At 36.8% G+C, this 144,179-nt stretch overlaps 2 protein-coding genes, 1 long non-coding RNA gene and 2 pseudogenes across 5 annotated transcripts in view; 4 read left to right on the top strand and 1 right to left on the bottom strand.

Annotated features, from left to right (window-relative positions):
- Positions 1-337: 337 nt before the first annotated feature.
- Positions 338-7,931, bottom strand: LOC148999972 (pleiotropic drug resistance protein 1-like; annotated as a pseudogene). The gene is made up of 25 exons (XR_016170679.1): positions 7,293-7,931; positions 7,041-7,161; positions 6,810-6,898; positions 6,597-6,681; positions 6,353-6,512; positions 6,176-6,252; positions 5,986-6,039; positions 5,791-5,881; positions 5,400-5,701; positions 5,021-5,302; positions 4,618-4,934; positions 4,355-4,515; positions 4,155-4,258; positions 3,868-4,021; positions 3,654-3,761; positions 3,451-3,569; positions 3,012-3,344; positions 2,638-2,928; positions 2,463-2,546; positions 2,146-2,279; positions 1,820-2,047; positions 1,567-1,738; positions 1,210-1,465; positions 825-1,117; positions 338-423 (listed from the first exon to the last, which is right to left on the bottom strand). The product of XR_016170679.1 is annotated as a pleiotropic drug resistance protein 1-like (transcript).
- Positions 7,932-21,431: 13,500 nt separating this feature from the next.
- LOC148999973 (diacylglycerol kinase 4-like) lies at positions 21,432-80,258 on the top strand. The gene is made up of 12 exons (XM_089140582.1): positions 21,432-21,956; positions 30,170-30,292; positions 32,205-32,342; positions 32,428-32,513; positions 34,676-34,763; positions 35,957-36,032; positions 39,282-39,364; positions 52,401-52,471; positions 72,909-72,986; positions 74,143-74,230; positions 74,702-74,818; positions 79,724-80,258. The coding sequence occupies exons 1-12, from the start codon at positions 21,612-21,614 to the stop codon at positions 79,880-79,882; spliced, it is 1,452 nt and encodes a 483-aa protein (XP_088996708.1). The 5' UTR covers positions 21,432-21,611; the 3' UTR covers positions 79,883-80,258.
- An 8,291-nt stretch (positions 80,259-88,549) lies between these two features.
- On the top strand, positions 88,550-89,208 carry LOC148999974 (uncharacterized; annotated as a pseudogene).
- An 18,942-nt stretch (positions 89,209-108,150) lies between these two features.
- HK5 (histidine kinase 5) lies at positions 108,151-135,112 on the top strand. Of its 2 annotated transcripts, XM_089139306.1 has the most exons (14): positions 108,151-108,387; positions 108,512-108,691; positions 110,148-111,104; positions 112,622-112,678; positions 113,276-113,503; positions 116,877-116,970; positions 117,077-117,283; positions 118,156-118,286; positions 120,272-120,321; positions 125,777-126,132; positions 126,295-126,398; positions 127,745-128,572; positions 128,731-128,910; positions 134,435-135,112. In XM_089139306.1, exons 3-14 carry the CDS (start codon positions 110,373-110,375, stop codon positions 134,558-134,560), a joined length of 3,093 nt encoding a protein of 1,030 aa, XP_088995432.1. In that variant the 5' UTR covers positions 108,151-108,387; positions 108,512-108,691; positions 110,148-110,372; the 3' UTR covers positions 134,561-135,112. The 2 variants fall into 2 exon arrangements, with proteins under 2 accessions (XP_088995432.1, XP_088995433.1); XM_089139307.1 differs by lacking the exon at positions 108,151-108,387 and having other exon boundaries at positions 108,405-108,813.
- A 7,501-nt stretch (positions 135,113-142,613) lies between these two features.
- The window catches only part of LOC148999976 (uncharacterized), a 3,249-nt gene continuing 1,683 nt past the window's right edge, over positions 142,614-144,179 (top strand). The window contains exons 1-4 of the long non-coding RNA XR_016170812.1: positions 142,614-142,875; positions 143,426-143,467; positions 143,590-143,704; positions 144,177-144,179. The exon at positions 144,177-144,179 is cut by the window's right edge and continues 84 nt beyond it. This is a non-coding gene — a long non-coding RNA (uncharacterized LOC148999976). The remainder of the gene's footprint in view (positions 142,876-143,425; positions 143,468-143,589; positions 143,705-144,176) is intronic.

Consider the following 144,179-nt stretch of genomic DNA (forward strand, 5'->3'; position numbering starts at 1 on the left):
GAATGAGCTTGAGATCACTAGACCACTACCTCAGCTTGTTTGTGGGGACTTAAATAATATAAAAAAATGTTAAACAAAATAATAATAATAATATTGTTATTTAAGTCCCTACAAACATGCCGAGGAAAACTAACAAATTTAATCCCAGACATATTCCTACCAATAAACAACAAACTTGGGACAAGTTGGATAGTCCAGACTTATCTCCTAGGCTTAGGAACGAAATTAAGAAATTCCAAACAGTTTGTCCAGATTTCAATAATCATAACACACTGACTAATACAAAAATTGATCTACTAGGCGATCAACTGGTTCAATATTAAATTCAAAACTCCTATTTCCCACTGCTCAAGAAATGCATTGTTCCATCTCTAGCAAGAGCGCTCATCAACTTCCATCTTCCTTCCTTCCCATCTCTATTCCCTGCAATAATCAAAGTATTATGTTGAATTAGTTTCCAATTGAATCGATTCAGGAGGTCAGCATTTGATTAATGAACATTGCTGAATCACATCAAAGGAGACATACATTTGTGTCCCATGGCTTGAAAGATTTTGTGGAGACATTTAAAACATCAGTCATTTTGTAAAAGGAGCCCTAAAGCAACAACTGCTAAGAAGATTAACAGTAGTGGACTCCCTGAGATTTTATTGCAAAGATAAAACAAATGAAAACATCAATTATTAGTTGTTCAACACAATATAATGTCAATGAGTTACTTTTTTCCCTTTACAATCAATGGGATACAATGAAATAGCTATCAAACACTGAACCCATGAATCTTGAGAGAAAATGCTCTATATGTTACTCCAAAGGCTGCCTACCAGTTGGTTGAGTGTCTCCTAGTTGCAGAATCTTCCTATCTTTTCTGAAAGTTAAATGCCTTAATTGCAAAACCAAAGACAAATGCGAAAAGCACACCGAACCCAACAACTACAATTGCGACCACTCCTAAAAAATCATGTCGGAATCCGAAATAACCGTTCAGAAATTCTTTAACAGTCTCTCCTGTTTCAAGACGGCTTTCTATATCTCCATATTGTGATACCACCAATCCATACAATGTCCAAGCAATAGGGGAAGCCCAGTAGTACCACCTCCACCATATAGGAATCCTCTGCAATGTACAAAATCACTAAATAAATATCTGCAAGTTCATCATCAAGTACTTCCTACACTCTAAAATGGAAAGAAATCTTCAGAACTTACCGTTCTTGGAATTATAAATCCCGAAAAAAGGTTCCATATTTGATAGAATGCCGAAGAAACTATAGCAGCAACGTGTGGGTTGGGTGTAAGACCCACTGACATCATTCCAAAGAAGGTGAAGTATAACAATGTGAAATACATGAAGAATATATACCACATAAATTTCACAGCTGTCCATTGGAATCCAATCATTGCATACACTATAACTCCATATATTAAGGGTCTGGACAAAAACATGTGGAATCTCAATGATGACCTACATCAAGAACATGAGTATTTGGTGAGAAACAGGAAGACAACTAGAACTTATGATAAAAAGAATTATGATCATGAGAGTATTCAGAGAAAAATGATTACTTGTGCAAAGGCATATGCCATAGCTGAATACATTCCAGCAGCCCTCTCTCTATAAAATACAGTACGTTCAACATCTACTACTGGTTGCACTGATCCTGCATTTTGTATTCCAAGAAATGTAACAGCAGTAAACATAGAACCCATTGCATTAAAGAAGTCCTGTTCCCTCTGCCTGCAATTCAAAATCGACAATTAAATGCAAACATAAACAGAGGGGAGCAAGAGTTTGAACTGCACTATAAGACTGACTTACGTTCTAGATCCAAGATCCCAGAACATTGACCCGAGTACAAAAGCTATGGTAGTTGTCATAAACACCCTCATGAAAGTGTAATGTGGGAACCTCCAGTATGACCAATGTTGTTTCCATAGACAAGCTACACATTGGGTAAAGAAAGACTGAGAGTATTGAGTAGGGAAAAAGAGATCTTTTGAACCACTAGCCGGTTTACTCAATTCAGCAATCATTTCTTTGTTTCTCCTGAATAACCAATTCAAAGAATATTAATAGCTACACCCACAAACCAACTGTTAAAACTGCTGTGGCACATCAAAGAGGGAATTCTCTATTGAACCTACTTGTATAATTCTGAGTTCTTATATATTTCTGCAAAATTGACCCCCAAAGCTCTTTCTTGGGCTGGTGTTGTCTCCTCTAGCATCCATGTTGCTGGATTATAACCATCTGGTATCTTACTAACCCCTGTGATTCCCTAGATGAAACAAAATCAACACTTAACAACTGCAAGGAATATAGCTGATAGCAAGGCAAAGATACATGTAGCTGAAACCATTTAGTTGGGATATTGCTGAGTTGTTATCACTGCAGCCTTGCAGAGGTTGAAAAGTCTGAAATGCCTTAGTTACTCTACGGTAATTTCCGTAGTTTGCCTCACCTCAAAGTAATTGATCAAATGACAAGCGTGCTTCCCTGTTGAGCCCACATATATTTCTTCTCCACCTTCTTTCAGTAAGAGTAGCTGTTACACCACACTAAAGGCTTAAGAATTTGGTAAGAAGTAATACAAAATTCATTCAGAATACTGGTTTATAATCTCAATATTTTCTAACCTCATCAAAAGCATCGAATATGTCAATGCTTGGTTGGTGGATGGTGCACACAACAGTGCGTCCAGTGTCCACTATGTTTCTCACTGTTCTCATCACTATTGCTGCAGCCCTTGCATCAAGCCCAGAGGTTGGCTCATCCATGAATATTATTGAAGGGTTGGAAACAAGTTCAACAGTGATTGTTAGCCTCTTGCGCTGCTCTGTTGAGAGACCATTCACACCAGGAAGCCCAACTAGCGCGTTCCTTAATGAATCCAGCTCTACAAGGTTCATGACCTCTTCAATGAACATCTGCCATCATTGATTGGTTTATCAATTAGCGCCAAATAGATCAAAAGAAGCAACAGAAGGCTTATTACATCTATTCCATATACCATTCTAGTGGAAGAATTGATTTCAGGAGTTAACCGAAGCCAAGCAGAATAGACCAACGATTCATAGACTGTAACATTGGGAGAGTGAATGTCTGTTTGCTCACAGTAGCCTGATACACGAGCAAAAGTTTCCTGTTTCTTTGGGTAGCCAGATATTTTGAGAGTTCCCTCAATGTATCCCCCAGTTTTCCTTCCAGCCAATACATCCATCAAAGTGGTCTTACCAGCTCCACTAACACCCATTAGACATGTAAGGACTCCTGGCCTAAAAGCTCCACTCACTCCTCTAAGAAGTTCCAGCCTGTCTTCTGTAGCGCCCCGTGCTTTCATTTCCTATGTAATAGTTTAAGCACTTTAAATAATTAATGCATTAATAGGATTCTGAAGAAATGACTCACACTTTGGTATTCATAATCGCCAACTGGAAATGTAAAGCTACCTGTGGCATATCTACAGAGTATCTCACATCATCAAATGTGTAGGAAAGAGGCTCAAATGGAAGAACCATTCCCCGCTTCTGGTTCTGATTTGAAGATGAAGCCTCAAAGGATCTAGCTCCTGTTTGTCATTTTGGTTAAATTAATGTGGAGTTGGTAAAAGGAGAAATTCTTTTAGCTTGAATACATCTAGACGAATCCCTACCCTTGAAGCCCTTTCCTCTGGATGACAGCTCAATCATTTCTCCATTTCTGCTGGCACTTTTATGATCCAAGCTCTCTTCAGTTATAATTGCCTGAGGTTTCTCAGGTGCTACAATAATAAAGTTATTTACTTACCACAATAAGACAGGATAACAAGATTAAAAGATTTACTGAATCACTACTCAAACAAAAAATAAGTAAATAGTTTTACTCACGATTTAGATAAGTGAGAGCCACTGTGAATAAACCATTGAACAGGAAAACATAAGCAATCAATGCCCCTACTGCAATCCAGCACCAGTATGCTTCAGTGAAAAAGCCACGGGATTTCAAGACTGCCACTCCTAGAGTCTCTCCATTAGGGAGAATCTGTAACATTGGAAAAAAGAACAAAAAAGATTTAAAGCTCATTTGACCTTAACAAGGACCACTCTTCCCATTGTTAATTTTCATTCAGGCTTTGTTTCAAGCCTTCAAGGAGGAGGTGGAGAAGGATTTTTACCTCTGCCCAGCTTTTCCCAAGGAGCTCATTGACCGCTAATGCAGTTTGCCCATACGTCAAGGGAGAGATCCAATAGCCCCATATCCACCACTTTTTTATATTGTCTGTGACAAAGAGAGGTGGTCATATGATAATGAATCTAAGATGTGGAGGTCAGGAGAAAGCAACTAAAACCACTGTGTTTTACTGCATAAGCAGACCTCGAGACAAGATAAATCCACTCAGAACCATAACCACAAGTAACGAAAATGACCCGAATGCCATTGAAATAACCATGTTCCTCCCTATTGAAGCAATTAATCGGAAAAATCCAGATGCCATTTGGTTAACACATACGAGTAGAAGGTACTGTTTGAAAAGCCTGCAGTAAGAAAGATATTCTATTAACAAAAATTATAAATTCCAACAAAAAAGAACAATTAGACTTTCAGTAGAAAAAATAAACACCTTCCCTTTAATTTACCTTCCAACATTTGGGTCAAAGCCTACGACATAGTATGTTGTGAAAACCCAAATAGCAGTTTCAACCAGTGTAATGGGAATCTTCAGGATCCATGTGGGGATTGAATATGCCCATGGAGGATAGAAAAGAAGGTCTCTTTGCTTGTAAAATACAGGAAGCTTCATGACAGTCATGGCAGTCTCTGAGAATGCATTGAGCATGCTACTGGTGAGAGAATAGAACAAATAACCAATATAAACCCCACCATCATTTACTGAATTTTTGTGCATCTCAGTACGCAGAAAGACCGTCATTGATATGAATGCCACAAGAGTAAGCTGGAAGAGAATAGAACAGATTGATTGAATCGTTAAAATGATTAGAAATTTTCATAAATAAATCTTTAATGAAGCCCATTACCAACCTGTGCCAGCTTGAAAATGTAAACAAAAGAGTTTCTTTTCATCAGCAGGAATTCCCTTGATATGCAGGCTTTCAATAGTTCCTTATTGCTAACACCATATTTGTCAGTACTCAAAGCAGCAGGGTGACTCATGCATTTATTAAATGGGATGGCAAGTTCATCTCCAAGCTTCTGACCAACATGAAATGAGCGGAATGCCTCAACAAATTCATCCACAGTGATAAATCTGTAAGGTTCATCTTTGCATGTCCAGTATTGCTGTTGATCTTTCCGTGATGTCACCTGTCAAATTCAGTCAAATATACTTGATGCTTTGTCCAAAACTAAAGAGAGAAGAAACAAAAGGAAGAAGTGGGAAATGTTTTGAATCCAAACTGACCTCTTGCAAGAAGTCAGCCACTCCCTTCCTTTCAGGACATTTGAAACCAACAGACTCAAAAAACTCAAGTACATATTCACGGGGGCCCTGGTAGACAATCTGCCCATCCGATAGGAGAACAATATCATCAAAGAGCTCATAAGTTTCTGGTGCCGGCTGGAGGAGAGACACGAAAGCAGTCCCATTTAGAATTTGGATGTATTGCTTTAGTGAATTCACAATTTGGAAGGTTGTCGAACTGTCCAAACCAGTTGATATCTCATCCATGAAAAGTGCCCTTGCTGGTCCAACTAACATCTCCCCTGCATCAACCAAAAGTTTGAAAAAACAATCATACTGCACAATAAGCAAAGGACATCAAATCATATGTTAGAAATAAAAGTTATGCTACCTGTTGTGACACGCTTTCTTTGTCCTCCAGATATACCTCTCAGCATTTGATCTCCAACCAAGGTATCGGCACAAATCTCAAGTCCCAAAGTCTACAGAATGATATAGAGAAACAAAAGAATTATCAGTCCTAACTAGATATATATATTTTTTAAAATTTACTCCTTATCAACATATGTGATTCTAGTGGTGATACCTTTAGAATATAATCAGTCACTACATTGATCTCCTGTCCTTTTATTGATGCTGCCTGAGATGTGGAATCAAAAAATTATCATCTCTTAATACTTCATCATAAGATAAAACTAAATAACGATTCCATATCAATAATTCATTTAAATCACAAGATGGCCACTGTATCCTACTAATAAAAGAATCACTGTTACCTTCACAAAAAGATCGACGTTTGGGTCTGGCTTAATTTTTGCATCCTTTTCTCTTCTTGACAGCTCTGCCAACATATCTGCATATTTTGCATATTTGGGACATGATTCAAACTCAATATCGCTCAAAAGGCCTTGCCAACCAAAACCAACCATCTTATCTTATCATGTTCAACTTACCATAGCGAGCTCCCACTCCTTGACATCTAGCAGAAAAAGCAAAGGTTTCTCTTACTGTCATCTCCCCAATGTGGAGATCTCGTTGACTGATATAAGCTGATGTCCTTTGTGGAACAAACTCATGCATTTCATGGCCATTGTAAGTTATTTTCCCGGAGAACTGAAGAAGATTCAGGAAAAGAGGTTTAGTTATCTAATCAAGAAAAACAGTCTTCAGTTTGTATAGAATAGTGACAATTCATACTTTCAGATCTTTATCAAGCTTTCCTGCCAAAGCCAAAAGTAATGTGGTCTTTCCGGAGCTTGGAGGGCCTAAAAGCAACGTCATTCTGCATAGCTCACATCAATCACTGATTTAGAATTTCTGTATATTCTATATAGGTAAATCTATCCAAGATGAAAACCAGACATTATAGCTAATTGCTCAAGTTATAAAGAAATTCTATGGAGTTCTCACCTGCCAGGCTTAACTACTCCACTGACATCATGAAGTATTTTTAGAGGTCTCTTGTTACTTCGAAGAATTCCAAGATTACTTAAGAGCTCCTTTAAACCAGAGGACAAGCAATTCGTAAGCAACATACCACATAACAAGCAATTCGTAAGCTATTGTTGCATGAGACTAGAGGGAAAGAAAAATCATATGCAAATGAATCTCTGCACAAAATATGACTAAAAGGCTTACTACCTCTATTATGTTAACTGCAAAGTTAAACACAGTAGGTAAGGCTCTACTTCCCACATAAGCTTCAGCATCTACATTCAGCTGCTCAAAGCGGACTTCGATCATGGGAATTTGGATCCCAACTCTAAGCATACAGGAAAGGAAAGAGGAGAAACAAAGCTACATAAGGAGACATATCTAGATTGCACCTTCAGAAAAAAAGAAAAAAAAGCAATATCAAGAATCTTGCTTTATTTTAAGAAGAGAGTCTCTTACGCAGAAAGGCGGTCCTTCAGCTTCAGCAAGAACTTCTCATGGTCCTCCTCTGCAACTTTGAATAGTCTGTCTAATAACATCTTTCTCTCTGTAAACTCAAGACTATCAATGTCAATTTCCCTTGTCTCACCCTCTGCCATAGCCAATATACCTTTCCTTATACGGTTGTAAGTGGGAAGTCTCTCAATAGCAGCCCATTTCAGAGCTTCTTCATCATCAAGATCTTCATCTCGAAGAGATGAAGATCTTGGGAAAATATCTACCCCAGTGTTCCTCCATAGTGAAGAACTATCAACACGGAAACTAGAACCACGAGAACTTCCACTAAGACGGCGACTATTACGTAAGCTACTGATTCTATAAACATCAGAAGTCTCCATACTTCCTGAGCCACTCATGCCCACCAGAGACAGAGCAAGGTTGTAATACCACTGCTAGAGAAGGAGTAACTCAAAACATGAAGTGGCTCTTGGTCTGCTTCTTGTTCTGCTTTGTGTTACTCACTAAACCCACCAGAAACCATAAGATGGTTGTTGGAGCTAGAAAACTCAGAAGCAGAAACAGATTAAAATTTTCATTTGACTTTGGAATGGCGGATCCTATCATCTATATAAACTACACTAAGTGAACACCTAAAAATATATGTTATCATGAATGCGTCAAAAATTCAATTAGAATTTGTCATCTTCTTGAATCAATTCTGGGCCAAAAAATTTGAAATAATGCAACTTCTTTGTTTGTTTGTGTGAGAAGCTACAGATTCAATTGATTATAGTAGTGTGAGAAGCTACAGATTCAATTGGTTATATAATTACAAAATTTTACTTAATCAGTTAATTGTGTTGTAAGTTACAGACGACGTGCTTACCTTCGTTTACTGCTTTGAAGTTTGAACTGGTCTTCCAGGAATAAAAATCCCAATTCTACAAACTCAGGAAAACATAAACGAAGAAAGCAACAATCCATTTTCCGGATTTTTAAAAATGGGTAGGCGAACAGCCACTCTCAAATTACGATGATTTTCTCCTGGTTCCTTGTTATGGCGCGCAAGGATTCCAAAGCACTCTTGGAGAAATTACTTCTTGTTGAATCGACCAGTGGTTCAACCAGAAATGATATAAATCAGAAATCAATATACCATACAACCACAGAATGGAACTCCTTTTTTGTTTGGTAAACCACGATTTATTCACTAGGAGCAAGGTTTAAAGTATTGGTATCGAGTATCGTATCGGTAAAGTGATTTTAAGAGACGTATCATTCTATATCGTGTATTGTATCGCTTTAACTTATGCATTTTAGTGTAATTCAACGGAGAGACATATCGAGATATATCGCATCGGTTGGGTCAAATATGGATATGTATCGGCTAGTATCGTATGGTATCGTATGATACTTTAAACTTTGACTAGGAGAGTGGTTACAAAAGCCCAGCTCTTCAGACAAGAAGTTTGCATGGTGCAAGAAGTTTGCAAGAAGTTTGCCTAGATCCATGGTGCAGTTGTTTAAGTACTAATTTGGACAAGATTTCTACTTTCCTATATAGACAATAGACAATGTGATACTTTCAACAAATACAGAGCTTCCCATAACTATGTTTAGATATGGAAACCACACATGACTTGACCCAAAAAATGTCACTAGTTTTAATTTGATACATACAATGTTAGTATTGAATCCTAGGAACAATCACACAATGAAAGAAAAATATAAACACAGAGAAACACAAGATTTTTATGTGAGAAATCCTCAAGGGAAGAAAACACATGACTGCCAACAAGCCACTAATTTCAACTATCTCCAAATCAATTATAGAGAGTGGAGTGTCACATATTTATATCAAAACCCAACTCTGCAATAATCAACACCATACATCTCTTATGGTAATCTAGGCCGTCTAATAAAGAATCCGATTGCAATTTGAGCTTTACCAAATAATTTTCAACGCAAAGCTCACGCCGCCCTAGTAAACTCAACATTCACTGGCTTTGCAGGGGGACTTTGTGAGCTTCGTTTCCCTCAGGGGGCTGCCACCCTACATTCACGCAGAATGAGGCCCCCCCCCCATATAACATATAAAACATCCAATACCATCTTGGTTTAGACCCTCTCATTAAGAAGTTCTCTCAATGAGTGTTCACTAAGTTATATGATTCAACCACGTTTAGTATTTTAATCCAAAGATTAAGTGCTTTTGAATTCAAATATTACATGTGAGAAAATCTTATAATACAGCAACTGCCAAATACCTTTCTATCCTTTTCTATGAGAGACTAAATATGAATTTTTTTTTGGGAGGGGGGCAGTCATTGGGGTGTTAAAATTGGTAAGACAAGGAATATAGCTTGTAGTACCAGACTACCAATAACCATGCATTTTAATATTAGTAAGACAAGGATAGCTTCTAGAATTTTACCCAAAATGAAAAAAAAAAAAAAAAAAGAAGAAGAAGAAGAAAAGAAGAAGAAAAGAAAAGAAAAGAAAAGAGAGAAAGAAAGAAAGAAGGAAGAAGAAGAAAGGGATAAGTTTTAGAACCAGTGGCCATGCGTTCGACACGACCTCTCTTGTCTAATGTTGGTCGGCGGCTTCATGAGTTCTGATCCTCTCCATCTAGGCAGGTTTACCTATCTTCCCACCTTACAATATATCGACACAAGAGGGGATGAGAGGATGGACAGTTGGGTGGAGAGGATTTACTCTACGGCTTCATAAGTAGAGGAACAAAGAAATGATAAAATTGATTTGTATGAGTCTTCCTAGTTTAGATTGTGATCGTTTATAGACCAACTCGATTAGTCATCAGATGAGACAATCAAAAGGCTAACAACAGATTAGATCTTACCCCAACTAAACATAATTAAACCTAGCATTTTTTTTGGTGGTGGGGGGGGGGGGGGGAATTGGTAGCTTATTATTAGGGATGCAAACGAACCATTACATATATTAGAGCCTTAGAGGGATCATCAAACCTGCGACCTCTTAATTAAGAAGTGACGTTCATTATTGACTGTGCAACCCTTTGATGGTTATAAACCTAAGAATTTTGTTGGTCATCATGCAAAATAAATTTTGAGGGCTCTTAGATAAGGACATGTAGTATTCTTGAGATCTAACGGCTGTGATATCATCTGTCTTTGTAATAATAATCGATGAATCTCAAAAATCCTAGGTATATCAATATGAGAACCACATGGGAAGTATAAGACTCCAAATCTAACATAATTATAATAATTTATCGTCAAGTAAGGATACCAAACGGTACAGTTTTGATAATATGACAGGGTACAAGAAATCATTACTCAAAACCAAAACCATACTATATAAATTTTGTATCTACATTTAAAAAACCATTATTGTACGATATAGTTTTGGTACAAGACAATATATATACGGTATTAAACAGTACTTTATAGTATCAACATATGCACGACACAAAAACAATATACGGTAAAAACTGTCAATATAACACCCCAAAATGTTATTATACTGTAGACCATAGTGCAATGGAAACCATTTTGAAAAACCAGAATTACCTTTGATTTGAACCATCAACTAATCCATAGTAGAGCTTCCACATCATGTACATCACTGAAAAAATACAGAAAAATAGAAAAGAAATTAATGCATTTATTCATTTGTGTAGATTTTTATCATATGATAATGTAATTTAATTTGCAAGCAGATTAAGAAGACTGGCACTTACTTAAATAAGGATAGCAGATAATGACTTCACGTTGCATTGAAAGGAATTTGAAGTGACAAGATGGAACTTTCCAACTAACTATTAGAGCATCACTACTAATTTTTTTTCTTCTCATAATGTAAGAGACCAACATGAAATAATGAGAAAAGACCACGTCAATGTAAACGAGGTTGTCCAAAGGAAAAAAACACAAACAAAGTAAACGAGGTAGGCCAACCCCAAAAATAAAAAATAAAAGAAAAAACCCAGGAGAAAGCCCAGAGTGAATTTCAGGGTCATGCAAATGAATTTATTATGAAGGAAAAACCACAGAGTACAACCGAGGGGGACGCGCGAAGGGGTGGCACGGCGGGTTTGGTTGTGCTTTTAAGGCCGGACAACGTTCCATTGCATCAAATAACAAAAGCCAACTTAAATGAAGATGAGGAATTCAGGTGTATGGAAAGGCGTCTTGAGTTGAAGCACTCTCCTTAGTCAGAGCATCAGCCATCATATTAGCCTCCCTGTGTACATGTGAGAATGATACAAACTGGAAAGCTTGTGACATACCATGGATATCAGAGATGATGGGGAAGATCTTCCAGGCACCTCCATGACCTACTTCTTAAGGATGGCAATTAGGTAAGATCATCACTTTCCATAGCAATATGGGTTAAGGAGAAGCCTTGTGCTCATACCATTGCTTGTCTCATGGCCATGGCCTCGATAGTGATAACGTCCTGGCATAGCGTTCCGTGACCAAACCAAACAACATCTTACCCTCATGGTCCCGAGCTATACCTCCATAGCTAGCAAGGTGTTTCTTTTTCTCAGATGTCCTATCATGTGGTGTATATCGATTATCCAACTGAGTCCAGATTTTCTAGTTGTGTTTTTAAAATTTTTTCTCATAATTCACTTGACATAGGGAGGCCAGGTGATCTATATCTAGGTTACCAAAAAATATTTTAAGAGTACGAGAGTACTGGGAGTAGAGGATGTGAATTAATGTCCAACCTAATTCTCCCCTCAGAGATTCTTCCAAAACGAATTTAAATCTTCTTTTATATAGAGTTCTCTGGAGTATAAAATAGTACAGTACCATATGATGATAAGTGAAAAATGCCCTAAAATCTCGATTGGTAATTTTAAGCTTGTAGACCCTAAAACTACACCCATTTTACAAAGTTGCTAAAATTTGAAAAACTGATTGATCTAAGAGTCTTTTTATTTATTTATTTATTATTTTTATTTTGTATCAATTCTTGTTGTCTATATTGCCTATTTAAAGAAATGAATACAAGAATCTCTTTTTTGTCAAAAATGAAAAATAATTTGGTAATTTTTGTGCACAATAAATTATGTAATGAAAAATATTTTTGGCATGAGTATATGACAAAATGAAAAATAGATTATGATAACTGAGAAGACATCATGAGGGTTTGGAGTGAAAAAAAGGAGAAACAATAGAATTCTTATGAAAAGAGTGTATATTTACTATTACACCTTTAATTTGCATCCGGATTTAAGTGGCTTGCATAAAAATGAATGGAATGAACCTTTGACTCATGTCTATAAAAATTTGCGAGGCATAATCAAGTAACTTCAGTGTCACATACAGTTGACTCTGTGAGGTCGGTTCCTACTGCACTAGGCTGCTTTTTAATTCAATGCGATGCCTCTTTGCAAAAGGCCCAGAAGCTGATGGGCTTGGGCTTTGTTATTTACGATATTGATGGGATCCTGATCAAAGCTGTATCCAAGAATGAAAACTATCACACCATTTTAGTGGGAGAAGCACTGGCTCTGCGATCAGCCATGCTGGAAGCTCTTGGAGAAGGCATTGACCGAGCCCTGTTCCAAACTGATATGTACACAGCTAATCAGCTTACTAGTTAATCCCATGAAAGTCTGCCCACAAATCCTTGACCCTATCATTGTGGATATAAGAAAATTGCAATCTTATTTCTTAGAATGTAGGTTCGTTTTTATCTCTAGGTCTTGCAATGTAATTGCTCATGTCCTAGCTGGGAAGGCGCTGTCGATTAGGGGCTCGACAGTTTGGCCGTTATCCACTCCTTGGCTGTATTCCTCAACCTCGGCTTTTGCCTCCTCTTAATGAAATGTGGTTACCAAAAAAAAACCTTTGACTCATAGTCCATAATAGACAAATAATTTTGGGGATTTTTTCTATTCTTTTAAATAAAAGTGAGACTTAAAAATGAATACCAAACACATTAAAAAAAATGTTAAAATCATAATTGCTCCATAAAAGGCCCTAAAACACTCTTTCCTTAGCCTTCTCCCTCTCTGGCTCTTGGAAACACCAACTTCACCACCACCACCACCACCACCAGCTATCTTATCTCGCCTTCTTGGTCTTCGGCTCCGACTGCACCAGATTCACCACCCCCACCTATTTATCTACATTAATCGATGGAGGATATATATTGGATTCCTGCTTTAAAGTGAATTCCTATTGTCCCACCTTATCGCTACCTTATCGCCCCATGAAGTTGGAAGCAAAGATTGTTCATTTACTTGCTCTACCACTCTCTTTAGCAATGTAGATGAAGGAAGTATCTTTTTCTGTGGCAATTGTACAAATTTTCACTCGGGTTCTAAATCAAGGAAGATTAGTGTTTAGCAACCCAAAGATGTAGATGGAAAGGACTAAGATTTTAGAGTCGTTTCTTATAATAAATCCACTTGAAAAATGAAATATACATAACTGTTATAAAATAAATAGAAAATATATTAGATACAAAGAAGAAAGACAAGATGAGTTCAATCAGAACTCATTCATTCAGTTGAGTGCATTACATATTTATAGTAGAAGGAGCATTTACTCTGATATGGAAATACAATATATGATTCTTGCACACAATAAGATATTCTTGATATGGAAAGATAGATTGCCGCCCAAGATAGAAGGTGCATAGAATGGAAATATTGACTGCCAATATTGTATAATGAGATGGTTGTGATCTTCACCAATATTGTATCTTGAGGTAATTGAGATCTTCAATTGGAAGTACAATCTCTTTGGGGTAATGGACATCCATAATAAAAATTATTTATAACACTCCCCCTTGGATGTCCATCAATAGATAATGTACCTTGTTAAAACCTTACTAAGAAAAACCCTGTGGGAAAAAAAACTTAGTGAAGGAAAAGAGTATACATATCTAAATAATATGTATTGGTAGCTGCCTCATTAAAAACCTTACCGGGAAAACCCGTGGGACAAAACCTTGGTTAAGGGAAAAGAGTGCAGACGTATTTTACTCCCCGATGATAACATCATTGAGTATCTTTGAATACGTACATTCCATTATCATATACCAACTTCTCAACATTTGAAGTAGGCAACGCCTCAATAAATAAACCTGTCAAGTTATCACTTGAACGAATTCAATAAACATATATTTCATCATTTCATTGAAAATCAAGAGTGAAGAAGAATTTCGGTGAAATATGTTTCGTTCTATCTTCTTTGATGTATCATCCCTTCAATTGAGCTTTGCATGCAGCATAATCTTCATATAATATTGTTGAAATTCCCTTCTTCTAGTAGAAGATTGCATGCTTCATGAATGTGTTGTATCATTGATCTTAACCAAATATAAAATAGCTAACATTCACTTGAAAATAAATAGCATGTTTGAGATCTAGTTTTATGTAGATCAGATAAATATCCTGCATTTGCAAAACTAGTAAGTTGATATCCACATTCATAAAATAATATCATGTCAATAATTTCTCAAATATACTGAAATATATGTTTTATAACATTTCAGTGTCTTCGTATTAGAGAATAAATAAATCTTGTTAATACACTTATAGAAAATGCTACATCCGATTGTGTATTATCAGCAAGATACATTAATGCCCCAATTGCACTAAGATATGGTACTTCAGGACCAAGAAATTCTCCACTGTTTTCTTGGGGTCGAAATGAATCTTTCTTTATATTGAACAATCTCACAACCATTGGGGTACTCAATGGATGTATTTTATCTAGATAAAATCTCTTCAAAATATTCTCTATATAAGTTGATTGATGAACAAATATTTTATTCGTCAAATGCTCAATTTACAAATCAAGACAAAACATTGTCTTTTCAAGATTTTCATTTCAGCTTTCTTAAAATAATCTACTGCTTTTGGAAACTCTTCAGGAGTTTCGATGATATTTAAATCATCATCATATATACTTACTAAAATTAGATCCATATCCTTTAATAAAGGCACAATAATAAATTGGATCATTTTTATGCTTTTCATTTAGTAAATATCCACTAAGGAGATTACCATATATGCCTTGATAATCTTTGAAGACTTATTGAACAAACTTCCTAGGAATTTTTATATGCTTAGGTCATTTGAATCCTTGAGGATTTTCATATATATTTCACACTCGAGTGAGCCATATAAATAGGCTGTAATAATATCCATTAGACACATGTCAAAATTTTCATATACTGCTAGATTAATAAGATATCTGAAGGTGATTGCATCCACCACAAGAGAACATGTTTCCATGTAATCAATGCCAGCATCCGCAAAAATTCTTGTGCCATAATTCATGCTTTATATATCACGATTTCATTATTTTTCTCATTTCATTTTCACGAAAACTCAATTGTACCCCAACGGCTTTATACCTTGAGATGTTGGACTACATGTCCAAAAACTTTATTTGCAAGCAAATTCAATCAGCGAATTGCGTCTTTACATTTTGGCCAATCATTTCTTGATTTATATTTATCAACAAATTTATTTTCAAGATCCTCGTCTTGATGTATTATTTCAACAATAACATAATATACAAAAATGTTGTCGACAACTTTATCTTTTCGGTTCCATCTTTTCCCGCAATGACATAACTAATCGAGATCTCTTCATTACAGGAACCTGAACCTCTTCCGGGGTTTTTATAGAAAGTTATGTCTTCGGGATCTTCATAATCAATTGTCTCCATATTATGACCATCTTGATCATTTGCTCCTTTTCTTTTCTAGGATTTTATCCTTGGAACCGATTAATCTTCCACGTTTTAAATGTGGTTTAATTTCATTCTACCGATAGATTGTCCCTGGGACATCAATTCTAATTGGAGCATTTACATGGAATATGAGATTTAGTAACTCTTAGCAAGTCGACAAATCTAGCAGTTGATTTATAATATTTATTGCATTATCCTTTGAACTTCAAGTTCACGGTCTCGCGAGGATCTAATGAGATAATGATAATGCATACAATCAATCTCTTTCCAACTGCTTATTCTCTCCCCCTCATGTTGAAAAACTAATTCATCAAAATAATACTCAAGCAAGTATTGTATTAAATAAATCTCCTATCCTTAGCAATATATTGAATTATATAAGGAGATTTATATCCAACATATATTCCCAACTTTATTTTGGGACTCATCTGTACGTGGTGGAGCAATTGGAACGTAAGCCATACATCCAAAAATTTTAAGATGAGAAATATTTGGCTCCGACCATAAGCCAATTGTAATAGGGAGAATTTATGACAACATTTTGGCCTCGATGCGTACAAATGATGCTTTGTTTTCATAAACAATGGTTTAGCAATTAATTGGAGACAATTAATAAATAATTTTACCAAACCATTTTGGATATAAACATGAGTAACGGGCTATTCAACCGTGATCTCGGTTGTTATATAATAATCATAAAGCCCGAGATGTAAATTCACCACATTATCAAGATAAACTGTCTTTATCTTATAATTCATAAATTATGCTCTTAATCTCATTATTTGAGCAAACAATCTCGCAAACATCAAATTGCGAGTTCATAATGAACATACATGTGACCACTTTATAGATGCATCTATTAAAATCATATATTATTTGAATGATCCACATGATGGGTGAATGGGCCCATACATTTCACCCTCTATACGTTTAAAAACGTAGAATGTTCAATCTCAACTTTAGCTGGTGAATATTTAATAATAAATATTTCTTGAGAACAAACAATATAAGAAAATTCACTTAATTGAAGAATCTTACGGTTCTTCAATGGATGACAATTGAATTTTCAAGAATTTTCGCATCATACTGATCCGGTATGGTCCGACCGGTCATACCAAATAATAAAATTATTGGAATCAATGTTCATTTGATTTACCCAAGCATGTGTTTCAACCATCGATATTCGCGTAGTACAAATTGGGAGAAATATCTAATAACTTTGTATAGATATTTACTTATACCATTATTTGTAGTCTCAATCGATAATAATTTTGGCAAATAGCTTTGAAACTTAATAAGTTTCTTTGAGACTTACTACAAAATAATGAATTATTTATAATCAATTTATCTCCCAGATAATAATAGATTAGCTCTTAGGAGCTTCAATCAATGTTGTACTACCGATTTTATATGAACATTGGCTTCCGTATCATCAAATAAGAGAAATATGTATATTTTTCTCTCAGTATAATATGCGTCACAGCATATAAGAGAATATTCACATTCTTCATCAAAATGAAACAAAATATATTAAAAGATATATAGAAAGTCAATAAAAAAAATTTATAGAAGAAAAAGATTAAATTTAAGATAAACTAACATATGAGATGAGATTTGAAGAGAAAAGAATTACATAATCAAATCTTCAACTATTATCTTCAAAGAAGTTTGCAGCATCTAGATATGTAGTATCACGTGAGGCCATTAAAATCATTCCTTTTATAGGCAAAAATTGCTCAAATATCATGATTATGGAAAATCTAATTTATCTCCACATTATTTTTATTTCTTTAATTAATGCTTGACAAAGCTTAATTAAATATTGTGGAGTATGACAAATATATGTCTAATAGCTTCATACCATATCGGTAAAAAATATTATCTTCACTCTTGAATTGTTATATTGAGAATCCTTATTATTCTCTATTACTTCCATAATAATGACGGTAATACCGTCTTCCTCATCCCCTTCTACAGTCATGATCATAATTAATTTTGCCTTCTTGCAAATGAAGCCGCACACGAGGAATGGAGTAAAACTAATAAGATGACTCATGACTTTCATTAATAGTCCATATACTCACTACAAATAGGCATGATATCATTGAGTATCTAAAACTCCTTTACAATATTACTATTGTAACAACAAATCAAACGAAAATGCGGATATTCATGAATAATATTTCTCCTTATAATTCAAAAGAAATTAATTCAAAAACACGAACTATATTTATTTACGATTCAAATCTTGCAACTCATGTGCATCCGAGAACCGTAATACGCTTAAATCTCAACTTCATGTGCATCGAATCGTATCATTTACCTCAAATCTCAACATTCATCTATAGAACGTATTCATTTACCAAATCTTCAACCAGTCACCAAACCGATTCATACACTCAAATCTCAACTCATGTGCATCTAAAACCGTATCATTTACAATCAAATCTTGCAACCAGTGCATTTAACAATATTTGTGGTCAAAGCTAGCACCCACTATACACAATAAATAAAACCACAATCGTTAAAGCAACATAATATCTTATATTTGATTATTCTTAGATTCAATAAAACACATACCTTATCATGATGTACACATCAAGATGGACAAGGTAAACTCCATTGTTACAAAACGTCAGAGGTTGATCATCTTTCACTTTGAATAGAAAACATAATGATACATAGTCCGCCTCTCTCAAAACGCAATACTTACGATTCGTCTGACGAATCGTCGATAACGTATAAAATAAATAGAAAATAATAGATACAAAGAAGAAAGACAAGATGAGTTCAATCAACTCATTCATGAGAGCATACATATTTATAGTAGAAGGAGCATTACTCGAAGGAAAACAATATATGATCCACACAATAAGATATTCTATATGAAAGATAGATCCGCCCAAGATAAAGGCAAGAATGGAAATATTACTGCCAATATTTGTAATGAGATGGTTGTGATCTTCACCAATATTGCATCTTGAGGTAATTGAGATCTTCAATTGGAAGTACAATCTCTTTGGGGTAATGGACATCCATAATAAATATTATTTATAACAATAACAACCAAATAGTTATTTATAGTGATTCAGTTTTCACGTATAATCTATTAATTGCATCAGAGTCATTAAATAGCCTTTTTTTAATTTTTTTTAAATTTTAAATCAAATAGTTTTCAAGATAAAATCCATTGACCAATCAGGATAGATAAAACAAGTCGTTTGATATGGTCCTATGGATGTAATTGTGACTTGTGAGATGTATTTTTGTCTTAAGAGTTTGAACTTCCTTCTTTCTACACCTCATTTTTTTTATCTTGCTAGGGTGGTTCTTTTGATTTAGTTGTGCTTTTGGTGCCTCCAATGGATGGTGGGTATGTCTATTTCCTTAAATCTTAGTCGCTCAAAATATGGTTCGATTCGTGTAAGAGAAAAACTGGTATTTTCCACTTAACTTTGTTTGAAGTACGGATAGTTGTTTGACTACTGATATTTATTGAAATTCACACATCCCAACAGTGGGCACCACATGCACCACCACATCATTGGCATTACTCTAACAAGATCCTTTTTCCCATCCCCTAGACTCGTAGGACCCTAGTTGTTCTAATTGGTTAGAACTTAGGCCCAATAAATAATTAGTGAGATTCTCTTGGCAGTCAATGTGTATATGTACCACCTACATGGTTGCATTTGAGAAAGGATATATTTGTTTTTTTTTTTGGTAACCAATTTTCATTAAGGCTGAGCAGAAACCAATGTTGATGAATACAGCCAAGGAGTGGAAAGAGACCAAACTGTCGAGCCCGCAATCAACAGGGCCATCCTTGCTAGGTCATGAGCAATTAAATTGTTAGACCTAGGGATCAAAACAAACCTACATTCCTGAAAATCCAATTGAATTTTCCTGATATCCCTAACAATTGGGTCTATGTTAACAGGAATTCCAATTGAGGGATCATTAGGAAGGATATATTTGTAGGATCATGCTTGAGTGGTGCGTCTGACTTGGTGGTACCTGAGGTGCCCACATTTGCATGTACGCTATGTGGATTTTATTAATTTTCGGCCATTCAAAACATCATGTACACTAACATAACCAACTTCTTTTTTTTGGTGGAACACAACCAATTTAAGTGAAACGAAATCGGTTGCATTTGAGAGATGATATATTTGTAGATCATGCTTGACGGATATGCGGGCGCCCCGACGGGAGAAACGCCACGCGCGAATTGGATCGGACGGTTAAGAATAAAGTAATGAAGGTTTACTGTAAAAATTAATTTTTAATTCCAATTGAAGACAAATTTATAATTCACAAACGAAGTCCTTCATCGTGAGGAAACGCCAGCATCGGCGTCGACGGGGTCGACTCTATCCTCACCAACTCGACCTCACTCGTGAGGATACTCCGCACTCCGGACACGACAAAGAGATTGGTCAAAAATCATCAAACCACCTCCAGGCGGCGATGAGTACTCAGTGTTGTCACGCTCCAACCAAACCGATCGCCGCTCAACCGCTGCTCAAGCCACGCACGGAGAAGACGGAAAACAACAACGGACGGAAGCGGCCAAGGAAAGAGATGATAAGCCCGAACCAACGGACTAACAACCCAACGAGCGAAAGGCCCGGATAACCCCGATTCCCCAACAGCTCCCGAAACCTAGGGTTCGCCGAAGGCCTCGCGAAATCATGCGAATGAGACATCGGCGATCGACGGAAACCGATTAAGAACAAGATCGAACACCGCCTCCACGAAGATTTCGAGAGTTTACATCATGGCACCGATGCCGAGGTTTGGGCGGCTAAGAACTAGAAAAAGGGAATTCTCGTGGGAACAGATAACTCTTTCTTTGAGATTGAATCCTAATGGGTCATCGGGTTCACGGGAACGAACAGGTAGACCCGAGAAAGGGAGTCTGTCATCAGCCGGAACATACACAACACACACATACGACAAGAGGAGCAATCCACGTCCAAAAGAACCCGCAGAATCAAAATGGAGGGGAACACGAAAATGAGGATGAAAGTAACCCACGACACGGAAATGAGGGACTTCTTTGTAATTAATAAAATTTAAGTCTTTAAATGAAAAACAAAATAATTTTACTATAAACTCCTGGCCTTAATCTCAACCGTTCGATCCGATATCGACGACGTGGCGTTATCATGACCGTCGGCTGCTGCCGCAAATAAAAATCCATGCTTGACTGGTGCATTTGATGTTATGGTGCCTATGGTGCCACCATTGCATGCACGCTATGTGAATTTTTTCGAGATGTAACCAACTTAACTGAAACAAAATCAATTTTTTTTATGAGATGAACCGGAACATATTTTGAACCGATGAAATTAAATAAAATTCAGTGGGCACCACACGCACCACATTTTGTAAAACGGTATAGGAAGAAACGACATTAAAACGTGTGAAACCCGCGGGAAGCTATTCTTGCCTGAGAAAATCCAGGCCAAATCTCTGTCTGCCTACCCTCCTGTGATTTTGAACTTTGTTTTTTTTCTGAAAACAATTGTTCTTGAAAAATAATCTATCAGTTTTGATTTTTGATTTAAGTACAGCATCATCAACGAGAGAAGGATTGGATTTTAAGATTATTGTCTTGCCAAAAATGACAGATTCTGAGGTTGGGCAGAATACCAGAACCACGGATTCGCCATCAACACCTCGGGTTGCACCTCGACCATCGTTCGTCGATTCGTTAAAAGCTCTTTCAGGTGTTCGCGTTTCGAAGGAGGATCTTAAGAGGAAGATTCTGATCCCACAGTATCTTTGTCTTGCAATGCTCGACGCTATTCATTACAAGAACCCAAATGCAGGTAAACATCATGCGGAGGATGCCAAAGGGGAGGCAGCGCCTGAAGCACCGATTGTTGTGTTTGTGAATGCGAAGAGCGGTGGGAAGTATGGTCCGGTTCTTCAAGGGAGGCTTCGGGAATTAATGTGCGAACAACAGGTCAAGACCTTTATTGCATTTGAATTCCAGTTTTTTTTATAAAAGAAAACACGATTCTGAATTCAGAAACTTATACATCATTGCATTTTAGAACTTTGATTAGTGGAGAAGGAAGTTCAATCATTCACGCATGCAGACATGAAAAGAAAGAGATCACAAGTATAAACGTGATAAGTACGTATTAAACATGTATCATGGGTATTAAGGAAATGCTAACGTCAGTTAAGAAATTGAAAGAAAAGAAAAGGAGAAGACTTGGACATATCCTTCGCTAGGGTCTCAAGGCTGTAGGCATTGTGTAGTTTCAGATATTTGTTGCTGTCATGAATTTAAATAAATGGCAGAGGCGGTGCTTAACGTGGTGAGGCTTCTTTGAGGTTAATGTTATTCTCGGCGTATGGGAATCAATTGAATGTACCAAAAAAATAACAAGTGTCACCTTTTCACCACACATTAGGAGGGGACCCACAAGGGCTCTCACCTCTGATTCATCTTTTCGTAATTCAGAGATGGCCTCCTTCCTAATATGTGGTGGAGAGGTGTGAGAGGAGCACAAACCTCTACTCTAATGGGTAGAAAAACCCTACTCTTGGAATACAGGTCCACACACTGGGTGATTTCGAGTGCACACGCAGATATGGAGAAAAGAGTTAGACTTAACTGATGGTAGGCGATCCAGAAGAATATGCACTTGGTAATTGATGTTCACCTTCAATGATTCCGACTAAAAAACTATTTTCTCCATGCTGGTGGTCATCAAATTAGTTTCATAAATACTATGTGTGTCTTTTTTATATTTAAGCTTCATCTTCTTGCAGCTAGATGGGAAGCGGTATTTATGTATGCGTGATGTAAAAAATTGTTCCTTTTTATAACTTAACTGGTTTATCCTCTTGTTTCCATTCTTCCTTATCTACAATTGAGAATCATCCTATTCCTAGTTGTGTTTCAAAGGCTTTGTCTATTCTTGGGTGGACCAATGCTATGACGGAGGAGCTGTTGGCATTGAAGAAATTCTGACTTAGGATCTTGTTCCCTTACCTGTATGGAAGTCTTCTATTGGCTGTAGTGGGGGTTTTTTGTTCCCAGGGTGAACACTGATGGTTCACTTGCCAGCTAGAAGGCCCATCTTCTGGCAAAGTTGTATGCTTAAGTGTATTGTCAGGGGAAGAATACTATTGTGTATTGAATCGAGAAACTTCATATCGGTTGAGACAATCGCCGTGGGCATTGTTTCGCCGGTGATAGATTGCATAGAGTTGTATCAGAGGTCATTGGGTCTAGACCCACATTGCTTCTATGATGGCTAGGATTTGATCCATGCGTCCTCAAGTGTGTAGAGTACCAAGCTCACCCTTATCTGCTGCAAGTATTATTTACCAATTGAGACTTAGTTTTTCGGATTTATTTTCTACTAATTGGGACTTGGGAGTATTTATTATCATAGACTACATGTGTTTTGATTTAACTGCTCTCTTGCATTTTTATATTCTATATCAGTCATATTGTTGCAGTACATTGTGTGTCTCTATTCACTAAGCTTGTGGATAAAAGCTTACCCCTAATGGATACTCCTTTTAGGTAACAATGCAGGTGATATCCCAGCCTTGGTGGAGGCTGTATAGTTGCTCAGGATGTAGTTCTGTGGATCCAGACCATAATTCTGTGGATTAAAGAGTTTTTACTAGGTGGATTCTTGATGGGCTTGGGTGGGATTTGTAGCCTGTTATCCATCTTCCCTTTCTATCAAGTCTCTATCTTCTCACCAAGTTTAGATCATAATATATCTAATGCATACAGTTTTAAGTGTTTTTCTGTTCTTGATGATTACATTCTGCTATACTTCACTTCAATTTGTCTCATTCTTCTTAGGTTTGATACTCTACTCTATTAGACCCTATTTGTAATTGATCCACTGTTATCCTTGTGGTCAAATTTGTTTAAATTTTCAGATCTGACTTTAAGCTTTAATTCTGATATCAGTTTAACACTATATTCTGAGTTTTATCTCTAAGTTCTGCTTCAAATCGTTGATAAATCTAATCAGAATTTCAACTGACTTAAATTTCTGATTCTGATTTTAGGTTAATGCTATATTCTGGGTTTTGTCTCTTAACTTATGCCTCAAAATCGTTGATTACCTAATTGGTTCTGCCATACTGCTTTTGTTTTCAAGTTTCCTACTTGCAGTAGGATTACTCTGTGAACACAAAATCCAGGTGTCAGGTTTAAAAAGATACTCTAGAGGCCGTCTCTTTTCTTTTGGGACCAACTCTTTGTGTCATACGACTCACACCCCACCTAGCGTTATCAGGCCAACCTGACAACCCACGGTGTGATCCACAAAACGTAGGATTGTGCATCACAGTAACATAACCAAAACATTAAATACAATACATAATCAAGAGCAAGAAAACAAATGCATCAATTAATAACTGAATATCCATAGAAAGAAATAGCAGAAGTGAATTAGATCATTTATTACAAGCTTTTTTAAAATTCCAAAATTCTACCACTTAGTACCCAAAGTAATTATCTTGTCCCAAAATCTACTAACAACTTACAGACTATGTCTTAGCTCTATAAGCAAAGGCGTAACATCCATAAGAACTGTCGTGAGGTGGCTTGTAGGGCTCTGAGGTCCCCACATCATACGCCTTTGCCTGAGAATGTACCTCCAGCTCAACAAATCCATTATAACCTGCAACCTCATCTGAAGAGAGGTCCCCAAAAATGGGTAAGTTCCAATCCACTGAACTTATAAGGGGAAACAAGCAATATATAAGCAGAGTGATATGATGTCCTAATATGTAGACTAGTATGCTAACCATGCTGATCTCTATCTAGGTAAACATGCTTTAAAAGTACACCAGCCTCCTTTGGGTAGGTCCACTCTCTCATATCATTATCATCATTGTCACCATGATCAAGGGTAGGTCACCACTCTCTCACCACAACCAGGGTTTTAAGGGATTATTGGTCCATCTCATAGAAACAAAAGTGCATGACCATTGGCTTGAGACTGATGCGTCTTAAGGAACTATCCAGCCATGGAGGGGTCTTCTACTTATCATGTCACTCATGGAAACAATACCATTCCTCAAGTAGGCCATTCTGTTGTCCTGTATCCTCTCTATTCTAGGAATGTTGTTCCTCATGGCTCCTAATCGTCTGTGGATGCACATCCCGTAACCCTATGGTCCATCTACGCATGATGTACCGATGACAATCCCCTCACAACTCTCAACCATCTATTATGCACCCACGAGCCCAATCCTATATGATATTCAATCTAAACCATGAATGGCATGGCGATAGTACTCTGTCTCCCTCAAGACTCTCAATTGTCTATTGGATGGCGACAAGTCACCTACTGCTGCCGCGGGTCTTTCGACTTCAATACCCCTGTCGAAAGGGTGGTAACATGTGGGAATATCCTAACCATGCATCTTAGTGATGTACATATATATGCATAAACATGAACATATGAAGTGCGTGAAGAGTCAGAAGCAATGGTTGAAGCCACCACCCCTGGTACAAGATGGTATGGATGCAAGGCAAGGTAACTCATTCCTGAATATCATTATACAAGTATAAAGGAAGAAATAAAATAATCATCCACCCATCAATGCCTATATGCATACATGTCCTAAATAACATTTCGGAACCATTCAACATATCACAATCATGATGTTAGAAGTGAATGAATTAACAGAATAGTAAACCTGAAGTCTAGCATCCAGTCCCCTCACCCTGACAGTGTTCTAAAAGCTTGCATTGAATTTCCAACTTCAAGAAAAAGACACCAAAAGCCTTGCACAAACCCCTAGAATATGTTGGTAAAGTTAGATTTCGAGTTGTAATCAAATCTGGCCTGAAAAAGAGCTTGACCAGTGGCAGCAACCTTGGTGGTCAGTTGGCGATCGACTGCCCATGTTTCTGGATAGAACCCAGTCCAAAATTCAGACCTTTCTTCCCCAAACCCCAAGGTATTTTGGGCTGGTCTCATGCATGATTTCCAGCACTAAAGCCGAACACCCACAAATCAAGTGCACAAACAAATCTAACCTAGATTTTCAAATCCAATAAAAACTTGAAGGAATTTGGATTGATATTGGAATCACAGCAATTGGGAGATCTATCTCTTTTCCTTCTTGCTGAATTTGATCAGAGATGATTAGAATACCAAGATTCTCTGATTAGATCTCAATTCCAACATGAAAACCTTATTCATCAACTTCTATTCCCTATTAGAATTAAGATTAAACTGAATAGAACTGAAGATGAGGAAGAGGCTTACCTTTAAGATCGGTTCATGACTGAGATCTAGTAGATCGAAGGTTTTAACTGCAGCAAGGATGATCTCTTCTCCCAAAACTCTTCTCTTCCGCTCTCTGAAGTTGTTAGTCACCTAATGAGTGAATAAGCTCGGAAATTAGGTTTAAGTAACCAATTAGGGGCTTAAGGTTCAACTCTATTTTTCCTGAATTTGCCCAACCAACAGGGTCACCTAGGCGATTGGTTGCCAATCAACCGCCTGGTACCAACCGCCTCCCTTTTGTCAGTTAACTGAAGGCCTGAATGGTCCAGGGTGGTTTCAAACATGAGAGAAAACCCTGGGAGACTCCAAAACTCTTACTTGCACTTGGTTGTCATCCATCCTCAACTCCAGAAGCTTGCAATCCATCTTCCCATTCTGTCTGGGTGTGAGTTTTTCCTTCTATCTTTCTCCAATATGGCTAAAGAATGTAGATCTCCACCATCCAAATCCATGGGTTTGGACTCTAATCCCACGATCTCTAACTGAATGGACCATGACTTCCTAGGTTGGATCTACGGGTTTTCGGGCCTGCAATTAGAGTTTTGGGCTAGGATCCTAGGGGATATCATACTTTGACTACAATGTGAGAATTGTATTGTTGAAATCAGTAACTAATCTCAGTTTCTCATTCTCGTTCCTAGACTCACAGTCATTTTTTCTGGTCTTATCCAAATTAATTCTCTTAGGACATTAAAAACCCCACTAAGGTGCATGTTCAATCTGATGGTAGCCCCCTTGTACAAAAAATAGTGAAGGTTTGAACTTGCTGTATTCCAACCTGCCAGGACCAAGGAGGAATTCATACTTAATCAAAGCCCTCCACTAATCTGTCACATGTAACAGACTTCTGATCCAGCTAGAGAAGTTTATCTTAGTAACCTGCTTGAAAAAGCTGTTCTGGGTGACAGTATTAAGGTTTTGAATTGAACAATGATACACACGTTTTCTAGAAGTAAGATATGTTGTCTTTACCTTTTTATGAAGAGGAGAAGATGGAGCTCTGCTTTTTCGTATTTTACATTTGGGTTCTTTTCCAGACTTGTATTTCACCTTGTAGAATTCCAGCTGTCTCAACTTAGTAATAAGGAATTTATTTTTAAATTATTGAATACAGTGAATTTATCAATAAACAAATTTTTTTTTATAATATTATCATTAAATTGAACATATCTTATTGCATTTTTGTCTTTTCTAATGCATCTAGTTATGAAGCAAGGTTTCCTTTCATGTATTGGGCCAATTAGCAGAGACCTATTGTCACCTGTACAATATTGTGACAAAATAAACTAGATATAACAGGGAGAAGAAGGGAAAAAGAGGAAGAAGTAGGAGGAGAATTAGAGGCTGGGAGCACAGCTACTTAGCAGCTCTTCCTTGCACAATTTATATTTATACAAATTGTGGCCCAAAGGGCAGCTAGAAAGCAGCGGTAGAAACCTTTTACAAACCTTGAAACATAAAATTGGAAAATACTAAGAATAGGAAAAGGAAATAGAACATAACAAACAAAAGCTGTTCCCCATACTCTTCATGTGTATAGTGAACCACTTAATTATTACTTCTAAGTTCTAACACTCAAGCTGTAATATACATATCAAAGGACTCTAACTTGGAATGGCAAGAACAAACATTAAAAGCTTCATCAATCTTGAGGGCAGATTGCAATAGTAGAATGCGGTAAACATCATAGAACTCTACCCAGGAGATAATAAATAGCAACATCGGTAAATAATTTTTATGTCGATGAGCCATCCAACAGTAAGAAAATTAGGCTGTAGTAAGCATGAACTGCATTAACTAGCATAGCAGGGAAAACAATATCAAAGGCACTACCCTAATAATTCCTGCAGTAATATTTAGTCATTGTCTCAAAAGTGCATCTCTACATACATCATGAGAGATAGGTAGTAGGTAGGAGTATCCAGAAGAGAAGACAAAAAAGTGCAGCTTTGATGCCCACACATAAGCTCTTTGCAAGGAATGCAAATAGTAGGTAGTAATTCTGCTCAACCAAAGACAGAGACAGAGCTTCCAATTGAGGTATTGAAAGTAGTATAGATTACTTTGAATAAGATAGCTAATATGGGTTACTGTGGACCAAATAGGTAGTTACTACTGCAGAATACTATCTTAAAATAAAAGTCTCCACAGGTAATAATCTTCCATAGTTTTTGAGTAGAGAAATAATGAGTCTTCAATTTCCCATCAATTCTAGCATTACACGTGGGCAAATAATGACAACCACTGATCGGCATCTTAAAGGATGAGCATCTCCAGAAAAAGGGGAAAAAATAATAATTCAATTCTAACCAAATAATAAGATCTCAAGTGATAATTTCAATGCACCTTTCATGGTATATGTAATCTCTAAGTAAGTATGATCCCAAGAAATATTTTCCAAGCTCCCCTCATAGTAGTTAATTATGTAATATGGCAAATATATGCTGTCGATTTATGATAAAAATCTAATGTCAAGGATTGATTGTGTAGGCAGAATTTAATGGGAATGAATGCAAAATATTTAGAAGGAGGGAGAGGCGTAGGGTAGATAATCAAAAGCAATGAGGAAGCATCAGATATATTAAACTTGTAGCAGTAACGGAGGTGGGTGGAAAAATATGTTAAAACATCAGTAGGCAGTTGATGGCATAACTGATGTTAAATTCACAGTTGTGAGTTTTCTAAAAGAAACTTAGAAGAAATAGAGCAGCAACAAATTCTCATGGAAAAAAATGAACTTGCAGAAACTAGTTCCTGCTGCCAAACATGGAAAGAAGATCTGAAATGCAATATATCTTTGATGGGTTTTGATTTAGTTGTACTAAACAAATCACGGAGGATGAATATAGATAAATAGAAAGGGAAAACAAGAGAGCAGTAAAACTTAGGTTCATGGTAGTAGAATGACCATAAACAAAGATTTCAGTCAGACAGTAGCAGGTTTAATAGGACTCATAATGAGAGGCAATTTTTATCTAGAGGGAAGAAGGAAACCCCAAAAGAGTAGGTTGTGAAAATTACCAGATTAGAAACTCTGAAGCCAACTGTAGGTTTATTAAAAACTTAGATGTTGTAAGCAAGGTAGGTAGATCCTTCAAACTGAGGTCGGGTCTCCATCTAGGTAAATACACTGCCCTCAAAATCTTAACAGCATCAACTGGGTAGGTAATATGCAAAAGAGACTCCAAAAAGCTCTACTATAATTTCTAGGCCAGCAACTTAAGGCATAACCTCCATAATATAGGGTACTAAATAGTTTAATCCTTCATGTCTTGATAAGAGGAAGGTGTAACCCTATAGCTTGAACGGAAAGTATTTTTGCAGAATAACTGCAGATAGGCAGCAAATGGTCTTGTATAGGTATTCCTGGTTTCTCTGAGAATATTCTCAAAAAATCATAAGAAGGTTGGATCTTTCTCTCTGGTTTTCCATGCTCTGGAACTATGTGATGAGATAGCAACTAATAGACCAGAACTAACATGGAGAAGAACGAAAAAAGGAGGAGGAGGAGGAAGAAGAGAGGCTGCATGAAAGGCACAGCTCTTTTGTAGTTCTCCCTCTCACAATTAATACTTATGTAAAGCATGGCCCAAAGGGCAGTTAGAAAGCCATAGTAGAAACTTTCCTAAAAGCAAGGTACTTAAAATAAAAAACTGCTGAAAAGAGAAAAAGGAAATATAACATAGCTAAGATAGTTACTGTTCATGTGAGCAGTGCTGTGAACCACTTGGTCAACACTTCTAAAGATATGGTCGGTATGTAATGAATTCTGTTGCTTGTTTATTGAGAAACCTTCTTGTATATAGCATAAACATGCATGACTTTATATTCAATTTGGAATTTACTGTAACTTATTGGATCTATTTGTTGTTTACCATCTTTTGTAATGTAGGTTTTTGATCTTTCAATTGTGAAGCCAAATGAATTTGTACAGTATGGATTGGCTTGCCTGGAAACGTTGGCTGCTCGTGGCGACAATTGTGCAAAAGATACTCGTTTAAGAATGAGAGTCATGGTATGTTTGCTCTGTTGCTTGATAGATTTTCATGTTTTGTTATTGAGATGAGTCTAGGACAACTTCCAAATCTATCTAGAAACTAAAACAGTTGACACAGTATCCCTTGTTAGTGTGCCTTTTTTTTGATGGGGGGGGGGGGGAGGGTACTCAGTCTAAGTATGCGGTAAACATAGTGCTCCTTGAAATGAACCTAAACTTAATTCTGCTATTGAGAAACTAGAATTGTGTTCCTGACAGCTGATTTGTTATCCCTTGTCACTGTATCTATTAACTCTTTAGTAAATAGCTGAACATAATTATGGATATATATGGTTGTGTTGTGACAAGATAACAACCTGGGGGGGGGGGTCATGTTAGTAAATTCCCAATGACAATTGGGTTCATTGAAGCTCATCTTTTTAAGAACCTGTGCTTATCGTGGATGTTTTAACCTAAGACATTCTAGATGGGGTTCCTTGGCATATGTTTTTTGCTGTTGATATTGTTTGGTAAATGCAACAACAGCAAGGATTAATGCCAAGTTGGAGTTATGGAGATCAACCTTGGAAGGTTTTAAGATAAATAAATGAAGATAGAGTGTATGATATGTTACTTTGGTTACATTATGACAGATAATGAATTAGTGTAATTTGATGAGAGGGACATTTTGCAAAGTGATTATTTTTTGTGTTTGTTCTTTTTTTTTAATGAAATTTTTGTGTTTGGTCTTTGATCATAATTAAAGAAAGTGATATAAAGGATGGTATTTCACATAGAATTAAAATGGGATCGTTGAAGTTTTTATTTTTCTTTGGGGGAGGGTTGTTGGGGATCACCTGATTAAAGTGTACTGTGATCATTGTATTCCTTTAAAACTTCTAAGGAAAATATTGGACACTAATGCGACCAATAATGATGTATGATGCAGAATATTGGGCAGTTAAAAAGTATCATGTAGATAAACTCAGTTAGTAAAAATGAGGATTTGAGATGGATGAATTGCAAAATTGAAAAGGCTATAGTTAGGATCATTCATCTTAGAGTTGGTTTTGTTGCAGCTCTGCTATATGAAAAGCTTAGAGAGGTGAGTCCAGGGTATTGTGTGATCAAAATATACCATTGAAGCTCAAAGGTTAATTCAGTAGTACTGTCATATGACTAGCTATGATGTTTGGTGTAGAGTGTTGGGTAGTTAATTACCAACATATAGATAAACTCAGTGTAATAAAAATGAGGATGCTAAGATGAATGAGTGGCAAACTTAGGAAGGATAAGGTAAGGAATAGACATATTAGAGTTGGTAGGGGAGTAGCTTGGATAAATGATAATCTACGAGAAAGTCAATTGAGGTGAGATGACTACGTTCAACAAAGGCCTTTAAATGCCTCTATATGGGAAAGTGATTTAATTCAGATAGAAGGAATTAGGAGAACTAGCGGCAGACCTAAGATAACCTTAATAGAAGTGGTGAGAAAGGATATGCATAGCTAGGCCTTGTATCTAGTATGGCCTCAAATGGAGCTGATTGGAAGGTAAAGATTCTTGTGGCCAACCAAGGCTTGTTGTTGTTGTTGTTGTTGTTGTTGTTGTTGTTATTGCTGTTTTTACTGTCTGCTACATGATAAGCTTGGAGAAAGTTGTTTGAGGTGGCATGACCATGTTCAAAGGACGCCTTTGGAGTGCTTCAATACAAAGGTGTAGGTTTATTTAGATTGGAGGAACTAAAAGAGCCATGGGTGGATGTAAGATGACCTTAGAAGAAGTGGTGAGAAAAGACATCTGAACTTTGACCTTGAATGAAATTCGAAAGTTGTTACAAACTTGGATAAGACTGAGTTGTTGTATCGTGTCTATAACTACAAAATAATTCCTGGGTTGCTTTTAGTTATTTGCTTGTTATAGGAAATGTTTTGAGATTGTTTCTTCGCAGGTTGCAGGGGGTGATGGTACAGTAGGCTGGGTTCTCGGGAGTCTCTCTCAACTCAACAAGGAAAACCGATTGCCAGTTCCTCCAACAGGAATCTTTCCACTTGGTACGGGCAATGACCTGTCAAGAAGTTTTGGTTGGGTAAGAATATAAGTTGCATGGACTATACTATTTGGTTATTGTTGTGTTCCTGTTTTGTTACCATATGGTTTGTCCTTCTCTTCAGGGTGGTTCATTTCCTTTTGCATGGAAATCAGCTGTCAAGAGATCGCTGTATAAGGCTGTTACAGGCCCAGGTTGCCGTCTTGATACGTACGTTCTCATTTCTTACACATTTGAGTTTCTTGCTACATTAGTATCACGGATGTGGGTTATACTTATGCTTTGTCTTCTATTTCTTTCCAGTGCACTGATCTTGAGAATACATACTACTATTCTATTTTACACAACAAGCATGTAATCCTCAAAATGTCTGTGGGTTTCTATGAGTTTTTGTGGTGATCCCTTTGATTTCTAAGGCTGAAATCAAAGGGAAGTGAAAATAAAAGTTAAAATTATCATTAGAACCCAGTCGGAATATATAGTGCGAGAGGTGAGATGTGAGAAGAAGAATGGTATGGAAGAGAAAGGTAAAAGAATAAGAAGGATTACATTCTGACCCTCAAATCTAATATATGAGCCAACGGAGGTAAACGGTTAAAAAAGTAAAAAGCATACGGTAGCATTATACACTAGAATATTAGATCATAATATTCAAAGTTGCCTTCACTCAAGCTCTTTCTCAAGCTAGTGAATAAATGTCATCCATTCCTGACTTGCACAAATGGGTACTGAACTGATGATGGGAAGAGCCATTTGTGAAGATATTTGTTGATAGATCGCCTCTCCTCAGAAAAGGAATGCATTTGTAGCTAGTGTCAATTCTTTTTCTAGTGAAATGTTGGTCCACCCCAATATGCTTTTACCTATCATGTTGAACAACTATAATGTACTTCTCGGACAACTCTACATTGATGTTATGTACATTGAATGGCATATCTACATTGACCTTTTTAGAAAGTGCATGTGCCAATGTGTTCTTTATACTCTAATTAGCTTAAATATAGAGTCCCACCTCAAACTACTTCTTAAAACCTTTCGAAAGTTGCACGAAAAAGTCCCAAGTTTCCTAGAAATTTCCCAAGTTTCCACCTAAGTTTCCCATTTCACTTGGTCAAAACATGAGTTTCCCTCGAATTTTTTCTATGCCTTGAACTACGAGTACCTCAGAATCCCAGCAGCTCGACTATTCCCAGACAACATGTGATAGAATTAAGAAGGTCAGGGGAAAGTTTAGACCAAAACCCTTTGGCAACTTTATCAACATCAAGCGACTCATCATCTTCTTCTTGATGGAGATAGAGACAACATCCACAATAACCCATACGAAATTAGAATACAAAGTTCTTGTTTTTCCAGTTGTGGATTTGGATCCTACTCTGGTGAGAAAATCAGTCCTTGAGGGCGCCGCTGCCCGAAAGGTCACCTTCACAAAGAAACCAGAAGCCTTAAACAACTCTCAAACTAGCAATTACAGAGAAAAGCAAGTGCCGATTACAACTGCTTGGATACCTTGTTGAAATCAGAATCTCTGATTAGCTTAAGAACAGATAAGAAGAAGAAAGAAGATTGAAGCTGAAGAGAAGAAGGAGAAGAGAGAGTCGCTGGTTATCTTCAGACAAGAGATCCTGTGATAGTGTGTGTAGTTCCTAATCGCAGGCTCTAACAATCTTACTGAAAATAGGACTTTAAACTTAACATAAACTACCATAGTGCCGCTGTTATCTTGGGGTAGATTTACAAGAGTAAAAGAGTAATAAGAAACTACCTAAAACATAACCTACAAGTTCAACAATTGTAATCTTCCGAGAGATAGACACCTGAAGTATTTTCATTTAGTAGGCTAGAGAAATAAACTTCCCATCTTTTCTTGATGACCTCATCATGTACTAGTACTTAACCATATTTATTTTTGATACATCTAACATGGATAGGATCTCTGTTCTTCCAGTCCCTTATTTTTTATCTGTCTTATCAATTGAACCGGTCTTGATAGACAAATATCCAACAAAATGTTAAGAGGTTAAGATATAAAGTTTTTTACAGATGCTCTGCTAGATTCTATTGTTTATAGGCTCCACTTGGTCTAGGAAATTGGGTTCTTGACAATAAAAGTACTCGTATCACATGAACAAACTATAAAAATAATTGTATTTCCAATTAGATTTCAGTTCTTTTTTCTTTTCTGTTAAATCAACAATTGGCATTGCCAAATATATTTGATGCTTAATTTGTCTTGCATTCTCTTTTTCATTCATCTCCATCTTTATACTTATTTAGAGAAGTATTGCTATTCAGTTTTCTCCTTCAGTTTGTCCATCTGATTGAGATCAACATACCAGTTCTTGTGAACATTAACTTCTATTGCAATGCAGTTGGCAGATTCTGGTCTCAATGCCGGCTGGAGAAAATATAAAGCTGCCTTACTCTCTGAAGTTTACGAAGGAAGGTAAACTTGATCAGGTTGGTAACATCAAAATTCGAGTTTATTTGCTTGCTTTATTGCTATCTAAGGTCTTCTCTAAGAATTTTATTTTGGTTGGTTAACTGCCAATTAAGGTGCCTGTTTGTTAGGTTTTTTATCTTTTTTTTGTTGGGGGGGGGGGGGGGTTGTGTGGATCATCCTTTATCTGTTTTGTTAACACAATTCAGTATTATATGGTAGCTTGCATTCTATGTTGGTAACAATTCATCATTATTGACAGCTTCCTTGTTGTTTTGGTTTGATATTTGACTTAAGAATGTTAGACTTTTATTTTATGCCATTTGATTGAAAGATCAAGGGCTGATTCTCCACTGTACTAGCTGTATCTTTTATTCTTTTCGGTTGACAGGGTCTGAGTTTCTTTTTTCATTTGATTTTTATTGTCTTAGCAAACTGTCCATACCCCTCTCCACCCCCCCAACCAACACCCGCTAAAAGAATAAGAATGGTAAAAGAGTAAAAGGGACTTTCAAAGTTATTCCAGTGTAGGAAATTGACTGGTTAAGTCTTTTGTGGAGTATTCATGTTTTTTAGCTTGTTATTTGATATTGCAGGTTTTATTTTGTGTATGATTGGGTAACCTGAATCATATTATAATAGGCTGTGTTTCTTGTCATGGTTACATGTAATGATGTTGGGAACTTTGGTTATATGTTTTGAAAGGTCAATCAGTAGTAAAGTTGGCCAGAAAAAGAAATAATGAAGCAAGAGAAGTAGCAGAAAGAAGGGAAAAAAAGTTGTTCAGGTTATGAATGGAAATTTGATAGAATTGGTACAAGGAAGAGTAATCCTACGTTTACTTTGAGTTGAAAAGCAAAGTCTTAGGAGAAATAAGAAAGTAGAACTGGAAACAAGGATCAAGTCTGTAGTTTTCATTTTGGGCTCCTTTTTGTTCTTTGGTAACGTCTTATGGTATATGCAATCAAAAGTAAAATATCTTCTTATGTGCCAAATCTGTTGAAAAGTTTTCTGAATTCAGACTCTGAGGTTAATGAGAACATAAAAGTTGGTATCATTCCCAGATTTCCACCAATTTCTGTATTTGCTTCTTTTTTTTTTCTCCATCTCTGCATGCATTTTTCATTCTTTACTTCAAAGCTGAATTTAAGCAGACTCCAAATTATTCACTGATATTATATAACTGTTGGTGACTGCATTAATTTTATGGCAGGATTTACTTGTCAAAGGGGAGTTGCCTGAAAAATGTACTTGTTTTGAAGGCATTTTCTATAACTATTTTAGCATAGGTATGTATTTTTATATTTAATAGAAGCTGTATATGTTTTTGTGTTAAGGGTTTAGATTGTTGCAACTTGCAATTGATAAGTACTTCAATATATGCTTTATAGTAAGATTAAGTAGTAAATAAGTAATTGTATTACATTTAGAGCTGCTTATCCTTGGTGACAAAATAATGGAATAATGTGGGAGTGTGGAAAAGGGAATTAAGTATTTACCTAATCTCTAACTGTCACTTGACAGGCTGAAATGCATATTTGTTTTTGTCAAACGAGAATGTCTGTTTGTGGGTTGTAATGATATTTTGATGGTTCACAGAATCAGAGGGTTTCATTCTGAACCTCAAACCATATTCTGGAGCATTACTTCTGAGGATTGGTTTTGGACTTTAAATTGTCCCCTCACCCCCCCTGGACCCCCCAACCCTCTAGACAAATTCTGGGTGGCTGAAATCGAGTGTTGACAGTTGCTCCCTGGGGGATTGTAGAAGATCAAGGGCAGGAGGTGTTTTTTGATATTATGGTGCCCAAGTTATATTCTCCCTGAGGAATTCCATGGTTGAGATAGTTAACTTTGAGGCAGAATTCCAAGTGCTCATCCTGGGTTTAGAGTGTGGTAGGCAACTCTTGTTGATCAAAATTTTGGATCAAATGTGACCGTGGCAGTGTCTATTTTTTTCCCCCAGTAATAATGTTCTTGGATCATTCGCCAGTGTTTGAGTAGCGTGTAGACATCCCTTGATTCTACTGAGTAGAAACTAGAAAAATCACTTAGCTATTGTGAAGCCAGTTCTATTGGTGATGTTTCGGCTAATTCAGGAGCTTGACTTCATAATATGTCTTTAATGATGATCTTTCCTCCAATGGTTCAGGATGGTTTATTGATGGAAGCTCATTGTTGACTGATATTCCTGTTACTCCTCTCGTGCTTAGATTGTTTATCTGTCTGGAGTGCTAAATTTTGAGTGATAAAGAGGAACAAAGAGCCAAAAATGGGGAACAAAATAGTGGAAACCACTGAAACTAGGTCAGGCGGCCCCTGTGGAAACTCGAGCTTTTAATTAAAAAAAGGATCATTTCAATCCAACTGATTGGTATGAAGGTTTCGGCCTGCTAGCTGAAGCGTTAGCACAGCCGTTTTCTTGCTCACCTTGCCTGACCATTGTGTCAATTTCCCTAGTTTCGTCTCGATTTACCAACAACAACAACAACAACAACAACAACACGACAAGCCTTATCCCAACTAAATGTGGTCGGCTACGTGGATTCTTGCCTTCCAATCAGTTCTATTTGAGGCCATGCTAGATACAAGGCCTAAGCTCTGCATATCCTTTCTCACCACTTCTCTTAAGGTTATCTTAGGTCTACCCTAGCTCTTCTAGTTCCTTCAATTTGGATTATATCACTTCTCTGTACAGGGGCATTTTTAGGTCTATTGAACGTGGCCATGCCACCTCAAACGACTTTCTCAAAGCTTGGCACTTATGGGAGCAACTCCCAGACCAACTCTAATATGATCATTTCTTATTCTATCCTTCTTAGTTTTGCCACTCATCCATCTTGGCATCCTCATTTATGCTACTTTGAGTTTATCTATAGGATTATTTTTAATAGCCTACATCATAGTTGGTCAAACGACGGTCCTATAATTGGGAAACATCATCCTTTATATTACCTCTTTTATTTATCATTGAACCTAGAAACCTAAAATAATCACTCTGAGGAATCTCCTTATCGTCAAGTTTCACCACCTCATCGTCTGCCCAATCATGACTGAAGTTACAAACTCGATATTCTGTCTTTGTTTTACTTTGTTTAAAGCCTCTTGATTCCAAAGCAGCTCTCCATAATTCTAACTTGGTATTATTCCCTACTTGAGTCTCATCTATTAATACAATATCATTAGCAAAAAAACATACACCAAGGGAACTCGTCTTGAATGTCTTTGATTAATTCATCCATTACGAGTGCAAATAAATATGGGCTTAACGTTGATCCTTGATGTAGCCCAACTGTAATTGGGAATTTATTATTTCGTCTCGATTTACCAAAAAACTGTAATTTTGACCGAAATTTTGGCCTCCGTTGAAATTTGAATCATGGTTCCTATAGAACCTATTATTAATGTACCCTATAGGGGCATATGGATAAGTGGATGGAAAAGGGTTTTCCATGTGATGGGAAATGGAAACTGTAAGCACCCGATGAGGTTTTTTAATAAGTGAATCTAGAAACTTGTAAAAACTCAGATAATAAGAAGATGATGAAGTTTTTCTATCTTACTTCTCAATTTTGCTAAATGCAGACTTTATATTCAAATTGTAAACTAACTACATTTTTTTACCAGGTATCCTGTCGTTACATTTTTTTTTGCTCTGATACCACCTCTGTCACGACCCCAGTTTTCCCATGCTTGGTGGGGCCCACATTATGGACTTTTAACTAGGGCACGTGATAGTTCCTTCCTTTATCAACCTGTTTATAACTACAAAAACCAAATGCTAAACTAAACATTCTCAAGAACAAACAAACAACCTGTTTGATAGTTTGACTCATAAACATATGTACACAGTCTAACGTCCTGTTAGGTTTACATTTGACATTTCCACAGTGTCTAGTGAAATACATACAGTCTCAAAGAAATATATACATTCACAGTTCAGTTAAACCAACATCAGTTGCAACAAAAGAAAAATGTTTCCATCTTCAACTTTAAAGGTACTGTCAGGTGGCAGCACCCTTGCCCTTATCACGTATCTGAGAACCTGTCAACATTTTCAATAGTGAGCTTTGCGGCCCAGTAAGCAATATAGACCAACCATGTAAGTAAGTCAGGCAATTCATCATATATCAATCATCACATCACTGTCATATAACATCATGTAGTCCAATTTCCTTTTCATTTTCTTTGGACTGGTCTAATCTGTTAGCCTGAAAATCTTGTAATGAATTAGCTTTCCCTGCACTTGTTTCTTGCGTGTTAGACATGTTAAATCAGCATTCTCATCCTCATGTTCAATGTTCTGTAACATGGTTACCTACTCATTAACAACTTAGTTTCTCTCTGAATCCATAATTGTATCCAAAAATTTCAAAACTACTTCCCCTTGGTTATGATAAGACTTTGGCATATTATTCTCTCTTTTAATTGGCTCATTTAATATCAAAATTACACATTTGACATCTTTAGTTCTACCAAGTACTAATAAAATATTTTTCAGTATTCTGTAATTAATAATTTATAATTTGCTATTACAGGAATGGATGCACAAGTTGCTTATGGGTTTCACAATTTACGTAATGAGAAACCATACCTTGCAAATAGTGCTATAGCGAATAAGGTACCTTTATTTGTTTTGTAGTTTTCTCCATTTGCTTCTGTCATTGCTCCCAAAATATTTAAGGCTGTTGTTCCTGTCCATGTTGCAATCAGGGTGAGAAATCACTTGACGGCATCAGGTTATGTTATTGGGCCTAATCCATTTAACATGTGCAAATACATGCTTCCCAAATACAAGATTTTAAAATAAAATAAAATAGATAAAAATATAATTCTGTTTAGAATGCGAACTCAGTTGTTGGACTCTCTTATGTATCAGTGGCATCAATACAAAGTTTTAGCCATTATCTCACAGAAAGTATGTCTTCATCTTTAGGAAGGCCACCTACTGCTACTTAATCACCCCCCCCCCAAGTTAACCTGGTGCTTGTTGTTGTACCAGGGGCTGTTACACCAGGTGCTAAAGCATGGGTATTTTGTATCCATTGAGCAAAGACAGGTTGTAATTGTATAGGGTATTTGAAAGCATATCTTGAGGACGCCCTAAAGCGCTCATGGTATCATTAGGAATATAAAAACCAAAACTGTGAAAGCCTAGAAATATACATGCCCAGTTAAGATGTGATATGATTGCATCACGATGCCTGAGGACATGATCTAATAGATCATTGTATCTGGTAGTTGGATCATAGTCTTTCCCATAAAAAAGGCTGCATGTGCAGCAGCACCAACTATGAGAAATCCACCAATTACATGTGATGTGTGAACAATGAAAGTTGTGTACCATAGTTGGTAGCTAGATTTGGTAAGGGGTATTGAATACATATTATGAGCTACAACAATAGTTAAAGAGCCTAACATAACTAGGTTAAGAGATAATTGAGCATGCCATGACATTGATGACCGGTCGGAGCCTGCGTGTTCCATAGTGGTTAGGACATTTATGGACTTGTTCTAGGGCCATGTTATATATATATATAAGGTACAATTGTCGACTAGATTAAGAAGTTGGGTGAAAAGGTGGTTGCAAAAGTCATATTTCAATTCCTCTATGATCAATGATCAGTGACAAAAAAGAAGACCTATTAAGCTTATGCATCTATTGATATTAACAAAGCTCTCTCAATCAGTCCCCCTTTTGTTTTACTTTATTTATTTATTTTTGGAACTTAATATTTCATATCAAAATACTTATTTATCAGTTTGTGCACTTACAATCTGAAGAAATTGTTGAAGTTGCTTATAATTAATTGAATCGTTAGCTACTTCTTTGGGTAGACTAGACAGTTTAAGATTATAGCATATATCTCAGACTTATAAAATAGGGAGCATTTTTTGGGTGGCTTATTGCGTGCTAAAGCAAAGTTTCAGATTTGGTCTATTAATTATTTGAGCTATTATGGTCAATGGGTTTTTTTCTTCTGATAAAATTTCATTGTCCGTATGCATATCCATCTCTGTTAATATTAGAATGTTGTCTTCAATGCTAAGTATATACAATTAGACTGTGTTTGGAAAACAATCTAGGTTATTATTGATTTGTAGTCCATCATATGTGGGGACTAATGATCAGCTTGCAGAGTGCTTATATTCTTCTTGCACTGCTTTTCATTAACTCATTGTTAGTTTGGATGGGTGAACAAGTTAACTATGGAAGTAGTCTGCAAATAAATTTTTGTAGGTGGACACTAACTGTGTAGTTAGATTTACATTTATTCTTTCCTTAGTATCATTATGTGCAGAATTTTTTCATAGTTGTAATGTAGTATTGAACAAAGGGTGCTTTAGTTCTTTATGTTAATATAATTTGTGAATATAGTAAGGTGGATAAAATTGTCCCAGGTGAATCAAAAGGAAAAGTCCATTCTTATCGGGAGACTTGGTGTGGGATGGTGATGTTGTAGTAGCCATTAAGAATATGAAAGCTGGTTTCAAGACATGGCAAAGGCCCAAGGATGTGGAGGACCTACAAATGTATAAGTTTGATAAAACTAAAACTAAGAAAATTGTGGGGAAAGCAAGGGAGACAAAAATATGAAGATCTATATAATAAGTGAAACACAAAGATGGGAAAAAAGTTTATAAGATAGCTAAAATGAATGATAGGAAGAGTAGAGATCTTGACCATGTTAGATGTATTAAAAGTGAAGATGGTAAAGTACCGATATGTTATGTGGACATCAAGAAGAGATGATTATTTCATTAGCCTACTAAGTCAACATACTTAGGATATTTGTATCTCGTAAGATTACACTATCCACCATGGAACTAGTTCCAGAGCATATATATGGAGAATTACGATGTTCAAAGTAAAAGAAGCTCAATAGAGGATGACAGTAAGCAAGTTACAAGTTCAGAATGAATCCCAATAGAAGTATGGAATAACTTGGCTAACCAAGTTATTTAATAAGATTATCATCACAAGGAAGCTGCTAGATTAGTGGAGGAGAAAATTTGTGTTCCCAATCTACAAAAATAAATGGGATATTTAAAGCCACAATAACTATAGGGGCATACAATGGATGTATCATACTATGAAGCTATGTAAGAGAGTAATTGAAACCCATTTGAGATGAGAAACTACATTTATGGGGAAGCAATTTGGTTTTATGCCAAGAAGATCCACAACAGAAGCTATTTAACTTATTAGGAGACCTATGGAAAGGTATATATGTAATAACCCTACCAAATCCAAACACACTACTAGGATGTAGGACCCTAACCTTGAAGGATCAAATGTTGGTAAGCTATGGTTTGTTTGGGTGGACGGCAGTTTAGTGGAATCCGGATTCCAGTAAGATGGTGAAGTGGACCTCGCTGAGGTAGCCATAGTGGAATCCAAGAGGAGGAAAGGAACCAACTTAGAGGGTTTAGGAAGGTGGATTGCCTACTTCCAAGGAATAAGCATCACAAAGACAAAGGGTTATGTAATATGACATACTTAGATATTTTGTCAACTACAGTATGACCATAGAACTAAATTTTCCTTTTGTTTGATGGCTGGAATTTTGCCGAAATATGGTACAAGTTTGCACCATATTTTGATGCCCAATATATATATATATATATATATATATATATATATGGTGTGCTTTAGGTGTTCTTCTTTTTTTTTGCTTGGCTTTTTGGTCTACAACTTAATTTGAGGCCAATAAAGACAATGGAAGTGTTATTTTTACTTAAAACCTAACCCAAAATGGTGTTCTTTATAGGCACATGCCTGGCTGTATGCGGGTGAAACTAGATATTTGGGACATTCATTTTTACAAATGTAAGTATGGATGTTATGCAAGAGAACATTACAATTTTCATTAAAATGCAACCAAAAATAAAAGAGTAAAATAGAATTCAATATACAAGTAGAAGTGTAGAACTCAATTTTCGGTTAAAACTACGACAAATGATGTATCCAATAAATGCATGAATTAGTGAATTACAATGAATGAACGAATAAGATACATCATCCAAGATATCCAAAGTCCACAATAACAAATATAGACAATGAATGAGACCCAGTCTAATCTAATAAAAGTTGTTGTGTCATGCTACATCCCTTAGGTCATGGAGGAGTACTTAGAATACTGGACATAAGTAGGCCTTGACATTGTACATATTAAGTTATCCATGTAGTCTGTCACTGCCTTCTGTACATAGCATTGTCAACATAAAGTAGATATCCTACCCTAGGGATTGTGTTGTATGGCCATGAATTGCAACCTAGTCGTGGAACTGGTATAATAGGTTATGTTGGTCCGATGGATATCTGAAGATGGAGTCCACAAATGATGCACCTGATCCATCCCCATTACCATATATGCTACTAGATTCAATAGAGAAACCACCATATCCATATGCATAGCCATAAGCCCCCGTATGGTACAACCCATAGAAAAAAATTCGAGGGAAACTCAAGTTTCAACTAGGTGAAAATGGGAAACCTAGGTGGGAAACTGGAAAATTTCGAGGAAACTTAGGACTTTTTTGTGCAAGTTTCGACATGAAATTTTGATAGGTTTTAGGGAGTATTTTAGGGTGGGACTTTGCATTTAAGCTAATTAGAGTATAAAGAACACATTGGCTGTATTTTGCTAAAAAAGTCAATGTAGATATGTCATTTAATGTACATAACATCAACGTAGAGTTGTTCGAGAAGTACACTATAAACTTAACTACTTAAGTACATAACATTCAATATATAATTTCTAACTTCAAAACATCAAATACAAAGTAACTGACAATAAAAGGAAAGTACACTTGAGTGCCAAGAGGAGTGCCTCGGTGGATCCATCCTGTGAGCTAAGTAGTATTATGCCTGTAACATCCTCTCCTCCAACCAACGAACACAGACATCCCATGACATTTTATGCCTATGGTTGTCAAGGTAATCAAAAATTGTAACTTTATAAGTCTGTTCATCAACATGCCTAAGATAACCAGTCTAAGGGAATACACAATTTAGATAGGGAAGTCCTAATGGAGGGGGTATTTGGGGAAACATGAAAGAAACAAAAAAATTGAAAATATGGGAAAGCTACAAAACTTGCAAGAAAAAGTCCTAGGTTTCCACAAAATTTTTCAAGTTTCCACGAAATTTTCCATGTTTCCCATGAAATTTGGGAAATTTTTTCTCTTATGAACCAAGCTGGTCTAGCTGGGTTGAACTAGGTTTCGAGGTTTTGACAAGTTTTGACAAAATTTCGATGGTTTCAATTGAAACTTGGGATTTTTTTCGGTCCCCTAATTTTTCGTTTCGAGGTTCCCAAAATGGAAAATTTCAGTTGAAATTTCGCAAGTTTCGACTGAATTTTGTTCTATGGTACAACCCCTTGGAATTTTCATAATTTTGGCGAAATTGCACTGAAATTTTCAAGATTTCGAAAAAATTACCCCAAAATTTTGACGAAATATCTTAGTTTTGATTTCAATTGCCATTTTGTTTCAGCCAGCTGGAAATTTTAGAAATTTATGCAAAATTTAGTACCATGACGACACTGTCCCTCTTTAAGTTATATTCCATGGCTGAATCGATGTCGACTGCGGATATTCTACAAGTTCAAATGTGTTGTTTTTTCCTCATGTTTCTATGATCATCTGCGGATGTTGGAGATCGCTATGAAATGAGTTTCGATCCACTAGTTAGATAAGAACTGCTGCATGGATATCGAGTATCTACTACCTTCTATACTTAATTCTGATTGCTTCTATGAGGTCAAAGTAGTTGCAACTTGCATCCCCTTCTCAAGTTAATTACTAAATTGCCATTATCTTGACTTGGGGGGGGGGGGGGGGGGGGGGGGGGCCGGGCGGCCCCCCCCCCCCCCCGCGGTGAACGGTGACGAATTTGGAACCCGTTTGGGATATCCTTTGTCATTGTTTTGTGAGATTGAAGATATATCAAGTTTTATAGATAAGCTAGGTTCTTCTTGAGATTTTGGATTATAAAACTAAATGAATTAAAAGCTAACGATTAAGATTAAGACTTGGGGTTTCTTAGACTTTTAGAGGTTTAATAATAAAACTAAATGAAATTTGAAAATAAAAATCAAAACTTTTATCCTAAGATCTGTGTCAGGCTACACCAAAATTAAGCATTGACAACCACCTACATGGTCCATGGTAATCCATACTAGCTTTTACCTACCTACTTGGTTCGTAGTAACCTATACTACCTATACCTGCCAACTTGGTCCATAGTAACCTACATTGCCTTCTACCTACCTACTTGATCAATAGTAACCCAGATTACCTTTTACTTGTCTACTTGGTCCAAAGTAGCCCATATGGTTTTTTACCAATTTACTTGGTCTGTAGTAACCCATACTGTCCTTTACCTACCTGCTTTGTCCATAGTAACCCATACTGCCTTTTACCTACCCACTTGGTCTTTAGTAACCCATATAGCCCCTTTACCTACTTGTGCAAACATTGGAGCTGCATATTTTACCTTCTTTAGTGGAGATTCCTATAAATCCTACCTACTACTGGCATTATTTCGATAATGGCTTTGATATTATTGTTGTTGCTATGCTACCACCTATCATTCTCATTGTTGGATGGTTTATTTGACATGAATATTGTTAATTATATCTTGGATGAAGTTCTCCTAGTGTTTATCAATGCCTACTATTGCTACTTGTACTGAAAATCGATGAAGTTTTCTTAATATATGTTCTTGTTGTTCCAAGCTGGAGATTTGATATGCTTACTCCAACTTGAGGAGGAGTGTTAATGAATAAGTACTGCAAAGGGCAATGACCCTTGTGTACCATGGGGGTTCATATGGGTCATGCACATGCTCTCCATTCCCTTTATTAGTTGCTTTATGTTATTAGTTTGTTTCTTTTTTGGTCTTGCTGCTTGGATGTCAAGCAAGTTTTGTTTAAGATTGCAATATTTGTTTCTTTTTCAATACTTGTAATCTGATTGGAAGATATTTGAAGATCTTTCTAATTTGGAAGCTTATCTAGTCCGAAAACTTTCAGCTATATAATATACTACCAAGGGGGGAGAGCTTTATCTTGCACAGCTTTCCATTCCCTCCTCCACAACTTCTCTTTTCCTTCAATTCCTTGTTATTCTAAGTTTAATTTTGCTACATTCATAATTTCCCCCCCCCCCCTTTCTAGCAAAAATTCAGAGCCTTACAATGCACATTATGTAGACACCTAACCCAAACATATATGGATAATACATAATTCATAAATACTTTACTATGCTACTTTTCAATGTCTTTACTCCCAATTCCAACGGTACAATACTATTAGTATGTGACTGCATAATGAGTTCTCCTGGATTCTCTAAATATGAGATTACACTAGGCTTCTCAAAATTTTAAAATTTTGATCAAGTTATTCGAGACTGTGCATGTTTTTGTTGGTAGAATGGCTTATTGATCAATGATCTCAAGCCCTCTATTTATAATTAAGTGGAAAGTACACTATCATAAGGAATATAATTTTACATGAATACAAACTCTAATTGAACTCCTAGTAGAATCCAACACTCCCCCTTAAGTTGAGGCATAGATATTAGTTATGCCCAACTTGCCTATAATAGGAAGGAAATCTCTTTCTTTTAAACCCTTAGTGAAAACATCTGCTACTTGGTCTCCAGATCTTACAAAAGGCATGTAGATAAGCCCTTGTTCCAACTTTCATTTGACAAAAAACCTGTCATTTCAATGTGCTTAGTTCGATCATACTGCACCGGATTATTAGCAATACTAATAGCAGCCTTGTTGTCACAATATAACATTATAGGGTTTGGAACTTGGACTCCAATATCTTGCAGCAAGCCTTTCAACCATGGTAGCTCACAAACTCCACGAACCATAGTTATATATTCAGCTTCGGTACTAGATAGAGCTACCACATTCTGTTTCTTACTTCTCCAAGTAACTAGATTACCTCCAACAAAGGTACAATAACCTGAAATTGACTTCTTGTCTAGAGATCCAGCCTAGTCTGCATCAGTGTATGCTTCTACTTTTAGATTATCAGTGGGTGACAAAAGTATTCCTTTTCCAGGAGTTCCCTTCAAATACTATAGTATTCTGGTAACAACCTTTATATGAGCTAAATATGGATCATGCATGAATTGGCTCACTATCCCTACAACATAAGCGATGTCTGGCCTGGTGTGGGACAAGTAAATAAGCTTCCCTACCAGCCTTTGGTATCTTACTTTGTCCACTGGTTCTCCCTCTTTTTCTTTATGTTTAACTCCAGCTTCAATAGGGGTATCAACTGCTTTACACCCCAACATTCCCACTTCTGATAATAAATCTAGGACATACTTTCTTTGGGATAGGAATATACCTTTCTTTGATCGAGCCACCTCAATCCCTAAAAATATTGTAACTTTCCTAGATCTTTAATTTCAAACTCTTTACCAAGAAAGTCCTTCAACTTTTGAATTTCTTCACTATCATTCCTTGTGATGACAATATCGTCTACATAGACAATGAGAAGTGTGATGTTAGTACCTGACTTCTTGACAAATAGTGTATGATCAGCATTGCTTTGCTTGTACCTAATAGAAGTCATTGCCTTCAGGAGGCGTCCAAACAAGCATCTAGGAGATTGTTTTAACCCATAAATTGACCCCTTCATCCGAAAAACTTTCCCTGCAGTATTGTCATAGTAGAAACCATGTGGGATTTCCATATAAACTTCTTCCGCTAACTCCCATGTAAGAAGGCATTATTTACGTCTAGTTGGTGCAAGTTCCAGTCTTTGTTCACAGCTATAGACAACAGAACTCTGATAGTGTTTAGTTTTGCAACAAGGGCAAAAATCTCCTGATAATCAATCCCATAGGTCTGGGTAAACCCCTTTGCAACAAGTCTAGCTTTCAACTTGTTGACTGATCCATCCATATTTTGTTTAACCACAAATTCCCATTTGTAGCCCACTGGTTTTTTTTCTGGAGGAAGTGTAACTAGCTCCCAAGTCTTAATTTTCTTCATTGCCTGCATTTTCTCTACCATAGCTGCCTTCCATCTCTTATCAGCATAGGCTTCCTGGCAACTTTTAGTAACAGATACAAATGACAAAGAGGATATAAAAGCACGGTAGGAGTCAGACAAAGAGTTATAAGAAATATATTTAGCAATGGGATGTTGAGTACAAGATCTGACTCCTTTTCTAACAGTAATAGGAAGATCGAAGAAGATACCTTAAAGGGAATAGTAGAATCTAATTATGGAGCAGGAGACTGAAGTGGTAACGTATCACCTTTCTCCACCTGCTTTAGCCAGTTGTAATTCTTCCTCTGATAAGTCTGCACCTCTTTATTCTGGTCAATATGGTTTTGAAAGACCTCAACAGTTTGTCTCACAGGAGTGGTCTCCCCTTGGCTAGGTTCTTAACATGGTTAGAAAAGGAAGAGGGACGATTAGAGTCCTCAGGTATACTGGCGGAAGTCTCCCCCTGGTCTGGAAACTCTTTTGGGACTCTTAAGTTGTGTTGGTGTGTGATAGGAAGATCTAGAGTCGGAAAGAACACCTCTCCTCTAGGACTCTCCCCCTGGAGAGGTGTGTAGTAAGGGCAATACTCATTAAAAATTACATCCATGGATACAATGGTTTTCCTGGAAAGAGGATGATAACATTTGTACCCTTTCTAAGTAGCAGAATACCCAAAAAAATGCAACGTAAGCAGCAGGGAGCCAGCATACTCTGGTGGGCGGTGGTTCTAGCATAACACACACATCTAAAAATCTTTGGGTGAATAATAAAAGAAGAGGCCACCCTGGAGAATCTCATTAGGACATTTAAAACAAAGTATCCTACTGGGCATCCTATTCATAAGGTAAGAAGCAATGAGTATAGCATCACTCTAGTATTGGTCAGGTACATTCATAGCAATCATAATGGAACGGGCTATCTCTAAGAGATGCTGATTCTTCCTTTCGCCTACCCATTTTGGGCAGCCGTATCAACGCAACTGGTCTGGTGTATTATGCCAGAGTAGATTGTATCTTTGAAATTCACCATCAATATACTCTGTGCCATTATCACTGCGAAGGATCTTCCAGTGGCATTGAACTGAGTTTTAATCATATTATAAAAATCACGAAAACATCGAAAAACCTCATTTTTTTGTTTTAAAAGATAAATCCGTGTAGAACGAGAGTGACAATCAATAAAAGTAACAAAGTACCTATGGCTAGTATAGACACACGTCGGCAGGGACCCCACACATCAATATGAATTAGCATAAAAGGAATAGTTTTTCTATTATGAAGAGAAGGCAAATAACTAGAATGAGTCTGCTTCGTAAAAATGCAGGCTACACAAAAAAATTCATCCTCATTACAAGAAGAAACTAAATCAGGAAATATTTTCTTAAGAGTTCTTAAAGGGGGGGTGATCTAGCCTACGGTGCCATTGATGAAGGTCTTATATTACCGAATGGACCTGATTAGAAGATGTAGTCAGAGCAGAAGTAGATCCTTCAATCAGCTCGAGCAAATAAAGTCCATTGTCTAGTTTACCACGTCCAGTCTCCTTCTCTGTGACCAGATCCTGGAAGACACATAAGATGGGACAAATGTTACTTTACAATTCAAGTCATGTGTAAGACTACTGATAGAGAGCAAGTTAGTAGAGAAAGAGGGAACATGTAAAACTTTAGACAAAGAACGTGATGGAGAATGTTGAATGGTCCCTTTTCCAGCAATGGAAGAATAGGAGCCATCAACAATTCTAACTTTATCCTTTCCAGAAGTTGGAGAATATTGTAAGAAAAAGGAGGATAAACCTGTCATATGATCTGTGGCTCCTGTATCAATAATTCAAGGAGTAGAAACTAAAGAAACTTGGAAGCCTGTAAAAGTTTTACCTGAAGTAGCAAGGTAGGAGTTGGTTTTGTTAGTAGAAGAAGCAGTGGTAGAGGCTGTACTGGCAGTAGAAGATTGCAGAATACGACGCAAAGTAGCTAACTCCTATTGTGGAAGACCAATGTCTGCAGAGGGTGTTGTGGAAACTGTCTCAGAAATATGAGCTTTCAGTTTTCCTCTTTTTTGTGCTCTTTTTTGCTCAAAATCAGCAGGCTTCCCATGGAGCTTCCAACAATTGGCCTTGGTATGATATGGTTTGTGACAGTGTTCACACTTGACAATCTCCTTAGTTGAATAAGATTTAGTGCTAACAAACTGTAAGGCTGATTTCTCCACAAAGGGAGCATAAAGCATGGTTAATCGACGGCTTTGCTCACACTGAACAAGTGCATAAGACTGTTCTAGTGTAGGAAATGGAGAACAACTTAATACTTGCACTCTGATTTGATCATACTCCACATTCAAGCCTGCCAAGAAGTCATATACCCAAATCTTATTAATGTGCATCCTACAAGTAGTCACATCATCTGGATTAGTGGGGTGATAATCCCCATAATGATCCAACTCCTGCCAAAGAGATCGGAACTCAGCATAATATTGGGCCACAGTCAATTCCTTTTGGGTAGTCTCATGAAGCTTCTTTCGTAGCTCATAAACCTGTGCATCGTTCCCCAACTGTCCATATGTTTCAGTAGTAGCTTTCCAGATTTGGGCTGCAGTATCAAGTAATAGGTATCCATGGACAATATTTGGATTCATGGAGTTCAAAAGGAATGACATAATAAGAGAGTCATTCGAGATCCAATTATCCTGTGAAACACATGTGGTAGTAGGTTGGATAGTGGGTCCTGTAATGTGTCCAACAAGTCCTCTTTCGGCAATAGTCAAGTAAGCAGATCGAGACCAAATCAAATAATTTGTTCCATCAAATCTTACTAAAAGAGGATGAAGAGTGGAATAATGTGCGGAGACAATGGGAGCAATAATACCATCGGTAGTTGCCATGTTGAAAAAAATGCTGCAGTTCTTCAGTCGTCTCCTTTCAACTGAAACGTCGCAAAATGTAATAGCCAAACCACAATTCAAAATGTGCATATAAGAAACACCATGTGTCTTTCTTTCTTTCTTCTTCTCCTTTTTTTTTGTGTGGAAAATGACAAATACGTCCCTAACAAATCTGAATTTACAATTAAGTCCCTGAAATTATGCAAGTTTATACAAAAGTCCCTGAAATTGTGTAAATTTGCAAATAAGTCCCTGAAACTTATAAATTTTCAATTAGGCCCCTGAAACTATGTGTATTTACACATAAGCCCCTAAAAATTCATAGATTTTCAAAGAAGCCCCTGACAATATGCACAATTACCAAAATATCCCTGAAAGAATTTAAATTTACAAAACCAAACCCCTCTAACCTACGATGTTTGTTCCGTGGAGGAGAAGGGAGGGAGGAGGAGAAAACCTGGTTCGATTCAAAGCAGAGCAGCTTCTTCTCTTCTACTTTCCTCTATTTTTCTGGTTCTATTCAAAGCAGGAGCAGGAGCAGCAGCAGCTTCAGCTTCTCTTCTACTTTTTTCTGTCACTGTTCTTCTCGAATCGAGGCGGTGTTTGTCTTCTTCTCTTCTTCCTTCCTTTTCTTCTTGGTCTTCCCTAATCAAACCCACTGTAGTGCAGCGGAACTGAAGATCAAAGAAGAAAAACTGAACTGCCAGAAAAAGAGCCGATAGTTGTGATGGGTGCAGTGGAACTGAAGAACAGAAAAAGGAGACGGAACTGCTAGAAAAAGATAAAAAATAAGGAGCCGATGGGTTTGTGATGGGTGCAGCGGAACTAAGAACAGAAAAAAGACGGCGGAACTGCCAGAAAAAAGAAGAAAAAAGGCGATGGGGTTTTTTTGAAAAAAATTCAGGGAATTACGATGGGTTTGAAAAAATTAGAAGCAAGAGAAGAGATTTTTGCTTTGTTCTCTCGTCCCTAATCGAATTTAGGCTTTGATACCATGTTGGTAGAATGGCTTATTGATCAATGATCTCAAGCCCTCTATTTATAATTAAGTGGAAAGTACACTATTACAAGGAATAGATTTTTACAAGAATACAAACTCTAATTGAACTTCTAGTAGAATCCAACAGTTTTGTGTCTCACACATCATCTCCTCTTCAGGAGATTGAGATTTCACCGAGGTCCTAGTGAGTTTTTGAAATATGGCACAACCTTAGAAGATGGACTACCAACTTTAGATCTGTCCATCAGATTTGTTATTTCATCTGCTTTGATGTCATGCAAGCGTTACTTGACACCTTTCTGAGATGTTAGTTTCCTATAGACAGGCTTATTTTTTTAGTTTCTTGTTCCTTCTTCATTCCTTGTGTCATTTTGGGCTGACTTTGTTTTCTTCTGTTTTGTCTTTTTGTCTTTTTTATTTTTTATTTTTATCTTTCTGTGGACTTGCACTATTAACATTGTTCCTTTTGGGGCCCCTTTCTTTAATGTATTTTCTTAATGAATTATTATTCACCCCCAAAAGGGGGAGAAAAAAATAAATGTAAGCTACGACCTGGTTAAGAACATATGGTTTATGTGTTTGTCTCTACATACAAATGTTGTCTTGATGTATACATCCATAGATCTCATTATTATATAAAAAAATGCACATGTAAGACTACAGTAACCCCCCCCCCACACACAAAAAAAAAAGGGGGGGGGTGTGTGGGAATGTATATAAAAGACTTTACTCAAGGTAATTCTTTTTGCAGGTGATCTATTCTGGATATGGTTGCACCCAAGGTTGGTTCTGCACACCTTGCATCAGTGACCCCAGTTTAAGGTTAGCCAACACTTCAACCCGTTGGATTGCAATTTCATGTTGCATTTGTACGTCAGCTTGTCTTTTGATTTATTAGGGTCGAATAAGCATCTGGTCCTTCTGTTTCTCCTGGTGCAATATTCTATATAATAATGAATTACTTTTACTTTCATTATGTTATTCTTAACTAAATGATCCTTTCTCCTGGTGCAATATTCTATATAATAATGAATTACTTTTACTTTCTTTATATTTTTTCAACTAAATGATTGTTACAACTTACAAGTAGTTTTATGAATTTAACCATTCTCTTCCTACAATTATCACAATTAATCAATTCTGTAGTTTTTGTTTTCCCAAGGGACAACTTAAACAGTGTTAGTTTTTCCTCCGTTTTATTGTTATGGATACTGCTGTAGGAGCTTGACATGAACAGGAACTGTTGGAATCATGGAACCCCATGAAAATTGGTCTTTTGGGGATAATTATGGAATAAATCTTTTTATGTTGTATGAATAATATTGTATAAATAGTTTAAGCCGTAGAAGGAGATCAATATGATTTATATGTTTAGTTGAGTTATTTTCACAATCTACATATATCATGCACAGTTGTGATTATATCTTATGAATCTAGGTTAGTATGCACTTAACTAAATTGATGAATCCTCTCAATTTAGCATCCAGTTTTCTGAAAAGGACATTTGAACTAACATCCTTGATAGATTTAAAAGCTAAAACATCCTTGTTAATTTAAAATATTTTCTTGAATTTCCTTACTCCTTAAAACCCTAAAACCCTAAAACAAGAAATGCCATATCGATTTAGCTATCCACATCCACCCAAACTTGAGGGATTATATTCCTGGATCACATTACCTATAAGTTTCAGCTTGTTTGGACAACCCCAACCATAGCTTCCCTTTGTTCTTGTTGGACCTAAAATCAAGAAATTATAACTTTATAACCCAACTATCCAAATCCTTTCAAACTTTGGGAGTATCCAACCTCCATCCTGTCCAAGTTTCACCTTGTTGTGAAACTCCTAGATCATCCATGCACATAGCTTACAGATATCTTTACTTCTTCAAATTTTCAAGAAATTACCCTTTTGCCTTGAAAACTGAACCTAGTTTTGAAACTTGACCTCACCCTCCCTTAAGATTAATGAGCATTGTTACATAGAAAATCATCTTCAACTTCAGCCACAGAAGTCTCCATTGACCACGTATCACAGAACTCTCTCTATAACCAATCTCGTTCCTTCTCCATTTGTTATGCTTTCTTGCCCAAGTCTTTGGGGAGATGCATCCTTCTTGCCACTAACGCGTGTTTACTGTTGATTAAGCTTTCCAACATCAACATTTAGGTGTTTTCTCCAGATTTAGGTATCCCAAATTATTCTAGTCTTCACTATGGTTCCTACTCACGTCAGAGTCATAGTATGGTGGTATTAGGTCTTCTGTTATTGGTGAGATGTTCTTATACCTTGTCCCTATACCTGCACATCTGCCAACATACATGTACCCATAGTCCAAATTTCGACCAAGACAACCAAAATTTCAGTCGAAATCTCATTTTTTTTCTTCCAAAACCTAAACATAACTCCTTGAGTGAAATTTTATTTCCAGGTTTCAACTCATCTCGATTGAAATTTCAACCGAGATGGGTCAAAACCTGCAAACCGATGGGCTATGCTTTAAAGCTCCCGATATATCTGTCGAGTTTTATGAAGTTCACAGAAGTCACAGGATGATTCCGGTTGAACAGTTGACCATTTTGCTTCTTTCAAGCTGTTTTTTCACTCAAAATCCACCCCTCCTTGGTAGTAGCATGTTTGTGTATGTGATGCAGCACAACCAGAAGTTACTGTTCATGGTACAATAGGTGAACGGTAACCTAGGAGATAAATCCTCGTTTGGTGCTCTCCAAATCTAGCTTGCAAGGAGATAAAATAGGAACTGTTTTCGTGGGAGTTTTAGAGATGATTTAGGATTTTGTTATTTTTTTTTTCTCGCTAAAAGGATCATTATATTAAGCGAAGAAAAATATTAAAAATACATCAATTAATACCTTATAAGGAACCAACCTCCCTTACCCACAACAACTGTTGCCCCCAATACACCCTTCCTCACTGGTTCCTACTCAGATTAGAAAACCACTAACTCATAAAACGAAATTTAGGACGTCTAGAGGCATCCTCATCAAGTTCATTAAGGATTGAAGTTGACCAAGGAATGTTAATATCAGAAGTTCTTGTCCTAGCTGCAGAATTTGCCAAAAAATCTGCCACTGTATTAGTTTCACGATAGCAATGTGAAATCTTCCAATCTATAGTCAACAAATATTCTTGTAACTCTCTCCACATATGAAAGATATACCAAGCTATTTTCTTCTGCTGTATTAAAGTCACTACAGCTTTTAAATTACTTTCTACCCAAAGCTTTGTAATTTGTAAATGCCTTGCCCAACGTAATCCGTGAATGAAAGTTTCCAATTCAGCCTCAAAGTTGGTTTTAACATCTAAAAAAATACTGAAATTGAAAACCACCGTAGCAATTTCATTTCGAAATACTCCTCCACCTGCAGACCTTCTTGGATTGCCTAAAGAAGACCCATCAATATTTAGTTTAACCCAACCTGGCAGCGGAGGACACCAAAAAATTTCTTGTGGAGGAGCAGCACTAAAGATAGAGAAGTGAAGGCCCAGTCTTCTTGCATCCGAAAAAATGGTAGGAGTTACTTTTCTCCCATCCATTTTAAAGCCAAACTGTACTAAGTCTGAAAAAATTAAACTCACCACCTCATCAGTCCTGAAATTTAAATTTTCAAACCGGATTTGATTGCGGACCATCCAAAGAAAGTATAAAAGCAAACAAATCCATTAATCCAAGCGATCATCAGAAGGAGACTGTGAAGCCTGGTGTTTCCAAGCCTTGAACAACTCTACAATCGAATCTTTTACTGTCTAGCTATAACCAAACTTTGCTGCAAAAGCTTCTCCACATCCACGTGAAAATGAGCGGTGAAGAAAGAGATGTCCTATGTCCTCTGAAGCTTTACCACATAGATTGCAACAAGAGCCCAGCATAATCCCTTTCCGAGTCAACAAGGCATCAACAGGTAGCCTATAATGAAAAAGTCTCCAACAGAAAACTTGTTGTCTAGGCTGCAAAGAAGTCTTCCAAATACTTTTAGCCCATTTCAGTTGTTCTCATTTTCTACGATAGAGATCCCATGCCGATCGAAAACTAAACTCTCCCCCCACCAAACCTTGCCAATGACAAACATCAACAAAACCAGCACAAGGAATAGGATATAACATAATAAGAGAGATTACCTCTTAAAATTTGGCACTGTCCACTGACGGAAATCTCCACTACCCTTGCTGTAAACAATCTGCAACAGTCAATTTCAAACGACCCTCTAGATCTAGAGGAATACCAACATAGTCTGCAATGGTAAAATTCCCCAACCATCTGTCAAACCAGAAATTTATGTTCTGACCATTTCCAACTGACCACCGTTCATTAGTTTGAACAAAACCCCAAACCTTCCTCAATCCCAACATCAAAGATGACTACTGCCCATAAATCTTTAAATTTCCCCTTTTGTCCACCATCTTCCCCTTTAAAAAATGAGCAAAACCAAAGTGTTTATGTTTAATTGTCCAAGCCAACTTGCATAAGGAAGCAAAATTGACATCTCTTAATCTCCGAATACCCAAACCACCCTCACATTTTGGAGTACATAGTTTTGCCCAAGACACTGTAACCTTCTTCACAGCCTCTATACTCCCTGTCCAAATGAAGTTACGCATCCAAGCCTCTGCTTGAGAAATAATAGAGCTAGGCCACCAGTACACTGAAAAATTATGAATTGGCATGCTAGAAATAACTGAACGTAGCAACTCCACTTTACCTGCCAAAGATAACAGCTTTCCACACCACCCTTGTAGCCGATTCTTAATCTTGTCTAAAACTAACAGCAATCTGACACGAGTAACTCTTCCTTTAAAAATATCTACCCCCAGATATTGAGTAAGAAAGAGAGCAATTAGAATATTTAATATGTCCACAATTTTCTGTTTCCGATTAGGAGGCCCACGTCCAAGAAAAAGCTTACTCTTCTCCAAACTGATATGTTGACCCGAAAATTCTTGATACTTCGATAAGAAAATTTTCAAAGCTTTAACATAACATAAAGAAGCATTTGAAAAAATAAAAATATCATCAGCATACATTAGTACGGAAGGAACTTCTACTCCCCTGGGACCTGGGAAAGCTCTCAATCTACTAGCAGCTATCAAAGAATGAAGGCCCCTGCATAGTACCTCTTTTGCAAGAAGAAAAAGAAGATTACGTAATCATGTAATTCAGATTTGCAATCCGTGTAGGATATCTAGGATAAGTTTTAGCTAGTTTTAAATTCCTAAGAGTCCTACTAGGATCAGTTTTTTTGTTAGTTTTAAATTTCCAAGAGTCCTATTATGGTTGCTTTCGTATGGAAGTATGTTTTTATTATTTTTTTTAATTGTAATCAGCTGCATGGAATAGAAAAGAAGGTGAATTGAAGCTTCCCTTCTCTCTCTCCTCTTCTGTTCTACTTCTTATGAGTATTCTTCTCCTTCTTCTCCTTCTTCAAGTCTAGTGCTTCTCAAATTTCCCCTTCTTTCTCTCTATCTAGTCCTCCCCCATTAATGTGGGTTTGGGGATGGATTGGGATCAGGTGCATCATTTGTGGACTCCATCTTTGGATATCCATTAGGACCCTCACACCTAATCCTGCCAATTCAACTATCATCATTGGGTTATAGTCCATGGCCTGATGAAACAATGCCTAGGCTGGGATATCTAGCTTATGTTCCTATAGAAAGGCAAGTGTCGAGTTCCTAAAGAACTATAGGCATACAACTACATGGCTTGCTTTTGTCTAGTATTCGGAGTATGCATCTCGAGGATGGATCCACCTAGACACACAACTTGGAACTGAAGCTTGGGATTTTTTTTGGTTATTGTATTTATAATTTTTTATGAAACATATAAAATATGTAATACAATTTGTTCAATTTTATGAGTGTTTGTATTTTTCGTAGTCTAGTGTGAAGGAGAAAGTGGGGGCTTGCTTTCTCCAGCAATTAGACTGTGCATTGAACAAACTCTGGGTTGTAAAAACTTCTGAACTCTATGGCATTAAGTGTGAATTTTTACTCGTTAAATATTCTAACCAGCTCATATGTACTTGAAAAACCTGGAGGTTGTTGACTGCACACACTCCAACTGCTTGAGAAGCAGTCCCCACTTTTTCCTTTAGATTGATCCACATATGCTTCAGCTCCTTCACATTGGTCCACATTATATTTGCCATTTTGTATCAAACATTTAAAGTATGTAATACAATTTGTTCAAGTTTGAATTATGTTGCATTCAAGCAAGGTTTGTTTAAAGTATGCAATACAATGACACTTGTATGCAATACTTTAAATGAAACTTGCTTGGAAAGTATGCAGCACTATAAATGAACCTTGTTTGTTTGATACCAACACTTGTATCAAACATCTAAAGTATGTAATAAAATTGTATACTAACGCTTGAACAAATTGTATACCTTAAATGTATGCAATACTATAACACTTGAACCAAATGTATATCAACACTTGAATGATAACTATTTATTGGTTTTTTAGCAAAATACCTCTGCTGTTGTCTTCTTTATGATTTAAATAGATAGTATGCAAGAGATCAGATAAAAAACCATGTAAAAACCCTTGAAACCTAGTATCAAAACAACTTGGGAAGGTTTAGGCCAAAATTTTGATACCATCTCAGTTTCAAGGCTGGTCGAAACTGGCCTTGAAACCAAGATTTTGAACCTTGCTGTAACCATGGTGCAAAATTCGGTCGAACTTTGGTTGCTTTTTTAAAATTCCGACCCTAGGTTTCAGGCCTTATATGACCTCCATTTCATCTAATTTCTTGCCTCTTACCTATTTAAAGCATAATAAACACAATGGAACTAGTAGTTTGCCCAAAAAAAAAAAAAAAAACTACTGAAAAGTTATCATTCAAGTATATTAACAAATGATTGATTCTATCATGTAAAAACTGTATTGCATATTGGCATAGAATAATTAGCATACATGAATTGTTTTATAGAATGGTTACATATACAACAAGTCAACAAAATACAATGACCACCTAGATCAAGTGATGGTGTCCACATATATTAAGAGGAGCAAAAAAGGTATTTGAAGCAAAGGAGTTTTGGAAATTAGTTGAAAATGGGATAGAGATAAACAAAAACCGAGGAAAAACAAGTTGGAGTGTCGAAACTTGCAACATTTTGGTTGAAACTTTGTACTGGGAAGAAATCTTGACAGTTTCGTCTCGTTTTTTGAAAACGCAGGCATTTCGACCAAAATTTTGACCATTTTGGTCCAAGTTCATTCTATGCTTGTAGCCGATGCCACCAACACCTTATGATCCTTTTGACAATTTTTTTTTTGTACTTCAAAAAAATTCATTGCCGCCATGGTTGCCTATCTTTGGAAAGTTTAAAGCAATTAGATCCCACTTTTAATCTTTATCTACTTTCCAATGTGAGTTGCGTGAATTTTGGAAACTCCACCATGTGAATTACTCTCCTAGAGTTATTAATAGGCTTAAGTTTCCTTTTGCATTAGCACATTCTGATGGTTGGGGGCCTTGCCCCATTTGTTCTAAGTTGGGTTCCATATACTTTATGACATTTGTTGATGACCATTGTAGGGTCACTTGGTTCTATTTAATTAAGAATCATGTTAAGCTATTTTCTGTATTATGTGCATTTGTATCTGAAATCAAAATCTAGTTTGATGTGAATGTGAAAGTCTTATGCAATGATAATCCAAAGGAGTACCTCTCGACCCCATCTTCTGAGTTTATGACCCAAAACGGTATGCTTAATGAGTCTTCTTGTTTTGACGCACCACAATAAAATGGCATAGAAGAAAGGAAAAATCGCCACTTGTTGGAGGTTACCTGGTTCTTGATATTTGGAATGGAGGTTCCTAAAGTTTTCTAGGCTAATGTTGTTTTGACTGCATGTTTTCTCATGAAGCATATGCCTTCATCCATTTTATGTGGAGGTATTCCTTATTTTATCTTGTTCCCTTATAGATTCATACTTTATTATTTCCTTTTGCACCTCTTATTTTTTATTTCACTTGTCTTTCAATTGGGACCATTGTCCAGGATTGTCCAAATTGGATCATAGGGATTTAAAATAATATTTCCTAGGTATTTACAGACTTAGAAAGGGTATTGTTGTTATTCTCCGAACCTCCAAAAATATTTTGTCACTGTTGATGTATCCTTCTTCAATCCACCCCATTATTCTCCGCTTTTGTTTTATCTAATGCATTGGACGGTGACCTCCCTATCAGTTTGGTTCATTCTTCTCTACATGTCTCACCTTATGTTTCAACCCAAGCTCCACATGTCCAGATACAGGTATATACAAGGTGTCCTCGTGCAATTCTTCGTCACTCAGTGACTCTTCCATGACCTCCTTGGATGCAAATCCTCTAAGGGATGCTCCTCCTGCCCCAGTAACTTCAAATCTTGATACACTTAAAGCTCATAGAAAATGTATTCATAGTTGTACTCAGCATTCCATTGCTTACTTTATTTCTTATTCTTCTATTTCATCTACATCTAGATTGCTTTTATCTATTATTGATGCTCATCCCCTACCTGAGTACGTCGCAGACGCATTATCTGATCCTGTATAGAGGAGAGTTATGGAAGAATTGCCTGCTTGAAAGCAGAATGAAACCTAGGATCTTGTTCCATTACCCCTAGGGAAGTCTGTAATTGGTTGTTGATGGGTATTTAGTGTCAAAGTTAATCATGATGGTTCCCTTACTTGAAAGCCTGAAGGCAAGGTTGGTTGCAAAAGGGTATGCCCAGATCTATGGGTTGACCATCTGGACACGTTTTCTTCTGCGGCAAAGCTTACTTCTATTAGACTCTTAATATCTCTAGCAGCTACTTTCCGGTGGATCTTGTGGCAGTTGGATTTTAAAAATCCTATCTTGCTTGGTACCCTTTAGGATGAGATGTATAAGCAACCTCTGTAGTATGTTGCTTAGAGGGAGACTAGTGGACTGGTATGCAAATTGAAGAAATCCTTCTATGACCTTAAACAGTATTCTTAGGCATGGTTTGGCAGGTTCACTGAGGTAGTACTTAACTTTGGGGTATCTTGGTGCAATAGTGATCATTTAGTGTTCTATCGACATTCACAAACATGGATGTTTTTCTTGATAGTGTGTGTGGATGACATCAATTATTCCAAGTGATGATTTTATTGGAATAGATGCATTGAAGACATGTCTCTAACAGAAGTTTTAGACTAAAGATTTGGGAAAATTGAAATATTTTTTTGGGTGTGGAAGTTGCAGCCTACAAACGGAGTATTCCTTTCTCAACGATAATATGTGATGGATTTACTTACTGAGATAGGAATGCTTGGATTAAAGCCTCTAGATTCTCTTATGGATTAGAATGTGAAGTTTGTTCACAAGGAAGGAGAACTACTTGAGGGTCCTTAAAAATAGAGAAGAGTGGTGGGTAAATTGAAATACCTAAGAATGACTCAGCCGGAGATTGCTTTCCCTGTTAGTGTGATAAGCGAGTTTCTTTCCTCTCCTAGGACGTTACACTTGGAGGTAGTTATAAGCATGGTGGGAGATCTCGCGGTCTCGCCTGTCTCGCAGATATCTCTTTTCACATGGGGGAAATGGAGGCTAGGGTTGGGATATCGTCGCTCGAGATCTCGCCATATCCCGTACCGGTCTCGCGGAACCTTAATTTCCTTTTTTGTGGATTTTGGCAGAATTTTCACTAGCCTCAAAGATGGAATGTTTCTCGTCTTATGAATTTATGATTTAATGACTTATATAGAACCTAATGGTTGTATAATTATTTTATCCTTGAAAATTGAGATTGTGAACCTCTGGTGGAATTTTGATAACTTTTAAGTTAGTTGATGCATTTGCTGGTCTGCTTTTCATTGATATGCTTTAAAGGTTCTATATTACATGTTGTTAGCATTGCTCCTAATGCTACACTATGGGTAGACTTAGAAATCATCATAGGGTTGTTTCGCGCCACCCGTATCAGGCCTTAAATAAGCTAATACAGAACCATTGGGATCGTAAACACCCCGAGATGGGCCTGGTTACAACAATTGTATATCTCGACCGAGAGTTGGATCTCTCTTCAAGGGGGACTCCTCGGCGAGATCTTCCCCATGGTTATAAGTATTCTTTGCTATCTCTAGATGCCTATGTTTCCATGAGAGGTTTCTGAAGCATGGGTCTCCATGGACGGGAGGCCTGGATTGTCACTTTATCAAAGAAAGGCACTGGCCTTGGAAAGCAAAAGGATTGATTGCTGTTTGTCAAATCGGAGAGGGGATGGCACATAGACGTGAGTGATGGGTTACAGCTAGTTGGACTTCAGGGACTTTCAACTAAGTTAGTAAGTTCATGCATGAGAGGTGAAGCGGTGAATTGTCACTTTATCAAAGAAAGGATGAAGGCGGATTGATTGGAGTTTGTCACCACTGTTCATGTATACTGTTCACGTTGAAGTCAGTAGGGTGTTAAAGTATACATAAATTTGGAGTTTACTGTTCACGTGAACAGTATTTTGCTGTTGTTTTGATTATATTTTCTATTACTAATGTGGGAATCTTGCTACATAAGTTTTGGGAGTTTTTTAGAAAGCATAGTTTCTATTTTGGTGGTAGTTTCTATTTTCAGAACTTTCTATTTTAGGAGTTAGGAAGTTACTAAAGCTGTAATATTTTGTTTCCTTCTTCTAGAGGACAATTACTTGTCTCTCAAGTTGTATTAGATTCATTAGAAGCTATAAATAAAAGTGCTCTGTGATTCTAGACTCTTTAGCTAAGAATCACAGGTCTTTTCTACTAGTTCTTCATCTCTCTTCTCTTCTTCTTCTTCTCTCTTTTCTTTGTTCAAGTTCAACTGCTATTTTGATTGTTTAAAGCTTGTTTTCTAACATGGCATCAGAGCTTTTTTGAATCAAAATAGTGTTGTTCTCAATATTCTCTTCTGAAATTTTTTTTTTGTTTCCTTGGTGTGCAGCCACCTAATGCTGTATATTATGGACTGTTAGATCAGATATTCATGTGAACTGATCTTCTCTACCTATTACCTTACTCTTACACATTCCAGAACTTGGATACCTTTGTTACCTCTCTCTTTTTTTTCTCCTATTCTGTCCTAAGGTTGCAGAAAATTTTTTTCTGCTCATTCTACTTCAAGTTTTGGAAACCTGATTTGAGTGCTATCTACCTTAGTTTAATGTCTTCACTTACACGTGACTCAATCATGAGTACGGCTGAATCAAAAGGATCTCAAGGAGATCATGTAAACGTTCAAATTACATCTATCAAGCTCAAAGGTAGTTCTAATTACTTGTTGTGGTCACAAGCGGTTCGGGTGTACATACTTGCAAAAGGTAAGCTTAAGTTCATTGAGGATGAACCTCCTGCTGAGACTGACAAATCCTATTTTAGTTGGATCCAAGATGATGCAATCATCAAAATTTGGATGTGGAATAGTATGGCACCTGATATTGCAGCGAATGTTATGTTCCATAAGACTGCAAAGGGAATATGGGATGATTTGCAAGAGACTTATTCCCAAGCTAAAAATATGACTCGGATTTTTAGTATTTATGAAAAGCTATTTCAATTTCAGCAAGCTGACAAGTCTCTGCAGGATTATTACAACTCCTTTAAAGGCATGATGGAGGAGTTGAATGTCTTTCAACCTCTCACCACTGATATAGAGAAGCTAAAGGCCCCACGGAATGAATTTTTTGTGTCTAAGTTTCTTGCAGATTGAACCACTGAACTGAAATCTGTCAAAGGACATCTTCTTGCTGGTGAGCATGTCCCTAATCTTAGTGAAGCATATTCTAGACTTCAACGTATTGCCTTGCCTGAAGGGAGTTCTCCAAACAAAAGTTCTAAAGGAGAAAATTCAGCCTTCACTACCTCTTATGGAAGGGGACGTGGTCGTTGTTCAGGGGGAGTTAGTAGGTCTTTTGGAGGTCGTGGTGTTCAACTGTCTGATAAGACATCTCGACTTTGTACTCATTGCGGTAAAACAGGGCACTTAGTGGAAGCTTGTTGGGCCAAACATGGAAAACCAGAGTGGGCCAAGCACCTTGCCAATCATGCCGTTTCTGATGGTGGTACTGATATTGTAGCAAACAACGATAGTGGTCTACGGATCTTCTTCGGGGGACTTGTCTAAGACTCTAAGAGATGATGTAAGCCAAATCCTTCGCCGATTGCAAAATATTGAAACCGGCGCTTCCACATCCACTAGTACTTTGCTGCCACACTTTCTCATGCAGGTAACACAACACTTCTCACTTCTACTCCCACCCCTTGGATCATCGATTCAGGGGCCTCTTCCCATATGACTGGTAAGTCATCACTTTTTAGCTCTTTTTCTAAATCTACCACTAAAAATTCTGTTGTCATAGCTAATGGGACTTCCACACCTATTCTAGGCTCTGGAAGTGTTTCTCCTACACCTTCTCTTACTTTATCATCCGTACTTCATGTTGCTAACTTTCCTTTTAACTTATTATCTGTTAGTCAATTAACTAAAGCACTAAACTGCTCTGTGACTTTTACTCCCACTTATTGTGTTTTCCAGGACCTTCACACGAGGAAGACGATTGGTGGAGGGTGTGAAAGGAACGGACTCTACTATCTGGACTATGCTACCCCTATTGCGGCTCTTTCTGATGATTGTGTAGATGCTCTCCAGTGGCACTGTCGTTTAGGCCATCTGTCTTTACCTAGATTAAAAATTGTATTTCCTTCTTTTAAATCAGTGTCTAGATTAAATTGTGAAGCGTGTGAGTTAGGGAAGCATCATCGTGCCACCTATCCTCCACACTCTATCTCTCGTAGTGAGTCCTTATTTTCTTTTGTTCATTTCGATATTTGGGGCCCTTGTAGAATTAGTAATAGGCATGGTTTTCGATATTTTGTTACTTTTGTTGACGATTTCTCCCGTCTTACATGGTTGTATCTTTTAAAGGATCGGACAGAGTTCTTAACTACATTTAAAAGTTTTATTCATGAAATTCGGACTCAATTTTCTCTTCCTATTAAAATTTTTCGGTCTGATAATGCTTTAGAATATGTGCAACGTGATATATCTAACTTGTGTGATTCTCTTGGAATGATTCATCAAACCAGTTGTTCATTCACTCCCCAACAAAATGGAGTGGCTGAACGCAAAAATCGTCACCTCTTGGAGGTTGCACGCGCTATTTTGATTCAGATGAATGTTCCAAAGAGTTCTTGGTGTGATGCAATTTTGATTGCTGGTCATTTAATTAACCGCATGCCTATGCCTTTGCTTTCTGAAAAATCTCCTTTTTCAATTGTTTTTCCCAATAGAGAACCGTTTTCAGTTCCACCCAAAATTTTTGGTTGTGTGTGTTTTGTTCACATACCACATCCTTTGGATAAACTTTCCCCCCGTTCTATTAAGTGTATTTTTCTTGGGTACTCACGCACTCAAAAAGGTTTTCGTTGTTATGATCCGGTTCTTCGCAAACAATTTACAAGTGCGGATGTGACCTTTTTTGAAGACACTCCTTATTATCTAAGTCAATCTGTGTTTGTTGAAAATATTTTGGATGATACTCCTCCTATTCCCTCTTTAGTTCCTTCCACTAGCAATGTTCCTCTACAGGTTTATCAGCGAAGACATAAGTTGCCAGAACATATTGTGGATAGTAGAGTTTCTCCTAACAATATTAGCGGCTCTCCTTTAGTGGAGCCTGAAGCTGGCCCTACGGATGTTCCTTCTTCATCCTCTCCACCGGCGGATTCTTCTAGTGGAGATCCCACTCTGCCTTCAGATGACTTACCAATTGCTTTAAGGAAAGGTACTCGTACTTGCACTTTACACTCTAACATTGTTTATCCCGTTTCCAATTTTGTTTCTACCTCTCATCTCCCTCCTAGCTTTCGTTGCCTTGCTTTGTCTATGTCTGCCGTTCATATTCCAACCCATCATACCGAAGCTCTTAAAATTCCTGGCTGGAAAGCCGCTATGGATGTGGAAATGGATGCTTTACATTCTCGTCATACATGGTCTTTAGTCAACTTACCTCCTGGGAAAGATGTGGTCCGTTGTCGGTGGGTGTATACAATTAAGTACCATTCGGATGGTACGGTTGAAAGGCTTAAGGCCCGCTTGGTGGCTAAGGGCTATACACAAACATATGGTGTAGATTATTTTGAGACTTTTTCTCCTGTGGCAAGACTTAATTATGTCCGTGTCTTGATATCTTTGGTTGTGAATTATGATTGGACTCTTTTTCAGCTTGACATAAAAAATGCATTCTTATATGGTGATCTTCATGAAGAAGTTTACATGGAGCAACCTCCAGGGTATGTTGCTCAGGGGGAGGACAGTGTTCGTGTTTGCAGGCTTCATAAAGCGATTTATGGACTCAAACAGTCTCCACGGGCTTGGTTTGAGAAATTTAGCAAGACTGTGGAGTCTTTTGGTTTTGTACAGTGTTATTCTGATCACTCTATGTTTGTTAGACGGCGGGGGTGATTGTGTTGTCATTATGGCAGTTTATGTTGATGATATTGTCCTTTCAGGCAATGATGTTGATGCAATCCATACAGTTAAGGCACACTTACAAAAATCTTTCCAAACCAAAGATTTAGGTGATCTACAATATTTCTTGGGGATTGAAGTGATCCGCAGTAAAAAAGGAGTAAGTTTGTCACAAAGAAAGTATGTGTTAGATCTTTTGATTGAGACTGGCATGCTTGCTTCTAAACCTAGTGACATTCCCATGGATCCTCAGTTGAAGTTAGGACGTGATGATGGTGACTTGTTAGATGATGTCCATCGTTACAGGAGTCTTATTGGGAAACTTATTTATCTTACTGTTACTTGTCCTGATATTTCTTATTCTGTTGGTGTGTTGAGTCAATTTATGCAGTCTCCTAGGAAGGCTCATTGGGATGCAGCGATGAGAGTGCTTCGGTACCTCAAGAGTGCGCCCGGAAAAGGGCTCATCTATCGACCAAATCGGAGTATGGACTTGGTTGCCTTTTCTGATGCAGATTGGGCTGGATCCGTCATTGATCGCCGGTCAACCACAGGTTATTGTACTTTTCTTGGTGGAAATCTTGTGACTTGGAAGAGTAAGAAACAATCCACCATTGCTCGATCTAGTGCTGAAGCTGAGTATAGGGCTATGGCCCACACCGTTGCTGAATTGATGTGGCTTCGTTCATTGTTAGAGGAAATAGGATTTCCAGTTTCTACCCCTATGAAAATGTTTTGTGATAATCAGGCAGCCACTTACATTGCTAGTAATCCAGTGTTCCATGAGAGAACGAAGCATATAGAGGTAGATTGTCATTTTGTGCGTGATGCAGTGAAGAAGAAGCTTATAGCAACTCCTTTTGTGAGCTCTACTGACCAACTAGCTGATTTGTTCACCAAAGCTCTATTCAGACCAAGTTTTCAGTCTATCTGTTGCAAGCTGGGCATGGGAGATTTGTATGCTCCAGCTTGAGGGGGAGTGTTAAAGTATACATAAATTTGGAGTTTACTGTTCACGTTCTTGTTCACGTGAACAGCATTTTTACTGTTCACGTGAACAGTAAAAAACAGCTTTTACTGTTCACGTGAACAGTATTTTGCTGTTGTTTTGATTATATTTTCTATTTCTAATGTGGGAATCTTGCTACATAAGTTTTGGGAGTTTTTTAGAAAGCATAGTTTCTATTTTGGTGGTAGTTTCTATTTTCAGAACTTTCTATTTTAGGAGTTAGGAAGTTACTAAAGCTGTAATATTTTGTTTCCTTCTTCTAGAGGACAATTACTTGTCTCTCAAGTTGTATTAGATTCATTAGAAGCTATAAATAAAAGTGCTCTGTAATTCTAGACTCTTTAGCTAAGAATCACAGGTCTTTTCTACTAGTTCTTCATCTCTCTTCTCTTCTTCTTCTTCTCTCTTTTCTTTGTTCAAGTTCAACTGCTATTTTGATTGTTTAAAGCTTGTTTTCTAACAATAGGGATTGGTAGGATATTCCTAACGAGCTAGGCATGTGCAATATATATGCCCTTGAATAAGGGGGAGTGTTAGAGAATATTCCTGAGATCCCTTGGGATCATGGGATTGCTCTGGCATTCAATTGACAGTACTTAACTCATAAATCCTAGTTTGTGGTCTTTTAAGGCCAATTAAGGGGAAACCCAACTAATAAATTGACAACCCATTTACCTTTCAACCCTTGGTTCATTTAAAAGAAAGAGCCTCACTTTGTGCTGGATTTGTATCGACTCTTCCCAGCTTCAAATGAAATTTGTCCTCGAATATGATGATGATGAAGATGGAGACAGTTGGAATGAGGGAAGATTTCATGACTGAAACCTTGACTCACATGGTATATCATGGAACACTGCCCAATGATGGTTGTGGGGAGTGGGGAGTGGAAAGGTCTTTAGACCTTGTGGAATGCTCCTGCCCAGGTCCCTGACCTGCTTGGTAACCAATAGTGGAGAAGGTCCTTAACCTTGCATCTTTAGACCAATCTTCAGCCAGTTAACTCAACTCTACTGCTCTCCTGTAGCTAGTTCATCCATAGCCTGATTAATGCATGGGTTTCCAAGCAGGGGAGCAATGCACAAAGATCCTTTAAACTAGAACTCGGTTCTTATTATAGTCAAACAGCTCTGTGAGCAATATTTCGAGGGGAGGGTCTTTTTGAGAAGTGGCTTTAAGGTTAGGACTGATATGGACAGGTGAAGGACTGACTTCAATTTCATTCTCTATGGAGGTGATGTAACCCCAGGACAGGGGCCAGTCTCTTGGATCCACTTTTAGAGCTCCAGCAGTGATTAGGGTTTAAACCTAGTTGTTTTTGGTCTGATCTCAGTAGAATTTAATGGATAGCAGCTTGCATTGCTCAATATTGTGTTTTGAACTCTAACCCTGCAGCTAGAGTTTCCAGGGTTTATGGGACTGTTAGAGTTGAGAGGGTAGGGTGACAAGGTTCTCCCAGGTTGTTTCTAGGGCTAGGAAGTAGGAGAATAAAATCTGATTCTGTCAATTAGAGTTTCAGATTGATCCTCATAAGTCTTGGGTGTGGAATTTAGGATTTTCTTCAAGCTTTAGGGTTCCTAGGGGTAATTAGGGTTAGGGGAATTGATGAATGATTGCAGCCAGGGGTTTATGATGAGACTTTTGACTGAAACTGAATCTTTAGTTACTTTTCTATGAGTTTAGATTCAGTCCTAGAGTTAGGGTTTTGATGGAGCCTGAGGGGGAAAGTGATCAAGGGTTTAGGGTTAAGGTTCCTGTCAGAGTCCAAGGTCACTAGGGATGGGTAGGGGTTGCCCTCAAAAGGGATTAAGGTTTGGTGGAGGGGGTTGGGGGTTCTTATTATATTAGGAATTCTGGTTTTTCTGGTTCTTGCAAGGAAGAAGAAGGAAGGGGAAGAAAGGAAAAGGTTGTGCAGGGAAAGTGGAAGAGGGAAGAGGATGGGTAGGGAAGGGGAATGCTTGTACTTAATTTTAGAAGAAGATCCTTGAAGATTTGCAGAAAACTTAAGCTTTAGTGGTTGCTATAGGCTTTGAAGAAAAAGGGCAGAAGTCAAATTGCAGAAACTACAACAACCCAGGCCAGGGTCTCTCCCCCACGACTCCAAGTCTTCCTTCAATAATCTCTTTATTCAATTCATTGAATCTCTTTGTTACATGGTGTGAGGGGATATTTATAGCCTTGTTACACTGAAGGAAACTAACCAGGACGCAACAGAGGAAGCCTACTTGGACTCAACTAGGGAATCCTTGTACAACTAAATGTAACTTCCAAACTAGGAAAAGGATTCTTAAGTAAGAGTTCCTAAACAAATACAACTTGTAAAATAAGATATCAACTTTAAAAAGGAATCCTACTTAAAAATTGGATTCCAACTAGGACTCCTACTCAGACACTGACTCTAACCAACTGACCAACTGAAAAAGTAGATCTTGGATCCTAAAATTTTTCTGGAATTAACTGGACCCTTTTGGACTTCATAGGGGGTGGTAAAATACCACTTTGGCCCCTCATGGTTGAGCCAGATTATAGGTGAATCTCTTGGGATCTGCTTTTGGGCTCAAAATCTGAGGTGCCCTATGGTTGTCAAACCTGGTTACATCAGGACTCCTAATAGGGGCTAGTTGAGGGAATTTAGGGGTCTGAGGTTAATGGCCTTTTAGGTTATGGATGGGGCCAAAATTTTAAGAGAATTGGGGGTAGATATTATAGCTGTGTTCTCTTCCTAATCGGGCTTTGATAATGAAATCTGCAGTTGCAAGTTTAATGGAGGTTTAATCCAAACCTGAAATCAGGAGCTGGGGGTAGAATGGGTAATGGTCCACCACCTTGAAAAGAGTGGAGGATAGAGACCCTGCCTAGGTCCTTGACTTGTTTGGTGAATTGACAGGACCTGTCTAACAGCTCTTGGTGAAAGTTGGCTAACTCCTGCCGAAGTCCTAGAGTTGCTTTGTTGTCAATGGAGAGGCTGCCCAACAGACCCAAAGAGAAAGAAGAGGTCCCTCACCATCTTCAATCCCCCAAAGAGGTCACCTGATTTGCTCTAAGATCAAAGATCCATTAGATAACTTGATGTAGGAGAAACCCTAGAAACTAGGGGACCTACAAAGTGGCTACTAGACTCTTAGAATTAACGCCTATTCTTGACAGATAGTAAAGAAAGGAATTTTGCAGCACTTGTAATCTGATTTATCATGCATGTAAGACAGTTAAAGTAGAGAAATAAACACGATAAGTCTTACTGGTAAGCACAACTAAACAAGAATCAATAGGGAAACAAGGGGATGGGGATCTTGGCACCATAATAATAAATTGAATGCAAGACTATTAAGAAACTTAAAGAAAAATAGAACTATCCTAATCAATATCAGATTTCTAACAAGGAATTCAACAATTAACAATGTAAAGGGAGTCTTAGGAAGTTTTGTTTTAAACAAATAATCGAGAAGTATTTTAGGAGAGATAATGTTACCGCTGATCTTGGCTGCAAAACAGGGTTAGAAAGCATCTAGGAACATAAATAATAGAAAGAAAAATATTTTGAAGAAGTGGGAATCCTAGGAAAGGAGAAAATAATATTCGAAGTAATGGCGTATCCTAGGAAAGAGAGTAGGTGATAAGAGAGAGGGAGAGAAAGAAAAGAAACAAAGAGAAGGGAAAGGAGACTAACGAAGACAACTAGACTAACAAAGAAGGAAGAAAGAAAAAAAAAAGAACCGTGGGTTTGGGGAAGAAGAAGAAGATTTCCAAGAAAGAAACTAGGTCTTTTTTTTGAGAAAAAAAGAGTAGATCTTGTAGAGGAGAGCAAGGAGAAGTTTCAGTGGGAAATAAAGGTGAAAGGAGGAGAGAAAACTTACCCGGAGAGAGAAGAGAAACCAACGGGGGAGAGAGAGAGAGAGAGAGAGAGAGAGAGAGAGAGAGCAGCCGTGAGCTTTTTCTAATCTTTTCTTTCATTCAAATTGCCAAAACGAATTTGATACATGGTTTAAATAAAAAAATTGATTCCTCACAACCCTACATGTTTAATTCCCAAAATAACCCCAACTTAAGTTGTATATATAACCCAAACTCAAAATAATTCATAATTGGGCCCAAACAGACTCTAGGCCCAGCCCATAAAGACTCAAACATGAAATCAAAATATTTAAATAGTAAACTACTACCCAACCCACTAAGACTTAGAAAATAACATGACAAACTCCCTATGAGCAGTGTTTCTCATCGTCCATCCACATAGATGCTGTCGTGGGATGATTTCTACGTCGGCGTCACCGGTAAACTCGAAACTGCTCACTAATGTCTTCATCATAACTTTTCTCTTCTTTATTCTTCCCTCGAGGTGGTATTTTTATAAAATGGCAAACAGCCGTACAATAGTCCTTTTTGGACTAAAAATAGAGACAAAAGATTCCTAAACTAACTCTAAGATTATATCCACATTTTTTTAAGGATTTTGAAACAAATATTAAACCCTAGTCTTCCTTTTTTTTATGGACTTCTAAATCAACTAAAACTCCTACTTCAATTCTCTAAATTAAATGGAGAAAGACTCTACTACTCAACTCATGAGCACATGTTTCTATACCTATTGACCCTAGGTTGATTTCTAATAGAAAAAAGCCTTGTTTGGTGCCACATCTGCATCACTTGCACAAATGAGAGTGCATATGGGATTTTAACACAGAACTTCCAAGTCAAACACCGAGCTGACTTTTCATACTCAACTCATGAACACATGTTTCTATACCTATCAACCTTGGGTTGATTTCTAATAGAAAAAAACCTTGTTTGGTGCCGCATCTGCATCGCTTGCACAAATGAGAGTGCATATGGGATTTTAGCACAGAACTTCCAACTCAAACACCAAGATGTAATTAGGGGTGTAAATGGATAACCGAAATCCGCTTCCGAATTCGCATCCGCATCCGTTTAGGGGTATTCGAATCCATCCGATTATTAATAGGATGCGGATATGGTATACCCCTTTCTTACCGATTGTTATCCGTTCGATAAAATTATCCGATTAAGTTACTTATTTAGATTTATTATTCTTATTTTTATAAATTTTAACAATGATATGTGACTATTTTTCTAGATTTTCTACTAAAATAGCTACCAAATGTGTTAAATTCTTAAATTTCAAACTTAGCCCTCACAAAAAAAAAGGTAAATGTGTAAACAGGTAGTCGAAAACTTGTATTCAATCTATATTCATGCCCATTTAGAAGAATCTACTTAAGAAAATAACTATCCGATTATCATCCAAATCCGACAGAATCCGTCTAAAAACCGATAGGATATTATCCAAATCCGTCCGAATATAATAGGATACGGATATGGATATACCACTATCCGATCCGAATCCGGTCCGTTTACAGCCCTAGATGTAATATAGGTTATGATTGGTATCTATTCTTACTCTTAACAATTATAAGTTTATGCAATTAAGATATTTTCACCAAGTGCTCTACTTTTCACCCAAGGGACTTCTGGTGCAAATCAATTTATATGCTTCATTCGAGGCTGAGCAACATGTACAATGATGATTTATGAGTTGTGTATCGGTCTATGCTCCTCACTCCTAGGAAGCATATATATGTGACTAGCCTGGAATACATTTTCTCTTGCTTTTCTTCATCAGAACTTCTGCACAGTTTTTTTTTTTTGGATGAATAACTTCTGCACAGTTACCATTAATGTCTCAGTAATAATATTTTGGCATCCTAACACATGAATTATTTTCTCATTCGAGTCAAAGTTGCTAAATCAATGGATGCAGGGGACTCAATAATATTCTACATGTGTATATTAAAAAGGTCAACCGTTCAAATTGGGAGCAGATTCAAGTTCCTTCGAGGTAGATTCAAATTACTCTTGATTCCAACCTATCTGTAATAATGTTATGTTTTTATACCTATTTGGATTTTTATAATATCCCATGTTTTTTCTTTTTTTGTTTTATCTTCCTTCTACTAATTTATATTTTGTATTGGTAGAGAATCTCGGTGAGGATTCTCAGCTCTATTATATAAGAACATGCTTGGAAGTTGGAACTATGAAATTACCGAATACTCTTCCCTCATGAATATCTGTGTATGGGTTTACAGAAAAATGTGTTCTGTATGTAAGTTCTGAAATTGTGATCATTTTATTGGCTAATTCATCAGAAGTTTCCACTGGAGGAAGCATATTGTTCATAAAATCTGTGACCAGAGATTCTTAGGTGCTTATGAAGAGTTAGTTTGTCCAACTATGTAATCTTTCGTCATTTCCTTTTATTGATGGACTGGAAAAGTGTTTAGAACAATTCAATTTCCACCATTGGAGCACATGGCTTTTCAGATTGAGTTTGTAAAATCATGACCAGAAAGTCTTCATGCTTCTTTGGAGACATTGCATTCAATTATAAGTAATCTTCCTTTTTTATCCATGGACCTCATAACTGGTTGGAACAGTTGACTTATCATCCAACACACAACCCACATGTCCTTTGTTTTAAATACTTCTACACTAAGATTGCTTTGGATTCTGGAGTACAGAAGAGTGAAACAAGGCTGAAAGAACTAAAAGGGCTTGGGATGGACCTAAAATGACCTTTGGAGGAATGGTGAGGGGAGATGTGCGTAAGGTTCTTGTTTCAAATATGACCTCAGATAGAGTTAATTGGAGGGTTAGGATCAAGTTAGCAGATTCATTTAGTTGAGGTAAGGCTGAGTTGATATTGTATTCGATACCAATACTCAACTGACAATCCTCATTGCATTTTTGGAAGAAAAAAAAATTTCCTATAAATTTTCCTGAAGCTGCTGTTCAATTCAGTAACTTTCACATCTTGTAGTGGTTACACTTTTTTTTTTCTTTTAACTCTTGTAAGCATCAATCATAACTTTTCTGATTTTCATATTATCTTTTCGTAAAAAAATTTATATGTAAAAAAAAGTATCATGATGCAGAAAAGAAATCAATTTTCCTTATTGTTGCATATGACAGGGTAAGAGTTTTCCTTTTTGCAGTGTAAGGGCAATAGTTGCTGTAAATCTTCATAATTATGGAAGTGGAAGGAATCCGTGGGGTAATTTGAAGCCAGACTATTTGGAAAAGGTATGCATATTTGCACATTAGACGGACTTATAGACTTTTTGTAGTCGATGTTGAGATTTCAGCTGTAAACTTATAGTATTCTTGCTGGTCTCTATCAGCAGTCACTAACTATTCTATTTTGGCATTGAGTTAACTATTTTGTGTCCAGTTGTCGTTTCTTAAATTTTTGCAAGTGAGGAAGGATGTGATGTCATTTGGGTTCAATTGGAAATTTTAAATATTGGTGGAAGATAGCCCAGTTTATGGTTTCTTCAGTTTTGGTGAAGCTATGACCAGGGGATAGGTTGGAAGGAAAGTTGGGGGTTGTTTTGTCAGAATGTACCTCTGCTTTATTCAGATGCTATCCAGCTTAGTTCTGTCCTTTGCAACTGAATGATTTGTGCACATGAAATTAAAAACAACTGGCAGCGTTACTAGATGGGTTGATTTGTGTAGAACATTCATTAAAGAAATTTCATAATTACTTTTCAGAGAGGCTTTGTTGAGGCCCAATCAGATGACGGTCTCCTTGAAATATTTGGCCTAAAGCAAGGATGGCATGCTTCTTTTGTCATGGTTGAGCTTGTCTCTGCCAAACATATTGCCCAGGTACCATACTATTTTTCAGTATGAATATTTCTAGGTCTCACTGTCTGAACTTGGTAACCTTGATTTTCATGGAGTTGATGATTTTGTAAATATTGATGGGTTTAAGTAGATTTTTGTAATGGTATCATGTTTATCCTTGTACAATTGAACATGAAAACATATGATTGGACAGTTGAACCTTTATAAATTATTAATATTTAGTGAAGAATACAATTCCTAAAGCTGTGAAGAGGTTCCATTGTATTAACTATCAACAACAATTGGAAATCTATTGTAATTCTCAAGATTATCTATTTTAGACGATCAGGTGACTCTCAGCCTTCTCTCATTTTCTTTTTTCGTCTTCTCTCTTCTCAGCTCGACTACTTCCTTCTTGGCAGAATAATATCATCCCTCTTTTCTAACTATTCTATCCTTCCATCTCTCCTCTAGAAATTCCCCAAGCCTCTATATTTGTTCCCACCCTATATTTTTCTGGTCGTACCTTCCATCCACTTTGATGCAGCACTATTTGAGGGGGCCCCAATACCATGTGTTATTTCTACCTATATTTTGTATTTAGTTAAATCCATTGCACCAGCGTATGTTGGCTCTACTAGCTACATCTCAGGGATTTAATTGCCATCAAAGTAGCTGATTTCGAGGGAGGTTATAACCCTGAATTAGCAGCTGACTTTCCTCATTAATAAGAGAAACTGATCATGTGGAGTCACAGCTCATTTGTGATCTCATATGTAGACCGATGAAAGGAAATATCTTGTTACTATTCATGATATGGTAATGTGTTGTTTGAAAGTGCTACCATGTTATGTTTTGGGGATTTATTTTATTGGTATAATTTGTAAGCAGATTTTTAATTTGGACAGGATACATTTTAGTAGTTTTAGTTAGTTTAGTTTCTAGTGTCCTAGTATAGTTGTATTAAGTATGTCTCTTTTATTTTTACTAATAGAAAAAAGAAAGAAAAAAAAAAAAAAAAGAAGAAGAAGAAAAGGATGTCTCTTTTTATTATCCAAATGTTTGTTATCAACCTACTAGCAAGGAATAAAATGATGAATTAAATCTTGTGGTTTATTTGTGTCAGTGCAGTGGCCCCCCCCCCCCCCTCTTCTTTTTATGAATTTCTTCTCCGTCCCTTGCAAACTCAAGTTTCCACTGTTCTCTTCCCCTTTCCTTCTTCTTGATTTACCATTTATCTATTGCTACCATGTAGTCTACCTCCAACCATCCACACCTGGTTGCATTGATGGTGTGCAAGGCTCACACTGACCAACTCCAGCCAACCCCCTTAAGCTAGTCAAATAGACAAAACAGTCCAATATCAGCATTCTTAAGGTATGCCAGGTGTCAGCAACATTTTAGGAACCATTAAAAGTATTCAATTGGAAGGAAACAAGGACAAACACTTGTTGATAAGTTTTTCCCTCGGCTTTCTCTTGCTCATTTGAAAATAAAACTTTGTACCGTAATCCTGAGTAAAGGGGTAGAATTATCTATAGGATATTGTTGTGTAGTATCCCACATCAAGATTTCTATTCTTCGTGTGCTCTTTAAATAAAGATTGATTGTGTCTCTCTAATGCGAGTTGAAGTTCTAGACCATTCAACATGGTATCAGAGACAAAGTGTTTCAGAATTTGATGTTGTTTGGTTTAGGAATTTTTGGAAAAAAGATAATTTTCTATTTTGTAAAACCCTAGAAAACACCTCCAACACCATTGCCCTCCACCAGCCTTTGCCACCTTCCTACAAGGGTTATTAGGCATCCTCTACCCTAACGACCCCCTCTACCGTCTTGCCTCCTCTGCATCACCCTGTTGTGAATCTTGTGACCCATCTAGGGTCTTCCCTACCTTTTGCCTCCGTTTTTAGACCTTCCTAGGTTTGTGCCTACCCTCTCTAGCATCAATCTTCAGTGGTGAGCACTTCTTCTCCAACAGGGTACTTTATACTTGTCGATGGCATGATTCCTCTTGTGCGAAGAGCCTTTGATTTGTTTGATTCCTTTTTTTCAGATCAGCAATATGTCTACCACACATACTAGTTCATCTAATGTGGAGGAGACTTTAGTTATCCATGAGCATGATTTTCCCTCTTTCTAGATGAACTCTGTCAAACTCAACGGGACAAATTATCTAAGATGATCACCATCTATGGCACTTGTGGTAGGTTCTTGCAGTCTTACTAATCATCTTCATTGTGCCACAATAAAGCCTACAACTTCTAGTCTGACTCAAGACCAATGGGAAGCTAAGGAATGTCTTGTGATGGGTTTTTTAATCAACTCCATTGAATTGGTTATTGCTGAGAGCTATCTTATTAATGTCAATGCTACCGTTGTATGGAAAGTTTCCAAGGACACATACTCCAAGGTTGGTAATGATGCTTAGTGTTTTTAGATTAGGAGAAAGATTCATCTGTTATAGCAAATAGGATCATACTTTCTCCTAATACAATAAGTGTGGTTATTATCAGACCTTGAATTTTTATGGGAAATTTACCCCTACCTGTGAGAAAAATGTTGCCAACTATAAAAAGTGGGAAGATAAAACTCTTTGTTTATTGACTTTCTAGTGGGTTCAAATGTGGAGTATGATAAGATCTGTGATTTTGTTCTTTCCAATGAACCTTTCCAATCTCTTCAGCAGGCCTTTGCTATTGTCAATATAGAAGAAAGTCGATGGAATGTCATGGTTAATACTATTGCAGCTGAAAGGTCAGCTTTGTTTGTTGGCTTCGGCAATTCTTCCAATGGCCTAGCCTCTCCTGGCCTCTCGATTTGTGGTGCTGACTTAGCTAGCCTTATTCGTACTCTTATCAAGTGTGATTATTGTGTCCGTGAACGTCATACACCATATAAATGCTGAAAACTTCATGGTTGCCGCCAGGCCACTATGGATGATTCAAATGCACCGACATTTCTCTCTTCAGATGAATTCCAGCTCCGTCAATTGATAACCAGGCTTGAGTTGCCTTGTATGCCTATGTCCGTTGTAGTGTTGTTTATGCCATGGTTACCCCTTTTGAGCCCTCTTCAATGTTAGGTATTTCTTTTAGTTGCCAAAATGTATCACTAAGTCCATCCTCTAGAATCATTGACTCGGCACACCGATCAACATGACTGGTCTAAATTCTTTATTTCATTCTTATTCTACTATTTCTCTTATTTATGTTGTTCCTATTGTTGATGGTTTCCTTTCTCTAGTCTGTGGAAAGGGAACCATTAATTGTTCTCCACCATGACAGTTATCCTCTATCTTACATCTTTGAATTTTTCTACTAATCTTTTGTCCATTATTAGTCTTACTTGGGACTTGAGTTGTAAAATCACTTTCTTTCCATCTCATCATCTATTTCAGGACTTGGAAATGGGTTGTATGTTTGGCAATGGTAAATGTGTTGGCATGGTAGTCAAAGCGTCCAACTAGGCGCACTTAGGTGGCCTAGGCCCTTTTTTGGGTCAAGGAGAATTGGTGTCGCCTTGTTGCTGAGGTGACGCCATGTCACCTTGCTTGATTTCGCTTTGGTTTCCATTGCCCTCTATCGCCTCGCCTTGTCGCCTTGACAATCATGTGTGCTGGTGGGTTCTATTGGATAGACTGTTCTGACTATGGTCACTTTTTCTGATTCTTTTGCCTCTGGTTTGTTTTTGCTACAATGGCACCGTCGTCTTGGTCACCCTGCTTTAGCTACCTTATCTAGATTTTTCTTGATTTAGTTATAAGATTTAACTTGAATGATTTTCATTGTGAAGCTTGCATTTTGGCAAAACAAGCCGAACATGTTTATCCTATTTCTGATAACCGAGTAATATTCCTTTCTTCTTTTATTGATTCTGATGTTTGGGATCCTTCCCATTGTGTATCTACCCTTATTTGATTCTTGTTGAGGCATATACTTGGGGTGGGTGCAGGGCAGATGATTTCGAAGTGGACTTTCCATTTATTAAATAGAGAAGAACACCAAGATTCACGCCAAGATTCATGATTCGTTGTCGAACTTGTTCCAATTCCAACAACACAGCTTGAATTGTAGGGACCCTCTAGTCATTTCTTTTTTTCTATATACGAAATGGGGGAATTCATTAAGTCCATTCTTATGAAACCTTGAGTAAGACCGTTTGCCCTTACTTCAACAAAGAAGCATGAACCTCTTCCTCTTCTATCGAAGAGACATTTTTGCCCTGGTTCCAGTTCACTACTAAAAAGAAGAATTAAGGCATAAATTTTGTTTTTGTGGATGCGCACCTCCCACGAAGCCCGAGCAACCCATTTTCTCTCTCTCCCCCTCTTTTCTTCTTATTCTTTTGAAATCCCTCCTTCCCCCTCAACTCTAATTCTTCTCAAGTTTTCCCTCTTCTCCCCTTCTTATCTTCTCCTTCATTACTCTGTCCTCCATCATGACCTGTCAAGGTCAGGGAAAGGCTCTACTCTATAATTTATCTTAGTCTTTTTAATGCCTTTTGTCTATACAAAGGTCCTTGTTTTTCAGCTTCTGACCGTATGAAATAACTTCCGTTTTCTTTCCTCTGTTTTTCATTCTTCTGAATGCTTTTGAGACCAATTTTTATTGAAAGTTCAATGTTTCTAGTCGTTTTCAAGATGAACCTTTTGTTCTTTGTGTTCTTTCTGCTTTAACTCAAGACGGTCAGATCCTATAGGAAGGTTGAACACACCCTTCCTGAGCCTAATCAAAGGCTCACATCCTACAGATTAATAGAAACAGGGTACGACATTATTATCATATTGACTTTCAACAGTTTGTGCTTGATGTTAGGGTCAATGAAGATTTACGAGTAATCCCAGTGCAAGATTCATGCTCAGTTGTGATTCAGCTAATATTTAGAGTTGAATAGTGGAATTCTACTTGTTGGTATTCCTTCCAAATGATCACCTGTTTCTTTCAGGCTACTGCAATCAGATTAGAAATAAGAGGTGGGGAGTGGAGAAATGCTTATTTGCAGATGGATGGGGAACCATGGAAGCAGCCAATGGACAAGGAATACTCAACATTTGTGGAGATAAAGAGGGTACCTTTTCAATCATCAATGATATATGGAGAGTGATTTTACTGGCAAACCATTGTCCTAGGTTTGCATCCTTGACGGAAGTTCAAATTACCAATAATCTGGACACCATGTAAATCCATTTTTAATGTTCCATGGCTTGTAATTTAATGCTGTGCTTATCAGAAAAACTGGTGTCCTTAATTCATCATTGATGAGCACTGTAATCTTATTCTTTTATTCATTGTAGTTAAAAGGACTCACTAATTTACTTGTGTGTTGTCTACTAGTTTGGATATTTTATCCGGTAAAAGAAAGCCTATTCTGGTTCAGATTGGCTTTGACATGGAGATTGTGCACAAAACCAGGCTGTATTGATGTTTTTCCTGTTCAAATTCTTTTTAGGTGTTATTTCAAACTTGATCCAGTCCTTTGATTAGGGCCCAATGAGATTAATGTTCCAAGAAATTCCCTGAACACTAGAAAAGGGTGAGATTTCAGATCATCATTGTCCTCAGACTTCAAGTCTCTATTTACCAATTGATTAACTCCATATTAAAACATATGCATCAAAGTTGAGCCAATTGGACCTGCCATTTGATTTACCAAAAAAAAAATTCTGCCATTGGACAACTTTAGGTCACTTGCAGCGTTAGTATGATTAGCTATGACAGGAAGTATGGCCACTGATTATTTGGATTTGTGTTTTTTGGATAGTGCAGACTTTAAAGAGAGGGACAAACGATTATGTGGAGATGGCAAAGAATATCCGAACCAGTTATAAAACACTACCAATTACATCCGAATCCACTAGTATGAAGAGCGAATTTGTTTAGTTAATCGGATAAAAATATCTGACATCTAGTTAGAATGACTTTTGACTGTTTAATATAATTAGTTACTATCAATGAAGGGATAATGATGTATTCTTTAAAATTAAACTTTAATCAAATACGGATATTATATACGGATAATATTTGCAATCTAATCGATCGAATAAACCACTTAATTGGTATATGCAAATCGACCGAAATAAAAGACATCCGGATTCAAAAAAATTGAATTCGGATGCTCTTAAACAAATACGAATACGAATTGAATTTGGATTTATTTTTCGACCGTTACATTTTGATATTCTAGGCTTTCATGAAAACTTGAACCAATAGAGATTTTTCCAAATATATAGAATGCATTTAATACTACAATTAGTTAATCAATCAATATGCAAATGACCAGTGGTTTTTGGGATAAAAATCCTTTGCTGTGTATCAGAGTAGCACCATAGTGCGACACATGTAATAAGCTAAATAAAGGACTGAAGATTAAAAGACTGGTTTTTAAGTGAAAAAACCATTTTTATGACCTGTTTGAGGGTTAACTCGCCCATTTCTATCAACCAGATTCTAAAACTTGAAATAGTGATGGTTTAATTTCAATTAAATTCAGGCTTCAACTCTTGTAGGTGATGAGGGAGAGGAAAGTAGCGTAGATAGTTTTAGGTAAGGGTGTAAATGAATAACTGAAAGCCACTTCCGAATTCGGATTCATATCCATTTAGAGGTATCTGAATTCATTCGATTACTAATAGGATGCGGATATATACCCATTCTAATAACTTATTATCCTTCTGGTAAAATTATCTGACTAAATTACTTTTTTGGATTTTTTTATTCTTATATAAATTTTTTACTTGAGATATGCAGATACTTTTCTAGATTTTATCAATAGTAAATAAATTTAAGAAATTGAAAGACTAGAATGACTAGAAAAAATGAAAGTTACTAAATTCTTAAATTTTAAGCCTAATCCTCACAAATAAAATGGTAAAGATGTCACTAGGTAGTCTAATATTCAATTTGTATTTTAGAATAATTTACAAATTATTGGATTTGTATCTGGTCACGTGTTATTCAAAATCCAAATATCATGTTTCAAGAGATTAGGTGAGATTTGGTAAAATAAAAAAAAAAAAATTGTATTTATTCTTAAATCCCTGTGTTTTTATTCACACCATTGGATTTGTATCTACGCATGTGATGTGATCATAGCAGCTACCGCCGCAAACTAAAATCCCATATGAAACTGATTATTAGATAAAATATAATAAAAATATTGCTTTTTATATTGCAACTGTCGGATATATGTGAAAACACAATAATTAATACGTGAAACTATAAATTATAATTTTTCTTTTGAATTTCTTACTGGTGGCCACCTTAAGTGGGGTGAGATTCTGGTCTACCTGCTTAAGTGAGAAAACTTGAAAACTTACTAGTGATCCACTTTAACAAAACCCATTGAGGGTGTAATGACCATAATGCCCCTCTTCTACCCAACTCTTGGGTGAGATTCTCTCTTCTCCCATCTTCTTCCTACATCTTGTTGGAAACTTCCCACCACTAACTGAAACTGCCACACCCCCTCCCCTTTCGGCAACCACCCCCCTCACCTTACCCCCTCCCCCTGCCAAAAATCACCCACCACACGGTTCAAAACGTTAAATTTAAAAGATGGATCAACATTATACCGTGTTCAATGGTACATAAAACAAACCGTTATCTTGCTAGGAGTTCTTAGATTGTGTGCTCTGGGAGGTTGCGTGAAAACAACATTGCCTTCCATGCTTTGTTGAGACAGAACATAGTTCATTTGAGGAGAAATTGTAGCTCTTACCCAGATCTCAGGCTCTTAATAGATCTGCTCTTTTTTCCCATTAAAAGACTAAGTTTTTGACGAACCAAGAAGGAAAACCTAAGACACTCGTGAGACAATGGTTTGTTTTCTATACCATAGAACACAATGTAATGTTGATCCATCTTTCAGATTTAGGGTTTTGAGTTGTTTTGTTTTAGGGTTTTGAATAGTGGGGGTAAGTGATTTCCGGCGGGGGAAAGTGGAGGTGGTGGTCTCTAGTAGGAGGAGGGGGTGTGGTGCTTACTAGTGGTGGGCAGTTTTTGGCAAAGTGTAGGAACCCTTCACCCACCTAAGGGTTGGGTAAGAGAGGGACAACATGGTCATTATACCTAATTAAGGGCAAGACTATCATTTAACTTTCAAAATTTGAAGTCACTAACGGTGGGTAGTAATATTGAGTTTTGTTTAAAATTGGTCATCGGTAATTTTTTCCACTTAAGGGGGGAGACTAGAGTTACTCCCCCACTTAAGGTGGCCATCAAAAAATTTATTTTGGGGTATTGGTAGCTTTATATTTTTTTTTTTTGGGGGGGGGGTGGGGGGTGGGGGGGAGGGGAGGTGGATTATTACATATATTGCAAAAAGCATTGAATCCGTGACCTCTTTATTAAGAGGCATCAATCATTACCAACTGAGAAACCATGGTAAATTATGACTAGTTATTTTCATCAAGTTCCATTCATCCTTTGTGGATTCTTTTTTCCTTTTATTCTGTATCACAAAGCATGAGTCCGTTAAACATAAACTGAGGCCAAGCTTAAGCTCCTAACTCAAACCACACGCACTTCACCCCCACCCAAGAAAAAAAGATAAAGTGCAAACTTAATTTTGTGGATATATTATGGAAATGGTATTTCCTTTTTCAACTATAATGCACATTCCCCCTATGTAGAGTAAACATCCCAATTTATTGCATGGTCCCCCAGACATGGTACCAACAAGTTAGTACATGCGTACGTACATGCCCCCTACACTAAGCCCTATTCTTGATAATAGCATTGGCTAGTTGATTTACTGTGAACCAACCAGTCAATTGGCTATTGGTCAACTGATCAACTACCTAGGTTGCTATTTAGAACCCAATTCTGAATTTTGGGGCTTTTCGTCCCCAAGTTCTGATGAGCTTCTCCTTATTTAAATGCATCAATTCACTGGTTTCTTAGTGTATTTGTTCTATAGATTGGATTTTAATTGCATAGTTGTGCTTGATTAATCCATAGTCGACCCTCTATCATGCTAAACATGGTTCTAGGTCAATTTTTGCTGTTAAGACAACAGTTTTGGCGGCTCTTTGAGTTCCCCTCAATGAGGTGATCACTTAGCATTTCTATATTTTGAAAAGCCCTTTGATCAACCTTATTTCTATTGCAAAACCATCAATGGACAAAAGTAAGGCAAAATATCAGGATGGGTTGGGATGGGTCTGGGGACAAACACTAATCTCATACTCCACCCTAGACCCTCATCATGGCAAGAATATTTTGGCCTTGACCCATGCTCGGGGCCAAAATCTTGAGCCCAAACCTTATTCAGGCTCAGGAGGATCAAGGCAGATCAAAGCTACCAAGGAAAATTTTGCACCTCTAATCCCAAATTAAGTTGTGTTCTATTTCTTGGGATACACAACTAGTTGACTTGAGTGCATTGAAATCAAATAGGCTAAGCTTGTACTAAGCTTGTTCAACCATGTTAGAGGTCACTCCATTGAAATTAGTGGTTTTGGAGTTTTTGGCCTCGACAGCCAAAACCACTGTAACCAATCCTAAGCCTGAACGAGGCTTGGGTTAGTTTTTTCAACTCCAAGGGTGGAGAAGGGTTGATAAATGCAAGCCTGAGTCAAGGTTGGGATAGGTAATCCAGTCCAAGCCAATCCTAATTCTAACCACGACTTTCTAGTGATTTTCACTTTGGATCGATGGTCATTTGAGAGGTACCTCCATTCATTATTGATTAGATGCATTGTCCTAATTCTTCCAATGTGTAGAAATCAATGCCATAAAAGTTTAGTCAAGGTTTAGAATAGCTAATTAGGGCCAAACATGGACAATCAAGCCCGACTTGGCCTAGTTGGGGTTAATCAAGGTGGGTTTGGGCTGTGTTGAACCCCACGAGGTTGGGCATGGATTGAGATTTTTCAACCCTAAGTAAAGTTTATGGTGGCCTGGATTGAGTGAAGGGTGTCAGGGTTGGCTAAGGTTTGGAAAAGCTTGCCCCTTGTTTCGTCTCTAGTCGATATAAAGGTAGTGTGGCTAGATTTTGTAAATACAAACCTATAAGTGGCTAAATTAAGTAATTCCCCTAATTTGAGGTGCGGGAACAACCTCATTTGCCCTAGCCTATATAAGGTCGTTTTGGTGAGTGGAGGTCTCCAAGTTAGATCCACTGTGACAGCGCCTATCATCTCTGCTCTATATTGACGAAAGTCCCTTCATTTCAAGCATTTACACATTAACATTTTTTTTCTGTGGTTTCTTCCTCAAGCTTCTGTGTGAAGGCAAGAATAATCTCAGGTATTTTCTTTTGCAATTTGTTTTCTATCATTCATATGTTCTAACATTTGCTATAAAGATCACAAGGTGGGATAATCCAACCATTCCATATCCCAATAGAAATCACTCCCCAATGAACCTATAGTTTTGTTGCTATTAGTTCTTGGAGGAAGTTCATTAAAGTGCACATTTTGCCTTAAGATAAAATCCATGCTCATGCTCAACAATTCATCCTGCAAAATTGACTTTCGAGTTTCGTTTATTAATATTTTTTTACCTTTATTTTTTATTGTAGCTACAAGGGGGGGACAGTGTTGTGCAATTCTCATCTAAGGAAACTTAGGTTTCTAATTGAATTTAAAGCAATAATTATTATCATCCTCCCTAGAAAAAAGAGAATTGTGGCAAAAATGTATGTAATTGAATATTCAGATTTTATTTCTATACCTAAGTTACCTTATGAATCTTTTCTTGCAGATAATTCAATGCTAAATATAAATCATGGAGAACCATTCTATTAGTTCAGATATTGTATTAATGGTTGAGGTAGACTTTCCTAGAGATGTACCATATGTCTTGCATTGTAGTTACAAGGTATTGCCTTTTCTTATTTGACCTATTTTAAATCTTTTCTCAATCCAGTCATGGAAATGATGATAATATTTCCATCTCAGTTAATCAACCATGAGGAGATTGCATGTTTAAATCGAATCAATGATTTACCAGGAGAAATAAGGTTTGTTTATTTTATTTTTAATGTATTATTTTTTTTCAGTTACAATTTATACTCTCTTTTGGGTGTGTGCACACAGTTAGAATAATGAGATGACATTTGATAATACTATTTCTTATATCTAATAATCTCTCTAAGATAGTTGACTTTCCTTCTGTATAACAATAAAACTTCCTACTAGTAAGATTTTTAGGACATGTAATTAACTTCATTTGGCACTATTTTGTATTGTTATTATTAACTATCTTTTGTTTGTTCTCTCTGAGATTTTAATCCAAGTAAAATAATATAAGAACATGAACATTGTAAGTTCAGCTCATAACATTTGCAGGATGTTGTTTTTATTTTTTATTCTTATCTCTTTCCTGAAATGAATGTTAGATCTCTACATATTTATCAACCTTAGATATTTCAGTTTGGTGAATATCATACATGGTTTCTGTTATCTCACATAATTGAGAGTTATGGTTTAATCAACCCCTAACACTCATCTTCTGATTTTAGTTTCATACTTGCTTCTGTCATAGTTGAAACATATAAATGAAGTTGAATCATTATGTGCTGCATGAAGCTATGCATAATCAACAACTTGACATTTAATCATTTTGTCCCTGATAAATGTGCCCTAGATGAATCCAACTCTCGAAAATGTCTAACTTTTTTGAAAAGAAAAGATAAGAAAAATTTTTTTTTTCAACTATGGAGCCAACATATTTCTTTCCCTTATTTTCCCTTTAACAACAACAACAACAACAATAAGCCTTGTCCTAACTAAATGGGGTCGGCTACATGGATTCTTGCCCTCCAATCAGTTCTGTTCGAGGTCATGCTAGATACAAGGCCTAAGCTATACATATCCTTTCTCACCACTTCTCCTAAGGTTATCTTAGGTCTACCCCTAGCTCTTATAGTTCCTTCAATATGGATTATATTACTTCTCCGAACAGGAGCATTTATAGGTCTCCATTGAACGGTGCCACCCAAACGACTTCCTAAGCTATCACTATGGGAGCACCCACCCGACCAACTCTAATATGATTGTTTCTTATCTTATCCATCCTAGTTTTGCCACTCATCCATCTTAGCATATAAGGTTGAATCCATGAAAAAAGGTTTGGCTAGATTTTCCAGCGGCGCCGACCGCGCCCCCCTCCTCCTCCGGGCTGGGACCGGCAGCAAAACCTTGATGGAGTTCCTTATTTTCCCTTCATTCACTTTAAATCTCCCCAATGCATTGCACTTGGTCCAACATATTAACTATTACATCTCTTTTTTTGCCAAATAAACAGTCTTGTGTTCTAGTTATGAGAATTCAAATTTTATGCTTAGACACCACCATAAGAATATCTTGTCCTAAAACTGAGCTTTCTATAGTACTTTGCAGTACGTGATTTAAGGAAATCAAAAGAAAAAGCATGAACACAGGCTCAGTGTTTTATTAGTGCATCTATCTAACTACTATTATGGCAAGAGGCCAGCCACATAACATCTATCTTTGCATTTCACTTTGATTTGATTAAGAATGTTATGGTTAGAGGTCAGGGACAAAAGTGGCTCACTTTGATTTTTCCAAGCTACATATGCCAAATTCATGGTTGAATTTGGATGATTTGTACATGAGGTTTGAGAGATTTCGTATTAGTCCTAAACTTCTACAAAAACAGCATTAATCTATTCCTCCACTTCTTACCATCTTTTCTCGTCTTTATACATTTCAAATTTCTCTCATGAAACCAAGCCACTTTGCTGTTGAAAACTATAAATGAGTACAACTAGTGATGAGATGTAAGATTTCTTTGCTTTTCATTTTTTTTTTTCCTTGAAATTTCTTAGAGTTCATACTATTGGACACTTTCTTTTATGTATATTATTTGTGTCTTTTAAGTTCTTTCTTTTTTGACCACATTATGGAAAGCAGCCCCAACCACCCATGGGTGGGTTTGTGGGGGGGGGGGCGGGGGGGGGGAATTTGTTGGCCCCCCCCCGGAGCCCCCCCCCCTTTTTTTTTTTTTTTATGGAAAATCCTCCATACAACCAATGTATGGTTTCTTTACAGCTTAGAGAATGTTTCCCACTGGATCGCCTTAGAAACATTAAGCGTTTGGTTGCTGGATTCTATAGAATCTAGTTTTAATATGCAATCTAGGTGTAATAGAATCTGGTTCTCTAGAAATCAGATTAGCAATAGAGAAACTGTTTGGTTAGTCTGAGTTTGAGAATTATATCTATCTGAAAAATTATTTGGTTATGCTGAATCTGTAACTTGAATCTATTTGAATGCAGTGATTCCAACAGAAGGGGAGACGAACATATGGTTATTGTAACACGATAGTTTATCCCCAAACGTGCTGTGGCCACCATTTCTAGCTACATGAGGACTGTGTTGTTGGTGTAGGTGATGAAGATTAAGAGATGTCGCATTGGGGATCTCATCCAACAACATTTCAAGGTCGTTGTCTTCCTTCATGTTCTCATCAACTTTTTTTAGCACTGTTACCTTGAGCATGCAGAATATCGAAAACAAGGATTGATAAGAGTCAGCAAAAATTCAAAATCACAAACCTTTTATGAGAGTGACTGTCAGATTAGGGTATCAGTTTTGCTAATCTTGTGTTAACCATTGCAAGCAAAATTTGGATTTGTCATCTCTAGTTGACTTACATAAAGAATGAACATATTTCCAATTTTTAGGATCTTCAGATCGGGCTCTATTAAGCCTTTTGCTACTTTGTTGTGTTTTGTTTTGTGGCTTGACCTCTTGTTCTCTTTGGGTTGCTCTTTCATCTTGTAAAAGATAATACAAATGTGAATATGAATTGCTGCAGGTCCACACTTCCAAAGGAAATTCTAGGGTGCATCACTGGGAGTATACATTTATTGGAGGACTCTGTTAGGTTTGGCACAGTCTATCTCAGTCATGGAGATTGGTTACATTTCAAAAATGCAATTCTTCGAAGCTTTCTCTGCCATGGTTATGCTTGTGGAGAATGAACAAAATGAACTCTGTAGTTTTTACAGTAAGTCAAGCAATAGGGTTCACCATCTTCATTTGCCCGAGGCTAGAGGAAGGCACTGTTGGAGTTCTCCCCATGGCTGGTGTATTATTACAAGTAGTGATTTAGAGATCTATTTTCTAAATCTTTTACGAAGATCTCAAATCCAATTACCACCACAAACGATCTTTCAAGATCTTCACAATACTATGCGGATAGCACAAGATATCCGTGACAAATAGATAGAGTAAGTAGTGTTATGCTCAAGTCCATCATCATCAACTTCGGATAATAACTGAAGCAGTGGCAAGCTCAAGTCCACTGTCATCAACTTCGGATAATAACTACATAGTTATGGCAATATGTGTTGAGTCTTCTACTTTGGCATTCGCAACACAAGGAGATACAAGTTGGACCACTTCAAAAAATTGTCCTTATGGATTTATCGATCTTATATGTTCAAATGGTTGTACATAATTGTTGGAATATCTCTCTTAACAAGGGCATATTGGTCATTCTCTATTCAAGTAATTTACTTGTAATTTGTTTCCATTTAGAGGGGCATTTATGCCCTTTCTAGTGTTGTATAAATAAATACCTACTTTAGGTTTAAGGTTTCATAATAAGTCATTTGTAATCTACGTTGGGTTCTCTCTCTCTCTGAGGTGTGATTCTACTCTATCTCTTTTGCTCTCCGATTTGAGGTTTGGTGGTCAATTCCCTCTGTAATTCGATGTTGTTAGAGCCTTCATTTGGCTTCATGTTATTCGTGACGTGTTGTTGTTGTGCATTTCTAGCTGAGATCGTTCTATGGTGTTTTGGTTGTTATGCCATATCTTTTTGGTTGATCTCTTGAGGGTTCCTTCTTTGAGGAGTTGTATATGTTATTTGAGAGTTCCTTTATACCCAACTTTACATTGATTTAGTTATGCATAATATCTTGAGTTCATTGGACTTATATATCCTTGGATGTAGATCACTTGACCGAACCAAGTAAAATCGTTATCTCGTCTCTATTTTTATGTTTGATTCCGCTGTGCATATGAGGATTGTCCTAACATATTGGCATCAGACTTTTGGTTAGTAGTCACAATTGTTTGTTGTTTGTTACGTATATGCACTTGTTTCTCTCAATCATTTCTTTTTCGTTAATTTCTTGAATATTATGTCTCTATTATGCTCCTTATCTCAACCCCCCCCCCAATATGTATTAAGAATGTGGCCTTGGACCCCTCAAAACCAAGTTGATCTAGAAAAGCACTGAGAAGTTGAAAGTTGAAACCATGCATGTGGTGCTTTCTTAAGACCATATAAGGAGCATTGCAGCTTACGCACATAAGAATTGAAACATGTATCAACATACCTAAGGGGTTGTTGCATATAAACATCCTCAGTAAGGATCCCATGCAAAAACGCAGTACTATTGACGTTGAGTTGCCGAATCAGCTTTATGAGTGAGAGCCAATGAAAGATAAGTCTAATTGTTGTCGGTTTGACCATCGTGCTGAAAGTCTCATCATAATCCAACCCTATTCCTAAAGTGTACACCTTGGCTATCAAACAAGCCTTATGGTGTTCAATGGGAACCATCCGATTTGCATTTTGACCTAAAAAAACCACTTACAATCAAATCACACGACAATCTTGTAGAGGAGTGAGAATCCAAGTATGATTAGATCTAAGGGGCATTGCACTCATTGTCCATAGCCTAATGCCATAGAGGGATTTGGATGCCTGACAGTAGCAGGTGGGCTCCACATCACTAGATGCATTCACAAGCAAAAGGCATGGGATGCTTAGATGCAAAATAACTTTTTGGTAGTTTAGGGCCTTGGGTCCCATCTTGGGATCTAGTAGTCATGGGATGAACTCTCAACAGAGTGGGCCGTGACATAACCATATTATGTGGGCAGGGGCCTCAACAACAGCATCCGGCCCATTAGACTCCAAATGGGCATGTAAAGGTATAGATGAAGTGTCCACAGCAACAGAATTAACAGTCTTTATAGTCCATGTCAATTGTAGCTGCCACTTACTAATGCAGGATTGGTAGAGTGGTAGAGATCCGTACTTCTCAGTGGAGAGGTCATGGGTTTATCCTTGCAAACAACGTCTCCCCCCTGAGGATATAATCAAGGTGCGCACAAGTTGGCCTGGATGAACCTCAGCTTCCAAAAAAAAAATTTTTTTTTTAAAAATTATAGCTGCTATTTGATTCCCCCCAACCAAAAAAAAACTGCCAATTGTAAACGTTTAGGTCAATTGCACCTTTAGATATGGCAATCAATTGGATTATTCAGGTATATGGTGTTTCAAAAATCTGGTGCAAGAAAACGCAAATGGCAACCCGAGGGGTGGCGTAGTTGCAAAAGACAACACTTCCACGTAGGAGGTTAGAGATCAAATTCCCTCGGCCCGAGGGGTGAAACTTCACCTATATTAATTAAAAAGTTCTCTTGAGGAGATAGTTGAGGTGAACGTAAGTTGGTCCAGATGAATTTCAAATCCCAAATAAAATAAATAAATGCTTATTGGAATTAGTAAATCAAGGGTACGAGTAAGTTGACACGGATGAACCTCAAATCGGGAAGAAAAAAAGTTGTTAATGACAACTAGTAAAAATAAGGATCGAACTGATTAATTTGCATTTACATTGTGATGATATTGTAACACCATAGCACGACACATGTAATATGCTAAATAGATAGCTGAGTTAATCCTTACAAAGCAATCATTTTAAATCTCAGCTTTCTATTTAGTATATTACACGTGCCAATGTCTTAATTTTTAGTATTTCTAGTGAAGAAAAAAGGTAGCATTTTTTTTTAATATGAAAGGAAAAAACAAATGAAAAAATTGAATAGACCGATAGAATGCATAATACGAAAATTGATATAGCAATTTTATTTTATTTTATTTTATTTTATTTTATTATTATTATTATTTTTTTTTTACGATACCACAATCAATATCACAAGGCCTGAAAGCTGAATATGAAATTGATTATTTGATAAAACCAGTTTACTTCCATGTGCAGGTTCACGAGGAGAGCCATATATGAAGGTATAGAAAAAAATATCAGATAGAGGAGCTGAGTGATATATCTCAAATATATGGTATGATAATTAATCTCTATAAAAAAAATAATAAATAAATAAATTTGATAATTAATTAATTTTCAAATTTATGTACAAAATTTCTAATAGATCTCATAATGTTCTATCTAGAGTTCAAACATTTAGTAGAACTTGTAAAGATCAGGTTGGGCTAGATCTCAATCAAATAAATCCATCTCAAGTAGCCAATGATGGGTTAGTAAAGCGGTTAAAGACTCTACTACCAAAAAAAAAAAAAAGCGGTTAAAGACTCTACCTCCCACGGGGAGGTCTTGGGTTCGCACCCATTCGGCGGCATTAATTTGAGAATGTAATCGTGGTGCGCAAGTGGCGCCCCAGATGAACCTCATAAAAAAAATGTTAAATTTGGCCAAAAAAAAAAATCCATCTCAAGTAACACTCGTAGGTGAACATTATAATGTTGTTGGATGTATTATAAAATCAAATAATATTTTGAACTATATAATATGAAGTAATGAATACAAATGAACTTGCCACATCAGCAAACAAGTTTGTCTCTAATTTTCCACCCCAAGCAACCAAACAATCTATCATTTTGGGATTTCAGGGAAAAGTAAGAAATCTACACTTTTTTCAAGATTTTTCCCACCCCACCTTTATTCCAGCAAACAAACGCAGCCTAAGTGAACACAAAGAAAACAACAATTGGTGAGGCGCATCCAAGTTATTCGTCCTTTTGTCCATTTGAGATTAAACTGATTGTACAAAATACAAGTTAGGTTCTTGGGTTTGAGGATATCATTTATTCATATTCTTATGAATGTAGTTGCAAATGTCCAAGCAAGGAAAACGCTTCTAGTTTTAAGCTTTAAGGTGTGGCATTTTTTGGTAGGTGGTTGTTAAAGTTTTGCTTGGCCTCCTCTGAAGCCCATTTTTAATAAATTGCTGGGTTACCAAAAAAAAAAAATGGTGAAAACAAAGAAACGTTTAAATTGTGATGTTTGTTAAAAATGCTAGTCATCTAAGACATTTTAAGAGTAATTCATTTTTTTTTCTGGTAATTTAAAATTATTTTATAAATACATAATGCATGATTTTTATTGAAAATTTTTCAGGAACACCCTAAGATAATTGGCGAAAAGCATAAATACCCTAAAACTATGTCAAATTAGCAATCACCCCTTCACCGTTAGAAATGTTAAATAGTTAAAGAAAATGATGAATAAATCCTTACATGTTGAAGTGAAGAATTTATCCTTATATGTATTATTATGTATCTTATAATATAAAAATGTAAATTGAGGAAGAAGAAGGAATTCATGAAAAAAGAAATAAGATGAAATTTAGGAAGGGAAAACATTGTAAAGTCACAAGAGATTAAGAATACTATATGAATTATGAGTTTATCTTACCATGACTTAACGTAATTTGCTAATGGAGTATACCATTGTAAAAATTTAAGAGATAGTTTAGGGTCTTTGTGCCAATTTGATATATTTTTGAGTGTCTATGTTTTTTGCCAATTGTATGGGGATGTTTTTAAATTTTTTTTATTTAAGAATACATTGTGCATGATTGAGGTTAATAAATAGTCATACAAAATCCATGAATAATCAGAATGTTTGTGGCTCAATTGCCCCTGATTGTCTCTATTTTTTTTTTTTTTGGTGAAGATAGTCTCTCTATTTAGTTATATTTTAGCACAATGATTTTAAATTTATCTTTTTTGGAATAATAAGTTTGATATATTGGAGGCAATTGAAATACTACTAACTTATAAGAAGAAAAATCGCAGGTAAACTTTTATTTCTAGTTTGATAACAACGTGAATTTAATTAGACTATTTATTTTTTAAATTAGTTTAATGATTATCCAAATCCTTCAATTACAAAAATTTATATACTTTTTTTTTTTTCTGGTATAATAAAATTTCATATATTTATTTTCTTTTGGTAAGAAAAATTCTTATATTTCAATATACATATTAGCTGGTTCTTGACATGTTCTATTTATTACACTATAGTTTTGAAGTATTGTTATATATGAATTAACAAAATAAAGTTAAAATTTTGCAATTGTCGAGTAAAATTGTAGTGGAATTATTGTAGTATTAGGCAATTTGATAAGAGGACTTTTTAGTGTTTATTGATATTCGAATTTTGGTTAAAATTAAATATATGTAAGTAACTTATCTTATCTCCTATAACTGCGATGAAGAGAGAGAATAACTAATTAGTTAAATTAAAGAGATTTTTATATGACCATAAATAAAGTTGGGTCATCCGTCATCTTAATGCAATATATTATATGTGGGAACCAACCAAACTAACATTGTTATCTGTCGTTAAGTGTATTCAAATTTCAAACCTGAAGAGACCAAATTACATCTCAGGTTATTTAATACAATGTGTTGTGACTAAAATGCCCTTTAACTATTCACACCATATATCTTTTTAAACTACATATTAATTATTTGCTTAATGACAAAAATATTAAGTAATTAATATATCTACAAGAAAAAAACTTTAATTAATATATAGTTTTAGAAAAATATGTTGTGAATAGTTAAAGGGCATTTTAGTCATAACGGATTGTATTAAATAAAGTGAGGGGTATATCCCTCCAAGTTTGAAGTTTGAAATTTGAATACAATTAACGGCAGCTAATGATGTTAGTATGGTTTATAGTCCACTAAGGAGACTTACTGGTAAAAATATCCAAATTAAACAAATTGATAAGTAATGAAAAAACATTAGGTATTACAAAAATTAATTAACATAGAAGAAAGATATCAAGTAATCTTCTATTATTGAAAATGAGATTGCAATTAATAATGATTATTGTTATAATGTGAAATAAAGTTATAGTTTTATGTATTAGTTATTATTGTATGCAAATCAAATGATTAAGGACTTTTAAGGAAATAGAAATGTAGCAATTTTTCTTGAATTCATTTTTTTATAATAGTTATATATGATATAAATAAATAAATAATTGCTTTTTATATTACTATTGTTGGATATAGGTGAAAATACAAAGATTAATACGTGAAACCAAGGTAAGATGTATTTACGATATTTCGCCGGTTTGGTAGGTAGAGAAATAAACCTAGGTCGAAACGATATTTACAATATATTGGCAATTTCTCTATATCTTGCAATATTTTGGTGATTTTTCGGCAATTTCTCATGATATTTTTAGGCGAATTTCTGTTCAAATTTTATTTGTTTTCCAGAGTTCTTCTTTCTTGTTTCATGCATTCTTGCTCTATTTTGCTTTGATCTTCAACATTGATGTAACGCGTGAAGAATAAAAGATTCTAAGAACTTTGATAAATTGAAAATTATTATTCAAAAGTAGGAATTTTCTTATGACGACTATATAAGAAACCTTAAAAATATTGGAAAATAAAAGAAAGCTAAAAGACTCAAAATAAAAAACCAAAATTTAACTAAAAAACTAAAAGTGGCTCGAAAACCCACTAAACGATGGAATTTAACGGTCAAAAGGGCACCTATCAAGTAAGACACTATAGAGCTTTCCAAGCCGTTTATTTTGATATACTATGGGTCCCATAACTCCTCCTGGATAAAAAATTACAGTCATTTGAAGATTTACCGTAAAATCGGGTATGAGCAGATCAAAAACACCCATTTAGGTGAAGTTTTAGGCCAAAATAGCACTTTCAGTGTGGTAATTGGCATTAAATTATGTTACACACCAAATTTCAGTGCAAAATATTCTAAAATACCCACCCCCAAAATTGGGGGTCAAAACCTACCAAAGCTAGACAAAATTTCAACGAATTTAGCCATTTCCCCAGTTTTGCCAAGGGGTGAAACAACGAAATTTGTCGAAAGTTTACACCTTGCATGAAACTATAAACTATGACCTTTTAAAAAAAAAAAATTTTTGGGGGGGGGGGGGGGGGGTTAAAGTTTCATATTAGTAAATTGGGGGGGGAATTAATAGTTTTATATTAGTAAATTGGGCCAACCATAAGCTCCTAACCCAAACCACACCCACTTCACCCAAAAACACCAACACCAACACCAACAACAACAATAATAATAATAAGTGCAGACTTATATTTGTGGATATGTTATAAAAATGGTATTTCCATTTCAACTATATTGATCATTCCTCCTATCTAGACCAAATCTCCCAATTTACTGCATAATCCCCTAGACATTGGTACCCATGAGTTAATACATGTGTATGTATATACCCCCTACGCTAACCCTATTCAATGATAGTAGCGCTAATTGGTCAATTTACTAGGGAACCAATCGATCAATTGGCTATTGATTGACCAATCAACTGCCCGGGTTGCTATTAAGAAGCAGTCAATCTGGATTTTGGGGATTTTCTTCTTGAGGTTCTAATGAGTTTCTCCTTGTTTTAAATGCATCAATTCACCGGTTTCCTTAGCGCCTGTTTGGTTACGTGAGTCTAGAGATTTCAAATCTATGGAGTCATAATTTATAAAATTAATTGTTTGGTTAACCGAATATGTGGATTCATCAGTGATTTTTGTGAATGGGCAAATGTTTAGCGTTCTTATAGTAGGAATGAAATCTCTTGTTCACCTCATACCCATAAATCTACAGATTCACGTTCTTAGTGTAAAAAGATGAATCTCTAGATTTCATTAATCTAGAAAATTCTCTGGATTCATGTAACCAAACAGGCCCTTAGTGTATTTGTCCCATTCATTGGTTTTAATTGCATAGTTATGCTTAATTTATTTGTCTCATTCATTTGTTTTAATTGCATAGTCATGCTTAATTAATCCATAGTCGACCCTCTCTCATCCTAAACATGGTTTTAGGTTAATTCTTGTCGTTAACACAACATTTTTTTTTTTTGTTGCGGGAGGCGGGATTCTTTAAGTTCCCCTCAATGTGGAATATCACTTACATGTCCCTATTTCAAAAGCCCTTTGATCAACCCCATTCTCTATCCAACACCATCAAAAAATCAAGGATGGGTTGGGATGGGTCAAGCAGAACAAACATTAATCCCATAGCCCACAACCCAACTCCCATTCATGGCAAGAATATTTTGGCCTTGACCCAATCTCTGGGCCAAAATCTTGAGCCCAACCCTTGTTTGGGCTTAAGGTGGGTCAAGACAGATCAAAGCCACTAGGGCCAAATTGCACTCCTAAGGCAATCTAGTCCAACCGAAATTCTAATTTACCTGGACTTTATAGTGATTTGCACATTGGATTGACAATCATTTAGGGCCTGTTTGGTTACATGAGTCTGGAGATTTTAAATATCTAGAAACTTCAAATCCATGGAGTCACAATTTATAAAATTACTTATTTGGTTAACGGAATATGTGGAATGAAATCTATGGATTCATATGTGATTTTTGTGAATGCGTAGATGTTTAGCGTTTTTATAGTAGAGATGAAATCTCTAGATTTCACCCCATACCCATAAATCTACAGATTCACGTTTTTAGTATAAAAAGATGAATCTTTAGATTTCATGAATCTAAAGATTTTCACAACCAAATGGGTATAAATCTCGCATTCATGAATTCAGAGATTTCAAATCTCTAGATTCATGCAACCAAACAGGCCATTATTGATTAAATTCATTTTCTTAAATATTCCAATATGTAGACATTAGTGCTATATAAGGTTAGTTAGGGTCTAGAAAAGCTAATTAGGCCCACATATGGCAGCCCAACCCAGCCTAGTCAGGGTTAATCAAGGTGGGGTTGGGCTGTTTTGAACCCCACAAGGTTGGGCATGGGTTGAGACTTTTCAACCCTAAGTAAAGGTTAGGGTGGCAAGGGTAGAATGAAGCATGCAAGAGTTGGCTAAGGTTTGGAAGAACCTGCCCTGTTTTGTCTCTAGTTGACATAAAGGTTGAGTGGCTAGATTTGTAAATGCAAACCTATAAGTGGTTAATTAATTACCTACTTAGAGGTGGAGAACAACCTCATTTGCCCTAGTTTATGTAAGGTTGTTTTGGTGAATAGAGATCTTCAATTTAGGTCTACTCAATCAAGCCCAACCAGGCCTAGTCAGGGTGATTTTTCAACCCTAAGCAAAGGTTAGGATGGTCTGGATTGAGTGAAGGGGGTGTCAAGGTTGGCTAAGGTTTCGGAAAACCTACCTGTGTTTCGTCTCTAGTTGACATAAAGGTAATGTGGCTAGATTTGTAAATTCAAACCTACAAAGTGGCTAATTAAGTAATTTCCTTACTATGCGGTTGGGGAACAACCTCATTTGCCCTAGCCTATATAAGGTCGTTTTGGAGAGTGGAGATCTCCAATTTAGATCTACTGCGGCGGCGTCTACCATCCTTGCTATATTTTGACCAAAGTCCCTTTATTTCAAGCATTTAGATGATAACTTTTTATTCAGTGGATTCTTCCTCAGGCTTTCACATGAAGGCAAGAATCATCTGAGTCATTTTCTTTTGCAATTTATTTTGACGAAAGTCCCTTTATTTCAAGCATTTAGATGATATTTCTTTTGCAAGATATTGGCTTCTCATGTTTAACTAACCTATCTTAAATATTTTTTCAGTCTAGTCATGGATATGATGATGATATTTCTATCTCAGTTAATCAACGATTTGGAGGATGGACATTAAAATTGGATCAATGATTTACCAGGGAAATAAGGTTTGGTTATTTTATTTTTAATATAATACTTTGTCTAGTTACAGTTATATACTCTCTTTTGGTTTGTGTGCTTGTTAGAACACTGAGATGGCATTTGATAATATTATTTCTTACATTTAACAATTTCTTTGAAATAGTTGACTTTCCTTTTCTAGGATACTAAAACTTCCTTCAGCAAGATTTGTAGGATATGTAATTAATTTTATTTGACACTATTTTGCATAGTTATTATTAACTATCTTTTATTTGTTCTCTCTGAAATATTAATCCAAGTAGAATAACATAAGAACATATGCAGTGTAAGTTCAGCTCATACCATTTACAGTTACATACTATGAGATTTTTTTTATAATCTTTTTCCTCAAATGTATCATGTTAGATCTCCAAATATTTATCAACCTTACTAGACATTTTAGGTTGAAAAATATACATGGTTTCTGTATCTCAAGTAATTGAGAGTTGATGGCTTAAGCAATCTATAACACTCACCTTCTGATTTTAGTTGATGGGGTTTGAGAGATTTTCTGTTACTCCTAAACTTCTATAAATATAGAATTATTCCTCCATCTCTTACCATCTTTTCTCATTTTTATTCATTTCTAATTTCTCTCATGAAAACCATACAACTTTGCTGTAGAAAACCAGAAATGAGAACAACCAGTGATGAGATGTATATTCTCTTTCAGGGTCTCTTTATAGCTTGAACTTTGCTGTAGAAAACCAGAAATGAGAACAACCAGTGATGAGATGTATATTCTCTCTCAGGGTCTCTTTATAGCTTTGAGAATGTCTCCCACCGGATCACCTAAGAAATCTTAGCAAGCATTTGGTTGTTAGATTCTGTAGAATCTAGTTTTGATATGCAATCTAGGTGCAGCAAAATCCGGTTTCCTAGAATCAGATTCGCAGTGGAAAAACTGTTTAGTTAGTTTGAGTTTGAGAATTAAATCTCTCCGAAAAAGTAATTGGTTACACTGAATCTGAAACTTGAATATATTTGAATGTAGTGATTCCAATAGAAGGGGAGATGAACATGTGGTTATTGTAATACAATAAACACACTGTGCTCTCGGTTTCCAACTATGTGAAGACTCTGTTGGTGGTGCATGTAATGAAGATTAACATATGTTGCATGAAGGATCTCATCCAACAACATTTCAAGCTCTTTGTCTTCCTTCATGTTCTCTTCACCTTTTTTTAGCGTTGTTACCTTGAGCTTGCTTTACTTGCAAAACAAAGAAAAAAGGGATTGATAGGTGGCAACAAAAATACAAAATGACAAACCTCTCATGAGAGTGACTATCAGATTAGGGTATTAATTTTTTTCTTCGGTACAAAGGCGCTTTTCATATTAATGTAAGGGATGGGGTATTACATATGCCTTCGAACCCAAGATTTGTAAGAAATTTTGTGTTAAACATTGTAAGTTAAACTTGGATTTATTATCTCTAGTTGAATTACGTAGGGGAATGATCTATTTCCAATTTTTAAGATCTTCAAATCAGGTTCTATTAAGCCTTTTGCTGCTTTGTTGCATTTTGTTTTGTGGTTTGACCTCTTGTTCTCTTTTGGTTGCTTCTTCATCTCTGTAAAAGATAATTTAGATGTGGATATGAATTGTTTTAGGTCCAAGCTTCCAAAGGAACTGGTGTAGCAGGAATATTCATTCATTGGAGGACTTCGTTAGGTTTGGAGCAATCAGTCAGTCCTGGAGATTGGTTACACTTGACAAATGCAATTCTTTGAAACTTTCTCCACCATGGTTGATGGTTGTGGAAAATGAACCAAATGAACTCCAAAGCTTTTAATTATATTCAACAAGCAATAGAGTTTACCATCTTCATTTGTCTAAGGCTCCAGGAAGCGCAGCGTTGGAGTTTTCCCCATGGCTGGCATATTACTACTATAGGCTGTGACTTGGAGATGTGTCTGTTAAATCTTTTATCAAGAGATCAAATCCAATTACCACCTCAAATGACTTTTCAAGATCTTCACAATATTATGCAAACAACACAAGAAATTCATGACAAGTAGATAGAGAAAGCAATGGTATATATGTTCATGTCCATCATCAACTTTGGATAATAACTCCATAGTTAAGACATTTTGCGGTGAGTATTCTGTTTTGGCATTTGCAAAACCTGGCGATACAAGTTGGATCGACCACATCTTTTAAAAAATTGCCTTATGGGTTTATCGATCTGATGTACTCAAATGGTTGTATAATAATCATCGCATTAATACCCGATCCCAACTTAGTAAAAATCATTTGTTTCAAAAAAATAGGATTGTACAATGTATATTATTGAATGAGAATTTATTGAATGGTTTGACTATTTGCTAATTCATGTAATTTCGTTTTATTTCTTTTCCACAAATGTAATAACTACAAATCATGATTATAGTTGATGGCATCTACTCATATGAAGTCGATGTGATATTAGGTTAATACTTAACCAAAAGGAAAAGAAAAAGAAAAAAAGATATTAGGTTAATATCATCAGCAATATCGAATAGTCTTGAATTTTTTTTAAAAAAAAATTAACTCTTTGACCTCTTTATTCCTTATTTTTGTATCATACGACCTATGTAATATTCTATTTTTTCTTTGTCATCGTAAGACCAATCACGAGGACTGGACCCATAGTCCCAAAGGATGGAAAAAGTACATCGAGAACCTGTATAATATCATTTTGGTATCAACATCGATAGCAAGGGCAGAGCTACCCAAGGGTCATTGACCATGGCTCCATTCCCTTCTCAATTTTTTGAAATTTCTTCTCTCATTTTCCATTTTTTTGAAAATTTTCTTTTGGTCTTCTTTTCATGTGTGAAGTATACATTAATACTTGAACCTCCAATATTAAATATTGGCTCCACCCCTGATTAACAGTGTATGATTAACGCATGTCATGTTATATAGATGATGTGATCTCATTTCTTAGAACGATAGATCAGTTCTCTTAAACGATATGTTGGCTAATAGTATATATATCTAGAGGAATACTTTGACGTATATATATATATATATATATATATATATATAAAGAAAAAAATCTATAATGACATTAATTGGTTTTTCAAGAGCATCACTAATATGTGTTTAGCATAGGTTGTATAAAAATTATGTGTAGTATTACTTAATTTCTTTCAAATTAAATTTTTAGATATGCTAATGATACTCATACAATATGAGTACTAAGTTCTAGAGTAAATGTTGCTTGTTATGCTTTATTTCGTGTTACTCATTTTCCTTTTTATATTTAATAAAAGAAAACACAAATACACAAACAAAGGCATGGAAAGTGCCACAAGTAAAATACGTATGAATAAAATATTACACACTTGCAATAAAATTTGACAACACTGTGCTGATTTTTTAAGTAAACAAAAAGAAGAAGCAAAGCTGGCACTGTAGAATTGTTATTAAAAAAAAGAGAGGGGGAAATGATACTCTACTGTTATGTCACCATTAGCTTCATATTTACAATATAAATTATTGAATGAGAATTTTTTGAATAGTGATGAAGCTTAGATTTTTTTTTTTTTTTAAAGTTTTAATTCTTTGACCTCTTTATTCCTTATTTGTATTATAAAATCTATGTAATCTCACTTTGATTTTGACATCGACAGTGTATTGTTTTAGTGAACTATCGACAATGTATGACTAATGCATGTTTAAGGGGTGTCAATGGTTCAATTTGGGGAAGTTTCGGTTTTAGTTTATTGGTTTCGGTTGAGAACACTAAACATAAACATAAACATGAACCATTTACAAATAGTGGTTTTTGTTCGATTTCAATTTTGTATGATTGGGTTTGATTGGTTAACGGGTTTGGATTTGGGTTGAACCGGTTTTGAGACTATAATCAAGTCGTTATCAAACAGCTATAGCTAGCCATCTCAAATTAAAAATTATATTAGTCTTGGATCTTGTTTCTAGGACTTAGGGTCCAAATAAACTAATCTTTTTAACTTCTTTAAAGAGTAATAAATTCAGCATGTTATTAAAAAAAAAACACACAAGATATGAATATAGAAACATAAAAAGTAGTCATTTTAACAAAGTTAACAAGCCAATGTTATAATGGTCATTTACAATGGTTTGGTCCATTCGATTTGGTCTAACCAGTTGGACCCAACCAACTCAACATTGTTCAGTTTCTAAATTTTTTTTTTTGGAAGTTGAGGTTCATCCGGCCAGCTTTGCGCGCACCTTGATTACATCTTGAGTTTTTTAATTTTAACTCTTCAACTCTACTCCCATCCAATAAGCCTTAATTGGGTATAGTTCAGGCTATAATGGGCTAGTTCAATAAACCTTTGTATGCTTTGTAATATAGATGATCTGATCTTGACTCTTGAGTCTTAGAACAATGGGTCATTGACTAAGAATATATATTTAAAGGAGATACTTTGACGTATAATTAATTCCTTGATTATAATCTAATGGGTTGTATACTACAAAAATAGAATATGACATCAATTGGCTTTTCAAGGCCACCTACCCATGTCACATCTTTCCAATAGAAGGAGTTAAAGTTGAAGATTAGGTATTGATTAGTATGTCAATTCTTGCCGCTACAATGTGAATTCAAATGGTTCTATAAGTATCCAAAACCATACGTTTTAGAGGGTAGAAATCATTGACTCAACTTAAAAATAGAATTATGTCACATCAACAAAGCTCAAATTGTTGAATTTTTTCTAAAGGGCATAAGAAAGCATGGATATTGAAATAAAGTTGATGGGTTTTCAGTTCAAGTCAGCTTGTTTTATGGCATCTATTGTTCTGCTTTGCTTACTTGGATTCATATATACATAAATAAACGGTAAGATCCATACTTTAGTGGAGAGGTCATAGGTTCAACCCTTGTGGATGACGAAGCTTCTCCCCTGAGGATGTAGTCGAGGTGTGTGCAAGCTGGCCCAGATGAACCTTTGATACCCAAAAAACTATAATAATAATAATAATTAATAAATAAATAAATAAAATAAACGTAAAACTTGTAGGTCTTTACTTACTAGGGGTATATAGGTCTTTTCAAGTCTCATTTCAAGCACGCAAAAGTGTGCAATGGTTGATTGGCATCGGTTGATCCATTTTTATCAACTAGTACATTCTTACTGACAGCAATAGTGGATTTGATCCTTATCCACCAATGGTCATAACACATTCAATACAATTCCAAATGCTATGATTCTTTGTAAGGGTGTCAATCGGTACGATTTCAATAATTCAGTATGGTACCAACTTTGAATACCGAAAATCAAAACCGGACTGTACCAAATTTACACGATACGATACAATATCGATATTTGCAAAAACGGTTTGATATAGTTTTGGTATTAAATCGGTTTGAGAAAACAGTTTAAACAAAGTATCTAGTGCAGTACAATTTTTTGTATGAACGAACCTATGTCACTTTTGTTATTAGTTCATTAAGATCCTAATGAAATTGTAATCAAACAATCGATAGAATTTGATATTAATAGAGACAAAGTAAGTAAATCTAATTAACAAAGACAAAGTAAGTAAATCTAAGAAGAGAAGTGAAGGATGAAATGAAAGGTTGAAACAAGGAATTAAGGATAGAGTAAAGGTGAAGTGTTTTATTAAAATTACATTTATAGTACGGTCCCTTAATTTGGTACGGTTTAGGTACATACCAACGGTATGGGTACCTGAAATCGGTACCTTATAGTACCGAATTTCAAAATTTGGTTTTGGTACATACCGTACCAATTTTGAACAATGCGGTTCAATATGATTAAACGATTTCATTACGTAATTGACACCCTTAATTCTTTGTTAATTACGAGTAAAAACCCCACATACAAATGCACCTTTTTTGTATTATTTAGTAGTTTCAATAATATGGGAGAAGTTTTATATCAAAGAATGAATTTATATAATACTATAATATCATATTTTCATATTTATATAAATAATGATATAAAATTCCTTAATTACCCCCAGATGATGTGCGTCTTTAACGGCCAAAATTAACCTACTGTTGGCAAAGCCCAAGCTCCTATTAGGAGGTCGAGTGCCAATCCTGGAGGAGGTGTAGCCCCGCCTATATTAATTATAAAAAAAAGCCTCTTTGAGGATGTAGTTGTGGTGCGCGCAAGTTGGCCGGATGAACCTCAATTCCCAAAAACAAGTCCTATTAAACCTCCGAGGAACGGATGGAGGAATGTGGCAACCAAATCCAACTGGACTTATGATCAATAATAAATAAAAATTGGTACGTCAAATTAAAAGGAAGATTATTTGCAAATAACCTAGATGAACATTCTCATTGTTGTTGTAGAATCCCGTCCAAACGGTCGAGGAATTGACCTGAAAAAAGTGCTCTACTATGGTGGCAACCAAATCGCAACTGAGCAAGTCAGTCCTCTCACTCTATACAGAACATGCTAATATCTGTAAATCTTGAAGCTATTAGAATAACTCAATAATGCATACCTTCTACTGATGATGATGCTAGTTTTTATAGCTGCTTGGGGTCAATTACCTATTGTACTTTGTGTTTAGAATCGTAATCGGGTTCTGTCTCTCTGAAGTTAGTTAAACTCTACTTGAACAGTGTTGATAGAGTTTGATATGAACTCTTCCTCCTCTCTTCGTGATTTATTGGCCTTATCTTTATACAAGAGTTTTTGTGATTAGAAGACTTGACGTGAGGTCTACTTGATTCAACCTCGGTTTGCCCATGTTCGGGTTAGGTTGTGGCAGTCTAGTTGAACCATTGTGTTCGACCATTGTATATCTTGGTTCGACCACAACACTCATTGACTAACATTGTAGTAATTCACCTAGGGTGAGTATGTGACCTCTAGTAGAAGCATCACAATCTATGCCACTTAGACACCACAATTCAAGAACCTCTTAAGTTATTATATGGTTTTTCTAAATGAATATAGTATAGTCTTTTGGCTTCTTAATGCTAACGAAGGATAGAATGGACATTTTACAACCAATTTTAACAATTTTTAAACACCATTAGAAGTGAAGGGTCAATAGTAATTTTGTAAAGAACAAAACTCTTTTAATAATTAAGCTATAGTATAAGGAAGCATCATTAACTATGCTTTTAAGTAATAATAAAAGCTCAACGATATTTTGGGGGGTTTTTGAAAATTACAAAAATATTGCATCATCAATTAATTAATAAAGCTTAATGGTACGAAAGGCATTAGTAATTCTAGACAAAGTCACCATTTCAAAAAAGTACAAAGGATAAGATAGTAAATAAACATAGAATAAGGAAACATTAATAATTATCTTTTTAATAAATCATATTAAAACCCCATTAACATGGTGTCTTACACTTTATAGAGAGATGCAGAGTTCAAAAACCTAATATACCCTTTTCTTCAAGTTTTATATATTAGTTATTTTTCTTTTCGTAAAAGTTATATATAGTTATTTAATCTGCCAAGTTGACTACTAATCAATAAATTAAACTGAGAAAAAAGAAGTAAGATAAGGGCTTAACCTCTTAAAGACATTTTTTTGGTAAAACTTAAGCTCTTAAGACCATGGTTTAAAAGTATTCCATCATAGTTTACCAACAAAAAAAAAGTATTCCATCATATAAAATACTAGTCAAACTGGGCGGGAGATGGGGGGGACATAGTTCCACCAACCACTCAATGGAAATCTATTTTTTCGGTCACAAAAAAAAAAGGGTCTTCCTGACTAAGAGATCTGTAATTACATTAGAACTCTTAGAGATATAGCAGAGATATAGTGTACACAGTTATTCATCAAATAATGAATATATTGGATCAATGGCTCCACTATCATCGGGGGTTGAATCTCACCATCAAGATACCTGATTATTTGCTTACAGTTTGATTCAATTAGGATTGACTCATATCCACATGCAAATGCCTCCAATAGTCCTGTTCTAAAAGTAATAATTTCTCCTTCTTCAACAGAATTATAATGTGCAGGTAACAATGAAGCACCCAATGGTCTATTTTCGACATCTCTAATAATAATGCCAGCTCCACTCTTCTTTGTTATCTCAACATACAGTCAATATGATACATATCAGTACATCTCTCTATTTTTTTCCTTCAAAAGACACCTATTGGATGCATAGGGGCGGGCCTACATTGCTTTTTTGGAAAGCCATTTATTTTCATCAACCAAACTTCATATCTCGAACTAAGCCCGGGGGATTGCTTGAGACCATGTATCACCTTTTTCACCTACAAACTTTCCTCTTCCTCCCCCTAAGCTTAAAATCACAGATTCATCATGCAATGGTTGGTGGACTACAGTTGCAACGTTGAGGTCACGGCATCAAAGCTGCTTCCTAGCAAAAATTATTGAGGTAGATTGCGATAAAAATTGTCCTCCTAAACCGTACATCCTTTTTACATATTGGATTGCATTAAACAATATTAAATACTATGATACAAGTATTTGAAATGATATTCTCTCTTAAAATCACATTTTTTTTTTTGGATAATCAAAGGAGGCGATACAATAGTGGCAACCTTGCCCCTCAAGCTATCCAATGTTCAAACTTTCTTAAAATCATCTTGGCTACAAACTGATACTCTTTCTCGAATGACCTAATCGTTACGATGACTCGATATCAATTATTTAAAGGGTAATTTTCATATGGACCCCCTGAGGTTTGGTCTATATCATCTTTGAGTCCAAAAAATTTGAAACTTTGCATATGCCTCCCTTGTGTTATAGAAAAAGTCAATTTAAGGACAAATTATCGTTTCTATGACCAATTTGCCTCTTTTTTTTTTTTGGAGCAAATTTCATTTGGACCCGTTGAAGTTTGGTTCATATCAATTTTAGTAAAAAAAAAAAAAAAAAGCTGAGATTTTGCATTTGCCTCCCTTATACTATAGAAAAGGTGAATTTAAGGATAAATTATTACTTTTATGACCAATTTGCCCTTATTTTTTTTTTTAATTAAAATTTTTTACATATACATCCTACCTGCTATAAAACTTGTGACTCCCCTTTTAGTTCAAAAATAGGGTTTAATTTTGTACATACATCCTACTTGCCTATACTATAATTTTTGGATTAAAGAGAGAGTCACGAGTTTTATAGCAAGTAGGATGTTTATGTAAAAAATTTAAATTAAAAAAAAAGAATAAGGGCAAATTGGTAATAAAAGTGATAATTTATCCTTAAATTCACTTTTTTTATAGTACAGGGGAGGCAAATGCAAAATTTCAACTTTTTTGGACTAAAAATGACATAAACCAAACCTCAGGGGTCAAATGAAATTTACCAAAAAAAAAAAAAAAAAGGAAAAATTGATTATAAAAATGATAATTTGTCCTTAAAATGACTTTCTCTATAGCACAAGGAGGCATATGCAAAGTCTGAAATTTTTTGAACTAAAAATGACATAAGAACAAATTTTAGGGTCCATATGAAAATTACCCTTATTTAAACATTGCTTGCGAGTTGCGAGTAGGCTTATTTCGCTTCTACTCGTTTTTTTGGGCCAAATTTTCGCTTCTACTCAAAAGAGTGGACTGTGGAGACCACCGAGTAGAACGAGTTGTCGTATGTCTACACGTCACCAATGGAAAGGCGCCTAGAACTCATATTTTAATTACTAAATAAAAATTAATATTTAAATATTTCAAATAAAAAACAATGCCTCTGAAGCTCTTTCGTCTTCTCTCTCCCTCTCTCTCTACTTTGTGTTCACTGTTCACGATTCACGAACACAGAGTCAGAGGTCGACTCTCGTGGGTAAAGATTGATTGGCTGTACGAAACAGAAGTGAAGTAATCGACTCGGACAACGAGAAGCAAATGAGTTTTGATGAGTCATTGAGAGAGAACTCAGAAACCGCCATTAAACAACTCTGCATTTCTGAATTATAGATTTTTTTGACCTCAACCGCACATGGGTTCTTCTCTTCTTGGGGTCTGCTCTCCTTCCTCATTTGTTATTCCTTTTTTGCTTCACATGCTTCCTCTCTCTCTCATATACTTTTTTCTTTCTTTCTTTCTTTTTACTGTTTTCCATCTTTTCTTTGTTTCTCTTGCAGAGAAGTCTTTTCTTTCTGGCTTTGATTGTTTAATCCAGAGATTTCTGTTGCTGCATTGTGTGTGTGTGTGTGTGCGTGGGATAGATTTCAGATTGTCTGAACCTGATTGTCTCTTATACGTACCTGGATGAGAGCAGAGGAGTCAACTTTCTGGTTTCGTTGACTGTTTTGGATCTGGAGGTCAGTTTTAAGTCGTTCAGCTTCTGCAATTGGTTTCTTGATACTTTACTTTCTTCCCTTTGCTTTGGGAATTTTATTAGATGCTGAGTATGACTGAATTTTAGCAACGTCTCCTTGAAGAGGTATGGATTTGATTATTTGCCGCATTTTGGTCACTGCATCTTTGTTTCATTTGGACTTTTCGTCGGCTTCGATGATTTGGTTGAAGGAAGAACTATAATCTAATTGAGTTTATGTCCACTGGGGCCAGTTTACCTTGTTTTCGTTTGGATTTCACTTTTGAATTTTCTTTTGGTTTTTTTCCTTCTCTGTTGATCCCCTGAATCATGAATGTTTTCTTTCGGCTAGAAGTTTGAACCAGAAATTTGAATGTATTCGATAAGAAGATTGGATCAAGTGGACGCGGGTCTTGTTATAATTTGGATGCCTGTTGCTTCCTCTATATAACTTTGTTCCTTCTATGAGTAACCCAACTTTGCTTTGATTGGGTATATTAGAATCCTCAAACTTGTTTCAATTATTTTCATAACAGTAAATAGTAGTTTAAATTTGGGATTGTAATGTTGCTTTATGCCAGACAGATTTTTCCCAGTTTTTGGTTGGGTAACTAAGAGCTGTATTAAAGAAGGATTTGAGAGAGTCAAGTTTTTACTTGCATCTTGAATATATCACCTGGATTTTCTTGATGGTATATTTTCCTATTTTGATAATGTCACCTTTGTGACTTTGGTAGGGTAACTACAACCCTTCAATCTTAAATAAAGAACACAAAAAGCATGCAAATGCATCAGATATCAGAAACCAGTTTTTGCTACCTTGACTTCTCCATCCTCTACCTCCGTGATTTTTTTTCCCTTGGAGTAAGTGCTTATATTCGGATAGCACTTGCAATTTTCCCTAGGAATGGCTTTCCACCATCTATATCCTATCTTTTGCGAGGAGATTTGGTTTCAGGAGATAATCTGTTGGTTCATTTACTACTGTATTTCTTTTGGGGCAATGGGTAAACAGAAGTAGTAGTGGAGTTTAGGTGGAAGGGAGGCATCAATTTGGATGGATTTCTGGTACTCAAGAAGTCGAGATTCCATGGAAGTGCTCCTGGTGGAAGTTATCTCCACGTGACACTTTTTTTCTTAATATGTTGGAAGAGTTTCTGATTGGGAACCAATTGGTATCTTGGCTACCCCCTGGGACTTAAATCCTGCTTGCAAAGCTGTTTCTCCTAGTTGTTGTGTCACTTTTTTTTGTAATAATGATGTCTAAATTATATTTTGACATGTTGATTTGCTTATCTAATTTTTCTTTCTTATTCATAATTATTTTTAAGCACATGCTGTTGATAGAATTGGTATGCTTCTCCCTGCCACCCCACACAACCTCCACCCCCACCCTGTAAAAATATAAAAATAAATTAATGTTTCGTCTTTCTTGACTGTTACTTGTATGGTTCATACAGATCTTTCTATCCTGCTGTTAAGAGTTAAGGCAGTGAAAAGCAGACCAGAAAAAGTACTTCTATAAGGGTCTTCATATTCCCAACCCTGGTGTAGCTGACATGCTAGTAAACAGAGAAACTGAATCGACCATATATGGCAATCCTGCAATCATGTTTTCTGTAGCCATATGGAGCTCAAGTTTACATTGTAGTTTCAAGTATTGGATGTGATATTCAATTTCTGTCATGGAAGGCGAGATGGGGACTGATCGTCCTGATGACGTGGACATGGACATGGGCATGGAAGTAGAGGTCCTCTCTTCAATGTGGCCTGAAGATCTTGGAAGTAAAGTTGGAAAACAGTTCAACATGGAAAAGCCTGGAGGGGATCTGTTGGAGGAGGTTAACTTAAAAGAGGAGCCATCTTTAGTTGATTTCCAGCGCCTCCTGGAATTAACCAATTATAGCGAGAAAGGTTCCAATCAGTTGTCATATCTGGTAAAGCACTGGGAGTATAAGCAAGCCAATGCTGTCCGTCTTCTCTATGAAGAGATGGACAACCTAAGCAAACGGAGGCAGGAAGTGGAGCTCAAGGAATTGGAAATTCTTGAGGATCTTCGATATGGAGAAGACAAATTCTCTGGTGACAAACGTTCAATTTCTATTATGGATGGAGTTTACGATATATGGGAAGACTTGCCTAGGCGAAAAAATGTTGTTGTTGTTCAAAATAAAAGCCTTGAAATAGAGGCCAAGTTTGACACGTGTACCCACTGGAAAGAGCGGGTCTTGCAACTAGAGAAGCAGTTAGAGGCAAGTCTCCAGAGGGAGAAGACACTCATGGAGAAGTTGCAGGATAGCATTAGAAATCTTGAAAAGCAATCTTCACCTGTGGAAGAGTTGTCTCAGATTTTGAAAAGAGCTGATAATTTCTTACATTTTATTCTTCAGACTGCACCAGTTGTCATTGGCCACCAGGTAATTGGATTTTCTTACTTTTTGTTTGATGAGTTTTTGTGGGACTGTATTTTCTCGTGTGACCAAATGGTCATGGGTTGCTCTATTGTGGTCAAGTGGGCACTGCTTGCTCCATCGTGGCCTAGTAGTCATGAGTTTAAGTCTGGAAATAGCCTCTATGAAAGTGGGGTTAAGGCTGCATACATTATGACTGTCCCAGACCTTGCAGTGGCTGGAGCCTAATGTGCTGGGTAAACCCTTATTTGAGTATATTTTTTGTGTCATTAGGATTTAGGACAGCAGATAGGAAAGAGTTATCCTGAATTTTCTCTTCTTTACCTTATTCTGGCATCTTTTGGTCATTGTAAGATGACTGTTATAAAATATCAACAGGGAATGGGAATTTGAGAAATAATTCAAACTCAATACACTTACATCAGTAAAGGGAAAACACTCTTCCTGTTATTGACTTATTTATATCATAAACCAGTCATTGTGTCGTTCTCCACTGTCTTTCATTTCTCCTAATGATTGAGTCTTTTCACACATGGGATAAAGAGAAAGGAAAATAAATTGACTGGAAAAATACAATAGCAAACATGTGGACTACTTAGCAGAATTATTGTGCTCGAGATTTTGTTCATCGTTTTTTATTTGATTAATATTTCCTTTTCGAGAAAAATGTTTCAGCTTTAATATTAGAGAACGCTATGTAACTAACTTAATGAACTTTTCATATCTCAATGTACTCCTTTATGTTGGTTTCCTGGTTTCACTATCTCCTCCTATCTCTGCCCCCTTCTCCTTTTCTTTTGTTTTTCTCCTTAAAGTTTGTTTTTTGCATTTATAAACCATTGGAAGTTTGAGCGATAATTGAATGTACATTAATTAGCTAAGCTTCTAAGATTATTATTATTGCATGGATTGTACTTATTATTGATTACTGATAGATAGTGTAAGAATTCTGTCTATTTTGTGATGCCCTTTGGTGGGTATATAAATGGTTACTGATTGAATGTTCTATCAGGACATCAGCAAATTATATCAAAACTTAATGCACATTTTAGAAGATAGTGAAAGTAAAGCTGTGTTACCTTGTGAATGAATCTTATATATTGGTATGCAGTACCCATCCCTTCCCTTCTTTTCCCAAAGGATATGTCAATTATCCATAGTGCTTTCTTTGCTATCTGTTAAGTATAAAATTTTTGTAATGATGCTTTAGGGTGGTTTAAGAGTAGTCTAAGACTCTAAAACATGCAATATTCATTAGTTTCACTGGAAACATCAGTACCACGATATTCTGTGACACAATGCAGCTGAACATGGACATTTCTATCAGGAGAACCTTCAATTTCACTCAGTAACTTGGGTCTGCTTAGTATAACTGTATAAGCATCAAAGTTTCATTTTTAATCCATTGTGTTTTATTCAATGTATATATATTTGTCAAGACGTGCTTCTTGTCTCCCTTTGTTATTGTTGTTGAGGGGACTTGTGTTGACAATATTTAATGCCTTTGCCATTGTTATGCTTAGGACAAAGACTTGCGGTATCGGTTTATTTACAACCATTTTCCGAGTTTGCATGAGGAGGTAATGCTTATTAGCCTATTCATTCATGTTCAAGTAGCTCAATCTAAATTCTACCTGGTTTGAAATTTCAATTTCCTTTGCCAATTATTTCTTTTTGTTTAGCAGCATTATAGCCTGGAATGTGATTGCCATGTTTTCTCCTGAATGGAGTAAAATTTGGTAAAATGTATGCCAGATGACCCAAGTAGATTATGAAGGCAGCCAAGTGAACAAATTTAGACGGGGAATGGAACTGGGAGAAAATGACTTGATCGGGTGGCAATTTTTGGGCCCCAACTTCAAAGATATTTTCCACTATCTGTTACTGATTCCCCTTGTCTTACGGGTGGCCCAATTGTTAAGCAAAAAAAGAGGCTCTTACTGGCTATCCTTATGTCAGAATGAAGAAAGAGTGTGTTTGGGCCAAAGTTTGTACATAAAAGGATGCTGTTACATATCTGTCCCTTAAAGTAGGCTCCCAACTGATACTTAAACCTATCACATTTTGGATTTTGATGTCTATTTGGGACAAGACATGATGTGTCCATGTGCCTATAAAATAGCTTTGAACTTTGTTACTGCAGACATATTTCCCTCAAATTTGTGTATTTTGTTCAGGACATCATTGGGAAAACGGATATGGAGATATTTTCTGGTGCTGGTGTACAGGAAGCTCAAGACTTCAAGAGAGAAGTCTTGGAACGGGGAATACCTCTAAAGCGGGAATATACATTTGACACAGAATTATTTGGTACAAAGACATTTTTGATGTATGTAGAACCTGTGTTTAGCAAGGCTGGAGAAACAATTGGTATAAATTATGTGGGATTGGACATTACTGACCAGGTAACTTTTACTTTGAGATTTGGATTTATTGCAATCTCTTGTTTACCTAGTTTCTGATGATACAGCTTGAAGTAATTGATTATTCTTAAATTCTGAATTTTTATTTGTCAGATATTTTTCCCTTTCAAACCAGTGGGACCACCCTTAAACGCAGATAATAACTAACTGGTAGTGATTTTTTGTCATTGTGAATATTTTGAGAAAAAAATTCAGAAGTGTATATAGAGACCATAACAGAATATGAAACTGTTTCTTGACACAAGGAAAAGAAGAGAAGAAAAGAGAGGTTAGAACTCAATGAGAAGAGGAGAAGTTGAAATGGACAGAGCACCACACACAGGTTGAATGAGGAGTGGAATACCTCAAACTATGGGGGTGGGGGGTAAAAAATCAAGAAAATAAATCAAGGAATGTATCCACAACAAAAATGGATTCAAAGTGTACTTCATATTTAGGAATGGAAATAATAAGAAGCATTACAACTATACCTTCATAGCACTGACACAACTTAACACTCCAACTTCTGGTGGAGCACAAATATAATCCGTCCCACTTGGAACACCCTTAGAGAAAGAAATACATTTCAAAACAAGGCCTTGTATGCAAGTCCCCGAGTCGATCATATAGATTTGACAAACAGAGTGGAAATCAACTTTTTTTCCCCTTTTTAATCATTCCATCCTAATCAAAGTGATACTCCACTTCAATATATCCAGTCTTTTCATACAAGACAGGACTACTTCCTGGTTATTACAGATTATAAATTGGTAGCAGAAACAAAGGTAAGAAAAGAGAAGGCAGATGAAGGAGGAGGTGGTGTTGTAGAAAAGCTTTGGAGGCTTTCATTAACTTGAAAGCCTCCCACAATCAATCAATCTTATAAACGAAAGTCAGAATACAACATAAATTGGGAAACTCCAAATTGAAAGGGAGAATCCAAGCAAAATAGGGAAACATCTCCCCCTAAAGCTGGAGCATATTTATTTTTTTCTTTGGATGAATGAATAGTTATATTAAACAAATAGAGAACAAGAGAACAAGATTTTTAAGAGGAAGACTGAAAAGAAGAACTAAGACCCCAGGAGACAACAATGGATCTGTTCCTTGGGGAATCATCAATTGGGGGATGGGGAGAAGCTAACAGTCTAGAAGAAACATCAAAATAGATGGCATTCCAAATCATGTCTGTAGAGTGGGATTTGGATGTCCATCTCCGAAGATTGCGCTCCCACCATAGGTAATGAATAGAGGCACAATAAATTAGCTTACCAATCCGATCGCAAATGGAAGAGCTTGAGAAGTTTCTCACCATCCAAGACCAATCACGAGCAAACCCAAAGGAATGCCTCGAACGAGGCCAAATGGAAGCCAGGGCTTTTCTTCAGATAGATTTGGAGAAAGGGCAAGAAAAGAAAAGGTGCTCAAGGTTCTTCAAGCTGTTCCAACATAGGATGCAGTTGGGGTTTACTGGGATATGGCAGCTAATAAGAAAGGATTGGGTCGGGAGAGCATGGTTGAGAGCTCTCCAAAGGGTAAGGGAATGACGAAGGATGAAGCCTTTGAACCAAACCAAGGGGACCTAGGGGGTTTAGGGTTGTGGGCGTGTAAGGAGATTCCAGGTGAGAGGGTGGAGAAGGTTTTGGTGGGGGATGGCAGCCAAACAGTGAGGTCACTAGTGGAGTTAAAGAGAGGGGGGAGGGAATTCCAAAGTTGTGTGAGAAAGGGAAGGGGAGTAGGGTTCCAGGAACCATTAGTGATGAAAGCTGATAAGGGGGGTGTCTTTGGGAATGCGAGAGTCATAAATAGTGTGGGGGCCAAAGTGGGTGAAGAGAATGCCCATTGGATGCCACAGGTCGAGCGAGAATGAGGTGGAAGAGCCGGAGGAGATGATAGTAGAAATAGTAGAGAGAGCACGGGGACGTAGTAAGAGGATTTCCTCCAGACCCATGAAGGATTGGAGGGCATAGGAGCAGTCCAAAAGGAATCGGTTCGGAGCAGGTAGGAATGGACCTAATTAACCCAAATGGAGTCATGCTTTGAGGCAATTTTTCAGATGAGTTTGAGGAGGTAGGCTAGGTTAACATCAGTGATCCGGCGGATTCCTAGGCCTTCCTCAGATGTTGGGCGACAAATAGTCAACCAACTAACAGGATGGATGAATCAAGAGGCTTCCCGCCCTTTCCAAAGGAGGGCACAAAACAAGGATTCCATAGAATGCAAGAACATTATACTCTGCTGGAAGGAGGCGTATAGATTAAACCATGACCCTTGAAGAAGAGGAGAGGAGAAGCGGATTGCATCAAGTATGACCTTCAATAGCAACTAGAGGGAAAAGGAATTATGATAGTTGACCCATTTAGTAGGGATAAAGCTGGGTTGTTATTGAGGTTTTTCTTCTCTTTAATAAATTTCGATACAAAATTCTTTATGGAGTTGAGATTTTGTGTCCGACCAGAAGCAATTTTAAGAAGGTAATCCCTTTGGCCACAAAAAATAAAAAAAAGAAGGTAATCCTGTTAAGAAAAACAAAGTCTCCTATTTTTCTTCTGTTTCCATCTTTTATGATAAGTTTAAAGTAAGAAAACAAAAAGGTAGGAAAGATGGCCGGAAAGATTAGTCAAAGCATTAATGCCATACTGATATTATCAGAATCAATACGTCCCTCAGGAAGAACTTGTCCAAAAAGGACAGTGATATTGTCAGATTTGACACGTCCCTCCTGGAAGAACTTGTCAATCAAGGACAGTGTTTGCCTCAAAGTCCAAATTGATAAACCTGAGGCAAATGTAGTCGCATCTAAGTGATCTTTTATTAATTTGGACTTTCAGACAAATGATGTACCTGTTCAGGACTGGAAAATAAGAAAAGGGACATTCTGGACTGAAAGACAAACTGCAGTTGGAGTAAAGTAACTTTCAACCGTGGGTTCAAATCACACAGCTGTCAATACTTTTCCCTCTTTTATTTTACTCTAATAAAGCTACCTTTGTTAGGAGAGCAACTTTCAACCACAAAAGCTATTGTAATCTATGGTGCAAAGAGGAACACGTTAGAACTTTCTTTTAATATGTTCTGCTTTGATTTCTTATGTTATTTATGAGAATGGTTTGCTTTCCACGCCAGTTCATGATTATGCATTGCTATTGGTCCAAGCCTTTTTATTTGCATAAGCCATAAGTGGTTTCTATTGCTATCTCCCCTCTCCAAAATAAAGCAACCTGGTGGTTTGTAAATCTTATTTTCACTAACAATTGAGGACATGATGCCTAACAGGTAGTGTGGTTTCTATTGGTACCTCCACTCTCCAAAATAAAGCAACTTGATGGTTTGTAAATCTTATTTCACTAATAACTGAGGACATGATGCCTAACAGGTAGTAAAAAGAGAAAAAATGTCAAAACTTCGAGAAGAGCTGGCTGTTCAAAAGGCGAAGGAAACAGAACTGAATAAGACAATCCATATTACAGGTCCTTTTAATTTATTTACTAATCTGTCAGTACTTTTGAATTTTATGTTGAAAGACTTTGGGGGAAGCAAGAAAAACTCACTTGTTTTGGTGCTTGTCTCTTATAGAGGAAACGATGAGAGCAAAGCAAATGCTTGCAACAATGTCTCATGAGATAAGATCTCCCCTCTCTGGGGTTGTTAGCATGGCTGAGATTCTTTCACACACAAAGCTGGATCACGAGCAACGACAGTTACTGGATGTCATGATGTCATCTGGAGATTTGGTCCTACAACTAATTAATGACATACTTGACCTTTCTAAGGTTGAATCAGGTCTGAGATTCATCCTTATTTCGATAACCTGACTTATAGAATACCATCTGTATGATTGGATATACTGATGTACATTAAGTACAGATACCTTTCCTTTTGTCTGGCTTAACTTTCACTCACTGTACTTAAGATTCTTTTGAGTAAAAGATGTTGAGTCTGTGCTCTTATTAACATGTTTATTAATGTGGAATGTCATATGTTTTGCCCTTCCTAACGGTTAGAGTTTTTACATGAAAGGTGGTGAACATGGAATAGGGTCAGAGAGGTTGAGTGTTCTACTCCTAGGAAGTACAATGAGATTTTTCCAACACTTCTCACCCAAGTCTTATGTGGACATACATTATGTAATGTGCAAAGGTCCAAGATTGGCATGTTCTACTGAGGAAAAAAGAAAAAAGAAGAAAAAAAAATTAATAATAAGATTGGCATGTACATTGGGATGGGCTTAATATCTAGATTAAAGTTGGCCTTCCCTGATAGTTTAAGCTTTTAGATGAAATGGTAGTGAACAAAACTGCCCATTAATAGACCCGTCTCTAGTACTTGAAAAGGGACTAATTTCAGCTAAAATTTGTGACTCAATGAACTTGGGATGTGAGAAACAGGTACACAACAGCTCTCATTCAAGCTTTTGTTATTGGGTTGAATATGGCTTAAAGTGAAGCTTCTGCCACTGGATTATGTTTAATTGATGGGTGGACATTTACTTTTGGCTTTCTTAGTTCCTGATCAGTTTAGTAATTGCTCTGATGCTTTTATAGCCAGAAGCATTAAATCCAGATGGATAAATTCTTCAAAGTTGGATCTAACTACTTATTTTCTGTTGTGCTTTAACAAGGGTTCATATTTTTATTGTCTTTCTTTCCCTATAGGTGCAATGAAGTTAGAAGCTACAAAATTCCGGCCAAGAGAGGTGGTAAGACATGTACTCCAGACGGCAGCAGCTTCGTTACAAAAGATGTTGACCTTGGAAGGACATGTGGCAGATGATGTTCCTGTGGAAGTGAGAGATTGTTCCTATTCTCTCTCTCTCTCTTATATTTATATTTTTATGTTTTGTGATTCTACTCCGCACTCTTTTTTTGTCTGTGAAGTGTGAACCATATGGAATCAGGTACATTCCAATTTAGTGCTTTGATCATGTAGCCATTCAGAGACTATGTTCCCTAAGTAATTATATTAGTGTTGGCATGTGAATGCAATTCTGTTTTGATGGTAAGAATAGGGTAAAATTTTTATTAACACTAACATAGTCCTATATTACAGTTCAACTAATGGATTAGTTATCGATATCAAGTGCTTTGATTTGACTAGTTATTAAGTTATTCTTTCCCAATGCTGCTTCATAAACAAATATTAGTTGACTCTGTTGTCTTAGACTCTTAGTACCCCCATGTAAAAATATGAGAAGATTGAACCATAGATGATATGATGATTTCCTTTCTTTGTTTGAGCCATGTTCATATTTAAGTCCCTAAGTAATTTGGATCTGGCCACAGTCGCAAATCTTGGAATCAAGTTAGTCAAATTGACCAATTTGAATTGGATCCAGCCGGTTGTAATCAAGTTGGTGATTCCGGGTGGATCAGCTTGATTCACCATATTCCTGCAAATTAAATTGTACTGGCTCCCCTGTATCTGATGAACAGAACTAAGGCTTTCCCATGGAAGAGCAAACGTTGTCCTTGCAGTTGTCTTCCCCACACCACCTTTTGCTCTATCCAAATGGGCAAGTAACCTGTTCCAAGGTGTTTGCATCCACTTGGGCAAAATTCGTTTCCCAAATCTTTTCTTCTGCTATTTGGATTTACAAAATTGTGGGTATTGAAATTCTGACTATGGAAGAACCATGATCCTGTTTCAGAGTTTTGCCATTTGTTCAATGTTGTGGGCATTGAAGTTCTGACTATGGAAGAACCATGATCCTGTTTCAGAGTTTTGCCATTTGTGCTGATAGTTTTAGAGGGGTGCCTTTCAAGATTTTCCTATTCAAATCTTCTGATGTCTTAGAAAAACTCTACCTTGGCATTCATAGGAAGCAGTACTGAAGAAAACCTGCTCTGTTACCATGTACATATCCATCACATAGCTCAAATCATTAGGTAAAAGGACTCACAGCTATAATGGGGAGATCCAACCAACAAGCAATATTGGTTCACATGAATGATCCATTGGGAGCAAAAACCGCATCATTCTTAGTAATCTCTGAACTCTGAAGTAACTCATTAGCTATTGGTCAAACTCATAGTGTTGCTCGGCTTGTGAATCTCATACAGTTAGCTGTTGACCTCGCAAGCCTAATAGGCAATCAATTCCACCACACAGCTAGCCAAACTACTAAACCACTTAGTACACATATAACATAGAAGTTGTATAAAGTGTACAACATTAAGTGAGAATAAATATATGAGTATGAAACTTTTTTTTTTTTTTTTTTGGATGAATGAATAATTATCAAACTACTAAACCACTTAGTACACATATAACATAGAAGTTGTATAAAGTGTACAACATTAAGTGAGAATAAATATATAAGTATGAAACTTTTTTTTTTTTTTTTTGGATGAATGAATAATTATATTAAAAACAGGAAAAAGGAAATACAAGGTCTTTAAGAGGAAGACCGAAAGGAGGAGCTAAGACCCCAGGAGTATGAAACTTATGATGCTGCAGAGCACATCTCGTCTGTGGTATAAGATTGTGATGTATTCATGTGTTCTGTTTTATCTATAATTTTTGTATCACATTGATTTCCCTAGTTGACAGACTTGTTAATCATGCTGGGCCTCCTTAAGATATTTTTTCTGAAAATAGAATTATTGGAGCAGCTTAACATGTATGCATGTAATCTTTTGATGCATGGTGCTTCCTATAATTCCTAATATGTCTTCCTTAATTGAACATACATTCTTAAAGTATCAATGTGCATTTATTCATAACTGGAATTATGTCTTTTCTGACCCATTAAATTTTATATATACATTTTAGGTAATTGGTGATGTTCTGAGGATTCGGCAAATTCTCACCAATTTGATCAGGTGTGAACTGAAGCAGAGCTAACCATTCTCATAGATTATATATTTTGGTACTTTTGATAAGTAAAAAGAAGTATTAACTATGGATTTCTTATGCTTTAATGAATTGCATAATTTCTTTTCCTGTAGTGGATATCTGTGACATTTTTCTAGACAAAATCACCTAAAATTTCTTAAGCAACAATGTTCCATCGGCATAACTTAGTTTGTGTTATGGAATAACTTCTGGCGATGTGATTATCTTTGTAAATAATAAAGAAAGAGGAATGAAGAGATGAAAAAGGGGAATTGATTGAACTGTGTAAGCTTGGGAGTATTCAACTTAGTATTGGACCTTGAGTTCTTTAGCTTAACTACCTTGAGTTTTAGCTCCTAATTTTGGAACTATGCTGAAGGAGTCCTTGGCTGCTTGCCTTGATTCCCAAGTCTCAACAGCTAAGTATAAGGCAATAGCAGGGAACAGAAGCAGGATAGCACTTTATTTGTTTTGTATAATGACATAAGAAACCCTGCTAGAGAAATATGAAATAAGAAAATACCCAAACTACTGTTGACTTGAACCATAACAGTAGAACAGGGATACCTATTTTGACACTCCCCCTCATTCTAAGAGCATAGATGTTGATCATGAAAAGCATATTATGAATTTTTTTCACTGTACTGCTTCCCAAAGAATGTAAACAAATCTAGAAGTTGTTCCTTCAATGAACTTGACCAGTACAAATGAATCCTTGTTGCAGCTTTTCTCAAACAAAATGACAATCTACTTCAATGTTTTTTTGCTCCTTCATGAAAAAAAGGGGTGAACCCATTGCTGAAGGTTTCCACATAAGCAGAGTCCAGGGGGCAACTTCTCTACGCAGCCTTAACCCATCTTTTTTTGCTGAGGCTGTTGCCGTTCTTTGACCTCAGGCTACAACTGTGGTCCACCGACCTTTGCGCCAAGGCCCATCCCTTATTTTTGCTTCATATAGCACCAGATTATAAGGCAATACAAATAGCAGGCTTGTTATCACAACTGCATAGAAGATATGCTTTTAAATTCAAGCTCAATCAACATCTGTTGAAGTAAGAACCCAGTAATTGAGAAAGAGCCCTAAAAAACTAATTGATAACATAGTTTCAGCTATGGATGACTGCTCTTACCATTCTTCAATAAGCCTTCCTCCAACTTTCCCTGCTCTCTCCGATGACCTCCACCACCATCACCACCCCCTGCTTCCCCCCCCCCCCAACCTCTTCCTACATCGGTTTGAGTGCAAATCCTGTATCTCTGTCTTCTTCCCCTTTGCCCCTTCATCTTCCACCATATCAGACTTCAGAGTCCACTTCATTCCCTCCCCCTTCTTGGATGACTCCTCAACCGCTACTGATTGCCCTACTTCAACTGCTGGACCTAGTATTCGGCAGTGGACCTTTGCTCTATTTGGACAAAATGTGGGAGCTTGTCCCTACTTCAATGTGGTGAAGGCATCCCTCTCTAAGGAATGGAAATCCCATATAGCCCTAATGTGTTCTTCCTTAACAATGGTCTCTTCTTATTCAAGTTTTCCTCCTTAGCTGTAAAACAAGCTGCATTGGAAGGAGCCCCCTGACATGTGGGAAGCAACCCATCCTCTTATGTCAATGGGGACCTTCAACCAATATTTTCCAAGTAGACTACAGCTCACTTCCTCTATGGGTCAATTTTCTTGATCTTCCCCTTCAGTTCTGGAATAGGTAATGTCTCAGTAGAATTGGCTCTCTACTGGGAACCCCCATCAGATCTGGTGCTTGCACCCAAAGGATGGAGAGGCTCTCCTATGCTAGAATTTGCATAGACATCCCCACTACAAGCTCACCTCCCTCCTCCATTTCCATTGAAGATGAAATTGTCCATTACTTGTGCAGCCACTGAAATATGAATGTGTTTGCGGTTTGCCACCCCCCAACCAATGAATGCAAACTTTTGGTCACTCATTAGCCTCTTGTACTGGAGATCAGACCAGGTTGTCATCCACCCCCTATGACATGATAGCTGATCCTTCTACTTTTGTTACCGTCGAAGACCATCTTGTGCCTTCCTCCGCCACTGAAGAGCAGGCTCCCAAGAAAAACTATTGTGGCCGAATCATAGGAAGCCATCGCCTGGTTCACTACCATGAGGAGCCAAATAACTCTTCTTGTTTCTTGAGGCTTAGTCAGCCCTATAACCTTCCTCTTTTGGTGCTGACAACACCACCTCCCCTATCATTGTTGACCTCTGTTTTTCAAGACCTACTACCACTAGCAATGCTACCTCCCTTCTCACCACTGATCTCACCCAGTCAACGCCTACTACCGTTGACCTCTCTCTTTCTCTCTCTCTTTAATTCTTAACGTTCGTCTCACTATGACCTTGGCCTCTTTAGAACTCGCAAATCTACTGGATCTATTTGCACCTCCATTGCTTCTTGCGCTCCCTCCCTTGTCTTCTACTGCCATGCTGGCAAGCCCCTTTAATTTCCCTGCTTCTTCCCTAGTTCCTTTGTCATCGACCCATTCTAGTGCTAAGATTTCACTTGTCCCATCTCTCTCTTCTGCTCCAATTGATTCCCCGACTTGACCCATATTGTCTCTTCCCTTGTCTCTCTCCCTCACCCCTTCAAACCTCTCCTCACCTACCCCCCTCTCCTTTGTGACTCTCTCCCCCCGTTCCCACTGCCCATGAACCTCACTTATGGGCCTCAATCTCTACTCCCTCTCCTCTTAGGCCTTGCCCCATCCTAAACTGCCTCTCCTGCTTGTCACCAATTCTTTTGCTGGAGGCCTACCTAGTCTCAAGCTTTGTCACAATCTTCTTCCCCTCTCTCCTCTTCCCTCCCCTCCTGTTACACTCTCCCTCCCAAGGCGCACTCCTTTACCCCCTCCAATTACCTCTTTGCCCCTTCCTGCCCATTTGATGCCTAGGCTCATTATCCCTAAGCCCTTCACACTCCTAATCACCCTCTCCCATACAGCCTATCCCAGCCCCACACATTCTTCCCTAGTGGCCCAACCGTCTTCAACCTCTTTTCCCCAACACACCTCTCCCTATCTCCCTTCTAGCCCACACTCCTTCTCCCTTTCTCCTTGTTCATCCCTTTCACAGTCCTCAAACCAGCCCACAAAAATCCCCCCTCACTTGGCCCAATCTCTCCCACCCCCTCGCCCTTGTCAGTCCACCTTCTCCTTACCCCCAATCTTTGCTCCCTCTTTCAAATCATCTCCTCAACTCTCCAGCCCCCCTTCCCCTTTCTCGCTTGTCACTCTGGTCCTAGGGATTACCAATCTCCTCAAAAGCTGCCTAGTATCTTCTCCATCTCACACTCCTCTATCCCTTCTGCTTGGGGGCCCCCTATCTCCAATAATCTTGATACCCTTTCTTTGCGCAGTGAGAGTGCCTTAGAGGAAGTTCCCAAAGCTGAAGCCCCTAACTTGGTGTATGCCTTGGATAGACAGAGCTGTTGGTGAAGCACTCGAGTCCCCAAGGGAGCGCTTCTAAAGCGATGGTGACTTCGTAGTTGATTTCAAGACTCCTAGGAAGAAGAAGAAGAAGAAGAAAAAACAATAGGGCGAAAACTAGGTCCCATTGCCTATCTCAAGGTTGTCAAGGTGACGAGGCGACCAAAGCGAACGGGGTGCTGCTCAAGTGCCTAGGCGACAGTACAACGACCAAAGCAGTTAGGGCACATTTTTTTAATACAATTATTTTATGTTGTACAAATAATATACCAAAAACTATATATATATATATATATATATATATATATATATATATATATATATATATATATATATATATCCAAAATGCACAATTCACCTATTGATTTCACTGTCTGGTGGGCTACAATGGGATCCCTTGAAACAATATTACCAACAAGCATTACAGAAACATTCATTGTTTTCTGCCAACACACCAAATCTATCCTTACATGCCCGGACCTACTTAGGTTCTTTGTCCACTACAATCTAGCATGGATCATGTACTGGAATTTTATCTTTGGTGAACAAACAAGTGCCCTCAATAAGAATGCCACGGATAATTAATGGACACTCCCATGTCTAGCGGGAGCCTATCATATCAAATGGTGGGACAATTGTGAACATTTCCAAATGCAACATTCCTGCCCTTATCAAATCTTTGACAGGGCTTGAACCAATTCCAATATCTCAGGCTTAACGTCCAGTTCCCAGGACTTGAAGGTGGGAAATCATTAGGCATGACGACACCAAAGAATGGGCCCGTAAGTCGTGACGACAATATCGACACCTTATTACCCAGGGTAAGACATGGGTTACCGTTACTTATTGTGACAACAAGGTTGCTATTAGTATTGCTAATAATCCTGTGCAACATGGTCGAACTAAGCACATTGAAATTGACAGGTTTTTTTGTCAAAGGAAAGCTAAAGACAAGGGCTCATCTGCATGCCTTTTGTGAGGTCTGGAGACCAAGTGGCAGATATCTTCACTAAGGGTTTGAAGGAAGGAGATTTCCTTCCTATTGTAGGCAAGTTGTGCATGACTAATATCTATGCTTCAACTTGAGGGGGAGTGTCGATTGAGTTCTACTAGGAGTTCAACTCTATTAGAGTTTTTGTTTATGTAAATTTCTATTACCCAAGTAGGGGTATTTATGTAATAGTGTTATTTCCAATTTATTATAAATAAAAGGCTTGAAATCACACTGATCAATCGAACCATTCTACCAATATTGTGTTTCTCAACAAAATTTAACTTTTCGATTTATATTTTAGCTTACTCATTTTGCCTTCTTGAGAACTCTCCCTCTCTGGTAGGTTTAAAATGCAGCTCTTAATTATAATGATGTTCTTTTATGAATTTATCTTCAGTGACAATCAATAGAGAAATGAAATTTTAGTAGATTATTAATTTTCTCCTTTATATTATGAAGCATAAAATTGTGTGTAGTATTTTTCTTTTGGGGTTTGGGGTGGGGGTCATACTGGCCACAAGGGTGGTGAGACTGCCACCTGACCCCATGAAATGGAAAGAAAAAAAGAAAAAAAAAACCATTTGTGTTGATGCATCTGTGGGCCTGCATGCTGTCATTTGTCCTCGTACTGGTGCAGGAACCATATGAGCAGGCAGCGATTTCTTGTCCCTACTGATTAAATTGTTCTTTTCTACAAGATTTAAAAAAATGGGTGCATAGGCGCAGCAGCACAAAATTGGTTATTTGATTCAGTTACTGGCTTACAACATCAGTCATTATCCCAATTTGGATGTTTAATATGTAAATCAAAGTACTTGTCTCCCTGTATAATTGAAGAAAAATATTTGTTGCCTTCATTTACATGTATGTAGCAATTGTAAATGCTAAATGGAACTATAAGAAATTCTTATTTTAGTGTTTGTTAAAGTTTATACTTGTAACAATGGCTTCAAATTTTAAAATTTTGCACCTAAACAATTCACTAGTTTGTGCTCTATGCAGCAATGCGATCAAGTTCACCCATGAAGGGAGCGTTGGAATAAATCTATATGTAGTACCAGGCCCATTTTATGTCCACGGTGAAGGAAATGAGCAAAAGCTCATAGCCGATCAATCTGCAGTTTCAGAAGATAGACTGAAAGAACAGGACCCTTCCTCACCTTCTCGAAGCGTCTGCAATGAGAAAAGTTCACACTGTAAGACAGACATGGACGGGTTAGACCAAAATGGTACTAGCAGACCTAAAACTATGCTGAAATCTGTTCACCCAGATGGAGTAGTACAGAATCAACCTCACATTCATGAGACAACGGTTTGGATACGTTGCGATGTGCATGACACTGGGATTGGAATTCCAGGTATTATCCCTTTAGGTTTGGTGCCCAGCTTTGCTCAATATTTTGTGGGTTCACTGGATGTATGTAGATTTTCTTAGTTCCTTATCCAGTTTTCTTCATAGGTCCCAGAATTCTAAATCAGTTGGTTTTTATTAAGATCTCCTCATATTATTCTCTGTGCAGAAAAGGCATTACCTACTTTATTCAAAAAATACATGCAAGTTGGTGCAGATATTGCACGAAAGTATGGTGGAACAGGACTTGGCCTTGCAATTTGCAAACAACTGGTATACTAAATTCTATTTCTTCTCCTTTTTTTTTTTTTTCCCTTCGCATACTTCTTAATTAGATCAACTAGCTCACTAGGAAACTCTGCAGGCTCCCCGTTGCACCTGAACACTATTCTCCTCGACAGCTGCCATATAATCTCCAGGCTCTTTCCCAAAAAAAATAAAAATTCTTCAGTTTGATTTTTTTCTCGCCAAATATGCCTATTCTCTTTTGCCTTTAGCAAGGAAACTTTTTCAAAGATTTTCCGTGTAATATCTTGCACTTTTCATCAGTAAATCATTTTATAGCTTGCTGGCTGTTCTCTTTATGTTTTTAGTTTGAATTTTTTTCCTTAGCAAAATAAAATTTGGATTTCCTTTCATAATAATTATGGAAATTTCAGAACTCCTTGTCCCTTTTTTATTGTTTTTGTTGGTGGTGCTACAATACTCTTACACTCTTAAGGTCTCCATAGAACCCGGTTTTGGTAACAATCTGGAGCACTATAATCCAAGAAGAAAAACTGTCCAGGTTGACTTGACTGTTAGTACGAAGCCACTTCATAGATATCGAAAATCTCTAATATTTCTACTCGTGTTTCAATTTCAGCTACAACTTGTCATTAGCTTTCCTGTGTTAGTTAATGATATAGTCAAAACCCATCTGAATCATTCAGCTCCAATGAATCATATGTTGAAAGACCTCATGCCTCTAGGAAAATCTATTTACTAGTTTTAGCCAAATGAACTTGATTTTTCTTGACACTTTTATGGACCCTGCAAAGTGTCATCCCAATTGATTTTGCATATGGGTTAGTAGTGGACTTCTAGCTGGTTGAAGTAACTTTTGAAACCGAATTGCAGCTCTTCAACCATTCATTTTCTTATCTGAGGCATAATTTCTAATTTTGATTCTCTAGTCTTAAAATTATCCAGTTGCCAATGCTCAGATTGTACTCAAATTCTGTCCATGCATTTTTCTGGAAACTACTTCCATGAATTCGTCTGTTGGGTTATTTAATGAATTATTGTTTTATGCTGCCTTTCAGACTGCATGATGCAGCTGAGTCTATAGTAAAACTAGTCTAACAGTTGTGACTTTTGAGAAGCTGTAGACTCATGGGTTGATCTATAAAACTTTCATATACGATTGCTTTACTCAGAAATTTGCCTTAAGTTCAAGTTGTAGACTAGCAGTTGTGGAAAGAATATAGAAGCTCATTCTGATATTTACTCGAATACTTTTTATTCTACATTTAATATGGGGAAGAGAAACATTTAATTGCATAAGATTTGTAGTAACAGTAATATGTTGAGACTTATCTCTACACCTAACTTTTGCAATTTGATTGCACTTGAGACAGGTGGAACTGATGGGGGGCCAACTTACTGTTACCAGCCAGGAGCACTGCGGTTCTACATTTTCATTCATACTACCTTACAAGGTTTCGTTGAAGCAGGAGCATGGAGGTGATGTCGATGAAATGTCAAATATTGATGATCATGAAGTTGCTTCTGATGGGAATAATAATGAGGCAAATTCTGGCTATTTTCTCTTTCAATCTCGCACATTGGGCTCTCTATTCTCGTCTTCCGGGTCTGAAAGAATACAAAAACGGCCACCAAACAAAATTGGATACAGTCCCTTAGATAAGCTTAATTGCTCGGCAGAGGATTCATTGTTCCCTTCTAACAATGACACATCACGAGACATGCCTTCACTTGATGGTGCACGTTTGATGGCTGATGCTGAAGAGACAACCCCTAGTCCTGAAAGTTCTTCTTGTCAGCAACTGGACCCTAATAAGGAAAATACAGTTAGTGAAGGGAAGAAAAGCCAACCTTATGCAAATGGAGAGTTTCAGAGTTGTGAAATGGATTCCCCTCGTTTCTCAAAGACTTTCATAGAAGCTAGTGAAGTTGGAGCAGCAAGCAAGTTCAAAGATACATGTCGGAGGCAGGAGCATGAGAAATCTGACGGAAGCTTCCAGAGCACGCGCAGCAGTAGAGATTGTGAACAACCACCTAGATCCAAAATGAAACCCAAAATTCTTCTTGTGGAAGATAACAAGATTAATGTGATGGTTACACAATCAATGATGAAGCAGTTAGGTCGTAGCATAGATGTTGTGAATAATGGTGTGGAAGCCGTTCGTGCAGTTCAGTGTCAGAGATATGATCTCATTTTGATGGTAACTTTTTAACCTTTTAGATTTTCTTGAGATATGTCACGCATTCCAGGTTGAAAGGTTCTTAAAACAGTGTTGGAAACAAAAGAAATACACAAACTCGTTCTGGAACATTGTTTCAGAAGTCTTTAACGTTTTGAAAATTTTGATTTATTGTACAGGATGTGTCCATGCCAGTAATGGATGGCCTTCAAGCAACGAGGTTGATTCGCTCATTTGAGGAAACTGGCAATTGGGATGCTGCTGCAGAGGCAGGAATTGAGAAACCGGCTCCCTCTTCCAATTTGTTTTTGAATGGATCAGGTGTGGTGTCATCTCCACCGCGGGTCCCCATAATTGCGGTAAGCACTAAACTATTCATGATTAACTAAATCGGAAACATTAGAAATTTTAATTTCATACAGAAGGTAGTTACTGATCTGTCCATTGGTGTTAAATTCCGGTAAATTCATTTTCTTAGGATGTAGGAACATCGGAAGAAACTATCTCTGTGTCTTCTGTCATACTTGTTTTCAACTTTGTATTGGTCAATCTACCATCAAGGTCTTGATCCTAGAAATTAGATATCTCTAACTCAAATATTTAGTCAGTAAAAGTATTCACGATCAGGAGGATTTGTGTTTTTGGGTAAATTACACCTTGGAGTCATCTATGCTAGGAGCATCAATGATTGGGTTGTCCAAGTTAGAGAGATCCCATTTTGTGTCCCAGAAGGCCAGATGGCATTGATGACAACTAATGTACGAATTAAAGAGATGAGATGTCTGCAAACCTTTGCTTTCACTCAGTTAGCTTGTTGGGGTTCTTTCATTATTTAGAATCATTTCCTCCTCTCTGTTCCTGTTTTCTTTTTTTCCATCTCAATCACCAGCTTATCCATATTCACCAACTCTGCCAACACATCTACCATTTTATTGTGCAAAGTGATGGCTTCTTCGATTTCTTGTCCCCCTCCCATGAGCCTCCTTGATTTCCGATTTGGACCAGCTAAGACATCATCTTCATAGACAATGACAAGGATGCAGATTTTATAGGTTGGCAAGCTGACTGATATCATGAAGTTCAATATGGCCCATCTCATGTTTTTGTTGAGTATTTTTTTTCTGACATGTGGGGCACAAGTCATACAAACCTGAAATCTGGTTACTGGGATTTGCTATTGACCCAAATTTGTCCAAGGCAACTCAACAGATTATAATGTTGTTGCAGGGACTTGGGAAGCACACGGCACCTAGGGGGCAGTTGGCAATCCACCTGTCGTGAATTGCCAACTGCTGCTTTTATTCATTCCTTCCTTCCTTGTGTCCTCGCCTCATCTCTCTCTCTCTCTCTCTCTCTCTCACTGTTAATTGTAAAACCAAGCACTTTCAATTACTTCTACCTTGATTTTCCTTCTTCAATTTGTTCATCTGTTTTAACTTTGTAGGGTAACATCTGTAATCACCACGCCAGTTCCTGATCTAGGCTTTGGATCAGTGGCAACCCAAGAGTAGCTGAATTGGTATTGTGATGAACTCAAAGAGAATCTAAATAAAAGAGAAGTGCAAAATATAAAGTAGGAATGGAGAAACAGAGTTAATACAAGGGGTTTTATTTAAAAGCCGTCCAGCATGCTTGCTTACATCCACTACCAATAGCATCTTCTTGGACTTTTCATCATTCCAGTAGCTCCCAAATTTTAGGTGATCTAGCCTTCTTGCAAATTTGTCCAAGTGCCACCAAATATGCCTACTTGATTGCTTTCCTGATGGTGGCAATCACATCCTACTCCAATCATCCCTCTGATTACAAAATCAGCGACACCCTATCTCCTACTATTGCAATGGACCAATTTTGGAAGTACAAAAGCTATATAGGCTAATGAAAGACCAATGATTTGATTATTATGCTTTAAAACTGGAAAAAATGGAAAATGTCTGAAGTCTTTGTGAAACTCCCTAAACCACTCTTAAATATATGAGAGAGATGGCCAAAAAGTATGGCTGTTATTTTTCTGGGTGAATGCATTGACATATTTGATGGAGCACAAAATTCCCCCTCCCACCGCTTGTCCCCTCTCGCACCCCCCCCCCCAAAAAAAAATGAAAAAGAAAAAGTCCAAATCATTGTTGATCTCCCGCCAAATCTTGCTGAGATCTCATTTTTTTTAAGGACCTCAAGACGAGATCTCATGCCATTTGAGCCGATACCAAAAAGATACAATATCTCGGCCGAGATCTCAGTTGGACTTGAGATCTCGGCTCAACCTAGTCTTTATAAATACCCTATCACGGTCAAAAGACAAGTTGAGATATCTCGTTCTCGACTTTTCTTGACACTCTCTCCCCCTTTGCTGGTTTTGGTGCTTTGTGCTGGATTTTTTTCACCAGAAAGTTGGTCATGTCCCTACTTAGGCTGTATCAGCAAGTTACTTAGCTCATCTACAACAAAGATCTACTGATTTTGAAGCCATTCTTGAAGCAAGGTGAGTGTTCTTCCCAAACTTCATATTTTTTCAAAGACTATGTTCTACACTGACGGAGGTCATGCTGGTCGAACGGAAGTTGGAGGAGCTGCTTATTCATTGGTTTTACTCTTATACTCTCATGGTGTAACTTATAAGTATGCCAATGTCTATAGTAGAAAATTTTGGAAATCCAAAGCACGTATGTCATGGAAGATATTTCTGGAAATTGGGATAAGAAGCTGGAAATAATCAATCCTCCAGATTGAATAAAGAGGAGACCCAGGGCTTTTCTTCAAGCCATGAACTAGCTTGCAAAGACCTCAAATAAAAACATTGGGTGCTGCTACCCCCAACAGAAAAGTGAAAAGGGCCAGAAACCAATTCAGCAGATATCAACCACTAAGAGATTGAAAACCTGAAAGGGGAAAAATAAATGCACAGTGATAAACAGCAGTCTTAGAACACTAGCCTCATACCTTGTTAATTGAGAGAAAAAACAGAGAAATAGATAGAAGATACCTATGAGACAAAGTGAGATTCCACATTATGAGTGAATGCCTATATTGGAAGCATAGGGAGCAAGGTGCAATAGCAATAGGACTGTAGGGCCTTTACCTAGCAAGGGACAATGGGATCGTGAACCTTCTAATTTGGATTTGAAAGCAGCACAGGCAAGGGCAATTGGAAGTCTTGTAAAAGATATATATGCATTTGTGTCATGCATTACAACAAGAGGTAGTTCCCTTCAAGCTTTTTGTAGTTGTTAATATTTCCTTTGATGTAATAATTGCTTGGAAAGCAAGCAACTCAGTTTTTATTTTCAGTAACAAGGATCTATAAAAGGTAATGCCCTCCATCCCCATGCTTTTAATTGAATGAAGACATGCTTCTTAGTAAATTGATTGTCTTAAGAGTCTAACTGGTGAGAGACCAGGACTGCAAGAGCCACCTATCCCCTATCCCTTTCTCACCCCTTCCTATGGCTTTCTGACATAGACTATGCAACTGAGCTCTACTGATTGGAGTTGAAGCCTTTGACTTTCAACACAAAGTTATACAATTGCTGAAGCCTGGTTGCTGTCTGTGAGGTCAGTGACACTATGCAACCAGGGCCTCTTTTGAGCTGTTGTTTTAGGATTCCATCCCCTCTGCCAGAGCTCCATTTGATCCTTAAGATGGTTTGATCTGAGGCCTGTTTTTGAAATATCGGAAATTCTTAGTTTGGCACCTTCTGTTCTCCATCTCTTCTAGTTACTGCTGCAACCTTAACTCACCAGATCTCTGCTACCTAGCATCCATCAAGGCTTGGTGTTAGTTTATTTGTAATTTTGTAGATGTACCAGACATTCACTTGTCCCTTGTGGCAGTACTGTACTTAAAATTCTACCTACTCTATTCTATTATAAATAATGCCCAGACCTGTGTCAGTTGAAATGATACCCCCAATCACAACAATGAGTTTTCTTTACAACATTGATCATTCTAAGTACCCTCAAACTTCCCAAGCTGTGTTCCTGAAAGCCCACAAGCTAAAGTAGATTCAGCCTACCGGCTATCCCTTCGTGATAGCAAAGATAGGAAAGAACCTTCTATCCATAGGTACAATGTCTCTGCCTACAAGCACCCTTGCTAAAGAAGCAATGGATGTTGCCCCTGCTCAAGTAAGGTTCCATAAAGAGCAGAAGCACAGAAAAGGGAAAGAGAATGTAGAACATCAACTAAAGGTCTGTTTGCCTTCGACACCTTTGTGTTCTTTAAAAAAGAAAAATCTCCTCCAAAAATGAATTCTAAATTCCTTAGTTCTGCCCCATTCTTATTGGTACAGATCTCTATGTCAGCAAGACAAAATTGTGAACCTAATAAACCAAATGGTACTGGGTAGAATATAATAAGGAGGTGGTGGTGGAGGATTAGTAGCAAGGCACTAACAGAGCCTATCTATTGCAATAGCAGGAGGTGGCGGTGGAGTAGTTGTGGCAAGACACCAACAGAGAACCTACCTATTGGAGGAGCTTTAAGAGAGGAATGGAGACTATAAAGGTTGAGTGGAAGTCATGTCATCAATCTTGTTGATCTCTCTTAATGTACCATAAGAGAAGAACCCATAGTTTGCTATCTCAAACATTGAGGACCCAGATTCTGTAGACCCAAATGTGGAGAACAGACCAAAAGAGATACCTTTTTAAGTTTAACCCCCAAAGTATATTTATCCTAATCTTCTGGGTGGATCAAATGGGATTTCTGCAATGTGCTTGGTAGATTCCCCAAATTTGGTGATTCCACTGCATATTTATAATTTAACTTTGACAGGATCACAAATTATCTGAAAGAAAAATGAGGTGGGGCTTTTGAGACAGAGAGAAGCTGACTTAGGGCTTAGATGAAATACTAACTATTATTTGTGATCAGGAAAAACAGCTTTTCATCCACCAGCTATAGAAAAGGCAAAATGACTGGATACTCACTTTAACTAACTTATCAAATTCTTATAACTTTCCATTTTTTGCCTTCTTCAATGGTCAAACTTCTGCTGGAATATCTTCCTTTCTCCTTCTCAGGAACATTAGTTCCATAAACAATCTCTCTTTACTTTATTACTATTTCATATCATTTATAGTTCCCAATTATACCTTAAGACCTTCGTTTAACATATATCTTTTATGATTGTGGCATATCATAATTCATAACGTATAATCTAACAATGCTCAGTTTCTACATACTGGTGGTTTTCAACATTCAAGAATCTTGCTACTATTGACAAGAGGATGTAACCTGACATATGTAAGAGGAATCAGTTTCTTTCAGCCATCGATGAATAAAATTTAAACTTTGGACCATCTTTTAATATCTCAATCCCAGACTTTGGTATGGTGATTTGATAAGATGGGATTTGAATATGGCAGCAGGATATCTATGTTAGGAGAACATAGGCAATGCATGGGTGGATGCGACTCTGTAGTTCTCGCTACATCCATTGTAGGTGGTGGATATACAAAACAAGTGTGCACACACATGCTGTCTACAGAATCTCTATTCTCTCTCTCTCTCTCTCTCTCTCTCTCTCTCTCTCTCTCTCTCTCTCTTCCGTTATTCTGCAGCTAGTAAGATCTAAAGAATTAGCACCATAGTTCAACTTAACTATTTCTTAGTTCATTCTAATTCATGTAATTTTGGGACTGTCTCAGTGATACCTCTTTAGGTGTTCTGGAAAGTCACTCAAAGATCATATTATTGTCAATATCTGCGATTATCTGATGACTCTTATTGCTTTCAATTAGATGTAAAATGATGAAACCAGGAAAAGATTGAGATTCTTTTGCTTTGTTACTTTCAAAAAGTGGAAATGGGTCCATGATTTTTCCTAGTTTATTTGTTCCTGCATAAAACTTTTAACTAACAACTGGTTGGTCAAATTTCAGATGACAGCAAATGCAATGGCAGAGAGTGCAGATGAATGCCTTGCAAATGGCATGGACTCGTTCATATCCAAGCCTGTAACCTTTCAAAAATTAAAGGAATGTCTTCAACAATTTTTACCTTGTTAACTCCTGTAAATGTAAAGCATGTGTAAAAAATGAATGTAATCTAGGAAAGTTTTGTAATCAGTGTATCAGTTACCTTCTTCCATCCAGTTAGTATTCCTTAAGCAGTCTCAATCATTAATTCATTCTCTTCTTTCTTATGTTTACTTTTCATATATTACTTCCCCATAAATTGCCTTGCTCGAATTTTTTCGGAGATTTCTGGGAAATTCTTCCCTGTGTACCAAGTATACCAACTGTAATTAAAGCAGACAATTTCAAGGTAGTGCAAGAATGTCAAGACCATAATTCTTTTTCATCAAATCAAACACTGAGAAGAAACACAAGCAAAACATAAGAGGAATTTAACAATCCAATTTCAAGACACCACAGAATACAAGACACCCAAACATAACACAATTTCAAGGTAGTGCAAGAATTGTCAAGACCGTAATTCTTTTTCATCAAATCAAACACAGCTGGGAAAAAGAAAAAAAGCAGTAACTAAAACTGTAGAAGTAATATCATTTTGTTTTTCTTATCTTCTCTTCTTGACCAACTTTCAACCTTCCTATTCTGACTGTTAAAACGAATTCAGAAATCACATAAAAATGAAATCAAGTCTCTTTGTGAGATTGGTCGACAGGTCACTGTGTAGGATAATCCACCGTTAAGGAAGACACTCTCATTCATAACACATATAAGAAATTTAATGTGATTTGGCAAAATTTACGTCCACCAGAAAAAAAAAGAGATAATTCATTATTTGCTGAAACATTACTACTATCACACCTTACAAAGTGTTACCCTTTGATTGTCTTGTTTTATAAGTTATCTTACAAAGACAATATTTACAGATAAACCTAAAATTTTCGCCATTTATAATTATAATTCTATTCCTATACAAGCAATTCACCCAAAATCTATTCCAATTACAAACACAACCAAACTTTAATTATATAGACCCACAAAATACAAGATATTCTTAAACCCAACATATACGTCATCAACGGATACCATGATAAGGTGGCCGAGGAATGTTATGTTCACAATTCAAGCAAAGCTTGTCTCATCAACTATGTAACATGGACAGGAGTCAACCACAACCACAAGCCAATTCCTACCCTTGGTTGAGGAAGACTCTGTGGAGGTTGTTTACCAACAAGGGAGAAATAACCCCAGGACGGGGGCCGGGCCAACCAGTATCAAAAAGATGGAAAGCAACAAGAGCCGAGAAATAGATAAATAAATAAAGAGATGTTCACCGCCTACAAAGATAAATGCTCTCACTGTCTTGAAAAAAACTCTCTAGTGAGGAAGCCTAAGTCATAAGAGTCACGGAAATGCAAATGGTTGGCTTGAATAGAATTTCAGAATCTAGCCTCTTGGAAGCCCAATCACAAGAAGTAGGTAGATGGTTCAGTTGCAAAGATGGATTGAAGGATGCTGTCTCTGATGGCTTCCAACTCCATTGAGTTGTGGCCTGAAGAAGTAAATTGGAGTGTTCATCTCTTGAATAGAAGCCCCACACTTGTTGTACTTAATATGACTCCTAAAGAAGCATGGAATGAAAGAAGAATGAAAGAAGGCCAATAATAGATTAGCTTTAGAATTTTTGGGTGTATAGCATATGTCCATGTTCCAGATCAAACGAGAAAGAAGCTTGATGACAAAGGAGTGAAGTGTGTCCTTCTTGGTGTAAGTGATCAAACAAAAGGCTACGGACTTTATGATCCTATTGCAAAAAATATCATAATTAGTCATGATAGGGTGTTTGATGAAGCAAGGTTCTAGCCATGGTCTAATCAAGATGAAAATGCAGCAACAATTGTAATAGATTTTGAAGAAGTTGATGAGGTGGACCAACAACAAAGTGCAGTCTCAAATTCTGTAGTAGCTGGTACTAACTCAGATGTTTTTGTAGAAAAGCAATAATTCAAATTAGGTATAAATGGTGTTTATATAGAAGTTGTTGCAATACATGTTGAATGTCTCCAATGTCATCAACAAAGACCAGCATGGATGAGAAACTATGAAGGGATTGGAGATGGTCAAAGTGAAGATCCATTAATTAATTTTGCTTTGTTTTTCAGATTGTGATCCAACTATTTTCGAAGAATCAGTCAAAGAAGAAAAATGGCAAAAGGCAATGGACGATGAAATTGCAACCATAGAAAAGAATGAAACTTGGAAGTTAAATGATCTTCCAAAAGGGCACAAAACAATTGGTGTAAAGAGGGTCTTCAAGACAAAGTTAAAGGAGAATGGAGAAGTTGACAAGTATAAGGCACGATTGGTAGCTTAAGGATACAAGTTAAAACATGATATTTTATTACACATAAATGTTTTCTCTAGTTGCAAGACATGATACAATCAGGCAGGTTATTGCATTGGCAGCCCAGAAAGCATCGCTTATTTATCAACTAGATGTGAAGTCAGCCTTTTACATGGTGAGCTTCAAGAACTAGTATTTCTTGATTAACCTCTTGGATATTTAAGAGCATAAAGTCTATAGATTAAAAAGGGCTTTATATATGTGGATTAAAGCAAGTTCCTAGAGCTTGGTACAGTAGGATTGAAGCTTACTTCTTGAAGGAAGGATTTTCTAAATGTTCTTAAAGGTTGGTCATGGCGGCAGCTTCATTGTACGTACTAGGAACACCTTGGTAAGATATGTCGAGCTGAGAGCTGTGCATAGAAATGGGGGAGATATTTCTATGGTTAGGATTTGGGAAGATTGGGATTAGAGACCAGATATTGAGTATTGTGGCCATTAACTACCAGTTCATCGAAGAAGTTCAACTTCTAGTTCTCCATTGCCTCTTAGCGATATCTCTCACATTTAGGGTTTGGATACATCAGCGGGAGGGGAGTGGTGGAAGGTGGGTGATTTCTGGCAGGGAGAAGATAAGGGCAGTAGTTGCCTATAGAGGGAGGGGGAGTGGTGGTTTCCGACAATGGTTGGTGGTTTCTTGTAAGGTGTAAAAAGAAGATGCGTGATAGGGGAATCCCTTCACGCAATGAAGGGTGGGTATGAAATGAGACATGAGTAGTTTAGTAATCTAATATTAGGAGGGTATTTTGGTCATTTCATTTTGGGCTTTAAGTAGGCACTAATTGAGATGGTTAACTTGTGGGTTGCACATTATTTAAGCCACTTAGGTGAGGCAACATAAGTTTTAGTCCTACATAAGTGGGGTACAACTACAAAAATCTAGTATATATTATCTTATCACAGTTGAATAGTGAAGCTATTTGTTGACTTTCATTGATGAAAAGTTATTGCTTATGTATATTCCATCTAGTGGAGCCACAGCCCCCTTTTCTTGTAGTGGTTGGATCCTGACAAACTAATAGGAGGGAATTTTCATAAACTATTGAAGAATGAGTAACTTTTTCCAATATTTTATCAGACGTAAAAAATAGGGCTACTGAATATCTTCTTAAGGTTCCAGTGCACACACAGAGACAAAGCAAAAGTATAACTTATAACCGAAAAATTTATTACATAGAAATAACATAATTAACAAACCTTATTTCCATGGTAAATCATTGATCCGATTTTTTCATGAATCCTCAGCATCGTTGGTTAGCTGAATCAAAATATCATAATCATTTTCATGTATGACATTAATTTGTGACTATATTGAGAATGGATTTAAAATAGGCTAACTTAGAGAAGCCAATACCTTACAACCATAATACAAGAGATGCATACATCTCTAGGAATATTTGTATCACTAATAAGTGCAATATGTAAACCGATTGAATGTTTTGCTCCCATTTCCATTTAGCTTTTGATTATTTGCAAGACAATACAATCATAGGCCGACTTAGTACAAAAATGAAATCCGAATCTTCAGCCACATAAATCTTTTAGAACTATTCATTCCTTCCATGGAGATAGTAACACACAATTTTTGTTATTGATTTGGTGAAAGCTATGACTTTCCAAATAAAATCCACCATAGTTTCTTCCTCTATAGTAGCAATTATAGGATAAAGGTAAGAAGAACGAAAGTAAATGAAACTCAAACCAATTTCTCAAAACGAATTGTTGAACTTAAGCATGAATTTTCACCTTGACACAAATCTTTTCACTAAAAAAAAAAAAACTAAGACAAATGTTGTCTAATTCCATGGAATGCTTCTAAAGAACGATGAAAACAACGAAATAGTTTAATATCAATGGGAGACATTATTGAGATACGAAATAGGTTAGGATCAACCCTACCTTTAATTCTCCATGGCAAAGAAAATAGAGCACATATTAGAAAAGGAAATAGCTAAATAATTCTTACCTTGATGAAGCTTAAGAAGAGGACATACTAAAGAAGAAAAAAGATCAACTAAAAGCCTCAAAAAGAATGGAGGAGCCTTAGGAGATCTTCATCAGCATGAGGAACTGACTGGAGCCGGTGTAGAAGATTTAGATTGAAGATACCCCAAAACCACCTTATATAGGCTAGGGCAAGCAGAGTAGTCCCCTCACCTGAAACCATGAAACCATTGATACTTATATAGCCACTTTATAAGTTTGTATTCACAAACTAGCCATGCTGCTTTTATGAGTTAATAGGGCCGGGTGGGCCTCATTAGCCTTGTTTAGCATTGATTGGCCTTGACAAATCTCGATTAACCCAAATTGGCCCTAAAATTTATGTATTAATAAATCGTGGAAAATCACCCTATTAACGGCGAATAAAGGGAACTTTTCAATGACAAAAGTGCTAAAGCGGAAAATCACTTTTAAAATCAAGGTATTATGTTGTCATGGTAAAAATTAGGGTGGGTTGGGCTGTGTCAAGCTACGCCGAGGCTTGAACACTAATCTAGTCCATACCCCATTCGTGCTCAGGGTGAGTTAGGATAGATTTAGGCAGTCAGGGCCAAATATACACGCACCATTTGAGATGACTTCCAACATGCTTCAGCAACCTTAGTATTACCGTACTGTATTTAGTTACACTCAAGTCAAATACTTGGCTATCACTCAAAATAGATCACAATTTCTAGACAATACCTCATGCAAGTGCATACCCTACCCACCATTTCCATCTCGTACATTGAAGGAGTTGGAATCAAGCAATGCACCTATTCAATCCTAGGGGTTGGTCCATTAAGGTTCCCCTATAGTCTACAAAACAATATTTATCCCATCATGATTTGAGGCCATGAGATCCTTACAATTAAATGTTCCTATTATATATGCCCATAATTAATTTTAGTTTCGAAGATTATGCATATACTAACATATTACTTTAATTATTATATATTAACTGCTATGCATCTAATTAACGTATCAAATAAAGACCATAAAGTAAAGAGTTGCAATAAACATAGCATGCATCCAAACATCAAATACATGGTGTGGTCAAAAGAATCCTTCAAAAAGTCTTCTTCTTCTTGATCATATTATCTAAGTTCTCAATAAGTCAAAAAAAAAGCTCCTTCAAAAAGTCTTTTTCTTCTATATCCTATTATCTAAGTTTTCACTAAATACGACATCATACAGCGAAATCACATCTCATCATGCTCCTATAGAGGTACACCATATGTGCTTCCTACTCTCGAAAATTCGATAAAAGAATAAAATCAAATAAATTGCAGCATATTGGAAAATCAATCCTCTCCATATAGTTGCCCAAGGGGGGGGGGGAGAATAATATAAAAAATATTTTGCATACACTTATTCCCACAATTGGATTGCAACATATTAAAATAATTGCAATTAACTTCTTCAATGAGATAAATAAGCCAAATTAGGGTTCTAGGGGAAACTTGTAGTCATGTGCAATCAAACTCTTCAATTCAACTCTTTTAGAGGGAACAAAAACTAAAAGTTGCTTTTGATTTTTTTTTTTTTCAACATTTTGAAATCATTTTATAGTTTAAACATTTTAAGAACTAGCAAAAGTTGCATATGCAAATGCTTTAATATCCAAAGGATGACACCTAAATGGACTTGTTTCAATATGTCAGTTAATCAACTTAAAAGTTTTACTAAAACTCTGTTCAAGTTTGGGTAACTTTCCTTGCTTACTTTGAACTAAAATTTGGACACTACATGGGATGTATGTGAGCATATACTAACCTAATATTAGAAAATTTTGTGCTTTTCATAGTGATAGCAGGATATGCACAATAAGAATTCTCAACGCTTAGAAGGAGCTCAACTCCTTTAAGGGGATAAAAGTGGTTGGGGCCTCAGAAATTACCCATCTCCTGCAGTAGACGATGTTTTCATTTTTTGTATACCAACTAAAGAGGATTTTGAGACTATCAAAACAGTTTTGGATTTATTCTCTTCTCTCTGGTCAAGAAATGGACTTGTAAAAGAGTGGTATCATTTTAGTGCCATGTCTCTACTAACCTTAAGGCTCAAAGGGGCCCTTATCTATTTCATTCTAAATCTAAGATTTTTTATTTATTGAGAAGGCCTAGAAAAGGCAAGAGGACACAGAGTACAAAGACACAGAATCCACTAATTGGAAATTGGCCAAGCTATCATACTTGTCAAGGATAAAGCCTGAAATTGCTTGGGTCATGCGCATTCGTCAAGCCGAGATTTCAGACTGTCAATCGAAATTGAATCCCGACCGTTGAATTTCAATGGTTGAGATTGAAAATTTGACCGAAATTCCAATCTGACGATCCATGGTGTTTGGCTTGACGGTCCTGCACATTGCAAAATCCATTAAAGCCTTTCTGGCTGGGGAGTGAGCATACAAGATTCAACTCCCTAGGTATAAAAGAAAAATCACAAGAATGGAGACAAAACGACATCTCCAAAATATCTCTGGGAATGCTCTCAACAGCTGACGGGCTGGCAGTGATTGGATTTTGAAGAAGGGCAAGAAAACCTATTGAATCAGAAAGAATCCAGACAAACTGCATCCAATCGAACGAACAATTTATGGGGCTTTCTCCCTCATACCTGAAAATTTGGATGAGCTAGGATCCAATTAGGGGGTATATGGAAACAATTCAGACACATTTATTCTGTGCCATTTGTCCATTTTGGCACAGAAGTCACTAAAATCTTGTATAATAAAACGGTTTGAAATTAGTGTGCTAATTCAGCAAAAGTGTGTTGAACCAGGCATTTGGCACACAAATTGGTTGTGCCCATTGGAGCTTCTTGGGCACAAAAGCAATTTTCTCAGCCGATGTGGGGCACGCTCATTCGGTCGACGGAATTGAGGGGCATCAAAGTCATTATACGAACATAAAATAAAATGCTTGAAAATGGCCATTTCTCACACTCGCTATTATACCTATAAATGGATAGTCGAAATCTGCCTCCGAAATTCGCATTCGTATTCGTTTAAGGGTGTTTGTATCCGAAAATTTTCTCATCGGAAAATATCCGCACCCGTTCGTTTGTTTTTTTTTGGTTTGCCAACTCGGTTTATGAACCGGTGGTTCGACCCGCGTCGCACACCTGGCTGTGGTGGGTGAGTCTCCCAGGGGGGATTTTTTGCATCCACACGGATTCGATACCGGAACCTTGCTTAAGCGAACCAAGCTGCTTACCACTTGGACCAATCCCGTTGGTCCGCATCCTTTCGTTAAGCAACCAGATTTAGATTCCCATAATTGCTTATCGAATTGGATAATATCCAGATAAAAAATTATCTGGATAGAGTAAAGTATTCAACATTTTTTACTCTAAAAATGGATGATAATCGGATTCGGAAACTGGTAATACGTAATCGCAAATAAAAAATTATCCGGTTAGAGTAAAGTATTAAACATTTTTCTAAAAAATGGACTATAATCGGATTCAGAAACCGGTAATTGGAAATTGTAATTCAAAATCAAAAGTAAAAAAAATAACAATAACCAATCAATAATGGGATAATTCATGGGATTGGATTATTATCAATATGATAAAGGTGCATATTCGAATTCGGATGCCTTCTCTAAATTTCTGCTGGATTCGGATTCGGATAGTGGTTTTACTGATCGAATTTGATAGTCGAGCCGGATCCGGATCCGAATCCGTATCCGATCCGTTTACAGTCTACTCGTTAATGGTCGGAGAAAGTGGAAGAGACATTCGAAGGCACTGGGTTTTGCAAAAACCTTAAATCGATCGTTCTCTGGCCATGGAGTTCTGAGGAAATCTGCAACTCGAACGAAAGCCACTGTTCTTCTGAAAGGCCTAATCGAAACGAGACCTGCGAATTAGGTAATTTCAGTTCTAAAAACATAACTCAATCGACACTCTCGGTTGTTCTCTCTGCGCTTGAACCTGTTGCGCTGGACCTTCCTCCACGAAGAAGAGAAGATGCGATTGAACCTGTGAGAAGTTGTGAAGGCGAATACACCTTAAGGTACCTATCTCTGTCTTTCATTTCTCTCTCACCTTCTAGATCCTCAAAAACGAAAAATTTCGAATTGTGCCTACATAATTTTCCTGCCTCTCTTCGTGGAACGCAATTTCTGCGTCTTCACTCAGAGTAAATGTATGTTTTATTTCCCTAAAATTGTCTTCTCTTCTCCCCTCGGTCTTTCTTCAGCCAGAAAACGCATCTGTCCCAATTTATTTGGGACTAATTAATCTTGACATCCTCAATTTGTTTTTATGGTGGTTTGATGAATTTATAAGAAAAAGGGTTTTTTTCATTTTACCGGGCTTCTCAATCTTAGGGAAATGTTTTGAATTTTAGGTTCAGCCTTTTGATCGTTTTGAGTTCTTTAAGGATTTTAGTTTTTGCCATTAGAAGATGGTGTTTGCTTTCATATTTTTCAGAGTCACGGGTTCATAAATTGAATGAAGAACCCTCGGAGTTGAAACTCAACTAAACAAGTACAGTTTTTATATCTCATTGTTAACAAGCGCTACTTTTACTCTCTCACTTAGTTTTGGATTTATTATTGCAGGGTAGGAAGATTACAACAGATTGAGACCTTTAAGTTTTCTTGGTAAGAACAAAGCTTGATAAGATCAATCAACCCAATGACCATACAACCAAAGCCTATTGTGAAATTTCAGATTAGGAACAGAGTAGTCTCAGATGATGATCTTCCCTCATCTCCTAGTGCAGGTTGGATGCTCAGCCCTTCACTAGAAAATCAGTTTCTGCTCGAGAGAAGGTAGTAGAAGAACTAATTCAAGGTCGTGAATCTGCAGCTCGGCTTCAACTTGTTCTCCATGACCAAGTACTCACTGGAACTGCTCATGAATAAACAATGACGCAAAATATGATGCTCTGTTTTGTTTGGTTTAATTAGTGCAAAATGCAGGTCTAATTGGACTATTAATACATATTTCTTTCTATGAAGCTGATGAGGAATGAGTATCTCTCAAATTGCCTAGCCTATTTAGTATCATTTCAAATTCTTTTTGTTTTATTAAGCCAAAGATGGGCGATTCTGTACTTTTCTGGAGCATGATGCCTGACGCTACTATGCACCCCTTAAGCTTGCATGTTCAACTTTTGCCCGTGACTTCAGTTATTTCAATCCATAAATCTGATTTTCATTTTTCTCAACTCTGAGAACTGGAGTCTGGTCCCTTCTGTTGTAGTTAATCTTTTCTAATTGTGTTTTGTTTTAAGAGTGTCAGTTTGTTTTTCAGTCATGATATAGGCTAATTCTAGGGGTAATTTATTTTGTTCTTGATTTATTTCAGGTG

Source organism: Hakea prostrata, chromosome 11 (assembly GCF_041222555.1).
Source record: "Hakea prostrata isolate BN-2017 chromosome 11, UWA_Hpros_2, whole genome shotgun sequence".
In the NCBI taxonomy this organism is placed as follows: domain Eukaryota; kingdom Viridiplantae; phylum Streptophyta; class Magnoliopsida; order Proteales; family Proteaceae; genus Hakea; species Hakea prostrata.

Excerpts from the sequence above, each read along its gene's own strand:
- HK5 (XM_089139306.1), top strand. The coding sequence starts at position 110,373 with ATGGAAGGCGAGATGGGGACTGATCGTCCTGATGACGTGGACATGGAC. Across the intron at positions 116,971-117,076 it reads TAAGACAATCCATATTACAG|AGGAAACGATGAGAGCAAAG; the intron begins GTCCTTTTAATT and ends TGTCTCTTATAG. Across the intron at positions 117,284-118,155 it reads CCTTTCTAAGGTTGAATCAG|GTGCAATGAAGTTAGAAGCT; the intron begins GTCTGAGATTCA and ends CTTTCCCTATAG.
- LOC148999973 (XM_089140582.1), top strand. The coding sequence starts at position 21,612 with ATGACAGATTCTGAGGTTGGGCAGAATACCAGAACCACGGATTCGCCA. Across the intron at positions 30,293-32,204 it reads GTTTAAGAATGAGAGTCATG|GTTGCAGGGGGTGATGGTAC; the intron begins GTATGTTTGCTC and ends GTTTCTTCGCAG. Across the intron at positions 32,514-34,675 it reads CCAGGTTGCCGTCTTGATAC|TTGGCAGATTCTGGTCTCAA; the intron begins GTACGTTCTCAT and ends ATTGCAATGCAG.